General features: G+C 42.2%; 4 protein-coding genes across 9 annotated transcripts; 2 read left to right on the forward strand and 2 right to left on the reverse strand.

Annotated features, from left to right (window-relative positions):
* Positions 1 to 10,498: 10,498 nt before the first annotated feature.
* On the reverse strand, positions 10,499 to 34,995 carry POLR1D (RNA polymerase I and III subunit D). Of its 4 annotated transcripts, XR_014852649.1 has the most exons (5): positions 34,860 to 34,995; positions 26,859 to 26,933; positions 18,385 to 18,687; positions 16,576 to 17,275; positions 10,499 to 15,224 (listed from the first exon to the last, which is right to left on the reverse strand). XR_014852649.1 is itself a non-coding variant. In XM_085062395.1 (4 exons), the coding sequence occupies exons 1-3, from the start codon at positions 34,883 to 34,885 to the stop codon at positions 18,402 to 18,404; spliced, it is 387 nt and encodes a 128-aa protein (XP_084918521.1). In that variant the 5' UTR covers positions 34,886 to 34,995; the 3' UTR covers positions 17,339 to 17,838; positions 18,385 to 18,401. The 4 variants fall into 4 exon arrangements, 3 of the variants coding, with proteins under 3 accessions (XP_084918521.1, XP_084918531.1, XP_084918512.1); XM_085062395.1 differs by lacking the exons at positions 10,499 to 15,224; positions 16,576 to 17,275 and adding an exon at positions 17,339 to 17,838; XM_085062405.1 differs by lacking the exons at positions 10,499 to 15,224; positions 16,576 to 17,275 and adding an exon at positions 17,339 to 17,838 and having other exon boundaries at positions 18,369 to 18,687.
* Positions 34,996 to 35,454: 459 nt separating this feature from the next.
* On the forward strand, positions 35,455 to 95,322 carry LNX2 (ligand of numb-protein X 2). 2 transcript variants are annotated; one of them, XM_085062371.1, is made up of 12 exons: positions 35,455 to 35,685; positions 56,616 to 56,656; positions 57,460 to 57,627; positions 68,414 to 68,945; positions 76,735 to 76,973; positions 78,033 to 78,232; positions 81,851 to 82,222; positions 83,741 to 83,887; positions 86,108 to 86,285; positions 88,000 to 88,231; positions 89,942 to 90,100; positions 92,935 to 95,322. In XM_085062371.1, the coding sequence occupies exons 4-12, from the start codon at positions 68,545 to 68,547 to the stop codon at positions 93,068 to 93,070; spliced, it is 2,064 nt and encodes a 687-aa protein (XP_084918497.1). In that variant the 5' UTR covers positions 35,455 to 35,685; positions 56,616 to 56,656; positions 57,460 to 57,627; positions 68,414 to 68,544; the 3' UTR covers positions 93,071 to 95,322. The 2 variants fall into 2 exon arrangements, with proteins under 2 accessions (XP_084918497.1, XP_084918488.1); XM_085062362.1 differs by lacking the exons at positions 56,616 to 56,656; positions 57,460 to 57,627.
* A 37,820-nt stretch (positions 95,323 to 133,142) lies between these two features.
* On the forward strand, positions 133,143 to 138,426 carry MTIF3 (mitochondrial translational initiation factor 3). 2 transcript variants are annotated; one of them, XM_085062432.1, is made up of 5 exons: positions 133,177 to 133,261; positions 134,491 to 134,652; positions 135,042 to 135,505; positions 136,731 to 136,876; positions 138,148 to 138,426. In XM_085062432.1, exons 2-5 carry the CDS (start codon positions 134,573 to 134,575, stop codon positions 138,358 to 138,360), a joined length of 903 nt encoding a protein of 300 aa, XP_084918558.1. In that variant the 5' UTR covers positions 133,177 to 133,261; positions 134,491 to 134,572; the 3' UTR covers positions 138,361 to 138,426. The 2 variants fall into 2 exon arrangements, with proteins under 2 accessions (XP_084918565.1, XP_084918558.1); XM_085062439.1 differs by lacking the exon at positions 134,491 to 134,652 and having other exon boundaries at positions 133,143 to 133,261.
* GTF3A (general transcription factor IIIA) lies at positions 138,358 to 143,164 on the reverse strand. Its single transcript, XM_085062419.1, has 9 exons — positions 142,983 to 143,164; positions 142,679 to 142,779; positions 142,184 to 142,280; positions 141,909 to 141,997; positions 140,943 to 141,016; positions 139,654 to 139,737; positions 139,054 to 139,283; positions 138,902 to 138,961; positions 138,358 to 138,642 (listed from the first exon to the last, which is right to left on the reverse strand). The coding sequence occupies exons 1-9, from the start codon at positions 143,151 to 143,153 to the stop codon at positions 138,418 to 138,420; spliced, it is 1,131 nt and encodes a 376-aa protein (XP_084918545.1). The 5' UTR covers positions 143,154 to 143,164; the 3' UTR covers positions 138,358 to 138,417.
* Positions 143,165 to 143,286: the final 122 nt, after the last annotated feature.

Here is a 143,286-nt window from a genome sequence, read left to right on the forward strand (position 1 = left end):
TATTTTTGTAACCTTTCAGGGTGAATCTACTTTGATGATTTCAGGTCTCTGGGTACCTTTGGTTTTATTCTGTAGAATCACCTTACACCCTATGTAAGGGTCTCTGCAAGGATACATCCCTTTAAAAACAAAATAGTGTAAAGTATAGGGCTCTAGTATGTGGATACAACTCAGCCAAATGCATTAGGTTTGCAAATTCTTTTCCAAAGTCTGAATTTGATCTCTGTGAACCCTATAGAAAAGGTGTTATAGAATTAATAAAGTGAAATAATTTCACAAAAGCTAAATTATTTCAACGGTAGAAAAATCACGCTACACAGCTCTGCAGTTTAACTTAAAATGCAACAGAAAGTTAATTCATTAGTAAAGTCACTCAAGCTTGACTAATAACAGTCTGAGCCAGAAAATCTAGTGATTTAAAGTAAACCCTTAGCTGCATGCATAACTTGATGCATATGATGCCAGCTGCAGAAATTGCCATTTCAAGCCTCACTCTGGGTTGGCACAATGGGAACAAATAGCTCTCAGCTGCAGGTGAAGCCTACCAGACCTTTCTCCTCAATCTTTGTATAGTGTCAGCTCTTCTCAAAAAACAGCCATTAAATTATCGCCATTGTCTTGGGGGAATGGTGATTGATGCCTCTTCTTTTATGCGAACTGAGCTTGTCTGTCTGCTCTAAATGGCCTTGTCTTTGGCATGGGTGTTGGTAGTACATCATTAGGGTTTGGTATGCCTGCTTGCAGCTCGAAGCTTAACCAACGAGGCTGTCAGATGATGAGGCTGTGCAGTGGATTAACACAACTCTCCTGAACTCTTTCATGCAGAAAGCCATGGGATCCCACCTGTTGGGGCTCAAGCAGGGCGCTTTGCAGGGACAGCCCTTCCCCCGTGGATGCTAAGGTGACAAGGTAAAATAACAGGGCTTTGTGCTCCTGTTGTATCCTTTGGGTGCCATGCCAGTTGCCACAGGTGGCTTGAGAGGAGGTACATGGGAGAGTGGGAGCTCTGGGAACACCCACGATGGCAATGGAGCCGAACCCAACCATTTCAGGTGTTTATGTTGGCATTCAAGTGCTGCTGCTTTGCAATTGCAATGAAAATGTGAGCTCCTCCCATGTATGTAGGTCCACCTCAGAGGTTGACCTGTATTTGTACACAGCTGATTGCTGTCTGTGAAAGTACAGCCATATACCTTTGGAGAGGCACTGAAAACAAAAACGAGAACGAGGAGAAAGAGAAAGCTCTAAGGGTCTGTAAGGACTGAAAAGCCTGATCTGCTAACACCAGTGTAAGCCCCCAGCAAACCCTGACGTACTGGTGGCCATCCCTGTGACTATGGCCACGGTGGTCCTGAGTGCTTTGTGCCAAGCTGGGTTCCCTGGGAAGCACGGAGTGGTTTCAGATGTGATCCTCACATTCCTTCAGGCAGAGCAGAGGGTCTGCTGCTGTGGTCAAGAGCACTTCCCTGCTGTACCACCATGCTGGCCTGCACTGGGATGGGGACTGAGCTGGGAATCAGACCTGACAGCACTGCACCTTTGGGTGATGGGGGTTAGCAGTCTGAGCTGTAATTTGAGCTCAAGTTTTTTCATTGTGTCTTCCTACAAAGCAGGAGTAACTGTGGTACACTCACCAGGTGACTTCTGAGAGCAAATTTCTAAGGAGCTGTGGGATGTCTTGACAAGGAGATTAGGGGGTCAGGGAGGACAAAGGTAAGAGTGTTCAAAGATATTTTTCTTGTGTGAAAAATCTTTCTTCTAAGACTATAAATCTTACAATAAAAGAGCCAGGCTTTATATCTCTCTGGTCCCCTGTGTAGCATCACCCTTCACCTCACTGGTCCTGTTTCCCCTCTTCCTCCCTTGACCACTTTGATTGCAAGTTCTTCAAGCAGGGAAAATTTCTCGCAACATGTCTGAATCACCATAACCTGCCTCTACTGCTGATTGTGGTTTATCAGAATAAAATGAGCTTTAAATGCTTTATTTTTTCCTTTTTTCCTCTCAAACAGCCATAGTTTGAATTAGCTGTAATCTTCACAGTTTGTACGTTTCAAACATCCAAGTAAACATAGCAAATACTAAACTAAATAGGACACATCTAAATTGTAACTTAAATGAATAAAAACCCTTAGCCTATCAGTTACACATCCTACCTGGGGAGCGTGTGAAGCTTACCCATGCTTTTGTACTTCACTGAGAGGTGGCCTGAGATCAGGGGCTGTTACCCAGTCTCCTATTTTTAAGCAGCCTCTGACTCAGGAGGCAGCCTGGGTGTGCTGCAACCACCAGAACACCTAGCAGATGTCACATGGACAAAATCTCTCCCACTGTGAACCTTGTTTGAACCAAGGCTATCCATAGGACACTACTAGTGAGATTAACATGGTGTTCAAGGTATAAAATAACTCTCTATATAGTGCATAACATCATTTCCATTTATGTCATTTTGTATTCTTGTTTTCTTTTTACGAAGAAAACAGATTGAAAACCTTATTTCTCTCATGCATTGACTACTGGGTGCAGCTCAGGTCTCTGCATCTCTAGAAGGATGTAGCAAAGTCTTAAGACACCAGAAAAGGCAACGAAAATTACTCGGGGGTGAAGCAGCCAATTTATGTTGAGAGACAGAAAAGGCTCCTTAGTTTAGAGGAGAGGAGGCTAAGGGGTTAGGTACAAAGTTCACCAAACCACTAAAGTGATGTGTCAGGCAAACTTGGAACTGCTGCTCAGTAAATCCCTTAAAATGCAAGTGCCGGAGAGTGCTCAGGGAAACTTGGGGAGATTGGCTTAAAACAGACACAGATCAGTTCACAGCTGGTAGCAAATATCTGGAAATCACATCCATAGGAGGCTGCAAAGCTGAATAGTATCAGCAGGTTCCCAATAGGATTAAACACATCTGTGAAGAGCAGGTTCTTTACCTGGGATTCAGGATCTGTGCAGGTACCTGCCACTAACATCCCATCACCTCTGGGGCCAGGGGCTCCCACAGCAAGTGATAAAAATCCTGTGCTCTCCCTCACAGCAGCTCCTGCTGCCCACAACTGAGGATGAGTAGATGCATAGGGGATCTCTGCCCTGACCCACTAGTGTGTGTCTCAAGCTCACCTTCTGCAGTTTTCTTCCCCAACAGCTTGCTCTCCCCAGAGCCCAAATAAAGCTCTCACTGCAAAGGGACCACCTTGGACTGGTAGGAAGGGGGAGCATGCCTTGCACTAGAAGGTTCTCACATCTCTCAATGTGGTCCTGGAGTTACTTTTATTCTGCTCGGGTGGTCAGAAACAATACTCCTTTAATAGAAACACTGTTTTAGAGTGACCCTGGTTACAGCCAACTCCAAACAGCTTTTTGCAAATGTTTTCCCAAATACAAAATAATCAGTCTTCTTTGGTGGCATTCAACTCCTTCTTCATCTCATTCCTTTCCAGAGATGTGACGGGAATATGGTTTGTTAGGATGTTCATGGACACAGAGTCTGGAAAACATGTTCCTCCATGAAGAGTCACAGTAGGAGGGATCATCTGGTAAATCTTCAAAGCTCCAGGAATTGCCCAATTGGACATTAGAAAAAAGCATCTCCAAGTTACCAGTTATGACCCAGTCACAAACATAAAAAAATCTCAGAAATGCACAAAGCAACAGACAAGGAATCTGCAGACAATCCAGAGACTGCCCAGTGCTGAGCAGATTGTTACAGGAGAATAACAAAGGCAAACAAAATCCTTCTACAGATAATTTTGCAAACAAGAAAATGTCAAATAAACTAGCTCTGGTCAGGAGTCCTGTTCTAGATTATGGAATCTTGATTTTGTACAAAATTGGAATGAAAGAAAACAATGGCTCAGAGGGCTGTTTTAGCTCTGGTTTGGTGGGGTTTTTTCCGTAAGTTTGCAATTGCTTCTTTTGAATGAACACTACGCCCTGGGAAGATTTCTGGGAACTATAAAATTCAATCAAAACCTAAAGAAACCTTCCTTTGTACTTCCATTTCTCCAGCCAGCCTTTCTATAAGAAGATGTCCTGCCACTGCCCAATATCAAAAACTTTCCATGTGTTATTTCTGCTGCTTCATTTCCCCTTTGAGGTGGTGAGATATATAAAATCATAACTCTGTGAACCTAGAAATGGAAGCAGAGCCTACCCTTTTATAGACATACTGCTAGATGAAGGGGATTTAATCTGCTCCTGGACTTTCTTTTGAATACTTAAACTCATCAGTGATCCCCATATGAGCTGCTGTGTTTACTGAGGTCATTCATTTTATGGATTAGAGCACTGGATTCACCCTGGCTCTGCATCAGCTCAGAGCTGGATGCATTCTGCTGGCAGCTCTTGAGAAAGCGTTTGAACTTCTTCAAAGCTCCAGAGAGCATTGCAGCTCCAAGGGGACCATGAAGAGATAGCTGTGTTCAGAGGGGAAGAAGAGAAAGGGTGGGATGGCCAAACTTTGGCTGAGTAGGAATCCAAACACAGCACTGGCTCACACCTCTCCTCTCTGCTCATTCTTTTTGCTGTCTTTGCCCTCTTCTCATACTCAGTCCCCCATCCCCATAGGCCCTAACCCCCTCAGCCTTTAAAGTAAGCAGTAACCCTCTTGGTTAGGAGCTGTTATCTGAAGTCCCTGGGCCTGGTGCCTGGTCTGTGTCAGCTGTGGAAAAGTCAGGTTTCTCCATCAGGATATCTTGGTTTACTCCGATTGGACTATGGGGGCTCCTGCCCTGTCATCACAGTTCCTCTGTTCTTTGTGTTCACAGGGATAAGCCTTCAGTCACACAACCTAATACCTCTAGGCAGCTGAATCTCGCTCCTAATGCCAGTCATGGAAATAATTGTTTCTGGAAGGTTGTGCCAAATACTTGGATCCTGCATGATAACTTTTATTGACATTATAAAACTGCAGATCTTCTCAAGGCACATTGTTTTTGAAGATCTGTGTGGCCTGCCATTTGACTGAAGTTTACTCTCATGTTTGTAATTTATTTTTATTTCACTCCACTCTTCCCGTTGTAAATAAGCAATGAACCTCTGCCAGGCAAGTAAGGTGACCAGTCCAATCCAGCCTTGCACAATGGCATCCCAGAGGCAAGACAGAGCCCTTGGTGTCTGCTCTCAACCCCATCCCCACAGGGCAGGACCTGCCTCTCTGGCTACCCTGGACTGCCCCTGCCAGTTCACAGTCTCCTCCTTCTCAGACTCACGTTCAGCTGGGTCAGCCCCATGTAGAAACATCTCTGGGTCCATCTTTACTAGGGCTGAATGAAACCCCCAGGTTTCCAGCTGTTTGATGTTTGAGTCCTATCTGAAGACTAAATTAAGACTTAAACTTATGCTTATTCTCTAAAGGCCTTAGGTTTTATGCTGTGTTTCCAGGTAGAGTAAACACCAGTTCTAAAATCTGGTCTCCACATGCAGAAGGCTTATTTCTTGATAAAGTGAAAGCTGATCACTTCTTTTTCCCCAACAGTGCAGTTGACCCTGAGCATGTCAAGAGTCAAATGCAAAGCAACAAACCTCATCTCTGCCTGTCTGTGAGCTAAAGAGATTTAAATATTATTTATCTACCCCTGAACTTTGCTGTGCCCTGTTGAACAGATGACTTGGGGCAAGAAAAAATGGCCAGTGGGACTGTCTGTAAGCTTCAACTTTTTTTGTCCTCATTTAAGAGAGGGAAACCTCTGATGAATTCCTTCAAAGCTCTTGAAAAAACTGGACAAAACTGCCACTCCAGCTATAGCCCACACTTCAAATGGCCGTGAGATGGCCTTTTCTGTATGTTACATAGTTCAAGGAGGCAGTGAAGTGCTCAGTGGAAGATTTTGTATGGGAACTTTAACTTCCCATTCCATTTGACTTTTGGTCTTTAAAATACAGGTCAAATCAATGAATTTAATGAAGGCCATGGAGCACAAAGGCTTTGCCTTGCATTTTGACCTAGATAAAGGAGAGTCAGTCCAGGTCAAAAGGCTTTAGCAGCACTTTAAGTGGTTAGTACACAAATGTGACAGAGTGTTCAGACTCTCGGAGACTTGCAAGACCCAGTGACAAGCCGTTAAAAGTATTTGAAATAGCTGCTTGAATGAACTTTGATAAGGTACCGCTATTGTCTTCCATTGTCTCTTTCTTTTCATACCAAAACACCCCCAAAAGAACAAGAGTCAATGAATGTATAATGCAGCCCCACTTTTACTGGATTTGGGGCTTCTTTTGGCCCTTTGGACTTTTTTTGTGAACAGTTTATGCCATTTTCATTCATTTCCTCACATTAAGCCTTTCTCAGAAGCCAGTGATTAATGTGACTTGTCAGAAAGAGCTTTTAAAGTGCAATGATACTTTCAGAAGCTATAACATGTCAATCGAACCTAAGATTAAGAACAAATTAAGAATAAATTTACTCTCAGTGAACCTTCTTGAGAGATGGAGCTACCATATGTGAAGGTGGTTGTGGTGCTTTCCAGCTCCTACCTCACAGATCTAGGTATCTGAGGTAAAGCTAGCTCAGAGCAGCAGACCTGTACATTAAATTCTGGATTCATACCTTTCCCCTCACTGGGATTAAATAGCTCAGTGAGACCATCAGGCACTTAACACATGTTCATATACTCTATGCAGGCATCTAAATTAGGTGTTTGAAGTCAGCTTGATGGTAAAGGTAAGTTTCTGGCATCAAAAATAAGTATATTTTAATCGTGGAAAGTGTACTGTCAGAAAGCACAAGATCTGCCAGATCTGCCAGAAAGCAAATCTCCATTTAAATACATAATTATTCTTCATTACCAGAAAGCATTTGTCTAAGGAAAACTGGTAAAATGAGTAACAGTTCATTATGCAGGACCAAATTTGTCTAGAAAGATCAAAATCCTAGTTAATTTGTGCAAGGCAGAAAGGTTCAGTTTTGTTTTGCTTTTCAATTTTGTTGTAAAAAGTCTGCTTCTTGAAAGCTTTCCAGGCCAGAGATCAGGTTCCCCCTTTATAATGGGAGCTATTAATGCCTGAAATGGGCCACTCTAAAGAACCACATGTCCGTTTCACATGGTTTGATAGCTCCAAGATTTTGCTCACTGTGCTTTTGGGACTTTTCTCAGTATTCTCTATAGTGAGATTTTTATTGTATTTTACTCTTTTGTCTGGTTTTTGTGTTAGAAATTTTTCCCTTATTCATTGACCAGCAACTTTCTGTCACCCATCTTTGACTTTTCTTCTTACATCTGCATTAAAGCTGTCATTTACTTCTGCTTTTTCCCCTCTCTCATATTTGACAGCAAAAGCCTTCATCAGCTTTTATCCCTTTTTGTTCACATTATGACATAACCTGCGCAAAGTGGCACAGCTCCCCAATTCTTGTATATAAAATTTGCAACATTTTTTGAGACGGGTCAATGCCCATTTTTGGGATCCTTTTCTTTATCTGAGTACCGTGTTAAAACTTTTTGCAGATGTGAGCTATTCAGGAGCAGCCTGCGGCTGCATGCAGAGATGGGGAAAAGAAGAAAAGGCCTTCCTATTTTGTGATTGCCATAGTAACTCAAACATTGCCAGGGTGTTTGTCGGTTTGGTAGGGCACAGCCAGGGAATTTTATTTCCTGTGCAATCAAGCCCTCTACTGGAGATCATGGCTTGTATGACACAGGGTTACAGAGAGGACAGTGGGCTTGTTAGGCCTGGGATTAAGCATTTCACTTTAAAATAATACCCATTTGTATCCATTTTGTTCAACATAACAACAGCTGCTGGCCTTGGGATGACAGGCTTGCCTTTTTAACCGAAGTCTCGTATGACATTTATGAATGAGACAGACTCCATTCATTTTCACTTTGAATTCACACTGGTTATTTTTGGCTGTTTGATTCTTTCTTTCTTTAACCATGTGGTCAACTTTGTTCCTGCAATTACATTTGTGGTTTATGAGAGGGCAAAATCTAGCCTTATTTGGGGTGTCAATTTACCACTTTCATCTGGGGGGAAACAGGTTAAAAAAGAAAGGAGAAAGAAGTGAAGAAAGCATTTATGCCAGTATAGTGGAAGCTTTTTATTAAACCAATAGAGATGGAGAAAGAAATCTTCAGCCATAGGAGCCTTTCTTCAGATCTCTGCAGGAGCCACAGACTTCAGGCAGAACAGGTTTCTGTCTTTTTTCTGTGTCAGCAGAAGGACTTGTTGCTCCAAGAACTTCCCATGTTTCCAGACTGTGACAGACACCACTGCTCCCTGCACACCGTGCTTTGCATGCACCCACCCAGGCCATTCTTTATCCACAGCTGCTGCTACTCCAAGGCATCCCAGCTTTCACCTGACTGTGGCTTAACTGAGAGGCAGCAGCTCCACCGACCTCGTCTTGCAGCCACCTTCTGCAATGGCCCCCAACAGAGGACTGGAGACAGATGCACTGGTGCAGACATGGAGAGGAAAATTTTGGAGCTTTTGGAGAGGCTCCTTCAATGTATTGATCTCAAAGGGAGTTAAATTTTCTGCTACTTCATGGTCACAGTTTCTGCTGACCTCTGGGCTGTAGGGAAAGGGAAAGGACTGACCCACCTGAGCAATTCTTATGAGGCTGAGACACCCTTTTCCCCTCATTCCTCCATTCCCCCAAAAGACCTTGTTGTATTGGTTTGCAGCTGTAACCTGAAGCAAAAGTTCTCTCCTGCCTGAAGGAGAGAAGCTGCCTTACACAGTAGCAGATCACTAGAAAAGCTCCCTCCCTCCTACCCTCCTCCCTTCCCTCCCTCTTACTCTTCTCTCCCTCCCTCCCCCACAATGAGGTCCAAACTTTTCATTCTTGAATCATAAGAGAGGTTCCACACTAGATAGGACGTGAAAGCTTCCTTCAGTGCTGGCAACTAAGGAAACAAAGAGGAAAACAACTTTGAAGACACCAGTCTGACTTGGACAGATGAACTCCTGGGAAACATTTAATTCATTGTACATTTCACCTTGTGAACCTGGCATTTTTGGCACACTAGACCTTCAACCCTGCGTCCTACTGTCTTCAGGATCCAAATCCGGGCTTGCTGGTGAGAAAAAGAGAGGAAAAGCCAATAAAGACTGCAGTTATCTTTCTACCTACTTTAGAGATGAAATAAAATTACTTGCTTTCACACAGACACTGAAGCAATGATATAATATTCAAAAACACCATTAACCAAAGGTGGTGGTTCAAAAACGGATTTTTCCTGCACATGCCATGATATTAATTGATTTGGAATTTGGTTTGTTTTGCTTTATACATTCCATACCATTCCATGAGTGGATTCACAGCTGTGAGACTGGTGGGTATGTCCCACACTGCCACATGGATCCACCTGGAGTGCAACCATGACCTATTTGAGCTGTTAGACCACAGAACTGCCTGGTGCTCCCCACTAGCTGACAGTCTCTGACATTGCTTACCCAGCCAAGCCCCAGGAAAGGCAGTGCCCTGTGCCACCTCACACACAGTTCCAAGTCACAACACTAAGAACCAGAGTGGGGATTAGGATCACTGGCCACTGGGAAAAATCTCTTTGGCTACATTTATTGCAGGATCAGCCTTTCATCTCCTCTCAGAAATAAATGAATTGAGCTGATGTAGAATGAAGAAAAAAGAAAATAATGTACATTAGCATGATGGTATGGCTGATCTTCCTAAGCCTCTATTTTTCATGGACTACCTGCTTTCAGATTGAAAAGGTTAAGATTAATATTCAGGTATCCCCTTCTCTCCCATGAGAGCAGGTAAAAAATATTAGGGAGCTGGCATGCTTTTATGGTGTCCATTATCTACATACAGTGAAATCAGTCACGCTGTTACCAATAGCAGTTGAACCTATAACAAATCATCACAATGTGGTGCTTGGAGATACTCATAACTCCTTGGAATATCTGCCATGTCAGAAGTCTTCTGGACATGGTCCTGGGCAACAAGCTTTAGGTGGCCCTGCTTGAGCAGGTGGTTTGGACCAGGTGACCTCCAGAGATGCCTTCCAACTTCAGCTCTTCTGTGATGCTAGGTTGAATGCTGAATGTTACAATGTTGCTAAAAACTCATTATGATATTTATAAACTACTGTAAACAGTCTCCAGAAAGGAACAGTAGCAAAAATCAACAAAGGATGTTGAACTTTAAGGATAAAGGAGACTATGAAAGAGATTCACTTGTAACTTGCACCAGCATAAATTCACAGTAACTCTTCTATTCATGGATTTGCACAGATGTAAAAAAGGAAAAATCCCATAGTTCTGAAATAAGGTGTCTTAAAGGTCAGTTAGATCAGCAATGCATGAAAAGCCATTGTTGTAGAAAACTTCACTTGGAAGCCATTTCATACCTAGCCTACTTACATTACTTGCAGAAGAATTTAACTGCTTTTTTTCCCCCACAAGGCACTTCATTTATAAGTTTTACAAACCCAAGCAATTAAAAGTATTCTATCTGCATGCAGCTGTTTCTGTAATGGTCAGACCTATTAACACAGCTCTGATTTGGTGGAATCGTGGTCCCTTTTGCAAGTGAGCTATGATTCACTGGGCAGCAACTTTGCCCTTCTTACAGCATAGGAATTAGGATGGTAGAGATGTACATTTGCCTTTAGGTTAGAAATACTAAAATTCAGGGAGTGGTGACTTTTGAAATAGAGAGGTAATATGCCTTTTATATAAATTCCCAAATATACTCTCTCAAATTTACTTAAATAAAATACCTACTCAATTCCAGAACTAAAAAATAGGAAAAACTCACTGAACTAACATAATACATGGTGTAATCTGGTTCCAGGGAGAGCACTGATGTGTCTGAGTTTGTTTTCAAGGTGTGCACCTCTTCTTCACTACAGTTAGGTCACATTAAGGTTATTATGTAACAGCTAAAATACACCTCTGAACAGGGAAAATCAGTAGACTGCCACTGCATCTCAGATATTTTGAATTTAGCAGAGCTTAGAAGATAATTCCACGTTTTTATCCTTTGCAGACAGAAGGTTGTCATAGGACTTTACTAAACCTCAGTACAATTCTTCACTGTGTTACTGCCTCACCAGGTACTTTAACATGATATAAGCACAAAGAAAGCCAAGTAAAACCCTCAGCCAACTCCTCCTCAGTAAGGTACATAGTGCACAGCTCCATTGCTGCTGCTGATGAAGAAAGATGCTCAGACCAGATGCCTTATGGCACAGGAGAGAGGAAACGAGCCTGTGTTAGCCATGGCATGGCTGTAGCTTGCTCTGGGCCTGGAAGGGTTAAATGCTTTGTGGTGAGGTAGGACAAACTTCACTTAAACTCAATTCTGTGGCCAGCCCGATTGTTTTGACACCTGCACTATGTCAGGGATGGCATGGTCTCCTTTGTGGTGCATAATGACACATCTTCATTATTGTTCTAATACTCTGAAAAAAAAAAAAATCCCTAATCTTTCTGTGGTGCCAGTGACTGTAACAATGCCGGGACGTTTTATTTTCCTCCTTGCTCTCTCTTTCCCTTAACCCGCTATTGTTGCCATAGCCACGATGGTGCAGTACTGCTGGTTCAGGGAAGTTTCTGTACTGTACCGCCCTGAGTTTATTGTTTAAATCTGTATTATTCAACTGTTCTGAAGATTTACATTTTTAATGGCTCATTTATGTAATCCCATAAATAAAGTAGCAGAAAAGCATCCCACACAAATGAGTGAATTGGGGTTTGAAAAAAGCTGCTGAAGCAGGTCACTCAGGGTCTCAGCTGCGGGGCCTTGATTGGTATCAGCGATATAACCACTGTGGCAATGGACTTAAGACCACCCAGTCAGCCCCAAAATGGTGCATTACCAGGGAATAGTGGAATGGTGCTATAGTTCAATCTCCCCTATTTAACAGGGAGCAGAGTTCTGCTGCAAAAACCATTTCAGCCTCAGACTCATTTACCTTATTGCTTTGACAGCTGCACCTCTCCCGCCTTAAAGTTTAGATGATTAGCTTTTCCCTCCTTGCAGCTGATGGTGATAGAGTTTTTTTTCTTAACCAGTATATTCCGGAAGGCTGATAAACTCCCTCGGAAGAGCCTGTGAATTCAAGCACCTGTCTGAAGAATTTGTATTACAAACTGAGCACTGAGATAGAGATAGAGATACATTCTAACAATTCTAAACTTCTCCTCAGTGCTTCCCTTGCTGGCTCCCTCCCCACACACAGATCCTCCTTGAGCTGTAAATGCTTTGAGCAGGGCAAGTCTATTCTACTAGTCATTTATTCTATTAGTCTATTAGTTGAAAGATGGGGAAGATATTTTGTTTCTAATCAGTTCCCACCCTTCAAAGTTGATTGTTGGTTGTTAACTCATAGAGCAGCCTCATAGCTGCCGTGCATTCAGGGTACTCTGCCTTGGGGCATCCACTGCAGCTCCCGAAGCATCCTGCTCTTCAGGACAGGTACCAGCGGCCGGCTGCATGGCTGAGACCTCACACCTTCACACTACTCAGCTGAGTCAGCAGGTGAAACCCACCTCACAGCTTTGGCTCTGCCAGTGAGCTCCACCACAGAGGGTGCCAGGCACAGCACAGGGAGCTTGCCTGGGGCTGCCCTGTTTAAGGTACTGCAGCCAGGCAGAGTGAGGTGACATTCCTGGGGCTCAAGGATGACACTGACGTATCAGGAGAGCTGGTCCTCAGCATGTGCCCTCATCACCTGGACAGCCTGGGCTTCAGGGGAGCTCAGGTCACAGCAAGACAGGGTAGCTGGGGCAGGGGGTCAAGCTGCTGCTGCCTGACAAATGGACATAGGACTGGCACTTGTCATCACCTCAAGAGCTCTTCTGGGGATCCCACTTGGCACAGCACATTTGGAGAACAGTCTGCTCTCCTATCCCCTCCAGGTGGACACCCGTGCAGCTGCAGCAGGGAAGCCTGGCAGAGGCACAAGCTGAGATCCTGCCGTGGTGAGCACCTACCCTGAAGGCCTGCCAATGCCCACCTCCCAAACGGTACTGACAGGTAACAATGGGCACCATCCTTCCCCTGGCAGAGGACAGCCGGGCCAGGTCCTCACTGTACTGCTCCCACACATTCCCTCCTCCAGGAGAGCTGTGGGAGCGCACGGCCGTGAAAGAAAGCCATCCATCCTCCCTGGCTCTTCCCAAAATTGTCAGGACAAGTGCCAGCCAAGACACTGGCTGGAGGACAGATATGCATCGCACAGTCAGAGCTGGAGTGATGCAACCTTGCGTGCAGCACCCCATCTAAAACACCTGGTGTGCTGTTACTGAGATGCATCAACGCTTCCCTCCCCACACACAAGTATTTCAGATGCAAAGAACAAGGTTTTTCCCTAATTCCATAGCAAAGCAGCTCTTCGGAGAGGTGTATGCCTGCGGGAAGCTCTGCTGGCAGATAAACCGCAGCGATCCACAGGCAAGGGGCAGCTGGACAATAGCCCTTCCTCAGTTTACCTGCTGGATCTTGTTCTGCCTGGCTGCATGGAGCAGAGTCAAAGGAAGCTGCTCAGAGGCAGGGAGCAGGCAGCGAAACAAAGGCAGGGAGAATACCAGCCAGCCCAAAGGAACAGTGGGGAAGCTGGTAATTGGGCCGTGTGTTTGGCTTTCGCCAGGCTAGCAGGTTTGTTTTTCCCAGGCTGGAGCCTAGATTGAAAGAGACACGAAATTATTAAAGAACTGAACCTAGAAAGGAGAAAAAAAAGGAAAAAATGTTAGCAACGACGGCTGGAAGTGAATCTCAAGTAATGGGAGTGCAGTGGGGGCTCTCTGTTCCTTCCCAAGAGCAGAGATGCCTGGGAAATTATTTTCAATGGGCAAAGAAAACTGAAGTTCAGATAAAATTCATTCCAGTGGACTTTTATTGCTAGTTTGACTAATTTCTTAGATAGCAGGAAGCTTACTGGGCAGGAAGCAATAGGTCCTGCTACAGAAAGGTAGAGCTGTGCCTTCCTGGTCCCTTTCTTGTTGCAAGAAGTTTCCTGCAGGGATCCCGTCAAAATGTGACCTGTTGATGATCCCACAGCCACCCTCAGGGATTCCCCCACAGTGGGGCTGATCCTCAGTCCTTTAGCCAGGCAGACATTGCAAGGAGCTGCACATCTACCAGCAGGTCTGTAGCACTTCTGGCAGGCAGGATGCATGCAAGAGCTCAGGGCAGCAGAACTTCCCTGATTCACAACAGACGAGGGTTTACTAATTGTACAGTACCAGCCACTTCCCCAGCAGCCCATGCTTTCTCAAAGAGATTTAATTAACCAGACTAACTCAGATTCTTGACATGAAAGAGATCTTTCCAGTAGCCAGGCCACACAGAGCATCTTGCTGGAGTCCTCAGGGAGGAAGGTCAGAGCATGGGAAACTTCACCTGCCTCTCCCTGGGGCATTCCTCAATTTAGTAAATGGACACTAGGAGAGAAAGAACAGGGTAACACAAACTTTTCTAGACAAAACATATTCTGTTCTCCAGGGACTTGGCAAGTGCCTTCTCTGCATGGAGGGTTCAGAGAGGTACTGATCACGCAGCACTGCCTGGAGGAGCAGATTCTGCTAACACAGTAGGTAAACTGTATTTGAATACAATACACAGAATTAAGACAAGGTAATAGCTCATGTAGGGCCTTCATGTGTTATACTCCTTTCTTAATATTCTTATTACTGAACTAAACAGTTTATTATCAGCAACTCTCAGTTGTTGCTGGTCCTAATGGATTATCTGCTTGCTGGCATTTTTCTTCCTCTGAGAAATTTTAAATTACTAGCGTTTGGCAAACCTTCATCCATTGTGTGGTGCTTTAAAAGACACAGGCAATTCCTTTCCAGGAAAACCTGGAGAATTCAGAAGATAGAGTCTCAAGCAGAGCAGAATGCCCACTCATGTTTCCCAAAACAAGACTTTGGTTGCATTTACACAATTGATACTGAATGTCATATTGCTGCTGTAGCACTTTCTGCAGGTAAAATTTTTAAGGTTTTCTTTTATTTGGCGCTATGTGCTCTTTAATATTTACTCTTGATTATTTCCTGTTGACAATCACTAAAACAAAGTGTATATTAATGCAGACAGGAGTTTCATTCATGGGTGGTGAGCTAAAACAGGATTATTTACAAGTGCAAAGATCACTCACATGAATAAAGATTTGGTGGATCACTGACTCCACTAGTAAAATGACTAAAATCCTTCTCCAAACACAATCCAGATATGTTTTCTTGCTACTTATCCAAGCAAGTCTGCTTTTGTGTTGTTCCAGCTTAATTAACTGAAAGCACATAATTATTGGTGAGAGCTGCAATGGGACAGGAGAAGAAACACGCTTCTTGGTGATCAACTTACAGCCACAACAAAAAAAACCCCAAACCAGTTCTGTGCAGGAAAAGCAACCCCCTCCTGCTACATTATTCCATTGATCTACAAACATTTACATCTCCTTTGTTAACTAGTTTTCTGTAGAAATTTCACGATCACTAAGGAACACTCTTTCAACGGCACCTCGAGAAACTTCTGGTTCAGACTGATCCAGTCTAAGAAAGAGGGTCTGTTTTTGCCTTTAAGTCATGTTATACATGAAATCTGTTGGGCTTTTCTTGGACGTTCATGATTCATTGTAAATAATTCAAATTGGATTTACAAAAGAGAAGGGGCTGTACAATGAATGTAAGAACTGCATGTTACTATCTCTCTGACAGTCAAAACTAACAAAAGCGTCTCATGAAGGTTACATAAAATGTTTTCTCCTCTTTCGCATTGTTTTGTGATCTACATTCAGTACCAGATTGATGAAAATGAACATTTGGAGGATTTCTACCTAACATAATAATAAAGTCTAATGAGCAAGTTGTTCTGGCTATGGCAAGAGAAGATTCTCACCTGAATAAGCTTTATCCACATAATTTGCACTGAAGCTGAACACAGACAACATTGGTAGCTCACAGATTAACAAGGAACATCTGTGAAGTACCACTTCAGCAACACTAAGGTAAGGTGCATTCCCTTCCCATGGGAGCACCTAGGGAAGCCGAGACCAAGAATATATTATTTATTTACATATTTATTTAAAGACTAGACACTTTTAGAAGTAAAAAGTGCACAGCAGTTAGTAACACATTTGGAAAAGTAATGTCCAAGTATTAATTTTCAGGGTAAAATCTTATCTTTAAGATGCCTTATAAACATGATGCTGGTGCTGCACAATATGAGCAATGGCAGACAAAATATAAACCTGGCTTCGTGCACCCAAGTTCTTATTAAAAAAGTAATCACTGTGCTTCCCTTCCAAGTTTACCTGTTCTGTAATTCTATAAAGAGTTGCCTTAAGAACAGTTAATGAGCAGCAGAGATTTTTTATTAAGTACACTTATGAAAGACAGCATTAAAAGATGGAATTAACCAATGCAAGATTAAGAAGTCATGTCTATTCTGTAAATCAGAAAAATGTGGAATTAAATCTGAACCTACCACCACCAATGAAAACAAGCTTTCTCCAGTTATATGTGCAGGTCATGTCAGGTCCTCTAGTTGAGCATGTCCACTATGCAAGCATTATCAGCAATCCAGACTAATTTTGAGAGCATGCTCTAATCAGTTTCCCTACCTGAAAGCCTGGCATAAATTAATAGAGAATCAACAACAGCCCTTACCCTAAAATGGTATTTGAAAGCCTGAGAGTTGAAAGCTTTCAGGACAGCATATACCAGCACAAGCTAGTCCAGCAAGAATTCACAAAAATTTGTTCTGTGGAACATCTCCAGTCCAAATCCTGACCAATGGTGAGATGAATTCTCTGCTTCAAAGTCACATCCATCCAGCACTGTCACCGCAGCAGAACCCAGCCAGTATTATAGCTGCTGGCCTTCCAGAAAGAATTATTAAGGAGTACACAATCAGCAATCAGCAAAATAAGGACTCCAAACACCATCTGTTTATTTAAACCGAAGACATTCCTGACATTCTCCAAATACGCTACTTTTTCATTGATCCCACTTAAATAGCTGTAAATTTTCTGAAAGGCTGAAAGTTCTCTTTTAGTGCTGCAGGTCTTGCAGAGAAGCAGGTGACTTGTGTGTGACTCCTCGGGGGCAATATCAAAGTGCCCCACTCACTGGATATGCTGATCCTGGCTGTCTCCAGTGGGTTCAATACCATTATAACTACCTTCCCACTACTCAGAAGAGCGATTCCCAGCTCATGCACCAAAATCCAGCTAGAGGAGACCTCCAGTTTGGTTTTCCCATCTCGCAGCTGCCAGGAGCTCTCTGAGAGGCGAGGCGCTCACACGCCTATAGGTGGCACTCTTGCTCTGACTCACACGAAGGGCCACAAAGCTCTGTCCTCCTGTCCCTCGGAGGAGAGAGGCACATCGCAGTTAAGAAACACATTAAAAACATTAATTCCACAGGGCACTTTTCAACGAACATTTTCGATTTTATTGTCAACACACTCAAAAACAAACCTATGGTGAAAACAATTATTTCTGAGAACAGTAAAATATAAAATATTTCACAGAGAAGTTTGTTATTGTAACACAAGCCGAAGTGAGACATAGAGTATATGCCAATGTATCTGTGCTCACAGTCACAAGTTTAGAACTGTACCACTACAGAATTGTCACACAGGCTTGGAAAGTGAGCATTTGACTGCTTAAGCATCATCTCTGCATTTCTAGTATTACATATTTACTTGGAAACTTCCTAGCAGTAGACAGAACATGAAAATTTTGTCTTCAGGGTTTGTTTTGAAAGCACCGTGACTACAGATTGTTCAAACTACTTCCTTACAGAGGGAAGTCTAAACAGAGACAATTATTGCAGTTGCAGCTTTTTAGGGGTAATGTTTATTGTTATCTATTATAGGTTTGTGAATATACATTAAGAAGCAAAATCAGTAGTTCCCAGCAGTTCCTCCTGGAAAACAAAACCAGCATTGCCTATTTTAAATTTGTTCTTTTTATATTAAAGAAAGCAATCTCTTATATTCTATATAAAATGCATATGCTTGGCCAGGCACTGACCAGCTTTCTGTTCTAGATTCTAACCCAAATAAGCAAAACTTCTTAATTGGCTAGCAGCAAAGAAGTTCTGCAAACTTCACGCAATAACTAGAATTCTGCTTCATTTAAATTTATTTCCAGAAGAGTGACATGACTAAATGATTTGTATTAGACAGTGACACACATATCTCACTCCATCACCAAGACCCTAAGCTTAGTTAGAAGGGAAGAGAGGAATGGAGCAAAGGGAATGTCTCTTCTAAAACAACTGAAAGTTTTATGCTGTACTTTACTTTTCTCTTAAAGGTCCCAAAGAAAAGTTTCTAAAGCTACCTTAAGTTACTTCTCACACAGGCAACTTGGTTCAAAACTCAAGTTTGAACACTAACTCTTCCTGAAAAACTGAGACACCCCTGCTTTCCTATTTTTAATGTCATTCCTTACTTGTAACAACACATACTTGTCACTCTCCTCTCCTCATCGTTTGCTTGAACGCTTTTCATGTTTATCCTTTGTGTGCTGGTTCCTGGTTTGGTGCCTTGGAGGAGAGTAGCTGACTCTCCTTCTGGACTGAAAGCTGGGTGTATATGGGTGAATTCTGCGTTTCTTTGGTTTTTCTTCTTTCCTGCTTTTGTTTGGCTCAGACTCCTTATTGTCTTCTTTTTGCTCACGTTCTTGGTCTTGTTCTTTCTGAGATGGCAACGTGTTTTTGATGGTATTAATAAGAAATCTTTTATTTGTACCAGCAAGAGGACATTTCAACCTGCAAAGACATTTAAAAGTGATCAAAAGAGAAGGTAAAAACATCCCAAAACAAGTCTGAGATTTTAATTTCAGTGACTTTAAGACAGGTTTGTGATTTTGGCTTTCCTTGCATGCCACCTAGTGTAAACTCTCAGTACAGAAAAGTAAGTTCCAGATTATCTCCATTCTCCTTTTGTTTTATTCTTTAAGGGAAGAAAATTATTTTACTTCAACACAGTGAAAATCCACATGATTTTCACAAAGTAGTGTGTGCAGGGGGAAGCAAAGGATGACAATGTATTTTAAGGTTGATGGTGCCTAACTTAGGTATTCATAAATCAAACATTTAGTAACACATTCTAAGTCAATGGTTTACAGAGATCACAATCTTCCAAAGTCACATTATCTAGTGAACTGTGATATTCAGGAAGTATGATACATGTGCATGAAGAACCCAAATAGCTGTAGCATAAACATATACATGAGACATACCAATTGAAACTTATACTAAGCAACCACCAAAGTGTTTTATTTCTTTTTCTTAAACAGTAAAGATACTTATCCAACGATTTTCCTTTTTTTTTATACTTTCTCCTCTCACAGCTAAACACTTTTGCACATAATTTATCAGCTAGTTTCAGTAAACAAGTATCATAAATTTCATTTATCTTGTTGGTATCAGCTGTACTCTACTTATTCCCAATTTATGATCTTTTAAAGAATGGAATACAAAAAAACAAGTTTGAGTATGTTCCTACAGAAAACAGAAATCACTCCGAAGACTTTGTTTATAGTTGGAGTCACTGTGGTGTTTGTCTTCACAACAATTTTAGAGGCAAGTTACAGGGTTACTTTAAAAAAAAAATCAGATTTGTTAGAGATCACAGCTACTTACTGAATCAACCACAGAGTCACAGAATCCTAACATCACAATGTGGAGATCATTTACTCTACTTGAATATTTTGTGTATATGTAGAAACTATATCCTAACTACTCAAAAACCTTTGACACCTCTAAACAATCAGAGCTATCAGAACAACAAGCAAACTGCAAAAAAGATCATATATGATTATTCAGCATACTTCATGACTTAACTGGACATGGAATTTACCACAGTGTTTTGCTTCAGGACTGACTATTAAGTGTTCCTGATAATTGTTCTTGTCTGAAATCCTTGAAGAACTTAGGAGAGCAATTTTAGAAGTATACAGCCACGCTGTTTTATTTCCACTAGGTATTTTCTGACACGCTTCTATTGCATAGAATTTTAGCACTATTCTAAACTTTCTTCACATAAATCCACACTATTTTTCTCAAATCTTGGTTTTAAATAAGTAAGATCTTTAGTATAACTCTTTTGTAAATTAGGGGAACTATTTATCCATTAATTGTACTACTGAGTAAAAACACAAGGCTAATAAATGTTAGTAGAACAGGGTTTCTACTTCAAGCTACATCCCCTATGAATATAGTGCTGAATATGGCATGGCACAGGTTCCACTCAAGACACAAACCAGTCAATGTGTAAGTCCTCTGTATTTCTTATGTTAGCATTAAACTATTGTACATCAACATTTCTGGCCAAGGAGGGCAGCTTTCTCTAGGCTGCGCGCAGGGAAAAACTATTTCACGTTTGTTCTTCCTCTTGCTTTTTCTTAAGAGCTAATGCACTGATTTAATATATATAGAGTCTATATAATCTATATAATCTATATAATCTATATAATGCTAGAATGAGAGTCAATCTGCCCGAAATAAATTCGTCTGGCTGAAGCATTTATTTCTTTTTGACACTATGAGTGCTGCCTGAGCTATACTTAGAATAAAAACTGATGAAAAATGCAGGACTTGAGAGTCAGCTAAGAGATGCTGTTAGTTTACCATCAGTGACTAAAGAGAGCCACCAGGCTTTCATGGAGCAGCAGTAAGTCACAGCACTGAAGAAAAGCATTAGTTCTTAGTTTTATTGACCTCTGACTTTAACAAAGCAAATTCTGCCTTTGAATCTTAAAGCAAACGAGATGTATGGCATGTGCTACATTACATGTATGCTCACAAGCATATGTTTACATATAGCCACAGTATATATGGAACTGTGAAGATTAAAAGTGAACCGTATTAATGCACTGATATCTTTGAGAGCATCTCTAATGGTGAAAAAATTGTCACCCCTGAAGACCAGCCTTTGGTCTGCTGTAGGGTCTGATCCTGCAGAGCTCAGTCCACAAACAGGTTTGCCCTCAGTGTGAGTTCTGAAGGGCTGGGAGGCAATCTCAGCCTGGGCAGGGTGGAACACAGTACTGCTGTGACCAGCAAATGGAACCACAGAACTGATTTGAGAAGCTCTGCTTTTAAAACAAACCAACCAACAAAAACCAGACAAGTTAAAAGAACATTAAAATTCTGAATTGAAATGTGCCCCAAGCAGGGCTGCAGGCATGAGTGAGGCAAGCACACAAACTGCAGTGCTAGAGCTGTCCTGTGTACCAGACTCCAGCTCCATAGCTGTGTATTCACCCACTGTAGGGTTCATTTTTTGCTTTGCATGCTCCAAAAGCTAGACCAAGTGATTCTTACTAACAGAGTCTTGCCTCCCTCTACAAACAAATCTCACAGTCTCCGAAATCTCTCCACTATGCAATAACCAAGACAGTGCAATACACTGCATTTTGACAATGATATTTCATTTGGAGAAAAAAAAACTAAACCCATTGTCATTGTGAGCACAGGTCAAATTTTAACCCTACTTTTGACGCTTTAAGTCAATTTCTGTGCAGTAACACAGAACTTCCAATTAGTGCCTGTCATCCAGTGCAGCAGTGGAGTTCAGCACAGAAATGTACTACAAAAATTCTTAACAGTAAAAACATGCTGACACCACTTAAGACACAAGAGCACAGTGCCATGTGCCACAGTCTTACCTCTGCTGAGTAAGGTCACACCAAACAGGACTGGCACAGTCAGCCTCATCATATAGAGTAAAGCCCATCTTTCAAAGTAAAAAGTTCGCTATAGATGAACTGACAAGTACATTTCTACCATTTCCAAACTGCCATGGAAAATATCATATCTCAATAGAAGAGTGACTGAAGAGGAAAGCAAAAAAAAAAAAAAGAGGCAGCTAGAGGTGGTTCTGCCAAACCAACTAATCTGTGCTGTAACCCTGTCATGGGGGACCTCACAAAAGAGGATGCCTCAGAGGACACTGAAAGCCTTTAAATATGGTCTTGGCAACCAGGCAGAGCCAGCAGGACTTTGTAGGATCATAGATCACCTGGTCTGGAAGGCACCTTGAAGATCATCGAGTTCCAACCCTGCAGACAGTGACACTTTTCACTGGATCAGGTAGCTCAGAGATCCATCCAGCCTGGCCTTAAACACTTCCAGAGGTGGGGCATCCACAACTTCTCTGGGAAATCTGTTCCAGTGACAACTTGACTTGGGATGTGCCCTGATTACAAGATTTTAACATATTAACTTTGCAATCTCTATCTGTACCCTGTTTGCTCTCCTCCTCATATTCAAAAGAAAGATGAGGGGAATCACATTGCAGTGTTTCTGCACAGTCACACAACACCCTTTCAAAGACAAGATGCACCACAGCACTTCACAGTTCTGGTACCCTCATCATCATCATTTTGTATTCTTCTGTACTTCTAACAGATTTGGTATTGAACAGAAAGCTACCTACAGGAATGAAAGCAATTTTAGGACTGCTTTACAAAAAATAAAGTTAAAAATAATTTAATGCTTCGGGAAAAAAAGAAATTTGTAATTTCATCTGCTCTTACAATGCAGAGCTGAACAAACCATCCAAAAATATCCTGTTTCCCAGTTCTTACTTTATATAAGCTTTTCAAGTAAGATGAGACACTACATTCAATTTAGCTTTAGCTCACTTCATCAGCATCTTCGAAGATCAAACCTATATATTGGGAAAAAAGACCCCTCTAACTTTTTTCACACAGTAACTTTCATGGCATTTTAACTGCCTTTCTTAGTTAAAGTGGAACAACTGCTTAAAATGGGACATAACTTCACTGCTATGAAGAAGCTTATGAATTATTTACATAGAACCAAGAGAAACACTTAAGGGAAGCTGAACTTTTGGCTTTACTTTAACTAGACAAAATGGAAACCCCCAAATATCCTATTCCATCTATGTCCAATAGCCTCTGATGAAACAAAGACATTTATCTAACCATTTGGACATTCTTTCACTATTTGTCCCCAACTTCTCATCCTGGATCCAAATGACTCTTCAAGTGTTAGCTTTCAGACAGCTGCTCTGATGTCTTTCCTCATCTCAGAAGTCCCAGCATCACAGCAGCATCACTGGGACTCTGTCACAGATTCTGCTCTCTTCTGATCAACATTTCCAGGACTAAGACACCTTCAGAAGAGGACTCTTCCCTACCCTTCTCCCGCACATTTCCTTATTTGTGATTAGCTGCACTAGCATTTGAGCCAGATACATTAGCAGCAGGATCTGCATCATGTGTTATCAGAAGGATGTGGGAGACCCCCCCAACAAGAATCACCATGGCCACAGAGTACATACATAAGGAATACTGCAGGAACTAGAAATACTGCATTGCTGAATGAAATCTACAAATAAGAATATCCAGTATTTCTTGGATTCATTTACCATGCACCTACATACTGCTTATCTGAGCAGCCCTGAGAGTATGGAGGCCAGGGAGCTGAGACTCTTAACCAACCAACATATCATACAGCCCACTGGCAATACTGAGCTACTCTATGTCCGGAGAGTCTCAGACAATTTCCCTTCCCACACAAGCTCTTGCCCAGTATCACTGCCAACCTCCTTGCTGGTTACTTGTCCCAAAGAGGGACAAGCCTTTCTTCCACTAGCCTCTAACCCACACAGGTTGCAGCACCCATGTCATCCACATTAAACTTGTAAGATAATGTAACACCAGCAAAACATTCCCAAACTGGAAGAAATATTAACAACACTGTCCTATATTGCAAGGCTCAGTCTTTGTATGAGAGACTGGGCTATAGGTTGACTGCTTTGTACATTTTTTCTGTATCTGTCAGCTAAGCTAGCTTGGATACTTGTATTTTAGGCTCCAGCAACAGCTGAGTATCCATCTCAAATGATTAGACAGCAAAAGGTTAGGCAGGGGTGCTTGGGGAACTTTTTTGAACAGTGTACTTGAGCTGTGGAGAACAAATCACTCTGGACAGTAAAAGATCGATGGCTTGAACCTGAAAGCAGTCCCAAAGCAGTGTTGAGAGACTTGCTGGCTCAGAATTTGCTGCCATCAACATCCACCAGGAGACACTACTCCTTTGTAATGGTTTACACAATATAGTCACCCCACCCAGGAATGCCACTTCTCCATACACCTTCTTTTGATCAACTTCTGTCAAATGCCACTGACTCCAGAAATGTATTTCCCAGTATTCAACAGCTGCTGGAGAGCAACATAAACTGGAATCAGTGAAGTATGAGCAGTAGTAGCCTCTGCTTCGCCTTACCCAAAGACAGATGGCAGAACAAATCTTTTCTTCATAGGCAGAGCTGCTTCAACTTTCCAGTGCCAATGCAGGACTGATGGCCTTACACTAGATGTCTCCAGGGTTTGTGCATCTCTTCTCCAGGACTCCTCTGACAAAGGGTTAAGGAATCCCAGAAGTCCTCATGAACACACCTGTAAGCATTTTGAGTTTGGCAAGGAAGGAAGGTTTTGTGTTTTACCTGTTAACACTGTGCTTTTAGACAAGTTGGTGATGACCTTGTCTTTGCTTCTATCAGTTACGATTTCCTGGATCTGGTCTACTAATATACATTTTCATGAACTAACTTGTCTGTTTATTTGCTATCCACAGAGCTCTGAGCAGCAGTTACCTTCTCAGTAGTTTACACCTTGCAAGGTTACATGTCAATCCTGGATATAATCTCTAAAGCCCTTCAAGATTTACTTTGTCCCAGGATCAGTTACACTTGATAGCATTTTGCTGGAGTGTGATACTCAACTGAGCATAGTTAAGTTTTTTTTCCAAATAGCTTACCTTCTGTATCACCCATTACATCTCCCATGTCTATATGCAACACCTAGCTGTTGGGCCAATTCAGAAGCACCAGAACAGCATAACAGGGCATAAAGGATATTAAAGAGGTGAGAGCAGTGGCAGCTTGCAGCTGATGTTCTGTCTGTTGTGCCTGCAGAACTGGACAGCAATAACTTATTGCAAGTTTGCCTATGGGGGGCTTTAGACTTTCCTTACAGCCGCACACGCCAGCCGTACACTAGCCTGTGCCAAACCCTACAGCAGCAGATTTGTCACAAATGGGATTACTACCAGTCTCTCTAAGGATAAATCCATTGAGGTAAAAATCCCTGGAGATGCATTACATACAAAGAAATCACCTGTGAGAGAATGATATCCTGAGCTGCAGAAGTACCTTGAAGAAAGTACTACAGAGCATATTCAGAAACAAAGATATTCAGCAAAGCACTTCCTAGGCACTGGGTATGGGCCACTGATGGAGATAGGGGACTGCAGAGATGGATCCTTTGTTTGACCCAGTACAGCTGTTCTCATGTACCTCTGCAGTCAAAAGTACTTTAACAGTCTCAGTTCAGGATACCACCATGCCAATCCCTAAGTCAACAGTCTTCCTCTGCCTTGAAGCCTTCTGGACAATCCTTTCCTCCTACAACTTTAACAGAACCCTGGCCTAACCAGACACCATTATTCTGCAACTACTCTGAACAAGAGGTCACCCTCAGCTATCCCATTCCCTGGCAGGTCTTGGGCACCAGGCTTCAGCAAACTGCATCCCAAGCTGATCATCACAGCCAGCTGAACAGGACCACTACCCTTTTATAAACAAGGAATAAGAAGGAGCCACACTCAGGAGCACATGCCCATACACTCTACTGGCAGGTATTCCAGACTGCACAAGTGGCAGCAAAACTGTACTGGGTCACCTGATTATCTCCCTGCAGAAATTTTTAGTTTCCATATCTGGAATCAACTTGCAAATTCACAGTAACTGGATGCATATAACACTTCATGGTGCTAATTATGTGCACTGGGTTACCTGGCCACATGGCCAGGCTGACAGGGTCAAAACATGGTGGATCAGTACAGCTATAGCCTCTCTGGGGGATAAAACCAATTAAGTTGTTTTAACAGAAAGGGTATGAGCAGCATCTCTAGAAAAAACACTGTAAAACATACAGAAAACCCTGAACCGGTTTGAAAGCATAAAGGAATAACTTTTTTTTTCAGCAAGACACAATTTTAATCTCTTCAGAGATACTAAAACAGACAAGAACTGAGCTGACAACTTCATGGACAATGCAGGCTTATCTCTTACTACTCTTGATGGAGGAAGCCAAACCTTATCTACAAGTCACTTTAGTGCAGTCAACTGGTGCACTACTTGTATGAACACCTGTAGATCCAACAGCTTCTTATCAAAGTCATATACATTATTTTATGATGATGACTCTCCTCAGCATGTTATTACTTCTCTAATTACAATTACATGCATTACATTCCATTACAATCTAGCTGTAAAATCTGGAATACTGCATTGAAGAATTAATGCCATACTTCATTTAAGTTTTAAATACTGTGATTCTTTTCCCAGTTGCCATACAAATTAGCCCCTGGATGTTGGGGTTTTTTTTAGTATTAAAAAGTAACCCTCTTCCAAAACTGGATTATACTTTTGAGTTCACTGAGTTTTTGGCTACAATTTACACATTAATTGTCTACTAAAGGATAGTTTGTTATTTTTTTAATATGAGGCTTTAGGTTTCTTTGCAGGTTATGAATTCTTTTCACTTAAAACAGAGTCTAACCCAGTAACAAGTAGACAGTATGTTACATGCACAATGAAGGCAACCAGCATTTTAAAGACTCATAAGGTTCCAACCCAAACTTTGCAATTCCATCTATTATAAGAACATATTCCAAATTTTCCAACTGCTTTGTCTTCAGCACATTCAGACAAGCAATTTTATGCAGACGATTTACCTGAACTTCTTTCTTATTTAGACTGGAATTCTTTTCTCCCAAATTAATATGTGGATGAAGACAAATTATTTAAACATGAAACACATAAAGAGGTAGAGACTTCTGTCTCACATTAAAGATAAGATTTATTTTGGCATCAGCATGCGTTTCCTCTTGGCATGACTTACCAACCCATAGCTCCCATTGTTTCAGCTCTGGTTCTCCCACGTTTTGCCTCTTTAAGTAACTCTTCCACAGCCTTCCTAAGTAAGAGAAAAAGAAAAAGGTTACCACTTGTGGAACACAAGAACTTGTCACTTTATGCACCTAGGCAAATAAAGCAGATAGCTTTATTTACTGTAGTGAACTAAGCAATGAAAGAAGCTACCAAAATCATCGTGACTTTAAGATAATTCAGATTCCAATGCACCAAGATTAAGAGAAACATTCTGAAATATTAAAACCAACTAAAGCTATTGCAAATACAAGAACTGTAATACTGAATGAAGAACACAGCTTGGGGCACTTCAAACCCTTTTCAAGCATACTTCTGACTGTGAGGACAAGTTGCATACCCCATCATACCACAGGCACTCACAGAAACTGAGTATTTCCCAGGTAAGCTATCTGTTGGACATACCTGCTCCAAGACGCCAAGTACAGTGCCAGCAACCACACCAGCTACTGCTGCCTTCCCAGGTAAGAGAAGTGGTGTGTGTGGGATGGCTACATGAAAGAACACCAAAAAAAGAGTGCAAAACACAGGCTGTATCACTGGAACATGAGAGATGTTGCATACACAGGTCATCGTGGAAGTACAGTAAATTTTTGTTTTTCTCCAGACCCAGAATTTGCTAACTGAGCATCCTGAGCTAGGTTATAATGATGACAGCAGGAACATATGGCTTTTATAGAAGCTTGCCCTGAGCCTTCAAACAGCAATGTCAAACAAAGGTGAGGAAAGAGGGGAAGAAAGTGTCTGACTTTTAATTACCAGTTACCAAACTTAGTGATTCTCTTTTTGAGGAACCTGACTAAAAGATTAAAAGCCTGTCATTATTATTGTACTATAAAACCTGTCACAATTCATAATTGAAATAATAAACCAAAGAATCAGAGCTACAAAGCACTAATAAAACACACACAGAGGTATTTTAAATACCTATGACTCAGATTTAGGGAAAACATAATAATAAATTAATATGGTGACACCAATTCTATTAACTTAGGTAGGAATTACACACCTTTAAGTATTTGAGACTTTTTGTTATATCAGTCAGCTCAAATTGACTTGGCATCCATCTTAGCAGCCTTCTAGGTCCACACCTTCATTACCAAACATTGTTTCCTAATATTGTCCTTTCAACATCACCCTTATTCACTGCACCTTTACAAAGCCCTTTCAGCTTGCATAGACAAATGAAACCCAATGCTCAGATCCTCTTTGAAATAATGTGTTTCCACTCACTGAACTTATATCCTCTATGCAAGAAAGCCCAAAGCTACGCAAACAAGTTTTTAAAAATTGCTTTTAGAGGCCTCGTGGGACTCCACATTCCTCGCTCTCTTCATTTTTACAGCTTGGTTACAATACAAACAGTTCTGTGGCTGCCAGCTTCAATTCTAAGGGCAGCAGCATGAGCAAAGGGAATGCAGCATGCAACTTTCACATGAGAACCATCCAAATGCTGGGGGACTGATAGGAGGGAAAATTAGGGACAGGGGCACATTTAAGAACCCTGTCATTTTTCTGACATCTTTTATAGCAAGCACCACTTAAAACTTGCTGTGGCAATTATTTTTGGGCAATCAAGCTGCAGAATTACAGTAACATGAAGGTACAAGCAGTGATATTTTTATCTTCAAGAGTATGGTACAAGACCTATTTACATTTCTGAGGGATTAGACTTTTTCGGGTCTCTGTATTCCAAGGTTACACACAAAGCTCCCACTGCATATACCCTAATAACCAGTATCACAAATGTATGTGTCAAAGAACAGGATAATGTTAAAGGCTCCTAGTCAGGCAAAATGAGAAGTATTTTCTATTCTTCACTCAGGGAAAGAGCTTCATAATTTTTTTCCAAAAGGTCGAATGGATAGACCGAAAAAAATAATAATTGGTAATAAAGAGATATGTTCAGTAGTAACAGGGAGTGAAAACACCATGTCATTACAGAGACCACCCAATGTTTGTGATTACAGATGACAGTCAGAAGATGTATCATGCTGGATCTGACCGCTGAGAGGCCAGGCAGTCACAGCTCCATGCCCAGATCCAACCAGTAGAAAAGTGGAAAATCTGCTCCTAGAAGGCAGATGCACATACCACACACTTACACTGCTGGCCACGTCAATCACAGACAGACAGACACACAGCATGCTCACACCAACAGCTTCATCCTGCTCTTCCCTCTGGGTGTGGGAGCCCCCAGGTCTTCAGCCCAACTGCACTGCTGGTACAGACCACCACAGGGCTGACTGGGACACCCTGGTCCCCCAGTATTGACCCCCAGTGCAGTCTTGCCTGTAGAGACACACAGGCGCACATACACATCTCACCCCCGACCCTACAGTCTCTCCAGCAGCTGGCTGGGTCTCCCAGTGGTCCCAACAGCCAGCTCCTCCTGGCTCTTGGAGATACAAGCTCATGCTCCAGCTCTCTCCTTATTCACACACCTACCAGCTATTCCAGCATGATCTTCACCAGCAGACACATGGTCCCTCATACACCCATGTTTGCCCCAGTACTACAACACAGATAAATAGATCTCCAATCCCACTTCAGTGGCTAACATTTGGTTTTACTCACTCCATGAAATGTCCCCAGTTGCCAGCACCCATGCCTCCAGCTCAGAGTCCAAGCCCAGCTACTGGCATCCAGAACCTCTCTTGTTCCAGTTGCTGGCACCATGGACATGTGGTCCCTCCGACCCACAGCTTGACTGTAGTCGCTAGCACTGAGATGTAAACCCTCTCTCCTCACAGAGTCCCTCACCCAAGAGAGTTAGAAAGGAATTTAACAGGAACACAGGACAGACTGTGACAATTAGGTGCAGGGCTTGGCCAGACAAGAGTACCAACCAGCAGCCTATACCACATGGCCAGACCATTTTATCCCCTTGTTCCTGTATTTTCCCAGTCTTGCTTCTCCCCAAAGCATTTGAACTTCCCATCTTCCCTGTCTTTGGTTCCCCCCCCTAAACACCCCATAGTAAGCCATGAGTGAATCAACACATGCAGGTAAACAGGGTGACCACCATGCCACAGCTGGAATGCAAAGTGTGCATTTCTTTCCCTACCTCGCTAAGAAGGCCAGGCAGCAGGGACCCACAGGGACACAGGCTCCGTTAGGCTCAGCTCATCCTAGTGGCCAGGGGAGCCCACTGCCTGCCCCAATATATCAAAGGGCCCTGCACAAGCAGAGTTCATCACCTTGCTGTACTTTGTAACACCTCTGGGCTTTTGAGCTCTCTCTCCCAGCAGGAGGCTCAAGCCTGTCTGTGAAAATGCCTCTTAAGTCTCTGATAACATTTATGTTATCTCTACGACTCTGTCAAACCAGAGTATCACCAGCAGTAGGTTATATATGTGAAGTTTTCCCACACTGATATTCTTAGCATTCCCACCTGCAACACCATGTGCGCAAAACTACTCCCCCCTTGCCAAATCTTCCATTTTTGATCCTTTCCTCTCAACATGTCATATGTGATCACATTTTCTTCTGCATCCCATAATCCCTCCCACAACCCTATGCAGCAACACCCTTGAGTCCCAAAGAGGCTCCAGCACTGACTAGTCTTGATGGGTATTATTTCTGACCTTATTGTGAGTTCACGCACCAATGTGTCCCCATGCTCCTCTGGGCTCATGGAGGTGGAGCTCTGATGGGCTGGTAATTCTTGGCATGGGCCTGGGAGAAGCCAGGACTGGGTGCTGTTTGGGCTCCCCCCATCCATCATGGTCTCTCTGTAGTCCTCACTGGCAGTTTTTGGCACATAACCTTACAAACTCTGCCATCTCCACCCACACCATCATCTCATTAAAGATCATGATGAGAACTCTAATGAAAATGTATCTACTGGAATTGCTTCACAGCACACAGCCAGATACAGAAGTGCACAGACCTGGAGTAGGAGGGCAGTGTTCATATTCAACATCTCCCAGTCAGAGAAAAGACATCTTTAACAAACACATCTTCATGAGAGCATTAATAATTGTTTTCAGTCTATTCCACTACTATTCAAGCTCAAAGACCAAGCTTCTCCTCTACTGCAAACGTCAAAAATCACACTTAAGCCTACCTCCTGAAGCACTCTAGGTCCTGACACCAACTTGCAAGCTCATGAAAAACAGTTAGCAATTTTTAAAATCAATTTTCTCAAAGCAGTTTTATGCTAACTATACAACTTATTTTTAACTGTGCATGGGACTAGAAATAGAAGTGACTGTTGGTATTCCAATTACAGCTGAATAATTAATATCAAGACCTTGAGTCAAACAAGTGACTGAAGACACAGTGTTATTTAAAATTAACTCTTGTAAGCTGATCCTATCTGCTCACCCTTAGTCAAAAAACTGATGAAAATGAAAGTCAAGAATAAAACCTAGGTCACAACTATCAGAGCAAGAATGAAAAGAGGCACAAATATGCCACAAGCTTCCTAACATTTATTCAAAGGCAGAAACATTCCACACTGGGGATGTGAATGCTCTCATTCTTTGTTGATCAGGTTTTGTACTGAAGTATTCTACTTGTCAATCCTGTGTGTGCTATTTGCAGCACATTTCTGTGCTGATATTCTCACCAGCCTCAGTAGTGAACTAGTGAACCACTCAATTTCAAATACTGATCTTAGCTTGCAGACCACTTTTTTTTTTTTTTTTTTCTTTTTTTGCCAGGGGTATGGAATACTGAATCCTGACACTTGATTTTAACTGTTAAAATCAATACTAAGAACCATCAGTTTTCTCCAAGGCACAAAGCTTGCTTGTTAGAAAGGGTAGTTGAAATGCCTGTGCAGCAGAAATATTAGATTATTGATTCTCAACTCAACTTCAGGCCTCTTGTTACAGAATTACAGCACTCTTTATGATTCAGAGCAGCATCTCCTTAGGAAACACTTAATCCCAAGTAAATGATGCTCTAAACAAGCTTGGCAGGCACTTCTAATAAAGTATGATTTCCAAGGTTGTGAAATATTTGTAGCTATTGAAAGACAGAATGGATTATGGAAGGATTTGGACATACAGTGTAACAAAGTCACTTCCTCTGTATTTCAAGAGAAATGATGCATCTTCTCTGCTTCAAACACACAGAACCACCATGACAACAATTTAGGAAGAAGAGAGGGAAGAAATTTTTTTTGTTTTTTATAAGATAGAAATGAAGACGGTGACCTCCGTAACATCCCAGTGGATATTTAGTTGAAATAAACTAGGAAAAGTGCATAGAGGTGCAAAGGAAATAAACTGAACAGCTCCTACTAGCTGATTCACAACTTTTCCCACCTCCTTCTTGGGTCATAACTTCACAATACCATTAATTATATGTTAACAGAACTTAGAATTTTCGTAAGAATCACATGGAACCTCAAGACTCTGGGTCTTCACTGATGTACCAGCAAATTCACAGGAGAAAACCTCAGTTCATACTTCCAACAAAGGTTATTGGGTGAGATGAAGCAGAGGATGTAATTCAGTAGAAAGTAGCAAATATTACTATTTTACACACCTGTGGTACTTACAGCCTTTAGAGTTTTAAAATCCACAGTGTGCAATAGCCACACAGGAACTTAGAAGTTGTTAGTACTCAGCTTTCTAGGAAAACTTCACTTCGTATTAAAGTGTGGAAAACATCAAAAGCAAGATCAAGTGAAAGTCAGACACAGTAAAATTGAAAAATAATATCAGGAAACGTGGCAGTAAGGATGAAATAAAAGAAGCAAGATGAAGAGACTTCTCCTTAGATAATAACAAAATACTAGGGCGACTGACTTGACAGATCACTTTTTGGAATACTGGGACACAAAATTAACTTCTGGCCTAAAAAAACATGCACAAAAATAGTTACACTTCCTTTTCCTCCATGGTAAATTAAACTAAAAACACATGCACAAAAACCTTCAGTTTTTATTTAAGACCTGTACATTGCAAGACAAGCCTGAATTCAGAGACAGATTACTCAAAATGTTCCACATAAATGGATTTTTAAACACTAAAAATACACCTAAAATAGTTAACACTGTGGCTACAGAACAGAAATGCCATTAATTGTAGGCTAAAGCCATATTAAAAACCCCTTAAAAAGTATAAGCCTAACATACAATTGCCACACTATTCACAGGATAATATGATCAACAGGTTATTGAATACGAATCTGAGGAATAAGGTCTGTAACCCAAAGGACAAAGAAAGGTCTGTATCAGACTGGAATGGGTCTGTATTGAAGACTGTACAGGGAAGCATATTTACAGTGAGTAATTCCCAAGTACGACATTTAAATGCACACAGCACTGAAGCTGAATTCAGGGTGATTCTGCCAAAGTGAGATGTTATGAAAACTTAAAGTATGAAAAAGTAACTAATGATAAATGGACCCAGGACAGAAAGAGTTAATTGTAAGAAAGAGTTAATTGTCAAGTGCACTACATTGTAGTTATAATGTGTTTGGAGCCAGCTAAACACACTCTGAGGTGAACAGTGACATGGATTGGTGACACCAGACAGCTAAACCCAACTGTGTACCACTCACTAAGTGACACTGAGCTTCATCCTCAGTATCTACTACAGTGCCACAGAACAGGAATAGCAAATCCCAGCTTGGACTGAACCTATGGAGAAGGGTAAAATTTTGAATGTCGTTCTTGGGAAGAAGAACACCATTCAGGAGAAGATTGTGGAGCGGTCAGCTATAGCTGGTGAGTGAGCAGCTATGCCCTGGACTGTCCAGAGAACCCCAGGTCCCCAGCACAGCAACAGAAACCAGACATCAGCATGGAAGAACAGAGTTTAAATTTGCCATGAACGAAAAAGGTTTAAGTTTGGAATAGCACTAGCAAAAATAATACTCATGCATACACAGAAAGAAGCTTTAATTATTAAACTGATGATCTGAGAGCAGGAGTAGCTTAGAAAGAATTAAAAGCCTCTTAGAAAGCATTATGCTCTCTAGCTTTTCCACCGTCCCAGTGCTATGGCTTTCGGTGCATTTCAAATACGTGCCAGATATAAGCAGAAAAAAGTTACTTTCTACAAGCATTCTCAGACACGATTTCTTAAAAGTTAAAGGAGAGAATCATGAGCAGAACAGTTCAGAAAGCTTCTGGTCATCACTTCACTGTAACAGTTGTTCTAAACAGCTGTAAGGAAAGTGAACGACCCAGAAACAAGCTTGCAAACAAGAAAAATTTCCAAACACACAAACAGGACTATTTTGCAAAAAAAAAAAAAGTGATATAAACACCGAAAATCTATTGCTAAAATAAAGTAAGAGAGGCCTACTTTGAGTACACAAATATAGAAACCTGTGTTTTACTCCTCAGTGTTTGCTTGGGAACACTGCAACTCAAAACGGGCAGCTAGACGAATCCACTGGTCCCAACAAAATGCCAAGTAGAAAACAATTTTATTTTTTGACAAATTAACTGCCAAGCATTTTGTATTTTTCCATACAAGAACAGAGCAATTTTAACAATTGGTCAACTGGCACATCTCCAGCCCTGAAAATTGAAATTCCTAACAACATGAGGCGTTTTGGGATTTTTAAAATGTATTTTACCAAGGACACAATGGATTAAATGGTGACTGACGAGCGGTTCACCACCCCAGACTTTCCAGTCTCGTTCCCCAGCGGTACCAGCAGCACGCCAAGCTCCGTGCGCAGACACGGCGGCAGCAGCTCCGGGCCGCGCTCCCCCCGGGCGCACCCTGGCCGCACGGCCCGCAGCAGGGCTCTCTGCGGACAGCGGGCATAGCCCGGCGGGGCTCGGGGATCGCTCTGCACCACGGGCCCCTCGGGCCGGGAGGAGCCACCCCACTGGGGCCGCCAGCCCAGTCCCGCCGGCCCCGGCCCAGCGCTGCCCGGGCCTGGCGGGGCGGGAGGCGCTGCCGGGGCCTGAGCGCCGCAGCAGCCCCGCGCAGCCCGCTCGCTCTCGGGGCCGCTCCCCCCGCTGCCGCTCCCCCCTCACCTCTCTAGCTCCGGGTCCTCCTCCATGGCTCCCCCACCGTCCCCCGCCGCGGCTCCTCAGTCACAGGCCGGCGCCATCACCGCCGTCGGCCGGGCGTGGCGGGGCGGGGCGGCGGGGCGGGCGCAGGGGACGGCGAGGACCCCGGCGGGAGGAGCCGGGGCGGTGCGAGCCGGGCCCGCCACACCCCGCCGGGCACCTGCAGCCCTGTGGTCGCGACCCCCGCCAAAAGGAGAGCGGGGCGGTGGGGTCCCTATGCGGGCAGGACCCTCATGCACCTCCGACCGGGCGGGGGAAGGGGGCGCGGGGCGGTGACTGAGTGTGGGGAGGGCGGGAGCGCCCGGAGGCGGGAGCGCCGCTGGTGCTGTTAGTCACGGAGCCCCCCGGGGATTGCTCCCCGGGCACGGCCGCGGGGCTCGGGAAGGCGGGGACAGCTCCGCGGGCAGCCCCGGACGGGCAGTGCCCCACCCGGCCCCTCCTCCGCCCCAGCCCCGCCCGCGCTCCCCACCGCTCCGGGCTCCGCACAGCCGATCAGGCGAGCGGCGGGGACACCCCGGCCCGGGGCTCCGCCGCGTCCCGCCCCGGCCCCGCTGCCATAGGCTGCGGCACGCCCGGCCCCGCGCCCGGGGCCGCCGCCGGAGTGGCGGAGCTCCGCTGTCACTTGGGCCGCGCCGCTGCCCGCGGCGGGGGGCGGAGGCGGGAGCACCGGCCCGGCCCGGCCCGGCGAGACACGTTCCCCAAGTGCTGCTGCCCGGAGTTTGCTTCCCGCAAGGCGGGGCGGGCGCGGGCGGCGCGGCTGAGGAGGAGAGCGCGGCGCGGAGCCGGCGCGGTGAGTAACTTCCCTGCCCCGCCGCGGCAGGGTTCAGCCCCGCTCAGCCTCCGGCAGCGGCGCCGGGGGTCCCCGCGGGGGCGGCGGGGCAGGGCTGAGCGGGGCAACAAGTACGGGAGCGGGGCCGGGGCCCGGAGTCGCCGTGAGGGAGTGGGGTGGGAGCTCGGGAGCAGCGTCCCCGCCCTGGAGCCCCCGGCTCGGCGGCGGGGCTGAGCTCGGCGGCGCTGCCCCTGCAGCGCGTCTCTGCGAGGCTGAGCTGTGGGCTCGGGTGCTGGGGACCCCCTCGGAAAGCGACTGGTTCTGGGTCCCCCGATACACCTATGCTGCTCTCGGGTGGCTTCATTAGAGAAGCTTCTTCCTGGGAGGGAGTCAGATTACTGTGTGCGGGGGAGGCAGAGGAACAGCTGCGAGCGAACCCCTGCTGCAGGAGCGGGTTTCAGGTTGTGTGTTTTACAGCTGCGCCAGAGCAACTCGGGGCTGGCTGCGAAATGCCGCTGGAGTCCGTGGGGTTGGCAGCTATTTCCAAACGCTCACGCGAGTCCTCGGTGCTCTGAGCCACGCTCCCTGCTTTCCCCCCTCATTTGGTAGTTCTTAGCACTGAAAATGTGGGTAGAAAACTTTTTGTCTTTTATACTTTTGAAAAGGCATGCTTTAAAATTGTCATTGCTCTTGACGGAATCATAGTGCTTGGTCAACTAACTGAGAAAATCGTTCCTGGAGCTCTGCTAGTGGTGAATCTGGTAGTCCCTGGTGGCTTTTCGTACCGTGTTCTTAATGCATAGCGCTGATTGTTTACTTCTCTAGAAATCCACTATTAAGTACTTCTGAGCTTCCTTTAATTCCCCTTTTAATTACATGATAGTAGGGGTTTGGTTTTTGTCTTTGTGCAAAGTAAAAAATGTCTGTTAGGGATTATCTTTGGACTACATTTGATAGTCTCTGGAAATAAATTTCCAATCATAAATACTTTTGAACTTCTGTTCAGAAGAGAAACCGGTCTGAGCTGGACTCCCATTAAATAAACACTTTGAATTACTGATTTTATTTTTTTATTCCTCTACTCAGTTCTTCTGGCTTCGCAATGCTCTATTCTAAGCTGCAATCCAGCAGCAGATCAAGGAGGCTTAGGAAGAAACATCAGATGGTTTTGGTTAGTGTCCCTACCATTTGGAAAATAAACATGCTAGTACCATATGCTGCCCCGACTTTATTAAAACAAATTTGCTCAAAATGGAAACAAGCTATATCAGTGTACTTGCTAGAACCATAAGACTTAATAGGAGTCCTTTATAATTACTCTCTTTTTCTAATTATCAGGTCAATGAGTAAGGAATCCTCTTGCCTGAACACAGTGCAATATAAAATTATTAACTTCAGAGTCAGCAGGCTGCAAAGAACACTGTTGTGCCCAAATAGATTTTTTTTCATTCAAAAAAAGGTTGTAATATTATGTTTTAAAGTGATTGTACTGTTGCAATTCAAAAATCTCTGGATATTAAAAAAAGCTCATAACTTTGCAATGAGGGTTTTCAGCACTGAATTTCTAACTGTGCTCATCCTTAACGTTGCTTAGTGACTTCAGCGAGAGGGAGCACAGGGCCTTGGACTCAGGTCTGAGATTTGTAAACATGATATCTTTTCCTAACACTGCGCCTGAACTTTCTGTTACCAAAACAACAAAAAAATGCGACAATTTAGAGACAAAACCTTGCAAGAGGAATGTAAGCTGCTGATTGGGTGAAAAGATACTGTTCTCCTGAGACAGGTTAAAAAATAAGCTCACTGAAACCTGTCCTGCCAAAAATGGTATTTTGACATTGCAACATTCAGCTTTTTTTTTGGTGTGTGCTCTCATGGAAGCACTGATCACCTCAGTGGAAGTTTCTTTTCTTGTAAGCCTTTACCAATACTGAGTGGCCTCAATCTTGGTATATATTTATTGGCCTGTATTACTAAAAAACAGCAGAAGTTTGTTAGCTACTAGTTAAAGCTGCATACTTGAAAATACGCCGACATATCCCCTTCTTCTTTCATCTCATTTTTCTGTACTTCTAAAAAGTGTTAGTATATTTGAAAGCAACTGGGAAAAAGCTATACCAACAATATCAAAGTGAAATGTGTAAAGAGTTGATGTGTACTAGATATTGAATTAATATAAATTATTGCCTCACCTCAGCAAAACATTGCTTGTTTAAAGAGTTGCTAGACATTAAGATCTGTAACTATTAAAAAAACAACATTCTTTAGGTGTTAAAATGCTCCCTGGTGTAAAAGGCACCAGAGGAAGCTGGTTGCCTATTTGATAAGGCAGTGGCTTGTCTCTGAAAATTCTTTGTTGATTTGGTTTGCAGAAGCATTTTTAATGTGACACCATTGAATTGCATGCTGCATAATTGCTTTATTAGGTCAGTGGAGTTTGTCCTTTAGAAATTGTAGTGAGTTTTGAAGATGAAAATGCTTTTAAATATTAGTATTGTTATATAGTTGATAGGTCAAAGTTTCTATGGAGCAATAAAAATTAATAATATTATGGAATGTGCTTTTTGTGTTTTTTTGGTCCTAATTCTGCAGATATTTGTGCTTGCATATGCCTAATTTTAAACATCCAAGTATTTCTTTTGGAATTAGAGGCTCTGTTCTTAGGCTTAATGTTAAGCCTGCATGTAAATGTTTTCAGGGTCAGGATTTATGTTCGCAAATTTCATGGGCTAAACCTCTCATGTGTTTTCATACTGACTGCTCTGTATTCTGCATGAGATAATGTAGGTGGCAGACTGGGGGATGGTCTGCACCTCGACACGTGTGGAGATACCCCCAGCCTTGCTGTTGTGTTACTGGGGGTATCAGTGCTGTACCCGACCTGACTTCATCCTTGCAATGTGCTCTGCAAAACTGCAGGCGTCTATTTTATTTCTGAAGTGCTTTAGTGATACCAGAGATGTCAATTCTTCATGTTCTTGTAGATGCTTATTTCCACTGATGTCAGTTTTGCAAGTAATTTGGGGGCTGGAACAGGAGGGGAATCTCTTGCAGAGTCTCTCCTGCTGAGCTGTGTGTTAGGTGGTGAATACAAAAGCTAAAGTATGCAGCTGTTTAATATAAGGCCAGATAACTTGTGAACATGCAAAATTTCAAATTATTTTGCATTTTTGCAATTTTTCCATCCAAATAGTGGGAACCATTTTTATTTTAGACATGAGAACTTATAGCTCAATATTTGCAGTGTCATTTTTGCTTCAAGTAAGCAAGTTGATACTGCTCTGGAGCTGTAGCATTTTGTTAAGAACGTCTAGAATTTTCTCACTGTCATCACAATAAACCAAACCAAATTGGGTAGGAGAGTAATTGTTAGATTATAAATGAGTCAGATCTATGTTATATGGAAGGTAATTTTTACCCAGGAAGAGTTGGTTTACTTTGGGATGGAGTCACAGATGTTTTATTTTGCCTGGCTGTTTTTCCTTCGTTCCACAGAGAGGAATCATTGAGTCATCATAGAATGACTTGGGTAGAAAGGAACCTTACAGATCATCTAGTTTCAATCCCCCTTGGAAAGGACACCTGCCATGGGACCAGGTTGCTCAAAGCCTCATTTTGGAGGAGGTGGTCTTTGAATATTAACCAGCATTTTTGGGCTCCCCTTCCCTCAAAGGCATTATCCCATGATACTCAACCAAGCAGATCCCTGAAGAGGCTAGTCTGCTTTCCTGTAGCCATGGGTACTGAGCCTGCTATGCTCCCTGCTCGCTGCCCTAAGGTTCTCGAGCTCCACCATTCCAAGGTCACTGCAGCCAAGGCTCCCCTCTAGCTTCACATTTCCTACTAGATCCTCTTTGTTGGTGAGAACAGGGCTCAGCATAGCATCTCTTCTTGTTGGATCTTCTGTCATTTGGAAGAGGAAGTGGTTTTGTACTTCACTGGAGAGATTTGACACACTTAACCACTGTTTGATGGGCTGTACAGAATTTTTCAGAAGAATCCTTGTTTGTAGAACAAAATGCAATTTGCTCAAGTAGTGTATCCAATACATGAACTGATCTAATCTTAAATGTTGTAAATGGTAGTAGTAAGTAGTTCTAGGTAATGAAGCAGAACAAACTATGACTTATTTATCCTTTTTCTAGCAAAAGAGCACAATGAAAAACGGCCCATGTTAAAGGAGAGCTCATATGTGTCTGGGCAAAGGGAGGCACCTAGGATTTGCAGAAAGGCAAACCAGGACTTTTGGATTGGGTTGCCTAGAGTGATGTAGTGCTGTCAGATATTATTCTGCACAGTGGAGAAAAATGAGCTACGAGCTTCCTACTTCTGCTTTGTACATTCCTTGCAGTGGGAGTGATTTTGAAGTGTGACACAGGCTGTGTTCCCCAGCCGCTGAGATCACACTACCACTGCATGTTCCCATGACCTTCTCCAAAGAGGTTGCACAAGCCCAGTGGAGGATGTCAGGATGCTGGTGTTGTGCATTCCCAGGGACTGGCTCTTTAGAAAACAATTGGGAATAAGCACAGTTTATTACTGGGTTCAAGTCAGTGTTCTTAAATGCTGACACTTTTATTCACTCTTGCAGTTTTACTCATTGTGTAGATTTTTGTTATATTCTTTGCATGCAATTTTTGCTTCAATCTGAGCTCTCTGCCATAGACAGCCCTCTCTTAATGCAGTGTCATTGTCAAAAACTGTGACGCCAAAAGACCAAAGAATACCGGTGATGGAGGATTTTAAGCTCTTACCTTCCTGTGGCTTTCTTTGTTCTTCAGATTCATGCTAATCCTTGCTTTGGAGTTCACAGATAACAAAAAGAAAGCTGGTGCAGCAGAGGTTTTTGGCATAACAGAAAAAAACTGAAAATCAACCAGAGCTAATGGGGGCTGACTTGTGTACTGAAACCAGTTCGTGGAAAGTGATTTTCCATGGTTGCTGTCTTGTGCTTGGACAAGCTGTCATGTTCTGCCACAGGAATGTTATGTTTGCTTTGAAAGGACCAACCCAGGAGGCTTTTTTTATGGTACAAAGCAACGTTTCAGAATCCAGGGATGTTGTGATTTTTCTGGCTATCAAGTTTTGGTTTGCATTCCTGAACAAGGTTTTAATTTAAAAAAACAAAACAAAAAAATCTTGGCTGTTATCAGTGACCCACGTTTGTTGGTGCAGTTTACTTTGTCATGAAGTGAATGTGCTTTTGTCTGCATACCTCGTAGTTCCCAGACGAAAGGAGCTCTATCATAGTGGCAGTGAAATAGGGCCTCCAGTGGGGGTTTCTGTGGCTATGGCCATGTCATCCCAATAATTCCTCTAATTGACCAGCAAAACCAAAACTACAAGAAGCCCATAACCCCTACAAGGCTCTTAAGCTGACCACATTCTGACTTCAACACAGCTGGTTCTTCCACTGCCGTCAGTAACAGCCTGTGCAGAACAGCACCTTCAGAAGTCCATCTTATGGCCAAGTAACCTCCAGCTAAAGCAAGTCACATTTCAGGGAGGATGCTGGAGACATGAGTGTCTGGATGTGCCTCATGGATGGTGCACTGAAATCTGCTATAGATTAAATACTTAAGTATGGATCTTACTAAGTTGCCTCTACATGTTTGGAGGTTAAAAGGTACAGAAAAAGCCCAAACCAGTTACTACTATTGACACGTCATGCAGAGGAGATTCCTTATTGTTACTTCCAAGCTCATGCATTTATTTACCAGTGGCCTACCCTTCTTTGTCTTCTTCTCTCTTCTAAGTGATTCTATTGCCCTGCCCCATTTAATCTTCTCTTACATTGCGTTTTTAAATGGAGTTGTTTAACATTTGTTTGTAACCAGAATGAATTAACGATAAGTGAAAGCTGATCGATGCATCACAAGACCACACAGATCCCGATGTGTTGTGTAAGCGTTCTGATCGTGTTTGAAGAGTTTTCCATAAACCCTGTCCCCATCAAACAGCTCTAAGTACCCTTGGCACAGCACGTGTGTACCACAGCTCTCAGCCACACTCCTCCCCGGGGGCTGCCCCAAGTCTGAATTGAAGCTAAACTTTGTTAACTTCGTTAACTTTGAAGTTAAACTTGTTCTTTAAACTTCTCGAAAAACTTTTTCAGTCAAGCTTCTTTTAGAGCAGGTTGATGGGGGTTTCCTTCTGTCTGGCCTCTTTTTCCTGTTTTTATGTCTTGTTTGCTCTGGAGCAGTTTTCTCAGCATTTTATTGTTACTGACAAGGTAATGAAGGCTCACGTAGTGAATTAGTAAAATAGTTCTTTCCTGCCTTTATGTTAATTAAAAATTAGTACAAGTAAATTCCTAGACTATTTTTACGATTAGTCCACTGCTAAACTGTCATTTCCGCTTCAAATGAAGATTGAAGGTTTAAAATTCACAGGGTTTTCTGCCTAGTATTAAAGCAGTATTGAATGCCTTTAGATTTTAGGTTTGCTTCTTAAGTATTTTAATTCCTTTTACATGTTAAAGGTACAGCTAGACTCATCCAGAGTCTATTAGGCTAAAAATATAGATATGTTTGTGTACTTGTGAATCTGTCATGCATTTCACACAAATGTCTTAAAACTGTGTGTAAGTTAGGTCTGTATGTACATTGCAAAGCCTCATAAGGATTCAGTGACAGCTGCCAAATGTGTTCCTTTTTGAAATTACCAATAAAAAAGATATCTTTCCACTTTGTCTGGCAAAGCAACTATCATCTTCATTCCTGTTTTCTGGGGGGTGGCTCAGCATGTCTGCTCAGCACTGATAATTTATACTCTATAGCTGAAAGTGACACAAGCTCAACCAGGCTTCACCACATGTACAGCAGCAAATATACCTGTCGTGGTATATTTATACAGTGTGGAATGATCCTGCATAAATAATCCTTATGGATTTAGTTGTGTGGAGGGTTTTTTCCCCTCTTTGAAATCCATTTTGACTGTAGCTGCTGACTTACCTATTGAATGTGGCTCTCCTGCTTTTTGCAGGGAAAATAACTTTGCAGTGAAGCAAAAGTGAAGGTGATTCAGTGGTGGTAAAAAGGAGAATCAGCAGCACAGCTTGTCTGAGCACTTGACCTGAGCTGTCTTGCCGTGTAAGCAGAAAAAGAGAATCTATGGGAAAATTAACACTAAAGTGAGTGGTAACACAAGATTTTGAGTTACTGGAGTGTGAAATGAAAACTGTTAACAGTCCTTTCTTCTGCAGTAAGGGATGTGTGCCATTGACTAGAGAAATGCTGTAGAAGTGTAATGCTTTCCTAACTCATATTTTGAAGAGTTTGAAAAGCTGTGAAGCCAGGAAATGTTCCTAAATGTTGTGCTGTTACAAAGGCGAAGATGCTTGACTAGGAACTTCTGGGTACAGCTTGACTTGTTACCTTCTACAAACAATCAGATGTGGATTTCACAACAGGTATCTCTAGCCCTTAAGTAAGCCTCAAGTTCAGTGAAGACAACTTATTTCACACAGTAATGTCGTCAATATTGTGCTGAGATTTTTATTTTTGCCTCATGTTGTCAAAGAGGAAAGAGTTATGTTTCAGCTGATATTGATTTTGAGGATAAAGAAGATGGTTTGCTCTAAAAGTGCCCATAGAGGTGAGTCTGTCTATACCTGAAAACCTGCTAAGTAGTCTAACTTGGTATGTAGGAGAGAAGAAACTTCTCACTACAATGCACCTGTGTGTGTTAGGAGCAGTTGCTACCATGTGTGTACCATTTTTCAGGTGATGTATCACATGTTGAGTCCTATTTAGCCATCCCTGTAGCTTGACTATACAATTGAATCCATGGTGGTGACTCCATAGGGTCCTCCCTTTATGGGCATGAGAGTCCTTTTGCCTACTTCTGCTCCCAAGAAAGTCACTGAATTCAGCACAGTTATGATATGGTTATAGCAAAGCATCCCTGATGAGCTTTCTTTGCTAAGGCTCAATAGCTGCTTGTACAGATCTGGTTAACATTCTGCGTGTCGTTGAACTTTACAAATATGTGTATATATATAAAACTAATTTCTGTATGTAAAGAAATAAAACAGCGTAACAAGGGAAAGAACAAACCCTGTATTTTCTCATTTCTTTATTTTCTCCTTTTTTTCTTTTCAGATCTTAGAAATCCTTCCACATTTAGCTCTAACATTAAGTATTTTTATGGAAGAATGGAGTAGAAATACACTAATGAAAGACATTATAGAAATCTGATCCAGTATGTTTTTTACCAATTTAATTATTGTTCAGTTCTGTAGTTTTTACTTTTTAGTTGTGAAGTAAATACTCTTCAGATGCCATCAGCAGTTATAGCAGTGAGGAGCTGCAATAATGTGTTGTTTAAATAGAAGAGCGGCACTGTTAATTATCAACACTGATTATAGAAAATGTCATGAACAGTTTATGGGTTTCATTGCAGGGATTTTCATATAAATCACCACACCAAAACTTTGGAACACAGTAAATGAGTGATGGAAAAATAGTAACCTTTTTAAGATAGGAGTTATTTTCTTAATTTTCCAGCTGATGAGTAAATATGAAAAGAAAGACATCAAATTGCTTTTGCTATCATGACGTATTTTTCTTAGTCCACAGGTTGTTCTGTTCTTATTTAATAATAAACTTACTCAGTTTTCTGACATAAAATTATCCTGCTTCTCGAATTTGAAATAAATTGGGAGTAATTAAAAGTGGAATAATCAAGCAATCATTTAATCAGAATTAAAACTGTATGTAAATATATTTCAGTATTTATCTATAAATTGTGTTTCAATATAGTGATAACAGTTTTTATTAGAAAAAGTGCTCTGATTTAACATGAATTGACAAGGATTAGGATTTAATAGTAAATTAATTACTGTTTCCTGTTTGGGGGGGTAAATACTTTCCCCAAAGGTTTTGCTTTTAATACTACCATCTTTTTTCCCAGATGTTCTCGAATACATTCTGCATTGTTTTAAAACAACTCTAATCTTTAATACGATTATCTGTAAATTTCCTTTGTTTACTGAGGGATTTTTTCAGATTATCAAATCATTTTATACACAAATCCTCCTTTTCTTGGTGCATACCGTAACTCTCCATTGCACACCCCAAATGAAACCAAGTGACATCAATTATTGATGATTACCGTGCCTCCTGGGAAGTGAAATCAAGTCTCTGGTTTCAGTTCAGAATTTATTTCCAACACAGGGTAATGAGAGCAGGTGCAGGGAGACACCAGAGCGTGTGCATTGATTTGCAGTGTAAGCATAGGCAGGTTACTTACAAGTACATGGGACTGATGAGAGAAAATAGTTAGAGCTGGAGTTGTCATTGCTTTTGAAGAACTTAGTCCGTGTGTTTTCCTTCTACCCACACACCAGAATGAGCAGAGCTTTTTTTTTTCTCGTCATGCTGGTAATATTTCATGACACTGGCACATGTGATAGCATTTAACAAGAGGGGAGAGCCCCTCTGTCCCAGTTCTTCATCCCACCTGAATGTGGCCTGATTTGATTTGCACTGACTCCATCAGGCTTCACAAGCTGAACCTGTACTCCTTATATCTCATGCACCAATAACTGTCTTTCAGTGGGATTCCCTAAGTGTGAAATTAAGCAACCTAACGGTGGAAATATGCTTATGCATCCCTCATCCCCTTTGTGTCTTTTCTTTGCATGGGATTGGGTTGTGGGGGAAAAATGACTTCAGAACAGAAATAAGCAACTGAGTTACAACACAGGTTCAGGAGAAGACAGGAAAAATAGAAAGGCAGTGGATAAGCCAAAACATGCCATTGCTTAATTTTGTTAATTAGCTACATGTAATATAGCTACTTGTAGGCATTGCTACATGTAATTTTTGACCTTGTCTTTTTAATGCAACAGTTGCAGCAACTACATAATTAGAAAAATCCTTATAGCTTTTGAGGTTTAGAAGGAGCTGTCAATACTGCCTGAGCTACAAGACAGCTTAGAGACAGTGGAAAACCTTATTATCCTATAGGGGAAGATTAGTCTGCTTGATTTTTTTCTGGATGACAAAGTAATGAGTGAGGATTTGGGTCCAGACATATTTCTCTCGGTGCAAGTTCTTTCCAATGCTGGCAGCCCCTCATGGGCCTGCCTGCCTGGGTTTCCCTGCAAAGCATTCACTTTTGTGTGTTGTTCTGGTGAGCTGTCTTCAGGCTTTCTGAACAACAGATAAAAGAAGGGAAATACACATCTTTTTTTCCAAAACCCAGTGTGCAATTTCTTAAGGCAGAGCAAGCTGTGCAGGCATATAAGCATTTCTCATGTTTGAGGTTGTCAGAATCTGTTGTAGGGAACAAGGTCGGATATTCATACAAGCGCCTGATGTTTCCCCATCAGGACTGCCTCTCCAGCCTCAGGATTCAGGAGTTCCAGCTCCAGTGTTAGGGAGGAGTAATAAGTAAGCAAAAGAGGATGCGTCTTCAAAGGACAAATCAGTGCACTGAGAGCTTCCCGTGTTGGCAAAAGCCTGAGTAAGCAGGTGGGGCTGGCAGTGTGCCCTGAAGGTTAATGCAGTCGGTCACCAAGCTGGAGGGGGAGGCAAAGCCCTCCCTTCTGTCGGGCTTCTCAAAAAAGGTGCTCTGAACAGCCTTCTGGCTGCTGCCTCTCATTTCACCTTGGGTGCTGGGAGAAAGAAATGGTAGCTAGGACCATAACAATGCAAGGCTAAAAAAACCCACCCAAAAATCAATGTATGTAGTATCGATGGCATTTAGTACCGTGTTGGTTTCTTTGGTGAGCTCCAAGCAGTAGCAGGGCCAGTGTTTCCTTTCTTCTGCAGCAGAGCTGCCCCAGTGGGCTCAGAGGCTGCTGCCCGCCCACCAGCTGCCCCAGCTGCCTGCCTGCTGCGCTCGCTGGGGTTTTATGGGGCCTCTGAGGCTATTCCTGGATGTCAAGTCTATATTAGAGAAATACTGACAATTTTTTTTAGTGCTAATGCAGAAGAGATCTAGCTGAGCACAGACAGTGGTATTGTTAATTTTCCAGGCTGTTGCTATCTTACTCTCAGCCATCCCTATAGACATCCTTAGCATTTTATGTTTCCTCTCTAATGGCGTGAGCCAGGATGTCATAATATTCAAAATCAAATGTAGCGGAAAATATAATAAATTAGAGTTGGGCTAGCAGAGTAATTGAAGAATAAACTGAATTGAAACTGAACAGGATTGTTATGAACTGATTGCTATTCACAAAATGCACCAGAGGAGTGTGACTTCATGTAGATTTACTATTGATGGCAGCATTTCCTAGACGGCTGTTGGCAATAAAGAAATGAAAACGGTGTGAACTTTTGGGTTAGTACCAGAACATAATATTGCAGTAAAGGAAAAGTACTGTTCTTGTTACAGTGCAAATTAATTCTGGAAGAAAAAATTTCTTCTGTTTTATTTATTTATTTAAGATGTTTACATGTATTTAGAAATTCTTGAGCTTATGAAAAGGGAATGCAGGCCTTGGCATGGCAAGAACTAAATTTTGCCTCACATCTTAATGTAATTCTATTGTAATAAACTACTTAGGAAATGTAGCAATAGAGTGGATTCCTTTCAATTCAGAAAATCGAGTTTAAGGACATTTGATGTCCTTATGGAATTTTTAAGTTGTTTGCCAGGACAGTTTTACAGCAGATAGTCTGTGTATTTTTCTTTGAATAGAATTTTGTATTTTTTATTTCATTAAAACCATTTTATTTCATTATCCATACCTAAGAGATTTTTAAAATAACCCTTCAGCCGTGATGCTAGTAGAGATAAAGGGAGAGGGCATAAGAAGATCTTGATTTGTGAGCTACAAGTTAGCTGATCTGAGCCCTGTGTTTTTCTGTTCTCTTGAAATGTGAAATGAGATAGTGCTAGTGAAAGGCACCCTGAAGGGTTGCTCATACAATCAGAAGCCCTGGGAAAGCCTGTGGAAATGCAAGCAGTCAGTAGCAGGTACTTGCTAAAAGATAAGTGTTGTCTGAGCTGCTGGATTGAGGAATCAGCGTGGGCTGTATGAGAGCAGGCCCTGTGCTGAGGCTGACCTGTCAGTGTTGAGGTAGTCAAACGGCTGTGCAGATAAATTTACAAACCACACCAGACAATACTTTATTTTCTGCTTATTCTAATTTTGATAATGCAAAAGAAATTTTCTAAGGACAAGAATTTTGGCAGCAATGATCCAAGCTCAAGGCAGGCCCCTGCTGCTTTCAAAATTATGTGCTGTGGTGGAATACCAGCAAATGGAAGGGCTGTTCAGTGGTAGAAATCAAACAAGCCTTTGGTGGCAGTGAGGATGGAAGGGAAAAGAGCGATACTACTGCACCAAGAGAATTAATTTTGTAGTAATAAGCAATATGATTTATTTAATTGAATGCTTTCAAGTTTAAAGGTTTAAGTTATATTTATATGTGAAATGGTATTGTTTATTTTTGTTATTCTTGTAAAATTTAAATAAGGTTCTCTACCAGGAATGGTAATGAAATCCATTTGATTTTTAAACTAATACTACAGAATAATAAAAAAGGCAGCTCTTGTGAGTTAAATACTTGAATATATACAGTAAAGTTTAGCATTATTAAACTAATTCAAAGTGCTGTTAAATCCCTTAATTTAAATTACTTCACTGTGCCATGACCTGATGGAATTAGAAATTAATCTAGAAGATGCAATTAATAGACTACTTATATCCCTCATGTAATACTTAAAATGAATTATTTTTCTGTGTGTATTTTGATCACTTAATAACTTATCTCCTTGCGTCCATCCCACACCCCACAGAGGTAGTCTGAGGGATCACCCCAGGCGGGAGGAAGGCCAGCTACTGCCTGTCCTTCAGGGCTGACTGGGGAGATAGTGAGGGCCAGTTTCATAAACAAGCTGCAGACCACCTGGGCTCTCTCTGCAAACTTGTGTAGGAGAGAACTTGGGAGAAGGCTGTTATGAAGGAAAAGATAATCTTCCTAACAGTAGGGGGGAAATAGGCAGCATTTAACCCACTCAAAAAGAAACAAGCAGTACAGGAATTCCTACAGGAAGATTTTGAGGAAGGTAGTCTTCAAGATCTAGTATTTCTGCTTGCTGCAATGGGAAGTTCTGATATTTTGTGAAAAATTAAGAGCTTTTCAGTGCTAGTGTGGACTTGTCGTTTCTTTCCACCTGTCCTGCATCCCAGGTGACTTTTGATGAGTTACAAAACACTGCTTATCTTTGGGAGCTTTCCCTAGTGGAACACACCACTTGTAACAAGTATATGTATGGTTAAGGTTTTTTCCTAGCTCTGGTCAGTCTCTTTCCTAATGCTTCTTACCTCTTTAACTTTGCACATAGAATCTCCATATTATGGGTAGGCTCTCACTGCAGGTAAAACCACTTGAGGAACTTTGAGTGCAGTGATTAGGGAGAAATATAATGGGTAAATGGAGTTCTTTCAGAGATTTATGGAGCACGATTTTCTTTCAAAATACATTTGTGGCATGGAAGTGTTTCTGATAAAGTTCATTTCAGTAGTAAACATTAGAAACAACTCAGTTTGAGCAGTCCAGATTGTTTTGGAAGCTTCAGGCAGTTGAATGATATATTAGAATTTTACCAGTATGTTTTCTATAACATTTAGAAGCAGAAAATTTAAACCATTTTCAGCGGGTGAATGCATCTTGGAAGCATGGAGCAGTTACCATGATTAACCATTGGAAAACAGTGCTGTACTCAATTCTGTAATAATGTGCCTAAAAGTCCTTCAAGGACCAAAGGGAGTACTAACAAGGAACCCAAAGGTGCTGTTGCTGGGGTATGGAGCACAGGTGGTACCCAGGATGTGCCAGTTTCTGATGTGAATGCTTTCAGTTAACACATGAAAGCTGGAAGGACTTTAAAAAGAAAAAAAGTTTAGAAAGAAATATTAGAGGCTTCTTTATGGTATTTATTCAAGAACTCTTCTTTCCTCATCTGATTGATAAGTAAACTATAATGCATAAAAGTAATAGGAGCTTTCATCATTTTAAAAAGATGTTTACAGATCTGGTGCCATCACTGATGGGGAGCTAATCCAGCTAGGTATGCCTGCTAATGGTTTGCTGCAGACTGAGTAAATATCATAAACACTTAACGATAGGAAACCCTCAGGAACAGTAAACATGACCAGCTAATACCACTAGGTAAAGATTTCACTGTTGAATGCAGAATTGCAGAAATCTGTATTTAATGTGAACTAATTTAATGTGAACTAAATGTGTATTTCATGTGTATTTAATGTGAACTAATCACTTCAGGTAGTTATCTTGTGCAGTGATGCTGTTGGGATCAGCCTTTAATGCTACAATTTCTATTGAGGAATGCTTTTCCTGTATTAGGTGGGAAGGGAGACAATACTATGTAAAGTCATTGATGTCATTGCATGATAAGGCAGGATAAGGCTGATAAGGCAGGACCGGTGGGACAAGAGATCTGAGACTGATGTACAAGGCAGCCACATCCATCCTTGTGCACCCTGCTGCTGTGGTGGTGTTGGACTGCTGAGGATCATTGTATGGTATGTTGTTGAATCCTTAAGGAAAGCCTTTTAAAAATCTGGCAATCAGCTTTGCCATGGAGACTTTCATGCCTGAAGAATCTCTTCAGTCTGTCATTTTAAACTAGTGTGCCCCAAAGCAAGTATAAATCACAGAATCAGAAAATGCTAGGGTGGAAAGGACCTCAAAGATCATCTGGTCCAACCTTTCTTGGCTCTTTCCAGCAAAAGCACAGCCTAGACAAGATGGTGCAGCACCCTCTCCAGATGCATCTTGAAAGTGCCCAGTATCCAGGAATCCACCACCTCCCTGGCGACATTATTCCAATGGCTGATTGTCCTCATTGTGAAAAATGCTCCTTTTGTGTCCAATCAGAATCTCCACAGAGGTAACTTGTATTCATTACCCCTCATATTTTCCATGTTTCTCCTTGTAAGATAGGAGTCTCCAGCTTCTTTGTAGCCACCCTTTAAATACTGGAGCATGTTGATAGCGTCTCCCCTAAGCCTTTCCTCAAGACTGAACAAACTCAGTTCTCTCAGCCTCTCCTCATATGGCAGACTTTCCAGCCCTTTGATCATCTTTCCCCTCTGTGGGCCTTCTCCAGTTTCTCTACCTCTCTTTTGAACACTTCTAGTGTGTCCATTAGATAGGGAGATGAACAGCTCATAAATTCAGATGTTGCTCTGTTTCATGTTCAGTCAAATATACTTTGATGGTTGTAATGTAGCAGCACAAAGGCATTTTGAGTTTTGTGAATGCAAAAGGGAATATTAATTCCAGCTTTATCCCTGAAAAGTTCAATGAAAAAACCAGGGAAGAGTCTTTCACATGTTCTGGTACATTCTTTTCCTACCTTGGTAAGAGCTGCTTCTCTTTAGCCTTTATAAAGGATGTAGTAGCTGAAAGGAAGCTTTATTCATGTGAAAGTAAAGAAAGTGAGAAATTGCAAAATGAGTTTAGAAGCTTGTCAGCAGAGCTATTTCATAGGACTTACAGAGGATCCCTTTGTATGAAAGTGGGAGAACTACAGAAATAAACTAAGTCCGTAAATGAGGCGGTAGTTTGTTTGAAGTGGCATACCAGTAAAACTGGGGGTTTTTTTCCTCCCAGCTCTTCCATATTTCTGAAGAGAGCATGGAAAAAGCCCATCAGAAAAGTTCATATAGGTTAAAACCTGTCAGACTTAGAGATTATTGGGTAAAGGTATTAAATAAGTGGAGTATACAGTGACTCTGTCATGGGCAGTATGTTGTTCTGTTACACCTTACAAAGTTAAAATGTCTTGAGTTGAAAATGTGTTTCCTCATATTTATGCACAACATAGAACAGCACAATTGCTCAGCTAAATAAACAGGACATTTTCAATTATAAGGTGCCATTACCTTTGTATATTCTTGTCATTTATGAAATCAGTGGGTGGTTAATTAAATTGCTCCTTTGGACTCTCCTGAAGGCTGTGTATTAATTATATTTTAGTGGTGGTATGCACATTTCTCAACTTTTTAATGAGGATAAAAGTTGTTAACCTCTTCCTTTGGAAATACTTTTTTTTTTTTTTAAGGTTAGTATAATATGGGGGTTTGTGGTAGGTTTTTCTTTCTTTCCCATAAAATCTCATTATTCAGCTGCTCTTTGCAATCGTGTGGCATGCTCAGTTTAAATGAAATCTTAAAATGTTAAATTTCATGTTGCAAAGCACTACGAAAGCTGCAGAGTCTGTGTGTTAAACTCCATGTTGTTGGAGGGAATAGGTTCATCACTAGGGAGAACAGGCTTCCTTCAACCACTCAGGTCTTTCTTTTGAAGACATGGCTTCTAAAGGCACTTCTGGGGCTCACACCCAGAATTATTGTTCAGCCCGTTGGCTGAGCAGGCAGGTTTTGGCTGTCCTCCTCTGCTTTCATGAGTAGTAGGAGCTGTGCTGATGTTTGGGAGTTCAGAGGGAGGCTTGTGGCAGCAGGGCTGGGCTGGGGAGCAGCTTTCATGCAGAGTAAGGGCTGTGCTTACACCCCCTTCCTTTACTGTGTGGTGTTTCACCAAGCCGTTCTGTACAGCTAAGGTTCTCGTGGTAAAAATCATGGTATCTTAGCAAATGCCATTTCCAGCTATGACTTTAATTAATGACTTGTGCTGAAGGAAGCCTATGTAGGTGTAGTGTTGGTGTGCTCACACAGGAATACAGTAGTTGGGATTGGTTTGTGTTGGTTCTTCACCTGAAATGGTGCATTACAAGTAGATGTGAAAACCCAAAGAAAATGCCCCTTGCCTAGTGTAAATATTATTGACATTGTCATTTTAGTGCTGTTGGAAATGTTTCTAGCAAAGGTCTAAGTTTTCCTAAGTTTTCTGTCTTTGAGATACCATCACAGGTTTTAGTTCATAGGAAGGAGCAGAGCGGGCCTCACTTCTGACTGGACAATTTGTTTAACTAGTCTGATGGTCCTACCAGGGGTGATATCTCATCTAGGCTGTGCAGCTCTTCTGTGAACCAGAACAGCATCAGTCTTCTTCATTATGCTGTTTTTCCAAGCCTGTTTGTTTAAAGCCATGCTAAGCCAAGAAGAGTCAAGGAAAACAGTTTTGGTACTTTTTCATAGGGTTGATTTACTTTGCAGTCATGTTTTCTCTAGTGGAGAGTATTATAAAGGCCACCCTGAAGTCTTCTGAAGCATCCACTGAGACCTCAAACTGAACCCATTGCTGCTGGCGAGCACTTTTCTACTGCTCATTTATCATGGTGTTTGTAGATTTGGGTTTTTTTTTCATCCAGTTCATGGAACTATGTGAGGGAAGAGGATGGTCTTGAGGGATATGGTGGTTAATCACATTTAGCTGGTCATTGACTCTCCTGTATGAAATTTGTATTATGTCCAGTATAAGGGAAAAATAATACTAAAGTATTCAATTTGCAAGTGCAGTTACTAGACTTGATAAAAGCTGCTATGAAAGATAGTTGTTTGTGAGTCTGCAAATAAGCACAATTTTACAGTATTCAAAAACTCAGGAACTCGGTTAATTTGAAAGAAAACAATTTTTTTTCCCCTCCTTTCTTAATTGAGAAAAGTAAAGTAATTTCAGGATGTAAAACAGACTTTCTGCATTGAGTACGCCTCTAGTATTGAGATACTGAATTATAAAACTATACAGAAATTGAGACTTTTTCAGGAAGTATGTGCAGTTTTGAGAACAGTGTCAATCTTTCACTTTCATTTTCTTTTTTAAAAAAGCAGAATTTTCTTATAGGAGTGGAAGAAAGAAAAAGAATGTTACATAATCCAATTTGTTGTTTTCCTTGCAAACATTGTGCTGCTTTACATAATATTTACAGCATCCAGCATGACAGAGATGTGAAATGTCCTGTGAGTTTTGTAAAGCCACTGTAGGCACGGAATTGCTGTAAGGATTCCTGTGTGGGTCATCCCCACGCACGCTCGCCGGGTGTGCTTACAAAACTGTGATGTGCTACGTGGAGTAGCAGCATTTCATTATGCATTCATGAGAAATTGCTGGTGACATTTTAGCCTGCAGTTAATTTTAATGTTAAGTTTAGGTTTTGAAAAGGACACAGTATAAAGGGAGCGCCTGCAGATCTTTTACGCTGGCTTCTGCTCCGGTTAGTATTTGCTGAGCCACAGCTGTTAGGGCTTCACTCATATTCGCGTGAGGTTAGGTGATTAATTTACTGCTTTAAGGGAATCAAACCCCAAGAGCTGCCTCGTGGCTTTAGGAGGAACTGGTTCTGTTTTAGTTACCCTTTGATGAATGAGTTTGGTGTATACCAGCATGCCAACAAGCTTTTTCCTTGGAGTTCCCTGTTGTCATGTGATATCCCCTCCTCCAGGAGACCAACAGTATATTCTTCTTTTCCTGTTGGGCAGGTGTTCTTAGTCCCCTCCTCACCTCCACTGGGATGGAAGGCTAAGAAACGTAGACTAAAAAGGTGATGAAGGGAAGGGGCTGTCATGCTCTGTGTTGCAGGTTTTGTAACAGATCCTGGGTGCTGGCTGCCAAGGAATCGTACCAGGGTGTTTCCAGGGCTCTGGTCGGCATTTTAAGGATGCTCCTCTTCAGAAGCTGGGCGCTGAGTCCTTAACTGCAGGTTAGACCCCGTGGTGAGAATAACAAACAAGAAATGAGGGGGATGCTTTTGAGTCGGCTTGTTTCAAATGCATAGGCTATTCAAACATTAAGTGTCAAGTGAGTCTCTTTTGAATTAGCTGGTTTGTGTTTTTTGTTTATTTTTTCTTATTTTTCCTAGGCTTTTTCCTAAATTATATGGTTCTCTGGTATGTTTTGTTTTTTTGTTTTTTTTTAACAGGCTGATGCTTTTTAAAATATTGTGGTCAGGAATCTAGATTTCGCTTGACTAAATACAAAGGCTCTTTCTGATGATTTGTATGTATGTATGTGAATTTTTAAACATTAAAAAAAGTCTAGCTTTCCCCAGTTGTAAAATTCAATTTAAAAAACACATTACCTGAATTACGTGAGATATCTTACATAGTATCTTTGTAGTCAGAACGTGAGAGGAAGTGAAATAAAATGAAACATTTATGCAGATACAAGCAAAGGTCTGTGTACCTTCTGCCTGAAATTAAACCAACGTTCTCCTTTCTCATGGCTATTTGTATTATTTATAATTGCAAGAGATGTGTATTGAGAGGGTGGCTGGGAAATAAGCTCTTAAATGTGAAAGCTCTTTGGTCTCCTAGGATACGTATGTAGTAATAGTTGTACAGTTATCCATAAGGCTTTCCAATGGGCATCCTAGAAACTCTGTAAACTTCCAGGTAGCCTTTATTAACCACCTTGCAAAAAACAGGTTGCTCATTTCACTTGGCACTGTGCAGAGCATGCAGACTTTAAGTAACACAAGTTCTTTGATTAAGACTTTTTTAAAAATCAGGAAGGGATGATATGCTTCTGAAAAACAGAATAAGAAACTGAAGATCATTCAGGCATTTGTTCCTTCTATTTTTACTAAATCCATTTGCCTTCAGGATTTGTTGATGTGTAGATATTTTGAAATAATGCACTTAATGTTTTCAAGTGGAAATGTTTGTCCCAAATAATAATTCCCATTTTGCTGTTTCTCTAGGATCTGAGGAGGGGAAGGAAGGGGAGAGGAAAAATGGGAGAGCAAGTGAGGTGTCAGGTCTGGCTGTCAGGAGTTGTTTGTTTTTAACTGAAGATTGGAAATTGGTGGTGAATTCAGTGGTTCTGTTGGTATGTTTTCTTACCCTAAGCATACTGTGTATCAATGTTAACAATAATTATTTGGGATAAGGTTTTATAGCTACTTCATTTCACCCTTTGGCCTCCAGTTTTCCACAAGCTAGGAATCTCTAAGCCAAAGCACCCCCTTGGTTGCATTTGCAAGTCTGAACGGAGTTGGGAGGCAAGTGGAAAACGGGGGTCTCCAGCTAGCTGGAGCCTCAGCAGATGTGCTGTTCTCCAAATACATCACCTAGAAAAACCCCACACCTTTTATTATATATGGGAAAGCTGCAGTGATTTATTTTAATGTACTCAGTGGAAACAAAAAGAGTTTTTGTAAACCCTTTTCTGTTTTATGTTCCATTTAGTAATAAGTATTGGCTAAAGCAATACAGCATGTTTTAACAGCAGAGTATCAGTTCAGAATTTAACTTTATTGAAACTTATATTCAGTTAAACCAGTCTGTATGGACGAACAGTAAATCTGAGTTCATACATTTCTAGTCCTGAAGTTTACAATGGGAAGTGTATGCAAATTCCTGCCTTTAGCCAAAGTATGGTGTATTATTGCATTAGCTTTCTAGTGTAACTTCTTGGTTCCATGAATAGTTTTATCTTTTCCTACTTAAAATTCTCCAGCTAGGTTGGCCTTTTCATGACTCTGTGCTTCCCTGTATCTTTTTTATTTATGGTGTCAAGTTGCCTGAGGTATTATTTATTGGTTTTGTGTTCTCATCTCCTATGACTGATTTTAAGAGACAGTGTTGCTCGTAGTTGAGTCTGCTGCTCTTAAAGTAATTTGTCTCCTTTGAATGAAACTCCTACCATGTTCTTGTCTGGACTTTTGGTTTTCAGATTGTACACAGAAAGGACAGGATAAAGGCTTTTACTTACCCTGTCTTCCCACCTCCTGGTTCATTAAATTGAAATTACTAGCTTTTTTACTGTGAAATTCAGTGAAAATAAAGGCTGTTTTCTTACTGTAGTATTAAACAGTTCTTCACTGAAGTGTGAATAGTTGGGTTTCTGACGCAGATGCCTGTGTCTAGGTGGAAACGAATAACTATAGAGCAGGCTGTTGTTTGGGTGTTTTTGTGGGGGTTCCCTTATACTTCTCTGTATTAAAGCTTGATGCAGGAGGGACCCTTCTCAGGATAGTGTGCACTTTTCTTCTGAGTATTCCTTAGCTTTTTTAGTGACTGCCAAATGAAGATGACTTGTGGCATTGTCTGTTCCACCCACTAGACCCTGTTCCTGTGAGTCACTGCACTGCTCTGAACTCAATGGTAAGTTTGAGTTACTTCTTAAAACATCTGGGTTTTACGAACAGACAGTTTGCAGGTGAACTTCCAAGTAATTCCTTGAATCCCTGTTGGTGCTGATGGGAGCAAAACAGCTTGGAAGTATGCTATTTGCCAATAATCCCTTGCATGCTAGTGCTGTGGTGTGAAGCTAACCTGGCCTTATGAACACAGTAGCTACTGTACAAAGGGTAGGCAGGTGTCTACTGCCCCCCTGGTCCTTGTGTTGCATTTCTGGTGTCTCACAGTCTTTGTGCACAGCACTGCTCCCTTTTTGTGGGAAATAAATACATCCCATGGGAATGTGCATCCTTATCTTAGAGACACCATAATACTTTGGGTTCATTTGCACACCTCCCAATGCAGCAGGAGGGTTGTCTGTGGTGGTTTCTGGCTTTTGGACAATATAGCAATTTAAAAAAAAAGTTTATAAACTTTAAAAAAATGTTTCATGTAAGTATCTGGCATAAAACATGTGAAAGTGTTTAGTATGAGTTGGGAGTAAAAAAAAGTATGGAAATAAAAGATGGTTTGAATTTTTTATGTCTGTGAACCTAGCCTAACTTGTTGAGAAGTGCTTGGTTTGGGAAAATGAGGATTGTGGTTAGGGAGTGCAAAGAAGATGGATACTCCAGAGGGTGAGTCGTCTGCCTCTTAAAGACCTTTTTCCAAAAGCACTGCTAATGAAGTAATATCCTTCAAAGCAAGACTGGTATTTTAAAAGCTAGCTCTTAAGGGTTGAATACATAGAATAAATGAGGAAGTGAAAATTGTATCATCCCCCACAGAATCTCAAATGCAAAATTCCAGCCTGCTGAGAAGAGATTGGACAGGGAGGAGGAGGAGGAGAAGGTTGGCTCCTTCCCGATGTAGCATGTTTCTGCCAGCCTCTGTTGCTGCAACCATTTTGACCATGGATACAGAAAAGTGGTGCCTGAAGTTAGGAATCTGAACTGGTAGGCTCTTTTGCACACTGCTTCTTTACAACTGTCGTCCCAAAATGTGTTGAATTGGAATTCCCTGGTGATGTGAGTAAATGTCTTGTATATATTTTGTGAATTCATGGTTAAGTATCTTAAGAGCTGAAAGGCATTTTTCTTTCATAATTTCATGCCTTTGATTTTTTTAACAACTTGGGTTTTGTTTGCTAGATGAGTATAGCAGTTGGAGTCCTGATGCCTCCTCACCCCAGCGAACTTCTGAGCTTTCCCTCTATTTGCTTGTAACCTTCTGTGAGGACTTAACTCTCTTCTATTGAGCAGTTTTATTCTAATTTATTTATTGATTTATAGCTCTATTAATATACCTCTTCTATATAATTTCTGCATATGGCTACTAGTTTGATGTTTTACATAGTTGCTGTCACTTACCTGTTTCTGGTGTCATCTTTTTTCTTTTATTTTAATTTTTACTACTCACTTTGAAGGTGATGATTTTAATTCGTTTGCCTTTATTTAGGAATGTCAGTTTTTCTTAAAGAGAATGAGACTACTGAGGAAAGCGGACAGAAATGTTGTAACAGCAGTTTAGCTCTCCCTCCTCCACATTATTCGTTTTGCAAGGGAGAGTTAGGAGACTGCTGCTTAATATTTGGCCCCTGTCACTCATGTGAGGATGCATACCAGGGCCTGTTGGCCTGCTGTGTGTGTGTTACCATGCATCTTTGCTAACATTTTTCGCTTGAATCTCAAAGGACTGGTTTTTAACAGTGTTCCCACTGAAGTTGTTTCTTTCTGAGGACACACTACAGCAGCCAGACTTTGCACCTCAGGCAGGTAAAGAGCTGTACCATAGAAGCCTCCCTATGTAATAGCTAGTGAAGTTCTATTTTTTTAGTATGTGTATGTGTGTGTATGTGTATATATACATATTTTTTTAACATGCAATCAGCCAAACTAATAGGGAAAGCAATTGAAATAAACAGCTGGCAAACAAGGTTAGGGGATAGAGAAGTGTTTTTGAAAAAGTGTCTGGGTTTTTTTCATCCAACAGCTATTGTCTCTTCTCTTTCTTGGGGTCTGTGTAATTACAAGGGCTGAAGTGGAGAATATATGATTCCTACAGCAGGAATAAAAACAAATGCAGTCTTTGCTTCAATATTCTTTGTGTCTGTCAAATATGTGCAATCAGACTGGATTTTACATAGTCAACTCAATGTCCACTTCCTTTTCTGAATCCTGTCTGGAGGCCTCAGATCAAGCACTAGTCTACTGTGTATGTAAAAACCTGTTTACATACAAAGTATTTAAATGCGTTTTATTTAAGATAATATTTGTATATTTTAAGACTACAACTTCTAGATCTAACATGTTTTTATTATGTAAATTCTGCTGATGTGTGGAGCCATTTATTTTCAGTATCTGTACAGAGTACGTCTGTTGCAGTATGACAGGGAGCCTAACTGGAAGTTCTCAGTGTAAAGGTTTTAATTTCTGAAAAGCATCCTTCAAAATAACGTGGGGGTATTTTGTTCAAGTCATGTTCTGCCTTTTTTGTGTGACCAAAGCTGGGTCAGGCAGCTGGCTCTGAAAATAACCTTTTTACACACATCAGAAGGAAAGTTCTTCCTGGAAATTAACTGGAAATTAAGTTACAGCAGCCAAGTGAAATGTCTGCAGCAGACTTAATAGGGAGAGGCACAGCCATTGTCCTGAAGTGTTACGAATCAAAGAACTCGCCTTTATTGTGGCGTTAGTTCAAGTGACAGATAGTGCATGTCATCCTAACAGTTCCCGGGCATGAGTAGAGACTGCTCAGGCATGGCAGTGCTTTTAGAATGAGTTGCCTGCTTGCCAAGGGTTGGCCAGAGCCAGCCCAGCTTTCCCTGATCCCTGGCTGTGCCAGGCTGCAGACCAAGTGGGGCACTTGTGGTGAGTCAGTCACTCTGCCTGCCATACCCCTGCTCATGGGCAAGTCATAATTTGGCCTGCATGTAGGTAGCCTGAGTTAAATACTCTTTTGACTGGGCTTAAGAAGGCTCTTATTTTCCTCTTTTTTTTTTTTTGAGACTTCTGATGTGGTGATACTTGTTTTATTTCATTAGGGAGAAAATAAGCAGTCTCTAGGCAGGGCAGACTGGTTTAGGGGGTTGATTTAGCTCACCAAGTGATGTTCCTTAGCTGTTGGGTTTGGCAGGTTGAGGCTGAAAATTGAAGCTGCAAGCTTCAGACCAAGTCTAGACCATCCTCTGCATCCTTTCTGCTGTACTTTCCAAGCTTCTTCCTCTGGCCGTGGGTTGTCATGGGTTCCTTGCAGGCCGTGGGCACTCACTCCTGCAGAGGACTCTGCCTCCTTTGCTGCCTTGCACAGATCTTAGAAATGCTTGTTTTCAAAGAGATTGGACGTTTTTGTTAGCTTAGGAGGTAGATTCATTTTTTTTCATGCTATGTCTAAGCTAAAAAACTGCTTAGTAACAGCATAGTTTACCTTTGAAAATAGCTTTCAGCATCACTCAAGTTGTGATTGATGGGGGAAACCAGCTGTAACAAGTTATGCAAGGTAGCATACGCCTGAAGAAAGAGATGGGATGGTGTTTCTCCCTGAAAATAGTTAAGTCCTACAATTTAACTATTCAGAAAGTTCTTTTATCCTTTCCACCCCTCCACCCCCAGCTTCTCTCCATCATCAAAGCCATTTCGTGATTAATCCCAGTGCTGTCTCCCTGAATTTCCTCCATGCACACCCTTAGGGATGGGGGCTGGTTATAAAGAAGTGCAGAAAAAGGGAACATAGCTCTCTGATTCCTTTATTTCCTTTGAATCACTACTGGCCCTTAAAATTTGAATTAATCAAATCAAATTCTCTCTGTACATATCCAGGAATGAGCTGCGTTTAATCTAGTTAAGTGTATTCTGTTCATCCACAAAAGTCCCTGTTTCAGGGCAAAGTGCATAGGGGAGGGCTTTCCAGAAGGTTTAGCATCTTGATGGACAGCTTTCTGCTGCCTTCATCTCTCCCAGCAGAAAGGGTGGCACATATGGCAAGGGCTGGTGGACAGATTGCACGGCAGAAAATAACCATGGCGGATAAGCAAATGTTTTACTCTTTCTTGCTTTTCTGCCCTGCTCCATCAGTGAGAAGAAAGCCTCACTAATTGTCTCCTTGTTGTGGATTTTTGACTGTTGAGGTACTTCTTTCACTTCCACTGGATATAAAAGCCCACCTGTTACAGCAGCAGTAATTAAATACTGCTTTCCTTATCCTTTTTGTGCTATGAAGGAAATTTGTCATTGGGTCTCCTGGCAGGTAAGTCTGCATTTCTTCACTTCTATTTCATTTTGTTTCTTTCTATTTACTTTTTCACTGCTGCAGAAATCCACATATGGGTTTAGGAACCGTGAGGTTTCTTGCAGATTTTTTAAATTCACTTAGGCCTAAAAGTTGCAAACCTGCTTTATTGTTGACAGTCCTGGAGCATCTTAACTCCCCAGGTGCTTGTCTTGTGTTTAGGGGTTCCTGCCAAGAGGCGGTTTCTGAAACAAAGCAGGGTTAGCCCCCAGAAACAGGCACTTCACTTTCCACTTGACAGAAAATTTAATATACCTACAGAAAATGGATCTGCTTGCAAATTGTAAAGCCAGCTCCCACCTCTCTTGTGAAACATGATGGCAGAGAAAGGCAAATACTTGAGTAACGCTTTAACAGGGTGGTGTCTGCAGAGGAGAGGGTGCAAGTTCAAGTTCTGCAGTGGGGTTTATGCTTCCTGCTGACCAGGACAGGTGACTGGCCATCCAAATGTGGGTGGCTCTCATCTAGCTTGACTTGTGTGTCCTACTTCCTCCTTTTTTCAATGTTACTCTTCTTCAGTTCAAAAGTTATTCTGTAGATGTGTAGATGTATCTTCATTAAAGATTCATACTTGTCTCCTTTTCTTCTATTCCAAAGTGATTTTTCGGATGTAGCTCTGTATTTGCTGTAAAGAATGGATATTTCATTGCAGGGACCTCCATATAGTCACAGTCCTTATCTTCCCTTTCTCATTCGAGACCAATTTGACTAAAGTAAAGCTATTTTAATCTCCTGGTCCCAAAATAGAAGCCATTCCATTTGTGCCATAGAAGATGGCTGCAGCATGATCTTTGCCTGTTCAAGCAAAACCTTCTGCCCGCTTGTTTTATCTCTGGGCACCGTGTCTCTCTTTCCTCCTGTCATCCCCTGATGTTGAGCATCTCTGGGTGGTTTGAGGTGGTGGTTTTGAGAGGTGGGCGTCATCCGTCATCTTTCCTAAGGACAGTCGGTCTTGTGCTTCCCCTCGGTTTCCCTGTTCTGAACGTCTCTTTGCTCTCTGGGGTGCTGGTTGCTCGGATCCCCTCGACCTCTGCAGGCAGCTGTGGGGCAGAGAGGGCAGTGCAGACTGTGCTCCTGCAGTCCCCTTGCTAGGCAGCATCTCACACCTGCTGTACAGCAGGGGCCCTTAACGTTGCAATGGTAATTAAAGCCCATAGCCCCCAGTTGCCACGGAAACGCAGCACTCCACAAATACAAAACACAACTTACAGTCCTGATAATTTTCCCAAACGCTCCTTGTTTGTCAGATTTAAGCAGGGTTTCATTCTGCATCCTTGAAAAATGCTGTACTGTGAAAATACCCAGCAAAGGAGTGTGTGTGCATTTTTTTTTTTTTTGAGAAATTGCACATAAAGCCCCTCACCCCTGGGACATCACCTGTGACCTGTTGCCTTTGCAGTGATGATGCCACAGCAACACCTGGTGTAGAGCTGATGCCTTGTCTGTGAGGGCATTCCTTTGATGGAACAAAAGGACTAGCACAGAGGCAAATAAAATCTCTGGAGAGGTGGTTTTGCTGCAAGCCCAAGCGTTGCCTGGTTGTGGTTCTGTGGAACAAAGTCACCATTCAGGCACAATATTATATAGTTGGAATGTAAAAATTCCAGTCATTCTGCTGAATAACTTAAAAACATGGAAAAGGGTTGCTCATCAGCATAAAAAACAGGTGTATTGGGTAATTGGCATGCAGTGACAGTGGGGCTGCAGCTTTAGCAGAAAAGTGTCCCTGGCTAATTGCTGTACCCTGTCCATCTCTTGTGGATTTTTGACTTGCAGCTGTCAGGTGCCATGTTTTGACAAAACTTTCATTTGTTTGCGTTTTCAAAAGAGGAAGAGTCTGACAGGATTGTTGCCTCATAAACTTGAACAAGGATTGAATCGGGGTTTGATGTTTGAAGGCAGTGCAGCTCTCGGATATCAGTATAATTGACGTGGATATTGTAAAGTCAATACATGTTGCTAGTACTGCTTCACTCGTTTGCTATATGGCTTTAATATTAAAGCAGAGATTGTATCTAATGAGCTAGGTCATGCTTATTGGGAGATGGGAAATAACACTTTTCCCCTATAGTGATGTTTGCTAGCTATTTATTCTCATTATGTTTTTTACTAATTTCTTCAGTCTTTTATTCTTCCACTTAAGCTAGGGTCTGCTTTGAGAATAGTTACGAGTCATCAGCCTGATGCTGTAATTCCCGTGAAGAATACTGGACTGGGAATTAAGAACTAATGTTTAATTAATGTTATGATGTGGTTTTTAGCAATGGTTTTAACCACTGTCTAGTTTCCCTTTCCTGGGGCTTATGTCGATCCACTCCTGACTGCTCAGAGATTCTGTTCACAGCCCTGGCATTTGAATAAAGCCGGGGAATTTGGGAATTACAAGACCCTTCCTAGCTAGCTTAGGCAGTCAGGTGCCATTGTCCATGGAGAACAGATTTGAGAAATCCTGTGACATTTTAAAATTAAGCCAACCTTTCCTGAAATCCAGGGTGACAACTGTGCTGTTGTTCAGAGTTATTGATCAGAATGTGTTATGTATTGCTTTGCAAGGTCAAATCTGACTAGCCAGGACGGGACTGCCTGAATTTAGGGTCACATGAAACCTTCACTATAGCTGTTACAATTTTTTCCATATGCTCCTTTTCCACACTGCAGAGGGATAAGGAAGGGTGATGCTAAGGCATTCATGTGATGCCAGCAGGAAACAAAATTTCCTGATCTCATCCCCTGTGGGATGGAGAGAAGAAGTAACCAATACTCAGTGGCCTTTAATCAAGGGGAAAACACAAGTGGACCTTTTTTCACTTGCAGTTGGTTTAAACTACACAACAGAAATTAACCATTGATTCAGTGGTTAGATAGATCTCAGTGTGAGTACGTCCCTTCTGGTTAGAGACTTTTTAGGTGTAGAACTGAGATTTGCATCCCAGCCATTTTGGGATACAGGGACAATGGAGTCCTGCAAAGGAACAGAGGTGTCATTCATCTCAGGGTATTCTTTTGACATCTGCTTTTGGTTGAGAAAATTGCATAGACTGTTTTAAACAAAATACAAAATTGGGATATATTAATGGTAATTTTGAAAGAGATGCGTTGGTAAGATGGATATTTTGTATAGTTGTTTACTTCTGGGGTATAGTTAGGTTTTTTGTAAAATTTTGAACAGTCAGTTAATGGGCTGTAAATCTCTGGGATTTTAATAAGATAATTTAGAAATAGATTGCTTAAATCTCTGAGAGCATTAATTGCAAAATACATGTTTCCATTAATTTCAGACTGGAGCTAATGTTAATTATTTGTGACTTATGTAAAGACAAATAAAATGTTAACTTATTGCTACAATTCCAATTTCCTTGTGGTTTGCTTTTTTTTTTTTAATAGCGCCCGTTCAGACAGAAGGAATAAACATTGTGAAATCTGATGTAGGTATAAAGCCTGACATCTTATGCTTTTGTAAAAACGTGTCAAGCTTCTCCAGAGAATGTTTGTTGAATCAATAAATCAGAGCTAGAGGATGCCTAAGGATAAGGCTGTCTTTTTTCAGTCTAAAATCGCTCTTGTGCACACTCCACTTAAAAAACTAAAATAAAAATTTGCACAGTTGGATGTCCAGTCTTGCCCAGTCCCCAAGTGGATTGTAATTTAAAAGTGAAAGCAGGGCACCACCTGCACTGTTTGACTGTTTTAATGAAGTCCTGGGAGAATTATTTTCTAGGGAATTTTATGACTTGAATAACAGGCCTGGCTGGCTCTTTTACCCACTTCATATTCTTTTATAATTCTGGTTATTTTTCCTGTTTGCAGCTTTCCTGGGCTGTTATCATCCTGTGGAGCTGGTGATCTGCTGTGATAAGAGATACAGAGAATAATACAAGGGATACAGAGAGAGGGTTGAAGTGGGGTATTATAAATGGCAGTGCTCTGGTATTGTAGATTTCAGGGATATAGTGCTTTACATCAGGGAAATTTAGACCTGACCTGTCATCCCAGTTGTTTTTCAGACCACAAATACTGTGTTTGTGAACTTTGGAAATAAATTGATATTTTGCACGGGGAACAGATGATAAAAGTTCTTGAGATCAATAATTAGGCAGCCACAGGATATGGCCAATAAAAATCGTGGTGAGTGTTTCCTCAGTCAGGGAATGGGCTTGCCCCAAGTACAGCACACCAGTGTGAAAGTAAAGAAATTTTGATTTTTTTAATTTTATTTTTTTAGGGGAGCAAAGGTGGTGACTTTATTTATTTATTAATGTATTTGTGTTGGTTTGGGGGTTTTTGCATGGTGGCAGTGGGATTTTTTTTCTTCTTTTGAATCTTCATGTTGTAATCCACTATCTCTGTCTGCCACAGCTCTGCTGGCAGAGAGGTGGTGGAAGGGTGGTCATGTCAGCTGCAGAAGAGGTGGTGGGCTTAGTTTATATGGCATTTATTGATGATTTAAGGTACCAGGGCGCTGGCAGCACCAAGGCAGTGTCGGCTGCCACTAGGAACAGCCTGTCTTTGCACCTCTGCAGCAAAGCACAGCCCAGGGCACTTGTCTCTACACCAACAGCATTCAGACACTGGGATGGGTCAGCCATAGGAACATGTGTGGTCTGCTCACCTCCTGCAGTGGGGGGAAATAGAGTGAGTGCCTGGATCAAATTCTTGTGATTTCAGTAAATGGAGCCTGTCTCTGGGTATACCTTTCCTGAGTGAGAAGGCTTGTTGTTATAATTTTTTACATGGCGGCGAATGCCTGATTGCTCAATAACTTCTTTGGTTTTACTTTTTGTTCAACATTTATAGGAAATTGTTGAAGCTTTTAACACACAAAAGGATTTAATTAAAATCTCCAGAAGAAAGGTGCAGGTATCTTTGACTATAGCCAGTCATAGGGGTCAGAGTATCTCATGGGTATGTGTACTGTATGACACTTCCTTGTGCTCAGTCACAGACTGCCATGTGAGTTACATAGACTTCAAAGCATAAAAATGCTAGAAGCCTTCAAGGAGGTGAATTTGGGATGCTCACTCTCAGGGGTCCTAACTGGATCTCCATTGCAGCAGTGCACAGAGTGTTTTTTTCCATAGTTTCAGATGGGCTTGAACATCCTCACGGGGCAAAGCAGAGGGGCAAATAGCAATATCCAAGCTCCTCATGACCAGTGACAGGACTCGAGGGAATAGCAGGAAGCTGAGGCAGGGGAGGTTTAGGCTGGGTATCAGGAAAAAGTTTCTCACCCACAGGGTGGTTGAGCACTAGAATGGGATCCCCAGGGAAGTGGTCACAGCAGCAAGCCTGACAGAGTTCAAGTGTTTGGACAATACTCTCTGGCACATGGTGATTCTTGGGGTGTCCTGTGCGGGGCCAGGAGTTGATCTTGATGATCCTGAAGGGTCCCTTCCAACTCAGAATATTTTATGATTTTGTGTATCAGGACTTGGTCCTTTCTTGGGGTTTTGGTTGCTTGGAGAAGAAGGAAGGGTCCTGGTCATAGTCACAGTAGTAGGAACAGGTCTGCAGTTTGGGCAGCACACTGCCATAGTGGTTTTTGCTGCCTGTTCTGTGTGTCACTTTGCTCTGCAGGGCCTGTTGGTGTTGCAAGTATCCCCAAGTACAATACAACTCGTGTCATGTATTCCTCCCCTGGTGCCTTGAGTGACAAAATAATTTGGTAAAGTCACAAATCAATGCTGTGTTTTTCTAGAACATTTATCTGGTTTATTTTGCATTACATAAAGGCCAGCCATTAGTTGGGTCTCATCCCTTCTGCATTAATCCAGCAGCATGAATGCAGAGTGATAGAGCTGTGGTTTGAGCACGAGGGCCCTGTGTGCTGCTCTCCTTATCATCTGCTCTCCAATCTTTGAGCTCTTACATAATATGTTTAAGACTGGTTTTTTTGACTAATCTCTTTTGGGGTCTCATTTTGTGTCCTTAGTCGCCAGCAACAAAGAACTGCTGTGCTCTTCCCTTGTGAAATCCTTTCCAGAAGGTGCACATTATCTACTACGAGACAGGGCAATGATGAGCATCAATTTCCACGGCAGAATAGAAGCCTGGATTACAAATTACTATTTAATCCTTTTTGCGTCAAAGGATATAATAATCCTTGTAAAATGTGCTCTAAGTCTTGTGCTTGGCTGTGTGAGGTTAGGGGGCAAAAATCAAAATGGGGAATCTCTTAAAAAGTAAGACGTTGAAATGTATGTGTTCCACATGAATTTCAGAATATATGTTTAGTACTGCATTTCAACAGCCATAAATAAAGATGATGGGCTGATACCTAATCTACTAGTTTTCTCCATATGCTTACTACTACTCTGCTAGAAAACAGTAAGTTTCTGTTGTGAGTGTTGCTTGCTGAATTGCAATAAAGAATTTAGGCGCAAAATAAGCATTGCTCTCATTTGATTTTTTTGTCCCCCACAAGTGAGAATATTTACCAAAACTAACAAATACAGAGGTGTCTTAAGACTGTGAGAAAATTTGTTTTATTTTCTAAATGATCATTTTATGGGTGTCAAGCAGTGGGATTCTATAAGGAAGAGAAGGGTAAATAAGGCTGGGAGGAATAAGGATTTAGTGTTTGAAATTGCAGACTGATGTCTGCTCATCTTCCTGCCCAAGCAGCTATTTTAAGAGGGGCAAAGTTTAATAACATAAAAAGTTTAGAAATTAAGTCCCATGGTGACACACCTACATTCCTTTCTTGCCACATTGAGTGTGCTGTAACTTTGTTAGGTAAAAACCAAAACAAGTAAGTTGTTTGAAACCAATAGCTTCGTATGATTAAGTTACTCTGTATTTTTATTGCTGGCCTATATACTAAATTAGGTGGGACACACTGGATAGAATCTGTTCCTCGTACTGTGTAGCAACCTACAGGGGAAACCTAGAAGTAAATGATGACATATATGCAATATTACTAATCGAGGAAACCAGGGTAAGCTGTTTGCTGTTATTTTTAATGCAGTGTATTTAGAACTTTACTAATAATATAATATTCTGTATAGTCAAAATCCTAAAAACAGAGCAGGACCAGATTAAAATTGCTATCTCATATTAAAGAGCACATTTAATTATTTGATCATATAACCATCATTCCACAATAGGATATTTTTGTGTCAGTTGCTAATTGCATGCTTCTAGTGTGACAATGCATAATGCAGTGTTCTTGCTGTCACAAAATAGTCATCTTGCAGGTGAAAACTGTCATGTGCAGCATCTCTTATGAAGCCATAAAATGTTTATGTTGTAAAAGGATTCTTATTTGTAGAGTATTTTTTGTTGTTCTTTTTTATGAGAAACTTACAGAAAACAGGAATATTCCCCTAATCTACCTAGTTTAGCTTCTACCTGCCTAACTTCTGGGTTTATTTTCATAAACCCAGAAGTCAAATGTTTTGAAAAGAACTTCCATATTTCATGCACAATGAGTAATTTCTATTCCTTTATTTGTTGCAGAAAATGACACTTGACTGAAGAGCATATATAAGTCACCCTGGAAGAAGTCACTTCCCCGTGAGCTTTACATGAGCATCCCCATCCTATGAGAAGGAAGAGGAGAAGGATCTATCAGCCTTCTTACCTCTAAAATGGGGACTACAGGTGACGACATGGCTGCAGTGGAGCAGAATGCCTCCTTGAACCCTCTGTGCTTTGAGTGTGGCCAGCAGCACTGGACAAGGGAAAACCATCTGTACAACTACCAAAACGAGGTGGATGATGACTTGGTCTGCCACATTTGCCTTCAGCCCTTGTTGCAGCCATTGGACACTCCCTGTGGACACACTTTCTGCTACAAGTGCCTAAGGAACTTTCTGCAGGAGAAGGATTTCTGCCCACTGGATCGAAAAAGACTCCATTTTAAACTCTGCAAAAAATCCAGCATCCTTGTTCATAAACTGTTAGACAAGCTCTCTGTTTTGTGCCCTTTCTCTTCTGTGTGTCAGGAAGTGATGCAGCGATGTGACCTGGCAGCACATCTGAAAAACAGGTGAGCACTGCAGGTGTTTGCTTTGCCTGTTCCCTTCATGTTTGTTTGTGGCCAGTTTGTGTAGTTTGTTTGGGAGCAGGAGAGGGGAGAGAGGTGGTAGTGGATTTTAAATTTTCAGCAGAAGACCCTAGGAAATGGTTAGTCTGTAACTGAGTACAGGCAATGCACTGGAGTATCCTTTTTCTGTACATCACACCAGAAAATGGTGAAAACTTCTCAGTGATAGCCATAGGGAGAATGATGTGGATCATTAGAGGTCTGAAGAAAATTGATTTATCAAAAAAGAAATAAAATACAATGGGGGTTGGTAACAGTAGGGGGAAAAAGGCTGAGGGGGGACAGAATTAGAGATGTGCAAACTCTGTCTGCAAAGAGGAGAGAAATGGTGCAATAGGAACAAAGATTAAGTTCAAATTTTAGGGAGAAGTTTTATAATGGTCAGGCACTGGCACAGATTGTTTAGGTGGTAGTTGTCCATTCCCCATTTTTAGAAGTATTTATGAACATGTTAAACAAATTTCATCTGGAAATTTCATCAAATTTCATCTAGTTACATCAGAATTGATTCTGCTTTGAGGTAGGCAGATGGACAGGGTGTCTCCCAGGACTGGTGGGCCTTCTCTGCCTGCCCTCAGTCCAGTCCAGCAACACTGGTGACCACCAGACAGAAGGGTTCATTTGAGAGATGCATGGACCTACTCCATGGACTTCTTTCCAAGTCTTGGTCTTTGTCCATTTGGAGACCATCTTTGGGTGAAGAGACCATCTTTGTCCTTGTGGAGACCAACTTTGGGTGAAGAGTAACATTGCAGAGGAGGTTGAGAGCATGTGCATGGTGTGGGTGTGCATGCAGGCAAGTGTTCTGCAGAGAAGGGGAGAAGGACAGACACCACCTGCCTTGGAAACTGTTTGTTTACATTCGTATTTCCAGTGTGCCCTTTTCCTTCTTCCACACATCCTGAAGGCTTCTGGGGATTCAGAGCTTGGGAGGATCCTGGGCATGCAGAACATGCAGCAGCTCTGTGGACTGGGGTGAGCCTGGAGCTGCCTGGGTATTTCTAGTTGTTGTAGTATGGTGTCCATGTCAGGGAGATACAGGGACTAATGAGGAGCTTTTCTCTCTAGGTTTTTGTCCTTTTTTTTTTTTTAAATTCTCCCTATGGTTTCCATGTTAGCTTAAGCACTTGCTTGTTTCCTTGTGGCAAGTATTTTCTGATCCATGTGATGATGACTTGGGGGTGGTGAGGAGGCCTAACTGTTTTATGATTTATAATCCTGATATTAAACTGATTTGATTTTAATAAAGGGCAAAATGCTAGCAAGACTACTGCTAAATATTTAATTAATTTCCTGGTATCCCACTGTCATATCACTCACCTCTTCAGTCCTTTTTCCTTGGTTGGCATCTTTTTGAATGATATTAGGGCTGTTTACAATAGGGTCACATAATTTATTGGTACATTGAACACTATGTATGCCCTCTTTAAGTATACATGAAATACCCATTTACTTAATGCAAAAGGTTATTATGGAATCTAAGTGAGCTGAGTCACAAGCTTTTCCTGTTTCTTGGCTGGAAAAAAGCTTTCAGTTGCAGAAGGCTGCTCATTTTCAATTCCTTCTGCTGTCTTGATTATCTTGGCTGATACACGTTTTGAGTATATGGTGATTTACAGTTTTCAATTAAGTTTATTTGCAGACATCTGAACACCTATAAATTATCATTGCTGACATAAATGATGACAGCAACTGCGTAGTTTGAATTTAATTCTATGTGGATTAGTGAATCCAGTAAAATTCTACTACTGATCATTATATTTAGGAAATAAATACAAAACTCAGTATTTTTGTAATTGTCAGCATTGATTAATATAAACCAGTCTCAACAAGCCTTTACATGAGTTGGTTTATATTTGTAAGAAAAGCAGTATGGTTGGTTAATTTACACTGTCTAAAAACCTTCACACTGGGGTTTTCCAGTGTTTTTTTAATTGGCTCCATTTGAGCATAAAAGCTGAAAGAAAATATCACTGTATCCACCAGGTGCCTCATAGTGTGGGGTTACTGCAAGATGCTCCCACAGGGAGATGAGAGGCATCAGACACAAACTTGATTACTTCACAGTCGCTAATTGCACTCCATGATACCTCATTGCACAAAAAAAATATTCTTGATTTCTGAAACTCTTGAGTTTCATTACATTCATTACATTCATTTCATTACATTCATTACATTGCAAACTTAGTTTTTAAAGTTAAACACAGTACATGTCATATGTTTTAAAGGAAAGAACCATATGAATAATGTTGTACTGTTTTTCACAGTCACGTGGTATAGAAAATTGGCTAATGTTCAGTAAAGTAACTGCCAGTTCCATTCCCTGGAGGTGTTTAAGGAAAGACTGGATGTGGCATTCAGTGCCCTAGTCTAGTTGACATGGTGGTGTTTAGTCCTGGGTTGGACTCGATGGGCTCAAAGGTTTTTTCCAACCTAGTCAATGCTGTGATTCTGTGATTTCTAAATTTCAAAGGTAAATTTATGAGAAGAAAATCTGACAAAAAATTGTCGAGATTTTCTGTCCATGATTTTAATTCAGTTAATTCTTACAGGTTATTCAGAAGTGAAAAAAGTCCGTTGTACAAAAGCATTGTGAAATTCATACAATTTCATAATGAGATAGTTAGGTAGTGTGTTTATTGGTTTTGAGTTGGTCGTTAGCTTTTGCTTCCTGTATTTCCATATGGTAGCTTAAGAACTTTATATAGGATTACATATTTTGGAATTGAATGAACAATTGAGCTGTGTGTCACTGAGCATGCTTCATATATGAGTTTAGAATAAGAAAATCCATGGGAAAACTAGTTGTGAATATACAGAATTTTATCATTCAAAATCATGGCAGTCCCAGTTATTTTGGTGTTTATGACAGTGCTGGTGAGCCCTGTTCTTCCTGCCCACTCCTATGTTAGCTGCAAGCACTGTCCCTGCCTGGCACTTTTGAGCACTAGAAGTGAGGAGGATCTATGGGATTTAACCCTCCTTTGAGTAAATGGATAGGCAACAGATACATAGTTTTTCTATGCCCTATGGACTCTATTCATTGCTGGAAAGGTAAACAATGTCTCTGTGGTTGTTCTCTGCTCTGAAGCTGCTTGACTCCTTGTAAGCTTCTCACGTTGTTGGGTGGGAGAGACAAGTATGCAACAAAACCACTCTTTTTTAATTTTTCCTTTGTCTTCTGATTCCCAAACCTAGGTAACTCTTGGTGCCTCATTTTCTCCACTTTCTTCTTGTTTCCCTTTTCTTTTTTTTTTCTGTTAAAAGACAAACACAGACCCAGACACTTAACTTTTCAAAGCAGCACCAGGTTTTACTTTGAATTGGAGCTGTAAATCTTGCCAGAATTACTGCTTAAGGTCACTTTGCTGGCAAAGTTTTATGAGCAATAGCAAAGGCAGTTGGGTTGCTTCTTTGCAGTCTTTGCTTAAATATACAGCTCCTGCTTGGAAAATGATTTAGTGCAACTGGTTTGAGGTTATTTAGTGTGTTTGCTTTTATCAAACCACTAGACTGGGCAGAAGCCGATGGCATGGGTTACAATGAATTCTTTCTTTTCAGTAGTCAGTGAGCAAATGTGTTTTTCAACCTCCTACTGTTATTCCACAAAAATACCCTGTAAACTACATCTTAATTTTGTATGAAAGCTCTTTTTATCAGCAAAGAGGGATTGCTGCTAGTGTTCCAAGAAGTCAGCTTTTAAATGAGAAATCCAGCAGACTTGGCTGTAAAAAAAAAAAAAAAACCAACAAAAAAGCCACCAAACAAAAAGACCCATTTTTCTTCTCTGTCTGATAAGAATTAAGAGAAATTGAAGGTAAAAGCTATACTTTGTCACCATCCAGAACTGAGCAGAAGCTGGTGCTGAAGAGGGTAGAGGAAGAAGTTGAATATAAGCAGAAGCTAATTTTATATCCCTAGAATAACTGCCCTTCAATCTTCCCATTAAGTAACATCACTCAGTTGCTTTAGTTGGGTAGTTTTGCTATCATAGCATAGTTTGAGTTGAAATCTTACCCTTGAACATCATGATTCATGAAAGAAATTAAAGAATTTTTAAACATTGTAATAACAGTCCTTCCTTTGTTCGTGCTCCTAGACAAGATATTCTGGCTTTGTGGGTAGGTGTGAAATGCTATAAGTTTGAATTCAACCCTTATTTATGTAATTTGTTTTATGAGAATATTTTTATGAGTAAAGAAATCCAATCTTCAAAGCTTGTTTTGATCACAAGATAGATGCCCATCTGTGTACATAACTTGTTACAAGATTTAGTCCAAAATGCTCTTTATCCCTAATATTTGGTATTAGTGAAAGTGTGCACCTTTAGAGATTTATTGGTGCTTGTTAACTGTTACAACTTCTGTATGTTTTTTCTGTTTGTGAAAAATACATTCTTACTGCCAAAAAAATCTTTTTATGTTGCAAGTGGAAAGAAAAAATCTCCGTATAGATGTGCTAGAATACCAATATGGGGCTTTGCTGCTTGGTAGGTGCCATGCTGTGTTTAAAGACCTAGGAACTGGCATCCCATGAATTAATGTCTCCCCTAGACAACTACTTTCTTGGCAATGCAGTTGCACTGTACTAGACTGAAATTCAGAGTCTAGTACAATTACTGGTTAATTTGGGGAAGAATCTGTGAGGTTTTCCCCTTTTTTTGCCTCTTACAATCCTGCACGAAAGGGATTCCACTGAACTGAGTAGGAGTGCTCAGGAGGCTGTTTACATTTCTTGATACTAGCCTTTGAAATGGTAATTAAACATCATTGGCCAAAATAAACCTCAAATCTATTTATATTTTGTGTGATGACTTTCATCAGCTGCCAGGTAATGATGGGAGAATGTGCTCTGTGAAGGAGGGTGGAGGAGGACCTGGCTGTGGTTTAGGAGGCTTTGACAGAAATAGGACACTTCCAGGGATGAGTTTCAGGCTGTCCTGGTTTGACACAGCTTAAAAAACCCCAAAACTCTAAGGTGTGCTTTGCCACCTCAACCAGGTCCTTTGGGCTCCTCAGGCCTTGTGAGATGGCTGAGTCAGAGTCAACAGCAGCACGGTGGTTTGGCAGGAGGTATCTAAGGAAGTGTCTGCCTCACAGAAGTAGTCCAGTAAGGCTGGACTCTGCTCTCCAGGCTCAGTGGGATTGAAGAATGGCTCTCTGACAGTGTTGGTTTTAAACTGTTTACCTCTTTGCTGAAAAATCACCACTTCTACAACAGAGCAGTTCAGGGACAGCAAGGACACACAGCTTGGGGTGGTTTTGTCCTAAATTCTTGTGAATCAGTGTGGGAGAGCATGTCTGTCAGAGCTCCCAGCAGACAAAAGGTTTTCTCTGCAAGAGCATTTACCCCTTGCTGTGTTGCTGCAGAAGTGAGTGATGTTGGAGATTGTTCCTTTTTTTTTTTCCCCTATTGCCAGCACTAAGATTTGAGGGTGCATGAGGCTAATGCATCAAGTTAAAAGTATTTTAGAAACACTGAGGAAAGCGATGACATCTTTCCTTTTCTTGGTCTTTTGGGACTCTTGTTTTGAGGTTTGCATTGTGAAATGGTCAATGATAGAAATTGCCTGCTGATTTTCATCTATAATTGTATGTTTCTGGCCACCAGGCAGATATCTTGGCTGCTCAGTCCTGCTGTACCAGTGGTTTTATGTAGTAAATACTGTCTGGGCAAAGCCAAGAAATGGAGTTGTGTTCCATCATTAAAATAAGAGAAATATTTTCACAAATTATTTTAAAATAATTTTCATCTTTCATGCTTACGCTTTCTTAACTTTGAAGAACAAAATGACCAGCAGTTGCTTTGGGAAAAGCCCCAGGGAATTATTTCTGAAATGCATCATGTCATAATGTAAACTGTCTCTAATGTATATTTTTATGCATATTTCAGAGCATATTTGGGTTGCCTTATTATACTCTTCAGAACATGGAGAAGACAAAGCTATGGGGAGGCCTTACAGCACCTTTCAGTACCTAAAAAGGATATAAGAAGGATTTTTTGCAAGGGCATGTAGTGATAGGTCAAGGGAGAATGGCTTTAAAATTAAAAAGGGTAGATTTAGGTTAAATAATAGGAAGGAATTCTTTACTGTGAGGGTGGTGAGGTACTGAAAGAGGTTTCCCAGAAAAGCTGTGGATGCCCCATTGCTGAAAGTAGGTAGGATGGGGCCCTGTGCAACCTGGTCTAGTGGAAGGTGTGCTTGCCCATGGCAGGGAGTGTTAAAATTAGATGGTCTCTAAGGTGCAACCACAACCATTCTATCATTCTATGCATATCATTAAAAAGACCCCAAACATATAGATATCGTGATTTTCGTATATATCTATATAAAAAACATTATTATATAAATATAAAATATGTATATTATATATATAATGTTATGTATGTATAACATGGCTGGGGGTCGCAAAAGCTTTATCAACATGCTTTGGATGTGAAAACTTTCTTAGCAGGTTATCTTCAAAATCCCTACTGAAACAGTCTAACCATATAATTACCAAATCCCCTTTATAGAATGTCAGAACAGAATTGTGATTCTCAAAACATTCTGGTTTAACAAATTAGAATGTCATTAGGCTTCTGCTGTCTTTTACTGTGTTGACACATTTATTCTTCTGCAAAAATAAATAATTTCTTCTTTTGTTATAACAGTCTGCCAAGTTCCCAAATACTGAGTCATTTCAAGAATGTGGTTCCTTTTTTTCTGACACTGCTACAGTATGAGTGTTCTTAGGTGGTCAGCAGCTTCAGAAGCAGGAACTTTAAGGACATCAAATACTCTTAAGAAGTGATTTGATTGATCTGATTGATCACAAGAGGTAGATGTAAGATTGATGTCCCCATCTAATTATGTACATGTGCAAGACGATTCACTAAATGAAGGCTTTCCATGAATTTGCAACTTTGCAGCCCTTTTTTCGCAGTAAACTATTGTAGGGTTTTAAACATAAGAAAAAAAACCACCACAAAAAACCAAAAAAACCCCCCAAAAACCTGCATTAAAGGTAATGAAACTCAGAAAATTGAGTTTATAGTGAAAACACCTTCTACTGGCCCAAGAGAAGATGATGAACAGAGCTGCTACTTTTGCTAAAGCTCTCATACAAACTCCTAGACAAGCATAATTTTCTTTCAGTATTTTAACACTTAGATAATATAGGTAAAATTTTCATCTCTTTCCTCCCTTGAGTGAGCCCAGGAAAATAAGGTGCTTACTTCTTTTGGCTTACAAAGGTGAAAGGAGATGGCTTCAGTGGGTCTCCAGTTGTATCCTTGAACAGGGCTTCTCTGATATAGATTTTTTTTTTTACCATCCTGTTTAATCTTTCCAGCAAGGATATCTTCCAGAAACTGAAATGTACAAAGTCCACCTTCTAGTGAAAGGTGTCCCTGTCCATGGCAGAGGGGTTGGAACTAGGTGATCTTAAAGGCCCTTTCCAACCCAAACCATTCTATGATAATAGAGTAAGTCCAACCTCGGAATGTGTTACAGCACATTGAGTTCATAGCCAAAAAACTAGTAGAAGTTTTGTAAAGAAAGCAGTATTATCTTGGGCTTTTGTAAGCTAAAACATCTTTTTGCCTTAAGATTCAGTGTGCTTAATATTTTTTTATGCTGTTTTTAAAGCTGTGGCTTTGAAGAAGAGTAATTTAATTTGATGAAGTATTTCGGCATTTTGTGCTACAAACAGTGCTGCAGGCTTGAAGCATGACATAAATGTCTTCACAGGTGTCCTGGGGCTTCTCATCGAAGGGTTGCTCTGGAGAGAAGGAAAACGAGCAAGCTGCAAGCAGAAGCAGAAGGTGAGAGTGGTCTGGGCGGGCCGGAGCAGTCCAGCAGTTTATCTCCGGACGCTGATCAGGGAATAGTGCCAGCTGAGCAGAGCTTTACCTCGCCCGCCCTTCCCGCATGGACAGACGAGCCTGGCATCGACAATCCGCCTTTTGAGGAGAACACAGTAGCAGACAGTATGTCATCACTTATCTTCTCAAGTCTCTTTTATCAGATGTGGAAACATTTGTGGTGTCAGAGCTTGTCTCTTACCAACTGTGAATGTGCATCTTCATCTTTGGCTCTTTTCTTTTGCAATTTCTGGAGAAATATTAGTGGGTTTTTATTATGTGCAAGTTTACAACTGAGATAAAGTCACAGGCAGGAAAGAAATATCTCAGTGTGTGCCAGCTACCGTGGTGCTATATCATCGTTTATTGTGTCACAGTGCACTAGTTTGTGTTAATCTACTGGTGGGACTGGCCTCACAAGTAAGGTTGAAGGAGTGTAAGTTCTGTAAAATTGCAAAAGTTGTTTTCTCAGATGAAATTTTTTTTTTCCCTCTTCGCCCTTTCCCCCCAACTGGATCAGCAGCCTTCCCATACACAGAGTGCTGTCCTGCTCAAGCAAAAAGGCAGCTGAGTTACTCCTTCATCCATCTGCACTGAATGAGCAGTAACATCTTTCACATCTGGGATTTTAGAGAGGAAGTGCTGAGCCTTACCGCAAAGGAAGGTGGTCCTGTCCCCTTTCTTCTCTGTATTTGCCATCCTTTAGCATTCTGCTTTTTCCTCTTTAATCATCTCCATGTTTGCTTCCGAAATGGGCTCCTTCCCTTGACCTGGTAACTCAGTATCAGTGCCTACTGAAATTGCAAGACCAGCTGACAAAGAGGTTATCATGAGGTAACCCCTAAAATACATTTCTATCATCATCACCAAATGCAAATCCCCAGGTGACCCAATGAAGTGTATGAAATTTATTATAAAGGGTGGGATCCAAAGGGTTCAGAATATTCTTTTCCAATCCAATGTCCCCATTTCAGGGGGATGGATGCTACTAAATTATTAGAGAGCTGTTTCTAACAAGCTAGGGGTTTCAACAAGTAGTGGAACTGATCCATTTGTATTTGTTTAGGTTTTTTTTAAACTGCTGCTTTGTGGCATGTGTACATTATCTTCTGGTGATTTGTTTTATTGAAATTGAATGAGGTAGAAAGATTATTAATTGTCTTTCTTTTTAAAAATAATTGGCAGCAAATCAACAGCCACCTACCTTGCCTGAAGGAGAGATCACTACTATTGAAATTCATCGGTCCAATCCTTACATTGAATTAGGAATTAGCATAGTGGGTGGCAATGAAACACCTTTGATCAACATTGTCATTCAGGAGGTTTATCGAGATGGGATCATTGCCAGAGATGGAAGACTTCTTGCTGGAGACCAAATACTTCAAGTATGGAACCTAATTACATATTCTGTCTGCTTGCTTTCTATTCACTCCTTGCAGAATTGTTGTTAAAATGAGATGGAAGATTTTCCTTGTCAGACTATGTTGTGTCAATGTTAGCTTTGCAATTATCAGTTGGAAAGCAAATTAATATTCAGAGCAGAGCCTGTTGTTCTAGCACTTTTGGCTATCATGCTTTATGTTGTTTGTCGGACCAGTCCCTGGAATTGTCTTTCCTCCCTAGCATCTGTTGTCAACATTTAAAATACAAGTCTATTTTTCTGTTTTTAAATGCTGTGGGACTTGGTCCTTATTTCAACTTTATGCATGCATTCCGAAGGAACCCAAGGTTATTTCTGGCTAGCAAGTTGGCGTAACTTGTCCTATGTAAAGAGCAATTTGTGGATTGTAAGGCTGGCTTCATCTAAACTGTTTTTTTGAGCTGGTTTCACTGTTGCCTTCCAAAAGCTGAGGCAGTTGACCAGCATCTTTCAGTATGTGTAAAAGACTCAGTGATAGCCTTCAGTAGAATGATTCAAAGCAAGGTGCTCCAAGTATTTAAAGAAAAAAAATTAAACAAAATTAAAATGTAAGTTGATTTTAATAGTGTGTGTATTTTTGTTATCATTTTAAGTGATTGGCCACAGGCAGTAGAAAAAGATCAAATTCTATTAATTTTGAAGTTTTAATTTTTGTATTGGGGAAGGGGTTGTTTATAGGGCACTTAAGAATGGCAGTAACTGAGTCCTACATAAACAGAACATGCATCCAGCTTTTTGCTATTTTTAATCATTTCACCTGAAACAAATATATTACCATCAATGCAAAATTACTTCAGTAAGACTGTTTACTTTTGATCTGGCAGCCTAAGATTAGTCCAAATGTAGTTATAAGCCTTCTTCATTTCACGGTTTTGAAATCAAGCTGATAGAAGTAGCCTAAATACACTAGTTACTCTTGGAATGAAATTAGTTTGCACTTCAGGAAATCAAGTCCCTTTTGAGAAATGTGTCTTTTTCCTCTCTTGGAGTGTAAGCATAGTGGCTGGCCAAGAAAACAACCCAAGAGGTTTCCAAGATGTTGTCTTTTCAACAAGTAATTGCAGACACTGATTGAATGCTGCCTCATTTATTTTTGTACTAAGGGCTCTACTTGTTTGACAGAATAGGGAGCTTGAGTTCCAGTGAAGCTTTGGAAATTCCTGCTGTTTGGGCAGGTGTCAGTTACAGTTTCCAAAGCCATAAATGGCAGTGAATAGACTGTAAATAGGAATTTACAAGCTGTAGTGAATTTTCCCTATCAGCATCCTGGTAGTGGGGCTGTCAGATGCTAAGTGAGTGTCCTTGAGAGTCCTCCTCTCATGCCAAGGGGGAGGTACAGAGGGGAAATATTTGGGGGAGATAGAGTATCTTTATTTCTTTGAATTTACCTGTGCGGGTGCTGAGCTGTTGTGTTAAAATGACGAGGTGCAGTGTCTGCCATCTGTAATTAGGTGCAGTTAGGTGCAGCTCAGCATGTACACTTTGGTTGGATTTTTCTGAAAATGTCTCCAAAGGCTTTTATGAGCAGTAAAAGTCTAAAAGATAGAGCCAGAAAGGACTGTGAGATGAAACTCAGCATTTTCTTGCCCAGTCAAACAAGAACTATTACCCTTTTAAGAGCTGTGGGAACAGCATTTAGTAACAGCTACATAAAAGCTTGTGTTGTCTGCAAGGTACAGATAGGTGCCTAACATTTCCAAAGTGCTCTACAAATTGTCTCTTTTCTTGTGCTGGACTGTGGCTGTAATTCATGTGAAGCATGTCCTAATGAAAGTCTCTTTCCCCAAGAAGTGCTAAGGCTTTTTTATTCTGAAATTTTAAACTGCCTTACAGAGAGAAGAATTACATTTTATTGCATATATTTTTCTGTGCCCTTTGAATGCTCCCATATTTTATGTATTTACTTTAGCTAGCTGCAGTTAAAAATGGATTTAATTTAAGGGCTCTGATGGATGAGCCCTAGTGGTTTTTGCAGGAGGCAGCTCTAAATGTTATTTCTCCTAGCTGTGCCTCTTTTCCCTCTGCCCAAGGCTGCAGCCTGTGTCAGGGCAGTGGCAGAGCAGGATATGACCGTGGTTCTGTGTCTGAGCTCATGGTGCTGCCAGGAGCAGTAGCTTTGTGATGGGCTTTGGGCTGGAGGTGGCTCAGGGAGGGTGCAGCCCCCCTTCACCTTTTGGAAACCACCACAGCCAAATGGTTTGGCACAGACTTCTGGGAGCCCCTCAGCTCAGATGTGTGATGTAGATGTGGCAGCTGTTGTACACAGATTTCTTCCTATATTTTTAAAGTTTTCATATTGCTGTTAGATGGTGAGAAGCTGCACATTTGTTTTTACTTACTTAGGTTGCAACAGGGACTATTAAAAGGTTCAGGTAAGGCACATCAGTATAGACCATTTGGTGTTAGTTTCTATCTACTGAAATCATGGGGCAGGGGTTCTTCCACCAAGGCTCAATAGCACATGCTGAGGATGAAATTCTAGTGTTAACTTTGAGCCTCTTCATATAGAGCAAGGCAAACACAGCTTTTGTGCTGAATTTTTTGTCATGCTCCTCTTTTCTACCAAATCTCATTGTACTGTCAGTTCTTATTTTTACAGTGCAAGAAATGACTGAAGATTACTGATCTTTGTATCACTGGGGCACATAACAAACATGATTCCTAGTTGTAGGTTGCGAAAGTTTAATATGTTTTTCATTTACAACTGAATTTTGAGTGATAGAGGTTACAACTCTGAAACTCTGACCTAGCTGAAGTCTGTGGAAAATCCCCTAAGTTCATGCTAAGACTTCATAATTAGTACAATTACCTTTTTTGCTACTGTCTTAATGAACCAATTTCATTATTCTGGATTTCAGGGGTTTTTTGATGTTTTTTTGCACAATGAAAGTACTGCATGTTGTAAGACACTAGCATGCTTCAGAGATTTGCATGCATTCTTTTTATGGCTATTATTTTGCGGTTTTAGGTGATGCTGGGCTTGACACTGAAAGCAGTTGTCGTGTTCTTCTCCTGGAGAACAAACAATGTAAAGATCTAAGGAAGACAAGTATAGGAGACAAAGAGGACAAAAGCCATGGCCTGTGACGGCAGAGGCTGTTCACTTTTGGGGACATGTTGTCACTTTTGTGGGAAAAGGCCTAAAACAGTGCTAGGGGAAGCTTAGATTGTATATTAGGAAAAAGTTCTTCAAAAAAGGGTTATTAAGCGGTGGAACAGGCTGCCCAGGGAAGTGGTGGAGTCACTATCCCTGGAGGTGTTTAAAAGACGTGTAGATGTGGTACTTGGAGACATGGTTTAGTGGCAGAGTTAGCAGTGCTGGGTTAACACTTGGACTTTATGATGCTGAGGATCTTTTCCAACCTAAAAATAAGTTTGTAGATTGAGCAGCCAATGTGAGTTTGCAGGAGAGTATGGAAGGACAAGACAGAAAACCTAGTAGGGTCAGACATGTAGGTTGCTCCAAGGCTGGTTTTGCAGTGAGTGATTCTTCTTTGGAGAGGACTTGCTTCCATAACCAGAACAACTAAACATGTGAAAACGTCACTGTGATTTTTTTGTTTTTGCTGTTGTCATTTTGCAGGTCAACAGCTTTGACATAAGCAATGTGTCCCACAACCACGCCCGGGCCGTGCTGTCGCAGCCGTGCTCGGTGCTGCACCTGACGGTGCTGCGGGAGCGGCGCTTCGGCAGCCGCACGCACAGCCACGCCGACGCGCCGGGCTCCGCGCGGGAGGACAGCTTCCAGGTGACCCTGCACAAGCGCGACTCCAGCGAGCAGCTCGGCATCAAGCTGGTGCGCAGGACGGATGAGCCGGGAGTGTTCATCCTGGACCTTCTGGAAGGGGGCTTGGCTGCTCAGGACGGCAGGCTCTGCAGTAATGACCGCGTGCTGGCCATCAATGGACATGACTTGAAGCACGGCACGCCGGAGCTTGCTGCTCAGGTTATACAGGTAATTTGCATTCCCTACCTGAGCTCTTAGTTTTATTTCTTGGGCAAAGCCTGGGGTGGAGTGTTCCTAGACAGATCAGCTTGTGGAGATCTAAAAGCTGGTGTCAATGTAATTTACAGTGATTTATGTTCTGAAAATAATCGTGTAGAGCAGGATCTGCTTTGGCACCTACCAGATGAACTTCACCTCCTCAGAAGTGAAAAATGCATTAGTCTTCCCTGGAATGCAGCCTGAAGGTTAGAAGACAGCTCATGCGAGCAAGGAGAGTAGCTTATTGTAGCCTATTGCTTAGGAGGGAGGAAAAAAACAAGAGGATTATTATTATTCTATTTATGTATGTATTGTATTTTAATCTCTCAGTAAGCTCTATAAAAGTGGACTCTGTTTTTTATTGATTTGCCTGTGCATGGAATTGAGTTAAAACAAGAAAGTAATTTGTCAGACCTTAGAGTCAACAGGTAGCAGCTGGGAAATCAAGTACAGGTTTTCCATTAGTTCTGCATGGTACAACTCATTTTCTGAGTGTTCAAAAAAGAGCTATTTCCAATGGCTGGCTGTGTTCTGGACACAAATATTACCCAAAGCTTGATGCAGTGTGACATATGACCCTTCTGTGTCCCCACAGGAAAACCTTTACTCCATGCCTTTCTCCCAGTCTGTAAGGAAACAGATGCAGCACTTTGCTATTTCCTGCTGATGGGATGTTGGTGAAAATGGCTCTGTTTTTAGGAAAGTTGGAATATACCAGTAGTATGTTCCTGCAGTCTAGTGCAGACATCTTTGCTTAACCCAGCATCACATAGACAACTGTGATACAAATGAGAAGTACATACTTGTTTCAGGAATAATTTCAAGAACTTTCCTTGCAGCGAAATAAAAAAAACAAGCCTTTTTGGGAATTGTCATTTCAGTTTCCAAGTTTTTGCATACAGTGATTGGAATTCTGCATTGGGGAACTTTTACCTTTTGAGATGTGGCTTTGCAGCAATAAAAAGAGTTGATGTTTTATTTAACATCTGGTAAGTGGGTCTCCCAGTATTCCCCAAAGTCCAGAATATGATGGTATGCTCGTGTGTAACATCTTTCTTGGACATGTCTTTGGAAGTACTGGAGGTGTTCAGAGCTTTTGGTTGAAATCTGCAGATCTTGGAGCTATCACATAGGTATTTTTTCCATTTATTGCTATGTATTGCTGAAGTTCACAGAGGCTGCAAATGGAATGGGGTGAATTTTAATGTTTGATGCTTTGTAACACAAAGTGAGGAATGGTGCTTTTGACAAAGGATTTTCAGCTGATGTAAAGGTAACATCAGAGGTGAAGGAGGAGTGTTAATTTCCCCTCCATTCTGGGGGGAATTGCAAAAAGAAGCAAGTAAGGGACTGTGCAGTCTAGAAAGCAACTGGAAAACAAGTTCTGCTGTTGTCTTGTTTTGCATTCTGTCATATGTTTTCCATCCTTTCTAATACCCAGCATCCTATCAAACTTGATGATGTTTGATTACCTATTGTATTCAACAGGCTAGCGGGGAGAGAGTGAACTTGATCATCTCTAGACCCCTGAAGTCACAGTCAGTCAGTATTATCCGAGACACCGGAACTCACAACAGCAGCTCACACCAACACCAGTCCCAGCAGCTGTTTCACAGCAGACCTAACTCACATAAGGTTGGTGCTTCTCCTTCTGAAAGGAATAAATACTGGCTTACTCTTGTGGTGGTGTGTGTAGCAAGGCAAAGCTAGAAGAAAGGATTATATCTCCTTTTTTATCTATTTAACAAAAAAATGGCAATGACTTCCAAGTGCTCAAGTCCTGCATGGTGTCTGGAGTAGGAACAAAAGATACACAACAGGTTTTCAGTATGTTTTTGGATTTGCTAACTACAGTGAAAGAAACAAGTTCTGTGAGCTCATACAGGTATAGTTGTTAGACCTTGTCTAAGACAGTGTTACTCCTGCATGGAAGCGCTGTCATTCAAGAAAGTTACAGTTTTTGTTGTTGCTGTGCTGGCTGCAACCAGGAAGGACATGTGGTGCCCACCATGCAGCATATATAGAGCATGTTGGAGGCATGTGTCACTCCTTCAGGCGTCAACAGTCCTGGCTGCAAGACTGCTGAGTACTGCAGGGTCTCAAGCAAGGAGAGAAAGGCAAAATGAAGAGACTTTCATGAAGATAGTGTCAAATTATTTGAAGACCTGCAGAAATAGACCCCGTGCTTGAGATGTTCTTATAGTTAGAAAAATACAACTTCTCACTCTTAAGAAGTTGACTTAGTGAAATAATTGTTTTGTTGACCATGTCATCTTTCCTCCTGTCCACTCTATTTGCTTTACTATTTCGCATCTTCTGTTGGGATGATTTACATGTGTTGGTAGTATTTTCTTTTAAAAGTGGGGATAATTTCAGAAAAGAGCAACAGAGCATCTAGGAAGATTGCTTTCCTCCTGACAGACAAAGATGAGGCTCCTGAATATCATGGCTGTGGGTATTTGCCACAGCACTGGGCCATACCCACACAATGCTTAGTTCATTGATGGCAGAGCTTGAACCAGCTTTGCATGTGCTAGCATGGGTTGTGCTTTTATCACAGTTCCAAAGCTGATCCAAAGTTGGATGAGAGGATTTCCATTAAGGATCAGTACTGTCCATGGGCTCTTTAAAATGGCAAGACCCATGTAATAGCAATGGACATTTCTCATGTTTTGTGTCATTTATCTTTCTGTCATTAACCTGTAGTTGGCTTAGAAGCCTTGTGGCTTAAAATATGTTTATATGATTGTGTGGCAGCAGCCAATCTTAGAGCCTGAAGCCTTAAGAATGAGCTGTATTTAAAAGCTATGGTGTGTTTACCTATAGCTAGTTCCATGACTAATGTGTACGTGAGGAGCAGAGCCAGTCAGAAGGAGCACATGGCATTGGAGGTCAAAGAAGACAGTGTTGTCATTTTGCAAGAGAAGGCAGGGGAATATATACATATGTAGATTTTGAAGAATATCCCAGGTTATTTCTTTCATTATTTTGGATTCCTTGCAAGTATTCTGTCAATTTAAGAGGCTACTACAGGTGTCTGTGCAGTGGTTTGAACCTTCCACTTAATAGCCCGAGGGAAAAGCCTCAGCAAATAAAATTTACTTTGATTTAGGTTTTGATCTTTTTTATTGGGCAGAACTAAATACGGGCTGAACTTCATCATTCAGTTGTTGGAAAATTTAATACAGGATCTCCTCTTGTTTCAAGTCTGAGTCTCCAAACTATATAACCATTAGGGAGGCTGCCCAAGGTACCCATTACAAGCCATTAGCATCAATTGGCCTTAGCTTGTGCTCTGGGAGGTTCTACATACCAGAGAACATGGTGCATAAGGGCTTTAAAGGGTCTCTTACTGTCGTCATGAAAACACGTTTTGATTTCATAGGAGCTTCTTTGTAGCTCTGGGGCATATTCTGCTGACAAATGAAGTAATGCTGATGTTCACAAAGACATCAAAAGATTTGTTTCTGGTTCGTCTCCGGACTTTTGACCATCTGGTTTTGTATTGCAGTCCTAAAGTTTAGCCTGTTCCAGTGTAGGATGTTAAGAAAAACTAGAGTGAGATTTTCAAGATAGGCCTTTATAAGCTTTCTGTCTGTATTTAAGTATCAACATCCATGGGGTTTTTGTTGGTGAATTTGGGGTTTTTTAGGAGGGGGCAGGGATCTGACCTGGAGGAAATCAAAAAAGGAGGAAAGCCAAAGCTGGTTTCCACTACTTAGTTCTTTTAAACTGTTCCATTAAAGTGCCAAAGTGTGGCTTTGGGGTGTATTCAGTTTTTTTGTTCTGGTTTTGGGTTTGGTTTGCTTGGTTTTTTCCTTAGTTTTAACAATGTTATTTATCCTTATTAAACAGGATCTCTCCCAGTGTGTTACATGCCAAGAAAAGCACATTACTGTGAAAAAAGAGCCACATGAATCTCTGGGAATGACAGTGGCAGGAGGCAGAGGCAGCAAAAGTGGCGAATTGCCCATCTTTGTGACAAGTGTGCAGCCTCACGGGTGTTTGGCAAGAGACGGCAGGATTAAACGAGGTGGGGTTTATGCTTCCCTGGTGGTGTGGCTACCTCGGATTGCTTTTTGATCACTACATTCTCTAGAGTCAGGTGGTGTCAAAAAGTCTTCTCACAGATGTGGGGAAATGCTTCTGGATGCTTTTCTCCATGGTTCAATAATGGAAATACACTATTTAGTGTTGCACTTTCACCTTTTATGGGAAGGGGATGTTTAGAGCATGACAGCAGGGGAAGTGGATAAGATCAGGAAATGTATGGTTAAATTCTTCAAAGCTGATGGTAATCCCCTGAGCTGAGGGTCTGGTGTGATGCACACACATCCTGTTTTTGTATTTAATTTAGTGGGCTGGACCACATCTCTGTCCAAGGAATCTCTGCTCCCCAGTGTAATATCTGAACAGCAAAGGAGCTCTGATGACAGGCCACAGCTCACCCACACAAAGTTTACTCCAAAAGCTACAGCAGTGTTGATCCTGGTTCCCAAAAGCTTTCTTAACCTCTAGGAGAGCCTGAGTTTTCTGGTCTTCAGGTGTGCTGCAACACCTGTCCTTTTTCCTTGGCTTTGTAAAAGGGAATGAGGAGGTGGAGGCTAGGCTCAGCATAGGTGAAGGCAGTCATTCATAATTGATAGCAAAGGATTTGATGATTAAAACATATTATGTCATATGTGAATCAAAGACTGCCTATGGGATCTCTGGGATTCACAGTTCACAGAATTACAGAATGTTTCACGAAAGAAATTTAGGAAAAAACTTCACAGATTGTACATTTAAAAGAACAGTGTGGGAGCATCCTTCTAGGCTTCTGAGAAAGGGAGATTTACACCCACACACCAGCAGGTATGCTTTCTTTTTCTGTACTACTATGAAAAACACACTTGATAGAAGAATCACTATTGTTCTTTCATTGTGTAACATTAAAGTAGCCACAGAAGCTACTGGAAGGAAAAACCTTTTAAAAACTGAGTCTCATTCCAAATGTGACCCAGGTGTTTGCACTTCTGCTTTGTTTTTCTGGCTTTCATTGGTGAAAGATAGTGTGGAAAAGGAGTCTGCCACTGGATAGTTAATAACATTCTTGTTTTCATCCTGAGGCTTTTAAAAATATAAAACTAAAATTGTGGAAATTTTTTTAGTGGCTTTGACTCCAAATTGTCTTTGTAGAGATGTTTCTTTTCTTCATTTGAATTAACTGGGTTTTGTACCAAACTTGCCTGTAGTTTTGAATTCTGTTTTCTTCTCCCAAGTATCAAGTTATTAAGACCAGATGAATTAAAGCACTCTGTGGAACCTTACCTGTCTACAGTTACCGGTTCCTTTGAGGTTCCTGCATTGCTTCTGCCATCATTCTTTCTTCACTTTTAAAGTTAAGGTGAACCCAAGATCCACCTCTGGAAGCAATTGTGTTATGGCATTTGCAGTAGCAGTTGCAGCCAAGCTGGTGAGGTGCTTAGGTAGTTTCTATTTCACATTTTCAGAGCAGTATGCCATAGGAGTCACAGTATTTGATGTGTTATGTGGAAATAAGTTACACTGATCCAACTGGATGTAAGCTTAATACATTAAAGTTTCAAACTCATAGTATAAGGCTTCAGAGCTATTTGCATTCCCAGTCTGTTATTTCAGGCTGTCTCAGGTCCAAAGAATCCAGTATGGAATGAAACCCTGGGGTGGGAGGTGCTGTGGGTGGGCTGGACTGTCAGACTGATGTGCACCTTCACGCCTTTGAACAGGTGATGTGCTGCTGAACATCAACGGCATTGACCTGACCAACCTGAGTCACAGCGAGGCTGTGGCCATGCTGAAGGCTAGTGCTGCCTCTTCTGTAGTTGCCCTGAAAGCCCTGGAAGTCCAGATTGTAGAAGAGCAGCCCCAGGCTAATGAAGAACAACTGAGTACCATCAGTGAAAATGAATATGATGCCAGCTGGTCACCGTCGTGGGTCATGTGGCTGGGACTTCCGAGGTATGGAGTTAATAAAGTACTTACTTAGCTGTTTTAAGCTAAGTCCTGTGAGAGACATAAAGAAGCAGAGACCTTCTTAGGAAGCAGGCTGTGAACAGAGCAATGTTTCCTTAGGAAACTCAAAGATTAATAGACTGGATTCATTCCTTCACAAACCATAGTAACTACCCATGTGGAATCTTCTGTTTGGACACAATTCATCTATTTTATTGTTTTATTGTACTGTAACTTTCTATAGAATATCTAAAACCAGAGCAATTACTAATAAAACCACAAAGTATATACCCATCTGTCTCTTTGCTAATCTGCTACCTAAGTTTATGAGGCCAAATACCTGACTGCAGAATATTGCATCAGATTTTGGCCATTCTGACAGACTCTTGACATGTCCCGTGCCAAGACTGTAGCCATGTAACTATAGGGTCACATTGTTGTTTGGTTTTTTTTTTTTTCAATAATCTACTGCTGTCTCTGCCAAACACAAAAACTCTCAGAGGTTTGCTGCGAGCTCCCTGCCCTTAACTACTCTGCAATCTGCTGGACATCAGTGTTTCATTTGTTCTCCTCTCTTTTTCACTCTCTTGTGGCTGCAACTATAATCTCATTCTGGCATTACTTGTTAGCAAGAAGAGCTCCTACCACGGCTAGTAGAGTTGTTAACTTCAGTCAGGGCATGTGGGTTAATTCCTTTCCCTCTGATGGATTTACCAGGTCTGTACTTAAAGTGTCAAACCACAAGAACCAGACAGACTGGGAGCAGAATGCAGCTGAAGATAACACAGCTATGCATTGGCCCTCAAGAGAGTTCACTTTTTCTGAGTTTAACTGTCAATTAATTTATCTTCTGTTAAAGTATTAATGAGTTACCTAATCTCAATAAACGGCTCTCAGGTTTGTTAAATAGACTTCCTTTTCATCCTTTAGCAGTGGTTTATTTTTTATTTAGTGTTTTATTTCTTAAATATTGCAGATGCCCATGTATGGCTCCTAATGTCATGCTATGCATTGTAGTTTAAAGTGTTGAACAACAGTAAAGAACTTGGTATCTTTTTACCAAGTAAAATTTAATTTCTATGTCTGTCTGTCTGTTTGTTTTTTAAATTACAGTCATTGCCAATTTCATTGGCAAGAATTAATTTTCAGTAGGGCTGATAACATATAGCAGTATAGTTAGTGAAGCATGACCTGAATTATTTACGTTCTGTGTAATAAAATGGTTAGTCATTTATATTTTCATTTCTGGTGATGATGCATCAGTTCAGAGGTAATGAAGATTGTGCATGGATTTTTAATTTTTACTTAAAGTAGAAAAAGCTTAAACTGACTGGGGGTGGAAGACAAATGCTGTGCATTTTTGACTTGCAAACTAAACACATCAGGTATTGATTTTCCACCCACATTGTTGCCACCTGTGAAATCCCTAAAATGCAGTTCTATTACTGTCAGTTTGCAGAGTTAACTGTGTTTAAGCAATTCTTCTGGCGTTGCATTATTTCTTTTAAAACACTTTTCTGTCTCAAGATTTATGGGTTTTTTTGGTAATTGGTTTGAATATTGCAAAATTACTCTCGGAGCAGAGGTCTAATCACCATCCCTCCCCTTCTCTTCTGCTCTTAGCGCAGTGGTGATGACGAGATAGCAGATGTTGTGCCTACTGTAAAATTATACATGGCTTTTTCCTCCTGTTAACCCTGTGCTTCCATTCCACAGCTGCCTGCATAGCTGCCATGATGTGGTGCTGCGGCGGAGCAATTTAGGGAGCTGGGGCTTCAGCATCGTCGGGGGCTACGAGGAGAACCACACAAACCAGCCTTTCTTCATTAAAACGATTGTTCTTGGAACTCCTGCCTACTTTGATGGAAGATTAAAGTAAGCTAAAGTAACGCTGGTAGAAGTAATAATAATAGTAATGACTGCAACAACAATAAAGCACTTCTAAACAGTTATGTGCTACTAATTGCTTCAGGGAATACACTGTAGCATCTTGTGCTGCTGGATCATGCAGCCCTGTAGTGCTTTGCCTCCCTGATGAGTGGGATGCAGGGAAGTAAGGTGGTGTTTCCGCTGGGTAAGGGGCATCTCTCAGAGGGGATGGCTGTGTTGGCATCTCCTGTGGTATTCCCCAGCTGTGCTGCAGATGTCACCTGCTGCCTCCCTGTTGAACTCTTCTTTAGGCCAACAGACAGTGTGCAATGTATATGTGCAGAACTAGCTCGTTTTTGTCTTCTTATAGAACAGCTAAAAGTTACAACTTCTGCGAAGTCGGCAAAACTGCTTTATCCTTTCACATATCTTTCTGAAGCCACTGCTGGAAACTGGTACTGAAGATGGGTCTTGCTGCTTTAATAGAAGGGCAAGAAAGTAGGTGATAAAGATTCCTGAAAAGATTGTTAAGGAAGCAAGTCCCCATGGCATTACCCTGAGAGTCGTTAGTTGGCAGGAAAGTCACTGATAAATGAAGCCATTTCAACAGAAGCCCCTGAGATGGTGGAGCTGGAGCACTTGCCCCACAAGGAGAAGCCTTCAGGGGCAGCCATCAGCCCCTTCCAGTACTTACCTGGAGATTATCAAGGAGACAGAGCCCAGGCTTTTTAGTGGTGCAGGGTGAGAGGATGAGTGGCAATGGGCAAAATTGAACAAACTGACAAATTGAACTAAAGAGCTTGAGACTGGTTATAAGGAGAAACTATTTCCCCATGAGGATGGTCAGGCAGTGGCATAAGTTGCATGGTCTCTGCCCTTGGAGGTTTCTGAGACCCTACTGGCTAAAGCCATGAGAGTCCTGGTCTGATCTTACAACTGACCTTGCTTGCAGCACAAAGTTGGGCTATAGACCTCCTGAGGTCCCTTCTGACCTTAAAGTTTATGTGATTTTACTTCCACATTACATTTGGATGCAGCCCCCACGTCTAGCATCCAGATACACATCTTAGCGTCGTGTAGGATTAGTTCAGAACTAGGACTTAAAATTCCTATTAAAGGTTCGCTTGTTTATAAACTTGATTTTTTGTGAAGGTGGCAGTCAGGAATATGCAACTTGAAGTTCCGTGGCATGATTTTTGAATGCAGATTTTCTTACAAAATGACTTAAGAATGTACTTATGCCTAGAGCCTTGACAGTAATTGATTTTTCAGTTCAATGACTAAATAAATAAATGAAAAAATAACTTGGCTGAACACAAAATTGCGTTTTTTTTCCAACTGTGGAACAGTTTGGATTAAATTAAAGATCTCAATTCAACCGAAATTCAATAATTTCAAATTGGGGACTTAATAACAAGAAGTCTTCACACAAATGGAAATTCAAACATCATTCCTAAGAAGAGTGGAAGAATCACTGTAGTCGCATTTTCTCTGTTGTAACATACGGAAAAGATGCTCTTGTGAAATAATGTGGTTATCTATGTACTATTCCACTGAAAATACATAATTAAAAATGGGCCATCAACAAGGGAGAGCCCCTTAGAACCTACACCTTGAGATATTGTGGGGCAGGTCTCTTCTAAAGCTGTTCAGTTTTGTTTAAATTATCTAAATGTTTTGTTAGGCTGGAGAGGAAGGCAGTAAGTAACTTCACAGTTCAAAAGTTTAGAAAATTTTCTGCTTACATGATCTGTCTGGTGTGATTTTGTAGAAGGCAAAATAACTTCATCGGAAAGGCTGTGGGAGTGAGATGTCATTCAGTGAACTGCAGCATTGTGGTTTGGGTGCTGGGATTCCTTGGTTCAGGCTGAGAAGGACTTTTGAGTGCACATTTGACTGGTGTTGGTTACTTGGCTTCCTCTTCCTCTGCTCTGCCCTAGGGAAAGCTCACGAGAGCATCTTTTTGCCATCTATTTTGGTGCCTTCAATAGTTGGGAGGATCAGTTTCAGGAAAAGTCCTGTTTGATCTCCAAGTCACATTTGACTACTCTGGAGAATGTCACACACTCAAGTTGCAAAGCAGAGGTGTCTAGACATGGTACCTGCTTGATGTAGGAAGAAGTTAGGTGCATTTTTGAAGTTTCTGTCAAGGTTTTATAAACCTGAACTTAACCCTTCAAGGTCAGTTTTCTCAGGGCCATCAAATGGCACCCTCACAAATCTCTGTTACCCATTTCAAAATGCAGAGATGCTGCAATTCTCAGTTGAACCATCTGCTGAGGGAGATTTCAAGCCAAATGGTTATATTTGACAAAATCATAAGCCACTGAAAACAAGGTTCTTAGTTGGAATGTGGTTGGTAACCATAAGTATCTTTACTTACACCTCCTACAGTAAAGGCATGTTTGGTGTAAATGTGTTATAATCCACACAAACAAACAGAAATGCTTCTGTCATGCACATGCTGTCTCTTCTCTTGACTCCATTAGGTCTTTCCAAATCTCTTTTGTCATGTTTCTGTACAGGTCAGCTCTTAATGCAGAACTCTCTTGGTGTTAGTATTGAAATATAGTCATTTGGGAATTTCCCAGATGAGTTTCAGAGAATCCTAGAATAGCTGGACCTTTTACAGGTTATCTAGTCCAACACCCCTGCAATGAGCAGGGACATCTTTCAGTAGTAGGACAGACTTCAAATTGAACTGCTTAGGGATTTTCAGCTACACTTTGCAGCCTGATGGAAACCTATCACCCCAGCAGTGAAGTGCTGTTTGTTGGTGTGTACTAATTACAGCAAAGCAGGACTCATAATGTGATTTCTTTTCTTCTTGTGTTTTTCAGGTGTGGTGATATGATTGTTGCTGTAAATGGACTATCCACTGTTGGAATGAGTCATTCTGCACTCGTTCCCATGCTGAAGGAGCAGAGGAACAAAGTGACTTTAACTGTGATTTGCTGGCCTGGAAGCCTCATATAAAGTGAATCACTTGGGTTCAAGCAGCATCTTTTTCCAGATAGCTGGCACAAAAATCTCCTCTATCTTTGTTTCCCTATTGATACAGCTGGTTAAAAGCAGGGCCAAAACTGCTGAATTTTCCTTTTTTACCAGCCTCTCAGACTTACTCTACCTGTTTTTCCATCCTGAAATAGCTGTTTCTGTTTGCTATGTCTATTGCTGATAAAAATGCAAATATATTCAAGCTCACAGAGAAACTCCCACTCCACCATGGCTGTCATTGAGCTTTTCCCATCAGGCTTGTAGGGTCAGCAGAAGAACTTAGCAGTTCTTTGGGTTTCTCTGCACAGCCCTCAAGTCATATTGTGATATATAAATGTAACATTCATGTGCCCACTCTTCCCTGCAAAGAGAATGTGTGTCAGTACCAGAATGACACGTCTAACTGCTGCTATGAACCAAAACCTGTTTCCAAAGGTTGCATCTTCATTTCGTAAGCCTTTCCATTTTTGAGTCCATATTTGGGACTGATTCAAGTATTCCATCTTACACATCAGAAATAACTTGGTTCCCCAAATTTTTCTTGCAGGGCATCAATGTTCATAGAAAAGTAGGACAAAAGCCTGATATTACTAGAATTTTTATAAAGTGCAATAATTGGACTCTTTGTTAGGAAACTTTACTATATTACAGAGTTTGTACCCTATAATGACAGGAAATATGGAAGTAATTCCCGTTGCAATGCTGGCAAGGATACACGTGCCCAAGGTCGCCTTTGAGTGAATGGCTTGCAGTAGTAGACTTTTACTTTACAAATGAATGTTTTGCTATGTCAGAGAATTTTGATGAACATTTTTATGAAGATAATTTTTACTGTTTCTATTGTAGTTGTCAGCTCTCTTTATTCAAGTGTGGAAACAATACTTTGACTTGTACTTTCTAAATGAGAGAATTATTTCCAGGGAAAAAAGCAAGCTATTAAGAAACCATATGTTATGGTTTACAGGTGGGCAGGGTAGAAGGAAAGCTCTTTGATTTCAAGTCCAACTGCAAAGTAAGCTGCAAAGTTCACTCTTGTGTCACCTCCTGACAAATGTGCAAATGCCTTGATATCAAATGCTGAAACGATCTCTTGCATTTCAGGATATTTTTTTTCCTTTAGAGAGCACCTGCTATTAAGTTGTCAGTAATACTGTTTGTCTTGGATTGTATTTAGTATTTTTACAAACCAACCTGTAACTTCTAGACTTTGCCTTTTCATTATATTTGCAGGCTAAGCACCCACTTGTTGAAGAAAAGAGGGGTGGAGCACAGAAAGAAATGTGCTGACCTGGAGCTAACCCTGTGTGTTGTCAGTATTCTCAATATTTGAAAAGAGCTTCATTTGTAAACCAGGTTCCCAACCTGAACTGATTTTATGAATGACCTCTGTATTGTATTATTAATTACCAGAGAATGTATTTGAGAGTCACAGCATATTTCAATTGTGAAGCATGAACTTTATTTTCAAACTTAGCTGGTATAATATCGGGGCATATTATTGCATGTCATTAATTCCAGTAGCTTTGTTTTCAAAAGAAATAAAGTTACTCTTTTGCAAAAAAAGAAAAAAAAAGGTAAAAATCTCATATGAATGGTTTTATTCCTCTCTGTAATGTATACTATTGGTTTAATTTCATAATATTAAAATACAAAAGAATGTCCTCTCCAGTACATTACTGTAGTGAGAATCCTTGTTTCTAAAGCAAATACCAAATTTATTTGATACTCTAACTGATTTAACAACCAGTTTTCTCCCATCCCCAGATGGTGTTTAACTGTATGCTTTGCCCTTAATACAGACTTTTTTGTGAAGTACATCTTAGTGTGTAGGTTGTAGGGAAGTTTTTGACATAAGTACTAGATTTAGTGTTTTTTATTTTAAAAATTACACTTTTCATTCAAAATCCTGCAAAAATATTTTTAGATTTCTTTTTCCTTTTATATGTTATATGTAACAAAAGCATGGGTTAGCTTAAACTGTGCAGTTTTGTTTCTGTGTGCTGTAGCTTTTGATCAGAATATCTAGCGATAAAACTTTTCAGAATAAATTCACTTCCTGAATAATTTTTCCCCTTTCTCTTGTAGCAGCATAGTTGGGTTTGTTTTTCTGTGCCTTCTGTTTTAAATTATTTCAAGATTATTTTTTTCCAAATATTGCTATCTAATTGTATGGTATTAATGAAGGATGAATGAAAATAAAAGTTCATTCTACACATTGTAATAACTCAAAACTATTGTCTCACTCTTTGCAAAAGATGTGGGGAGCTCAGTGCAGACTCGGTTTAAAAATAATTTTTTTTCTCCTCTGATTTGTAATAAATTACAGTTAGTGAATGTACCATAAGGGTCTGAGGGTATGCTCATCCTGCCAGGGTGACATACAAGCTGTTTAACCATTAATCCCAGTGCTGAGAAGTGTTTCTAAAGTGGAGGTAAGATCTGTGCCTTGTGGTCCTTTGCCACAAGTAGTGTTTCCTCTTTCCCCCTCCATGCCAGCTGGTACTGATCAGCTGGAGGATGTTTCTGCAGCAGAGATTCGATGAAAGGAGACAGTCTTGCTGGAAACATCAGTTTTACAGCTGAAACTTGAGCCTCCTGGTTATCAGTTCCCATCTCCATCTCCTGCAGGCAAGGATGCTCTATCCTTAGATGTCTGCAATGCTAGAATGAGTCTAAAAGCAATTTCTTCACAATTTGCAGTAAAGTTGCCCAGACTCTGTGTTGCTGCTCCTTGCACTAGTTGTGAATGGTTGAGTTCCTCTTAAAACAGAACCATGCCTGTGTACAGAAATGCAGAAGAAACCTGCTGCATCTGGCAGTGGGTTTTGAGCTCTTGTGCTTCTTGTAAGGTAGAAGCCAGACCACCAGAGTTTTGGTTTACAGACAGATGAATGAGTTCATTGCTGCAGGGAGAGGTGCACAGAGCTTTGTCTGAGGTGTTGGATTTGGTTATCTGTGTGCTGCAGCTTCATGGGAGAAACACCTTTTCCAAACAAACACAGGGATCTCCAGTTAAGAATGTAAAAGAGTTTATTCTGCATCACAGCATGCTGGTAGAGTGAAATCTAAAGAGAGTTCATTTGTCACTCTAAACTTTCTGTTTACAGTCATAAACAACTGAGGGGAAAAATCAATATCACGAAAGAATTAAGAATATATATTAAGAATATATTTGAAAATTCTGTAATTGATCTGGAGTGAAAATCTAAGCCTGGTTCTCAGAGTGTGACCCAAACAACATCAGAAGAAGGCAAGTTCCTTTTTTAAAGAAACTTGACCATTTGCCTCTGAGGCAATTTTAATGGATTGTAAGCATTTATTAACAAACTAAGGTAGAAGATCCTGATGACTTAAAATATGTGTATGGTAGGCAGGGCAGCAGTGATGGCAAACACGGAGTTAAGGCAATATATGCCACATGGCCCAAGAAAGAAAGTGTTGTAATGCCAAGGAAGGTCAGTGAACATCCTCATCCCAGTTGTCTCAGGCAATTTCTAGGTGAGCTTACCTAAAACGTGTCTGCTCTCTGGAGACTCATAGAGAAAGGAGAGACCTTGTCACATCTGAAAGATGTCTGAAACTAGTGAAGAACAATTCTTAAATTACATGTTGCTCAGAGGATGAGAGGCTTTAGACTTCATGCTTCTAGGACAATTCAAATAACATAATATGGATAAGAAAGCCTAATCTTAACTAAATGTTAGTGTTGTCCTTCTGTTTGCTGCTGTACCACACATGGGTGAGTCTCCTGAATATCAGCAGAGCAGTATGAATGCAATACCCATGTCAGTGATGCATTGCAGTTGATACAGTGGTGATGAACTCCCTTCCATAGAATCACACAGAAAACTCAGATATCAAATTGGCCCAGGAGTCTGGTTACAGGCAGCCTGCTCAGCATCATCTGTGGTATCCTCTGGGCCTGAAGCTGGTTTAGAAGGAGAAGGAATGTGTTTGGGTTTAGGGGTTGTTTTTGCTGTTAAGCTGTGCTGGTAAAGGCTGGCTGGAGGAGTCTATGGGTTGCAAGCACAGCTAAACAAACAGCATGCTCATCCTCAGTGAGGAAAGCCAGGTTGGTTTTGCCCAAGAGGGATGAGGGCCAACTGCACCCGTCACAGTTTGGGGAGGAATTGGGCATGAAATAGAAGGGCAGAGCCTATTCTGTGTCTCTACAGGGCAAATACCACATACAGGAGGGGCTGCCCCTCTTTGCTCTCCTTCACAAGTGTCCTTGACTTCGAGACCTCTCCTGCCCTGGCTTAACCACAGCAACCAGCTGTAGAGATCCTGTACAGACCATGGCTCAAGTTTAGAGAGAAGAGGGAATAGCTTTCAGGCCACTTTGCATCCCACAGCAGCCTGCCTTGGTGGCAAGTACCAGCTTCAGCCACATGGGAGTTGGTGGTCCCAGTGGTGGCTCAGTCTTGGGGGGTCTCAGGGGGAGGTGCTCTGCAGAACAACCACCCCCCACTTTTAAGATGCAGGTGCAAGGGTTGATGTAAACACATCAGGAGCACTCTCTAGCTCTGGTCTTGGAGCTGAGCTTGCCAATGCTATGGATTCATAGCACCCAGAATAGCCTCTGCTGGGTAGGGCATTCATCTACCAGCTCTGTTTTACCCCCAAAGCACAGTACATGGTGATGCAAAACTGCCAGGCAGCAGGATGCAAAATGCCTTTTTTCTGCCCCTAAACAGGCAGGTATTGAGCCTTAAGCAGCCTCAGGGCAAGCCTGGGCATCTGACTAGTTCCACAGCCCTTTCTCAGGCAAGACCTCCACTAAAGCCAAACAAGCCAGGTCTGCGGTTTGGGCACAGCTTTGTAGGGTAAGGAATGAAGTACACAATTAAGGAATCCATTTGGTATTTTGTTTGATCTGGGACAAACCAAAGTGCTGGTTGCTTTGCTCCCAGTTTTGATATTAAGTGATTGTGGAAAGCTGCAGAAGAGAAGCCTTTTAATCAGATTAGAATAGATAAAGAGTATAACCCCTTGGTTATACAATTGAGCTTTCTAATCATATTAAAATTTAATACTGGCATCAGTACCATATTGGAACAACAATAGCAAAAAGCTGTAAGCATGAAATATTACAGATCCTTAAACATATTACAAAATGTCATCCACTGAAGTTAAAAAATGTTATTGTGTTTGGGGAAGTGTGCCAGCTAAAAAAAAACAACACCCGCGAGGCTGAAGTCCTGTGTACATGTGCAGATTAAATGCAGCACAGCAGAGGCAAGGCTTGACCTTTTTGTTTCTTACATTTTTATTAATTAAATTGCTTCCCAAGCAGCTACTTCTGCCACAGCTATTACCCACCTTAGCCCCCATCTACCAAGGTGCTAAGTACACTTAACTCATTTTGCAATCAGTTAAAGTGTCCCTTGTTGTGGGATGCAGCAAGAAGTGCACCTCTTTACTGGTGAAACCCCTGGAAAGAAACAGCTTCAGCTCTCTAGCCCTTCCACTGCTGCAGCCACTGTTCAGCATCCAGCAGTGCTTAAAGCCTGGGAAGACTAAAGCCAAGAGCCAAAGGAAAGGGATGTTAATGCATTTCAAACGCCTGATTTAAGTGGGTTGGTTTTCTGGCATGTCTGTGTTTCTACAGCTCCGAGTTTCCTCTGCGAGTCAGGTTTGCGAGTACAAAGGAGCCTGCTTGGAATCAGTGCTCTTGCGCTGAACCTCTGCCCACGGCTGTGAGTCTTGCCAGGATACCTCTGGGCTCCAGCCGCCTTGAATTGTAGCAGATGATTGTGGCTGTGCCTCCTTGAGTGAAACAGCCAAGCCATAATTCAAAACTGAAGGTTTTCCTTTCTTCTTCCCTCCAGCTGGAGTTGCCTTTTCCCCCAGACGTGCTGGAGGTGCTGTGTGGTTTGTTTTGATTGAGCAGATTCAGGGTACCAAAGACCTCCAATTTAAGCCAGGCAGTCCCTTCTGGCTGCAGTGTGAGCGTGGCTGGCAGCTTGGCACAGGGTGATGGCTGAGAGGGCAGTCTGGAGAGGCCAGGAGCCACCATGCCACTGCAGCCCCCATCCCATCCTGTGGAGCTGCTCCAGGGATCCTGGGTCAGCTGTCCAGATGCAATAGGTTTTCTCCTGTTTTCACCCCAGGGTGAAAACCACACCAACCTGTATGGTTTTCACCTTGCGATGAAATTCATTCAGCTGAATATTTTGCACCTCCCAGAGTCTTCCTCATCCTTAAACTAAATAGCATTTACTTTCAGACATTTCTTCCCAAACTTTCCCCCATTTTTTCTGACCCTTTTGCATATTTCCTGTCCACTGGCCCTCTGCAGTGATGCTTGGCTGCTTCCCTACAACTATCTTAAGCGCTGTTTTTCCCAAGGCAACTTCCAGCCCACTAATGCCTCCTCCAGGCTCACAGGGTATCTCTGCATCATCCTCTGACATGTAACCCACAGGGAGGAGCAAGGGCTACTTTGGGCTGGCAGTGATGGCGCTTGGGGTTCAAGGTGGCTCCAGGACAACTGCTGGATTTTCAGCTCCCCACCCGGGGGAAGACTGGGACCCATCAGGGCTGGGTCTTGGAGAAATCCCCTTCCTCTGGTGCCCATCCCAGCACCCCACACACTGGTGGCCCCAGGCTGGCAGGCGAGTATTGCTCTCTAACAGCCTGGGAAGTTTGGCTCTTTGTGTTTCTTAGTGATTGGCACCCTGGTAATTATGCACCTTATGAAGATATCCGATGTAATCATACCCTTCTAAAAATGCCTCGGATTAAAAGCTTTTCCTGGGTCTTTAGGTGATGGGCCTGCAATTACAGAAAATGAACTGCATTTTAGCTTTCCATTGAAATTAATAACAGTGGTTTGCCAGTTGACTCTGTGAGTAGTTAATGGAACAAACTGGATGCTCCACTACAATGAGGGTTTTAAAGCTATTTGAGAGAGATTCTGTGTTTCAAATAGGAAAATAATTCACATGATGCAAAATCATTTTGTGTTTGCATCTTTGAGAAATAATGGCTCTGTGTAGCTTCACTATTTATCAATAATGATGCAACTATTTATCAATAATTGTTTCAGTGTGCTCTTCCATCCTTTGCTGCATTGAAAAAGAATGACCTGCAGAGAACTCTGGAAAAAGAAAAACAAGTCAACAAGTCAACAATGATGCAGAAAGAAACTCCAGCCTGGTCTGAGCACCATGAGGCAATTTTACCATAAACCTTGAAAAATGGATTTGTGTGAGTTCATGCAGGGCAGAACAACAAATACTCTGAGACTTGTTGAATTTCAGTTACCCCATCTCCAACCTGGCTCAGTTAAATTCAGCCTCTGAGAACTGAGAAATTTTGGAGTGCTGCTGGTGGGCAGCAGCCAATATCAGGGAGAGAGGAGCCAGCCCCTCTCCTACATCCTGGCTAACCTGCCTCATAGGCAGGGGCAAAATAGCTCACACATCTTCTGCTGCATCAGCTTTCTTTCATAGATTCTTGCCCACAGAGGAGAGTTGTGTTTAGTGCATCACTCTCCAGGGGAGTGGAAAAGCAAGAGGTCCCTCTGTCCACAGTGCCTTTTTCACATGAACTGGGTGGAGGATGGACCAGGATTCGGTTCTGCACCTCCCACAGTGAAACCAGTCCCACTGCTCCTCTGCACTGGGGATCCTGGAGACTCAGAGCAGGTTCAGACCATTCTTCCCATGGAGCAGGTGTACTGCAGGGCCACCCTACACTTACAGACACTATTTCAGTGTCCCCAGATTTATCTCCCATCCATAGAACACCTTTGCACCGTGATACTGCAGCAGAAAGGACACTGAGTGCCACGAGCTGCTCCCTGGGATTGGCTCTGGGGCTGGCTCCCTGATCCTGGCTCCTTTAGCAAGGCAAGAGGAGCCCTGAGCATTCCCACCTCCTGCCCAAGCAGTCCTTCCCTCGGGCTGTCCCCCCAGGGAGCGGGGCTGGTCCTTGCTCCCACCTGCTATATCCTGCCAGGAGCTGCTCATCTCTCCGTAGTGCCAGTGTAACTGCCTTTTCCCTGGATGATAGCATCACCTTTGCAAGTTTTACTACCTTCCCTGACATCAAAAATAGTTGTGTTTTCAGGGCAAATCTCTCAGCTCTCCAAAGCAACCTAAACTGCAGTCTGATGACACTTTTGCAAGAAGCTTCTTGAATGAAACATTTGCTCTTTTTTTCTCTCTCTCCAAAAGTATCTGTCAGAAATCCAGTGAGACATCAATCACAGAGAAATCATTTTCATCAGCTGAGTCTCCTGGGACTCAAATGATCACAGGAAAATATTCAGTGGCCATGTATGCAAACCTGTAATTCACCTGCCTCCTCAGGTACCCTTGGGAAGGGTGAGAGGCACCAATTTGCAGCAACAACCCAAAATCTCTGGCCTGGGCCCAGAACCACTTGTAACAGCAGTTCTTGCACGAGGACAGGTTTTGGCAACGTCCTGCTTCCCAGCCAGGTTGGATGTGGTCAAGATTGAGGGCGTGTAATCAACCAAAACCTCAGGACATGAAACTCTAGATAGTTTGCTAGCATGTTGATAGATAATATATTTTTATGACCCATGTGTTATGTATTACCCATATATTACAATTTCCCATGTAACTAGCTAAAACCATCTGTATGATATAGGTTACAAATGATAGATAATTACCTAAAGGCTTGCAGCTTTTGGGTGGCCCAGTGGGCAAAACTGAGCTTTGATTGTTTGTTCTCCTTCCAGACTTGCAGCTCCTCAAGGCAGTTCTGCTTCTTTACACAGCTGTAAATCAGCCTAAGCTGGGTTAAAAAAACCACCCACACTCAGCTTTCCTTTTTCTCCTTCTCTCCTAATTCACCTTTCCCTCACTATTTGTACACCCTGCCTTTTCCAAAGGACCAAGACCTGGGAAGGTGTGACCCCACCACCCTGGACCAGAACTGCTGCTGCAAGTCCAGCCAGGACAGGTGGCTCAACCCCAGGACAGGCTTTGAAGGCATCCAGCAGCAATGCTTCTGTCTACACTTATCTGATTTTATGTCTGTGTCTCATTATTTTTGTTGGCAAGGAAGGCACAGGGAGGAGTTTTTCATCAGGAGTGGAGTCAGTCAAGAAGCACCACAGAAACATCTTTTGGCAGCTGCTGCTGCTGCAATCCCATCTTCCATGAGGCAGAGGAAAACTTGCCTCATCTAATGAAGTCTGATGTGTTTGTCTGCTTTTAGAAAATCCTTCCTTTACTGCTATGATTGGTTAATTCTGTTAGCAAATAGATCAACTACATCCACATCTTCGTGTGTGTTATAGTCTCATGTGTCACACAACCATGCTGCACGTGGATTATCAACAGGAGGTGCAATGTCTGTGTCTTCATTCTTGCTCTACCAGCACAAGAAGCCACAGCTCCTCAGCTAGTGCTGGTGGTCATGGCTGGGGTGCTCAAATGCCTGTTCTTGGAAATATAATTACACAAAAAACTCACTCCCTAAACAAACTCCTCTGTGCAGAGCTCCAGGGCAAATCAGCCTTTACACAGATGTGCTAAAGTCCTGAAAGGGGAGGTTTTAGTGACAGTGCTGTCAGTCCCCTGCTCAGAGCCACTCTGGTGACAGAGCCTCACAGCCATGACACTGCCCAGTGCTGGTGGCCTTGTGGTGGCCATGGCTGCCCCAGGCTGTCAGGGTCTTCCTGGGCAGCAGCCACAGCTCCCTCTCAGGGACTGCAGGTAAAGTCAGTCAGAGGGAATGAGAGGCTCGGCTCAGGCTCATCCTTCAGTTGTTATTTTCCAAATGAGCAGGCAGATGGACATCTTCCTTGGTTTAGGGTAAATGCCCTGTCAGCCATACCCTTCAGATGCTGCCTTCATCTGCCTCTGTCTCCCTTTCCCAGGAGATGCTCACCTGGGCTTGAGAGTGTTTGATTACCAATCCTATGGTTTTGATGCTGAAATGGAAAACCTATCTACTTTATCTCGTGGTGGAAGGCTGAGCACAGAGATGCATCTTTGTGATGCAAATTTCCCCTTTGTTTAGTGTGATTTCTCATTGTCGAACAGATAAAAGCTAAGCAGGGAGCAAGGAGCAAACCTGGCATGTTGTGACAGGCACTTGCAAATAACAGACAAAATGTGCCGATTGCAGCTTCAGCCAGGTGTGTCTGTCACTCGGTGAGGCTTTGGAAGATTTGAGTAGCAGATATTTTAATTATAAATGCTCAGTCAAGTCAATACTTATATCAGTACAGAAGCAGTGACAGACAAAAAAAGGATTTTCTTAAAATTCAGTATGCACAGCAATGTCACCAAAATTTAAAAATGAGATAAGCACATCTTAAAAAAAAAAAAAAAACTCATATATTCAAAAGAAGAGCAAAACAGACCTCTAGGGAGACTGCAAGTAAGCTTCAGCCCAGACTTGGAAAGACACATAAGCCTTGGAAGTCTGGAAAACCTTGCCATTGTGTGATTATTTTGCACTTCCACACCTAGAAGTAAAACACAGCTGCAGCTGTGCAATCTTTGGGCTACTTGGGACCTTCATGATGGAGAAGAACTGCACCAGATGAACATCTCTCCCACCCACGGTCTGGGAGTGAGGCACAGGGATAGAGATGCTTTCCCAGGCACAGATATCTGTCATGTTGATACATGATATTTATACCAGAGAGCTTGGGCTCCCTTTCCCCTTAATGGAGATGATATGGTGCTTTTAGGTGCTGTTTGTCTCATCCTAGTGTAGTTACCAAGAATAAATCAGATGAGTCACACTGTGGGCATAGCTTTTCTTCTCCCCTCTCTTGAGAGGGAGCAGGGATGAGCAGCCACTGCACCAGCTTTGCACAACAGTGTCTAAAGCTCAGTGAGAGGAATCCTAGCATAGACAGGAGTTTTCCAAATAAGTCAGATGTAAAGCCCCTAAGAAGGGCTGCTTTGAGAGCAGCCAAGAAAGCATGCCCTCTGACTGGTGAGGGGGTTAGCTGAGCCCTAAACCCGTGTGAGGGGGGCCTGCCATCACACCATCACAACCTAGCAGCAGTGCTGGGATGGAGGCTTGGAGGGTAGACATTTACATCAGGCATAAGCAGTGGCCAGTTTTAAACAAAAATAATGTGTTGGTTTGACTATTATGGTAATTCATTGTTTCTCAGAGCCCCATGTTGCCTGAGACACCTAAACTGAATAAATGTCAACTTCCTCCTTGAAGGTATTCAGAAGCTGCCTGGTCATGGTCCTAGAGAACTGGCTTGTGGTGGCCCTGCTTGCACAGGGTGCTGGACTAAATGACTTCCAGAGGTCCTTTCCCACCTCAAACCCTCTGTGATCTTATGAAATCTGAAAATAATACAGAAATTAAGAATGTTCTCAATCAAGCTTTTCCTGAAAGACAACTGAGCTTCTCAAAAATACTTCCATCACTCAGGAGCACTTTGTGTTTGAAATTTCGTGAAAATACACTTTGTGGAAACGTGCCAAGATCCACAGCTCACTGAGCACTTTCCAGCAGAAAGGATCATCCTCCTCCCACCTGGCTGGACAGGTTGGCATCACCACCAGTGCTCATCAGGGAGGCAGCTCCAGGGGATCTTCCTCTCCCAGAGCAGATTCCCTCCCTCCTGGCCTGCCCCTGCTCCCTGCCACATGATGGGGATGTGGCTGTGGTGACAGGCATCCCTCCATTGTCACCCCATGGCAGCCAGCCTCACCTCTCACTCCTTCTGTTCAGATGTTCATGTATAATGTGTCCACACTGGTGAGACATGGACAGCAAACCTTATCCCTTCATCCCCTTCCATGGCTCTGCACCTGGAGGGGCAGAAGATGCTGATGTTGTTTAGAGACAAAGGTAAAAAGAAAGAAAAGGAGCAGGAGGCAAAATTATTCTTCCCCCATGGAAAGCTCTCCTGTTTGTTCAGATCATTACCATATCAGCAAACCCATATAAAAGTACAGTTAATTTTAATAATTTTCCAAGACTAATTAGGTTTAAATTGGGTAGAAAATATTGTGCAAATATCTAGCCATGCATAAAATCCTTGGTGAAGTTTAATCAGGAAGGGTAGAAAACAGGGAAAATAGTTTTTATTAATGCATTTACACCATCTTAGAATTTCCCTGAATTGTGTTTTACCTTGGCTATAAAAATGAAAACATTTAAATTTCTTTAAAATTACATTTGACTTAATTACAGCCAATCCCTAATACCAGCAAACAACCCATTTTGCCTACTTTTCAGCATAAATAGCCACCAGCCTCATCATTTCATAAAGAGTTGTTTTCCTACATGATGTTCTCTATGTGCAGAATGTTAATAGCTACTATAGCTGAATATGAATAGGCTTTGTAGCTCCACTTGAAATATAGAAAAATGGCCCAGACATTAAAAAAGATAAAAGGGAAAAGGGCAGTAATGAATTTAGAGGAAAATGAACATTAATGGTACTAGCATTACCTCATGTTCCACATAACAAATTATTGGAAATCTGTCAAGCACACCAAATTATCTACTCATCTGCTGTTGTGGGGCCCTTTGGAGCCATCCAAAACCAGCAAAAGCAAGACAATTTAAGCTAATTTTACTATTTATAACAATAGAACAGACCATTAAGATAAATTAATGTCATTATCAAGTTTCTATGAAAATGACAAATACCGCTATTTCAAGCAGCTTTAGAAGCTGTTGACTATAATGAAATCTGCTGTACAGGTACTAAAAAGAAACACTCCAAGTAATTATTTTCTAGTAGCTTGTTTGTTTCCTTCACATTCATTTACTTTCACCACAATTAGTTCTGTACACAATATATGGTAACTAAACAGTCAACACTACGCAGCATTAGGACTAATTGGACAATTATGATGCAGTTTTCAGCCTTTTAGGTCCTAAAGAGAGCCAGGAGTAAACATTTTAGAGGCAACAATAGCGGCACCGCATCGATTTGCAGGGTTGGAGTTTGAAGGAATACAAAGCAATGCAAGAAATAAAGCCAGGTAAAATGTTTTACACAAAACAGCCCAAATTGAGATGGTTATTAGATGATCTAATTGCTGAGGGTCTGAGCATGAGGCTGGACATGGCCAACAGAAGCCAGCCAGGGTTAGATGCTGGAGCAGGCTGGCTCCCTGGTCGGCTGTGGAGCTCGGGGTGAGAGCAAAGCCAGGTCAGTGCTGGCAGCCTCCAGGCTCAGATCAGAGCAGCCAGCTGACCAACAGCCAGAGGGACACCAGCCAGGGGTGAGGAAAAGGCATGTCCTGGCAAGATTTACTCAGGTTCTTTCAAAACTTCCTCGATGTAGGAACTCCAGCTGTTTCACAGGTACCACCTCATCCCTTCAGACCTCTGGCACAACTGTGCTAGACAAAGAATTATGCAAAAAGAATATATTTTTGTACTGCTACTCTTGAATGTCTGCTTTGGACGACAGAGAAAACAGAAGCTCGTGGTGCCTCCTGCTCTACCAGTTACGATTTCCCAGACGAGGCTAGGAAGAATCCACATGTGCTGCAAACACAGCACAGATGCTGCTTGGTATGTGAACACATTCCAAACAGAGAATCCATATTCAGCTGCATCAACCAAGCACAGTGGAGGTAGCCATGGAAAGCTAGGTGGATATGCCACGTTTCCCCCACCCAGCCTTGAGTACTTTTCCCCACCTCGCTCACTCATACAGAGGGGAAAAGAGGATGAGGGAGCTCAGCATCCCTCTTTGAACTCCTTTTCACTTTCCCCATTTCTGTAGCTGCCAAGCTTTTATCTGCTCTGTGTGTGCCATTTCATGCCAGGAACATAATGAAATAATTTGCATATTTGCACATAATTTCCAGGGAACCATCTCCAACTTTGAAACCCTTGCACAGCTGGGTTGTGGGGCCAGCATGAGTTGCAGGGATTGCTCCCTGGTGTGATGCCCAGGGAACAGCAAAGCAAAGCTCTGCCTTCATCCCTACTTGGGGATATGCAAGTTGCGCCAGGAGCCTCCTTGTTGCTTCAAACACAGCAAGGGGTTGAGCTGGGGCCTCCCCAAATTGCTGTGGTGGAAGCCACAGTCCTCATGCTCAGCTCCCTGCTGCAAGGCTAATGCCCCACAGGGCAGAGCACACGTGGGGACAAGCTGTGCCAGTGAACTCCCAAAAGCCTGAGGACAGAGCTCCCTGTTCCCAGGGCCACAACATCATCTCCAGCCCAGGAACCAGTGAGGAAGGTGCCAAAACCAGCTGCTGACATGAAGACCCCTCTTTTCTCCTTTTCCTCCTGGCCATTCCCTGTCCTGCATCAGGCAACACCACCATGACACCACAATATCTTAATTTGGGTGCCTATCTGTTCTGTGCTAATGATAATGAAAGGTAATTAGTCTATAAAAGCATTATCACAACATTCATTGTTATTTATGACATTTTATTAGTACTATCAGTCAGGGATTTTATGAAGCAGAGGTTTTCTTTTTCCTTAATTAGACATTTATGAGAGAATATCAAATCTGACAGTCCATTTAGGAATTTATTACAGAATAAAGAGACTCCAGCTGAAAGCCAGCTTTGGTTTATATGACTGGTTTTGCACTGGATTTACCAGAAGGTGCATTATGTGCAAATTTGACTCAATGTCCCTGTGGTGGACTATGCATCCATCAATTTAGAGAAGGCTGAACCATCCACCCTGCTCACCGCTGCTTCTGAAGGCTGGAGATGCCCAGGTTGTGTGGGCATGCAAGAGCAAAGGTCCTCTGAGCTCCTGCAACAGGATATTTTCTGATTTTTTTTTTTTTTTTTTACAGTAACTGCCCGAGTGCTTTAAAAAAGTGCTTAAAACCTTCCTAAAGCTCTCCCAGGAGCAGCTGGAGCCCAGCAGCCATCACACAGCAGGGGCTCCAGTGAGCTCAGTCACTCAGATGGATGCCTGAGCCCTTGGGACCTTCACTTTGGTTTCTGTCTTGTTACAGTCTTTGGCCCTTGTGCTTTGTCCTGCTTTTTTCATTACCTGGACAGATGCTGGCATTGCTCCACATCAAAAAGATTCTAAAAGGAATAAATATTCGACACCTGAACAGGGTGATGACCTGGCTGCTGGTCCCTCATCCAGCAGCTGTCAGCAGCACTGGGACACTCAGCAGCTGCGTGCAGGACAGGGTGGCTTTGACAGGAGACAGCAGGGACTGGCTATGTCCCTGGCGACCAGGAGAGCAGCACCTTCCCAAATGGCCCAGGAGCAGCTGGAAGGCACAGGACAGCCAACTCAGTCTGCCAGACTTAGCAGCAGAGCAGTAGGGAAGGCAGCAGGACAACAAGACTGTGTCCAAGGAGGGATGAGGAATCCAGGGGAAAAGCAGGAAAACATATCCCCTGTGTGACTAAATGGTCTCTGTGTACCCAAAGGAATGGAAAGGGATATTTTAACTGTGTACATTGATCACCTTAATACTGTATCCTCTTTTGGCCTCTGCAGTTCTGGAAACTTCAATATTTAACAAGTTACAGTGAAAAAACCCCTAAACATTTCAAGACTTGGAGAAAACACTACTCTGAAAAACCTGAAGCGCTTATAAAGAATAGTAAGGGCTGACCTTGCTACAATGTCTATGAACTTTTGTTCAGGGAGAAAACAGCGGTTGCAAAGGAACTGACATAGAGGAGAAAGTCATAGCAAAAACTGAGGAATGAAGCTGCAGCCACACAAATTCAGCCTGGAAGTGGAGTGCAGACCTCCACCAGCCAGGGTGCTTAGCCATTAACTCACAGTGCCAAAAGCAATAGCTCTTGCCAGCTCAAGGATGGATGCCTGTATTCCCACACAAGAAATTGGGCTCCAGACAGAGGTGAGCAAATGAAATGCAATAGCCTGTGATAGACAGGCAGTCTGCCCAAGCGATTTGAGGTTCTGTTCTGCCCTCAAACACTGCAGGTTTATGAGAAAGATCTGCAGGCTGAAGAGCTGGGTCAGCAAGGAGCTCACCTGGGCACTCACTGAGAACAGATACCAAAAAGGGCTATGATGGAAATACCACAACAGCAGCACATTTGCTGATTTTTTTCCAGAATTTTAGCTCTGTAAATAAAATACACCCTGGGAAGAATCCTGAGAAAGCAGGATTTTGTGTGTGTGTGTGTGTGTGATCCTCTGCAAGCACAGGATTGTGGTGGAGGCAGGAAGGGAGAGATTTACCACAGGAGCTAGTTACATGCTTAAATACCAACTCTCCTTGTTCCACTCCAAACAGATGAAACCCCACAGATCCCCACACTCATCTTTGCCTCCGATGAAGGCAGCTGGGGGTCAGCTCAGCTTTGGCAGCCGTGGAGGCTGTGCCTGCCGTCGGTGCAGAGCAGCAGAGCCAGCCAGAAAGCGTCAGATGCCCGACAGGCGACCAGCCCCACGTCTCGCACCTCAGCTGCGCTGCCAGGCGCCTGGGGCTGCTCTCTCCTCTTGGAGGCTGCTCAGCATTTTCTGAACGCAATAATAATAATAAAAATTAACACTTCTTCTGCAGCAACAGACCCAAGCAGGGAAATTAATATTCTTTTCTGATCCTTCATCCTGCCGCTCGCCAAAACTGCTTTTATCTGTGTCTGTGTGTTAAGGAAAGGGACACAGAGGACGATGGGAAAAGCTGCCGGAGCATTGGTGAGGATACAGAGAAAGACAGAACAAAGCTTTTCCCCATTTCCTCACGCTTTAGCAGGAAGCACAGGACAGCAGTGTCACCACGGCTGGCTCTTCCCTCCAGCCCCTACCTTTTCTTGAGCAATATCCAGAAAGTCCCAGTTCACTTGGCAAGTCCCTCTGCCATGACATACAGCACAGAAAAATAGCAGATTTCCTGTCCATCAAGCTGATGCTTTGCAACAGACACAGCCCGAATAATCCAGAAAACCATGTGGTCCCTGGTTCATGTTGTTGTGGACTTTTCTGAGTTTGTGTTTAAGTTCTCCATCTACACACCAGAAGCACAGCCTGGGTAGAGATGAAGAAATCTCCTCCTCCCACTACAAGTGTTTTTTCTTGCCCCCTTCTTATAGCTAATGCAAGCATGCCAAGATCAAGGCAATGAGATGGTGGTCAAAGTCTGCAGGCAGCCTGGCAAAAGCCACTCCAAGGCATGGACCAGCACGGTCATTTAAGCAGCATTGAAGTAAAATCCAAAGTCATCAATGTGCAGCTTACTGAAAATGGAAGTTTGTGAGCACAGAGACAACAGATTAGCGTTCCAGCAAACCGAACAGCATCAGACTGGTCCTGTTACATAGTTACTGTCAGGTGAATTTCATTAGAGCTCTCCGTTTCAAGAAACAGATGGATTTTCAAGGACTTTTCCACTCAAAGAGCACAGGCAGCAGGAACCTGGTGCAGAGCTGACAAGCAGCTCACTGCAGTGCTCAGCGACCTGCAGACATGATGCTAATAGCTGCTTATTACATCCTTCCCCAGGCTGGATGCAGAGACCCAGCCTCTTTTGCACAAAAATTATCCATTGTACAGGGTGTGCCAGGCTGTACTAAAGGAAAAGCTGTAGTCTCTTTAATTAAGTATCTCTTCTTCCCCTGGGGGAAATTCAGCACCTTTGCATTCTGAAGACAGACAAAAGTGTGTTCCCTTCCGTAGAACCAACTAAAAATTACAACTAGTGAACACAGTTGCCCCCCAGATGATTGGATCACCTGGCAGTAATTACTGTCCTCGCACTGATGGAGCTCTTTAATCCCAGCAATGCCTCCTGCTCCCTCCAGAGAAGCCTCCTGAGAAGGCTGCAGAGGTGGCTCCACACGCTGCAGCCTACATTTGCTGCCCCTGTGAGTAGGTGACCTTGGAGAGGCTTTGCCATGGATGTGGCTGACAGTGGCTGACAGTGGATTGCCTTTTCCTTTACACCCTCTGTGCTCAGGCAATGACAGGCTGTCCAAGCCTCTCTCCAGTGCCCTGCTGCCATCAGGAGCTTCTGCTGGTCTCTACCCCTGCAGAGCTCTGGTGGCACACGTGCAGGGTGCAGACACCTTGCCAAGACAGAGATCTCAGAGGCATCCACAGGCTGCCAACTTCCACAGCTTCTCTGATGCCTAAAACAGGCTACCTGAAACAGAGGCCAAGACAAATTAGGAGTATAAAAAGTGGACAAATTTATTCAAGGCCTTCAAGGTACATTCGGGCAAGCAAAGCCCCCCCTCGAGGGACTACACCCAAAATGGATCACTGGGTCATCACTTCACCTTTTATAAGTTCTGTCCTATTAGCACATTGGTCCCTAATTCTGCAGTCACTCCCTTAGGCAATGATATTAACCACCACAGGCCCTGCTCCTCCCATTTCACCATTGTTTACATATTTTCAGGTCCTAGGGCAATGAATATGTCCTTGAATCCCTATCCAGAGAGCTTTGCTTTGGCTAAAGGTGCTAGGAACACAGGTTTTTAGCACTTTACAAGAAGCGCATAACCACACCAAGTTACAGACAGATGAAGAGTAAAAAACTAGAAATTATTAAGGCATCACTGTGCCTGTGCCTGAGCTTGTGGGTCAGGCTGGAGCACAAACTTATTCTGGCGATGGTGAGGAGAGGAAAGGCACACACCCAGAAAGCTGACATGAAAACCTGCTAAGCAACACCATCTTGTGTATCATGTCCTTTCCCTCTTTAATTGGAGAGCAGAGGGAAAGGTGTTATCATGACCACACCAGTGTGCCACTGTGGTATTTGAACTAAGCACTTTACTCCTCAGCAGCCAGGGAGTCCATGTGAGGGACACAAATACCTGTGCACCAAGACTCTCAGATATCAGGAGCAGCTGGTGCCACTCTGTCTTTGTGTTTGGGCTCCAGAACAGGGATGGGGCCACACAGATACCCTGGAGATATCACAAGTCCAGACATTCCTGATACTAGTGCTTTGCAGGGGATCCTGGTGTCTGTGCATGTGGACCATGGAAACATGGAAAGCACAGAATATGATTCCTGGGCTGTACACATTTCAAATGTATTTGTATTGTGTACATTTCTACATCCCCACTAACAAGACAGTCAATCCATATTCCCTTCCAAATCCATCTTCAGCATTTGCTTCTGCTTCTAGTCTGCCCACAAATTGTGCCAGAACAGTCATTTGTGCAGCACAGGGTGACCAGGATCACCGTACTTACCTGGATGACAAATAACCCACCTTTTTGCAAAGTCATTTCTCAGCTGTTTGGCTCAGCAGTCATGAAGCTGCTTGTGCCAGGACAGCACAGGTGGTAGCGTGGTGGGTGGGAATGAAAGGGCAGGGCAAGGAGACGAGAGCAGTGGCTGACGGAGAAATGTCTCCACATGAGGCTGCGGCTTTGTGGCGAGCAGCAATGCATCTCTGCCCCCTCGCCCCTGCAGCACCTGGTACCCTGTTACATCGTGGCTCTGGAGCAACCATCTTGCAGACACACTGTGAATCGAGTTGGTGCTTTTGGCTTCACCTCTGAAAAAAACAAAACCCCCTGCAGAATGTATATTTTTAAACGGGATCAGTTTTTCAGTCACGATTCCCAGCGCAGACGTAAGTTTCCCACTCAATTCAATGGGTGGTGTGACATAGCATGGGCTGGAACAAGGGAAATGCAATTTACAGCAGCTGCCGAGACTGCTTCAGAGAGTAACACCGCCGAGCACGCTAAGTCAGGACCAAAGTGGGATGTGTGGGTCCACAAAAGACTTCACAACAATAATCACAACATTCTTCAACACCCCCACACCCCTTTAAGCTTAGAAAGTGCAATCTGCTGAATGGCGAATGATGTAAGGCTTCTTAAAGGAGTTTGTGTTTCTTTTAAGATGGGTGTGATAAAAACAAAGGAAGCAGGAGATGTACATTGTCACACTTCGTGACAGGGACTGAAGAGATAAACGTGGAATATAAATTGTTTTGTGATATTGTGGTCCATGAAATTTATCTCAAAAATCAAGCCCTATAAATAATAGGGCTAAATACATAAATTAATATAATAAATAAGGCTTAATAAATAAATCTTGCCAGCTCCAAGATGGACCTGCTGCTGACCAGGGCTGAGCCCAGCAGACATGGTAGTAATGCCTCTGTGATAACATATTTAAGAAGGAAAATAATTTATAAAGCAGAAGCAATTGCAGCCAGAGAAGAAAGGATTGAGAATATCTGAGAGAAACAGCTCTGCTGACACCAAGGTCAGTGAAGAAAGAGGTGGAGGAGGTGCTCCAGGTGCCAGCACTGAGATTCCCCTGCAGCCTCTGCTGCAGACCATAGTGAAGCAGCTGTGCCCTTGCAGTCCATGGAGAATCAGAGAAGAGCTGATGCTCTTTCTTCAGTGGGCCTATCTGCTCACACTGCTGTGCCCTTGCAGTTAAGAAATAAATCCTTTTCTCCATTACCAGGTGTACCAGGGTGACAAGCTGCACCCCAGAGCCTCAGTCCCCCCTGGGGAACTCACTGCACTCTCCAGACAGAGCCTTTTGCACAGCACCTTTGCCACTGGCCTGAAGGACACAAGCAAGTTGTGACTAAATCATGAAATGGCAGCTTGAATTAAACAGCAATTCACTTTTTACAGCCTGTTAATAGCAAGCCATCTCTAATTGCAGTAATTTGTGGTAATAAATGACAATTAATATCAGGTTTGACTGGGAGAAAGATAATTTTCTATCTAAAATGAGGGACATGAAATGAATTATTATGCAGGTGCTGTTCAAAGATATGATTTGGATTGCCCATGGGGACCATCACAGGTTAGGCCAATGCTGTCTTTGGCCAGGACAGTTACAGGAGAACTTGACAAATGAAACATTCAGAGTCACAATTGCTGTGGATGGACCCTATGGACTCTGCATTCACTGCTGAAAAGTACGATTTAAAACATGGATCTGAGGGCTTTCCCCAGCCAGAGTCTGAAGCTCTGCAAAGACTGAGATTCTCTGGCTGCCTGGGAGAACATCCTGTCTCCATGGAGCATCTTTTCATCCAAAGAGTTGCCTTAGATATTTCATTTCCCACTTGTTTTCATCCTACCTCTAGGTACAACAGGGCCAGTAGGAGTTTTGCTTCACCCACCTTCATAAGTACTTTTCCCTCTTGGCACAAGGAACTTTGTGCTCTTTTTTTTTTTTCTTATTTTCTCAAAAAAAGTTCCCACTCAGGTCCCTTATGAAGAATCTTACAGAAGTGGGGCTGTCATGAAAGATCCTCCTATGAGGATTAATAACTAATCTAAAGTGGTTAAAAGATGTGAAACAAAAGGTGAAAAAGATGAGACAGTTTTTCACAATGAAGGAGATAACCACTGGAGAGTTGTGCTGGCCAAGATTTTCATAAGTGGTTTGGACAAGGGGTGAATAGTGAGGTGACAAAGTTTGCTGATGTTGCAAAATTGCCTGGGAGTAACAATGACAACTGGGTGTGAAGAGCTGCAGATGGATTTTATGCTGTACAGTGACTTTGAGGATAAAACAGAAGATTAAATCCAACCCTGAAAAATGCCAAGTAATGCACATGAGGGAAAACAATCCTAGCTATGGATGCTCTGTGATGGGCTCTAAATTAGGTATTATCACCAGGCAAGAGATCTTTGAGCAGCTCTCTGAAATAACAGCTCATTACTCAGTGGTGGTCAAGAAGGTAAATATGGTGTCAGGAGTTATTAGGCAGCAAGCAGAGAGCAAAACAGAAAACACCATTATGCCGTGGTATGGATGTACTCAGACCCTGGATCCTGCATCAGTCCTGTCTCACTGCCTTAAAAGCATGTGCCAGAGCTGACAAATGATGGGATAAGGATATTAAAGCTATGGAATTACTTTAATGGGAAGTGACTACAAATATGAGGATACTGAAATTTACAAAAGGAACGAAGACTGATATTAATAATTATTATTAATAAAGTAACAATAAATTATTAATAACATTGAGGAAACAAAAGAGAATAGGTATTTGCTGCTTCTCAAAGAACAGGTTTTAAAAGGAAGAGAAAAGTACTTCAATTTGGCAATTGCCACAAGATATGAGATACATAATGGCACAGATGAGTTGTAAAAGGGATGAAATACAAATAGCATAAGAAAAAAACCAAACTTGATTTTAAAAAAAAGGGGGAAAAAAAGGGGGGGATGCAATTTTTAGCTCGAGAAAATAGAAATACACATTTCCACAAACAGGAAGGGATATGTAACTACAAACATGCCTGTGAATGCACACAAACTCAACTACTCCAAAACCAGAAGGGTACACCAAGGAAGAAACACCACTTACTCTGTCAATATATCCTTCTGCAAACATCCACCCTGACCACTGTCGGGCACCCCTCTCTCCCAAGACTCATTCCCATATCCCTCCTCTTCCTTTCAGGATCACTGCCACAGATGTCAAGCACTGTTCTCAGCCCTCAGGTCTCTCACTGGAATTGAGCAGTTGCATGTATTCTTCACATACAACTGGTTCCTGGGACACTGGCAGCTGTCTTGAGCACTTAGAAAGAGAAGGTGCTTTTGTATGTGACCATCTTTGTTCACAGAACAGCATCTGTTCGTAAAGAAGAAGGGCGTGGTTAAAAAAAAATCCACACTTTATTCATTTGCTGATTGCTCCTGCCAGAGGGAAACTAAATTGCAAAATCCTGAACTTTGCTGGGATCTGACAGGTAAGAACATTGATTTTCTGTCTTCATACGGAGATTTGGAATCTTGTATGACAAAATTAAGTCAATAAATACCATGTTTACAGAGGAGCTTAGAACATAAGAGCTAGCAAACATCAGGAGGAGGGTCTAAGTCTCCTTGGACCTGCAAGGGCAGGATTGATGCTTGCAAACAAAAGTTTTAGTGTATGCCACACTCTTAGCTTCTGTTATAGCCAAAGTGAGCATCCTGTTGTTCTTTTCCTTTCATGACAAAAAATAAACCTTGTGACTGGGAGGTGCAAGCTGGCAGGAAAAACATGTGAGACTGCTCTAATGACACTGCACGTTCATTCCTTTCTCATGATTCAATGGACAGGTCTGGAAAAGGTGAACATAAAAAAGGACATTGCGTTTCCATCCTATTGAAAAATGAATAATGCATTGGAAAGCAAGCATAAGCATCACTTCTGTTCTAATCAGTACCTGGTGGTTTGACCCTGGCTGGGTGCCAGGTGTCCACCAAAGCTGCTCTGTCATCACCTTTCTCATCTGGGAAGGGGAGAGAAAATAAAACAAAAGACTTATGGGTCGAGATAAGGGCAGGGAGAGATCACTCACTAGTTACTGTCATGGGCAAAACAGGCTCAGTTGGGGGGGGAATAATTTATCACCACAGAGGTCAGAGTAGGATAATAAGAAATAAACACAGATCTTAAAACACCTTCCCCTGACCCCTCCCTTCTTCCTGGGCCTAACCTTACTCCTGATACTGTCTTCCTCCTCCCCACAAGTGCCTCACAGAGCTGGGGAATGGGGGCTGCAGTCAATTCCCGTTCTCTCTGCTGCTGCTTCCTCCTCAGGGGGACTACTCTTCCCACTCTTCCCACTCTTCCCACTCTTCTCACTCTTCCCACTCTTCCCACTCTTCCCATGAACTCCTCCAAAATGAGTCCTTCCCACAAGCTGTAGTTCTTCACAAACTGCTCCAGCATGGGTCCTTCCACAGGGTGGAATCCTTCAGGATCACACTGCTCCAGTGTGGGTCCCCTGTGGGGTCACAAGTCCTGGCAGCAAACCTGCTCCAGTACAGGCTTCCCACAGGTCACAGCCTACTCTGGGGCCTCCACCTGCTCTGGAGTGGAGTCCTCCATGTGGATCTCTGCTCCACAATGGTCTTCACCACAGGCTGCAGGGGAACCTTTTCTCTGGTGCCTGGAGCACCTTCTATCCTTCCTTCTTCACTGGCCTTGGTGTCTGCAGAGCTGTTCCTCTCCTCTGGTTGCCATTTACCTCTGCCCAATATCTTTTCCCCCTCTTCTTAGCTGTGTTATCCCAGAGGTGCTGCCACCATCCCTGATGGGAGGCAGCCTTGGCCAGTGGCATGTCTGCCTTGGAGCTGCTGGCATTGGCTCTGATGGACACCAGAAAAGCTTCTAGCAGCTTCTCACAGACCACTCCTTTAGGCCCTCATTACCAAAACCTCGCCATGCAAACCCCATACAGTATCATGAAGCATATTACAAATTAACCACTTTCCCCAGACACTTGGTGCATTAAGTAGCTCTAGGCTGTTAGGGTGGACCATGCCATCTGCATTTAGAAAATTGCCCATACATTTACTAAAGTGAAATTCACCCATTAATTAGTCCTGTCAGCATTTTCCCTGGAAACTGTCATTAGCACATTGAGCTAATTACTACAACTAACAGCACCAGTGGGTGTGTGTATGTGCAGGGTGGGGAGGAAGAGAGGTTTTTCTAACTAAATAATGAAAAGGACACTTCATTCTTACATTTACACTAAAATCTAAATTCAGAATAACATTGGAATGAGATAAACCTGCCATTTTATTTTCCTTCCATACTGGAATCTTTGCTGTAGGTGGGAAAAGGTATTCAAAGCACGACAGAAATCTTCTGAAGCTGATAAACCAGAAGGAACAAGATTGTCTTCTAGTTATCCATTCCTACATCGCTCCATGATGTTAAGTGTATTTTGACCTAGGAAAAGGAAACTGAATTTGTGTAATACTCCTTGGTTTGATCCCACAGCAATGTTACTCAGGCCTTTTTCTACAGATATTATTCTTCCTCAGGATATTTTCCTCCTTGCTTGTGTGAAGACCCTAGCTGGAAAGGAGGCCTTGAATGTATCACAGATTTCTCTTGATCTGCCCAGTTCCTCCTGTGAGGTGGGCTGGGGGTGAATGAGGTAAGCTCTTGGTGTGACAGAACAAATCAGCTATGATAACGTGAACATTTTCACTGAGGTTGGTGTTAAAAGATTTTCCTTGTGTGTCCCACAGGTCAGGAGCAGCTGTGCAGTCAGGGAACTGTGGTTCAGCTGATGGACAGTCTTTTTTGATGCCATGGTAGCTGTATATCCCTAGGATGAAGGTCACTGTATGAACATCAAGTGAAACACAGTGCAAACTCCTTGGGAAGCCTGCTGGCTAACCTGACAAGGTAACAGGTGAGAGGGGAAATGGCTGTATAGAGAAATGAAATTACTTTTAAAGGTCTAGGGGTGAAAGGAGGCAAATAGTAAATCCAGTGTCATGTGTCATGGTTTTGTCTGGGATAGAGTTCATTTTCTTAGTAGCTGATACAACACTGTGTTTCAGATTCAGTGTGAGAATAATGTTTAAACACAGAGATGTTTTGGTTGTTGCTAAGTAGTGCTCACCCTAAGTCAAGGACTTCTCAGTGTCTCATGCTGTGCCATGAGCAGCTGCACAAAAAGCTGGGAGAGAGCATGACTGGGACAGCTGACCTGATTAACTGGGAGTAGTGGCTGGGAGTGGGGTTGACTGCAGCTCAGGGACAGCCTGGGCATCAGCCAGTGGGTGTTGAGCAATTGTGTTGTGCATCACTTGTGTTTCTTGGGTTTTATCACCCTCTCTCCCTCTCGTTTCTATTATTAATAATATTAGCATTATCATTATATTTTATTTTGTTTCAATTATTAAGCTGTTCTTATCTCAGCCCACGAGTTCTATTTTCTTTTCTTTCCTCATTCCTCTCCCCATCCCACAGGGGAAGAGAGTGTGTGGGAAGGGGAGAGGGTGTGTGTGAAGTGAGCAAGCAGGTGGGTGGTACTTAGCTGCCAGCTGGGGTTAAATAACAACAGCCGCCTTGCCAGCATACACAGTTGCCCACCCAAAGCATCTCCCAAATTTTTCATTTTTTAGAAATTCACCTTATGCTGCACGTGGATACAAAGGAAAAAGTATTTTAACAACTCCTCTACATCACACTCTTGTGGTGTAAGTGCAAATACATCTGTGACTGCCAATATTGCCTGCAACTTTTCCACATGGACAAACCTCCACCTGCAAAGTGGGAGCAGTTGGGAGGGGAATGGCAATAGTCAGATCATTCACAGCAAAATACAGCTGGCAGATGGGCACATTATTACAGCTGGCCACCCCAGGACACGCATGGTGTGAACACCACAGCAATAACCACACACGTGGGCTTTCCAGAGTCACATAGCAAAGAGGGTGGGGTCTGAAAGCATTTAGTAAAAGTGAATGTTTAGAGACCCAAATGTCAGAACTGATGTGTGTGCCAGGAACTAGGTCAAACTCCACAGGCCTGCATCCTCAAGACAGAGGAACTGACTGCTGGTCATACTACCTATAGATTACACAAGTATCAGAATTGAGGATCTTCTCTTCCCTAAACACTGCAGGGCACAGCACATATTTGTAAGCAAGAGAGTATATAAGGTCACTATAAAAAACATTCCACCCCAATTAAACATCATTTGCTTGTACAAATTTCACTGCAATACAATCCTTGTAACTATCCAAAGCTCTAAGCAAGGATCTGTGCAGGTACATGCCAATGAGCCCCTCAGCAGTCCCAGCTCTTCAGCACTCTCCTGCATACATAACTTTTCTCAAGCCTTTTATGCCTTCAGTGTCAGTAGGACAGTCCCGATGTGTAAAGCAGTTCTAACACACAGAATCAGACCTTAAATAATGCTTTGTTAACCTGAGAGCATTTTCTATTTAATAAAGACTAGCAAAAAGTGTTTCTTTTTCAATGAGACAAAAATACTTTAAATGAAATCAGCTCTCTGACCTCAAATAGGGAATTGGATAACTAAAACTTGCAAGGATTTTCACTTGCATTTCCATGCCTTCTAATACTGACAGATTTCAGTTGTATTCCTCTAGCAACAAATAGATTCTCCTGTGGCTAAAATAATTGTATAAATAGGGTTGCTAATATACTGCTTTCAGCTGATTAATATCAAGTTGTAGAGACAGTGAGTTCAGCTTCTACTTGTGTTATAATTTCTATTAACTTCTGCCCCCAATCTCTATGTGAAGATACTCCAGCAGAGAAGTAACATGAAATAAGTACAAGGTGCAAAACAATTCTGGTGCTGAAAAATGAAAAGATGAAAAATTTAAGGAAGAACTTAATCTGTGTCATTCATGCCAGATGGCTGCTTATTTAAGTAATCAAGTTAAGCAAGATGTATTTAGGACTATCTTGTTTAATTTGATTATTTAAATGAATAAACTGCCTGTAAGGCAGTGGGGTTTTGCACATATAATCAGGTCACATTCAACTCTGGTTCACATTTGCTGATTTTGATATGGTTAGTTCATAATTTCTCTGTGTAGCCAAACTGCTTTACTTACATGAGGAATGTTTTAGATCAGATGAGAATTACTCCGATGCACCAACTGATATTATGTTAATGCCTAGCAGATTAATGCTCCAGCAAATTTGCATATAATGAACACAGATCACAACCCTTTGCTGAAGTGCACATCCCCATGTGCCTGCCCCAGATAATGGGCCCTTTTCCTATCAACAGGGAACCGATGGGAGGAGAAGCAGGTTCTTTAATTCCTCCTTTATGCATTCAACAAAACTACCACCATAACCGCAGAGGTATCGAGTAGTTACTGCTACAGGAGTGATTATGCAAATGACATTATGCAATTCCAGTGACTGAACTAACACCACCCTAGGACTCTGCATTTGTTCAGTCTACAGCAGATATTTCCAACCCATATAGTCTTCAACAAAGACAAGTGCTTATATGGTCAATAAACAATGATGTTCTGCCCTTTTTCCTGGCAAACTTTGTGGAGCAGTTATTATCTAGGGCTTGTCCAAAAATTTTCCACTGAAACTGTTTTTATGGAAAACTTCAAGTTAAAATGAACAGCTCTTTTTTTTTTTTTTTTTTTTTTTTTAACTGAAAGGATACGTCCTGTCAGTGGAATATTGTCCCTCTTTTGTCCCAGTGAACTGTGCCCCAAACAAAGCACATTTCCATGGGGACATGCTATTCTGGATGTTCAGAGAAACTCAGAGTGGGGATCCTTTGGGCTGGGTGCGTTGACTCACCACAGGGTGGTCAAACACTGGAACAGTGGAAGGTTTCCTAGAGAGGTGGTTGTTGCCCCAAGCCTGTCAGTGATCAAGAGGCATTTGGTCAATGCCCCTAATAACATTCTTTAACTCCTGCTCAGCCCTGAAGAGGTCAGGCAGTTGGACTGGGTGATCACTGCAGGTCCCTTCCCACTGAAATTATTCTATCTATTCTATTCTATTCTATTCTATTCTATTCTATTCTATTCCTTTTCTATTATTTTCTTATAGTAGCTTAACTACTGAGGCACAATTTACTAAAATTAGCAATTGGTGTACTTAATGAAATTTAGTTTAGCTAGAAAACCCAGCCTGAAGAGGGCAATGAAGTTATGAAGCACCTCAGGGCATTTCCATATCAAATCATTCAGGCCTATAATTTGACAAAACCCATTTGAGAGGAAAAGATCAGTAACTTTCTCCACTGTACAAAAATATACTGATTGCCAACCAAAAGCTAATTATTTAATTTCAGTGAATACACCCAAATTTGGAAATTTTGTATGCTTTTTCTGTTTCTCCTGCAGTCACTTTGTGAACAGTTGGGGAAGGCTGCATAGGAATATGGAAAACTAAGTTCACATATCTAGCCTGGAGCAATGAGAGATCACAAATTTTGATAGGAAGCTGATAGAGTGAAAACTTGGATCTGCCTTTTGCTCCTCTTGAGCAGAGCCTTTGGCTCCAATGAAATGCTACATTATAAACAATATTTAATTTTATCAGAAATACACCAAAAGATCTACAATTAATACAATTAAAACAAAATTAAAAAACAGTGGGACAGCCTCTATATATTTATTTAGACATTTGTTACATTTACTGTATGTAAATCCCTTTGCTTGGCTCATGACAGGGTTTTTTGACATAATTAGAAGAAACTGTTTACCTTTTAGGGCATCAGTTAACTATACTTCAAGATCACAAATTACAGTTGTTTTTCATTATCCACATATGGAACTGTAAAAGGAAAGCAAATGCTACTGTTATAACACTGCATTCCTCTCCAAAGTTTACAAAAGCAGGGTGAGCTAATGGAAAAAGAACCACTAAATAAAGCACCAACTGGCCCGGTTTCTAGGCTTGCTTTTAACTTTTTCCCTTTTTTGGCCATTTCAGAAAAGATACTGTGATTTCTCCCACTTTATTTTTAACCAGACATGAAATAGCTAACAAGAACTCTTATCTTTTTCAGAGACATGTTAAAACATGTTTGTTCAGATTAATGAGATTTGCATCTTAAAATAATAATTCCAGCTCTGTTGCTCTATTTCCTTGTAAATAAGCAGACAAACAAGAAACTTCAGTTTCCCTGTGTATGCTCATGCCCTTGCTTGTTAGGGCCAGGCACTAAATTTATACTACATTGAACACAGGGAAACACTATAAAGCTGCAGATTAATAAATTCAGAATTTTTTTAAAGATACTGTTGTGGCCAATAATACTTGCAGAACTTCTTATTAGCATATTTTGCAGAATGATTTTCCTTCTACAAATTTAAAGAGAATAAATGTATGTGAGCCTTTATAGTATGAATAAATTCTGCTCAGTCCTTTTAACACCATCTATATTTGATGGTTACTTGATCTTAGCTGAATATGGGAATAATTAGTTTGATTTCTGAGTACAATTATATGTTCTGATGCAGAGCTGGTTTCTGCACTCCTTATAAAAACAATTACCTCCTTCTGTTCTTTAAAGAAAAAAAATCACAACTCATTTCTGTGGCTCCATCATCCATGTTTAATTTATGTAAATAACTTATGGTCGGATATCATGCAAGCATCACTGGCATATGAATCCAAATAAATACATAAACTGCTTGGAATGCAAAGCTGCCTCAGCACAACTAAAGCGCTTTAAAATTATTAGCAAATTTTCAACCATCTACTCAAATACAGATTATTTTCTTGTATGTCAAGCAGACTGAGCTTGTAGGACTGTAAATGCTTCTAAGAAAATGAATACATAAGATGTATACATAAAATGTATACATACCCTTCATTAGAATGTAAAAGGGTAGCATCATAGAGTCACACAGGTCCTGCTGATTCCTGAACTGATTCAGCTAAGGAAGGGGTTTTTTTCCACCCAAGTTGAGGTCACAGCTCAAAATTCTTAGTATACCATTGGAGCAGACAACCCCCCTGAAGTCCCTTCCAGCCTGAGTCATTCTCCAGTTCTGCACTTCTATCACAAAGTACTAAATTGTCTTTGACAGCCACTTCTCTTGAAGCCAAAAACTTGTTCTTATAATCCTATATCATGTGGAGGGAGAAAGGCAGAAGGGAAAGCTCAGGGAGACTGTCAAAGTTAAACATGAGGTAATGCACTGTGGGATCTGGGACCACAACTGTGCAAGCTCTGGGATCAGTCAATTTACACAAGATGCTGAAAGCTGACACAGCTGTGAGAGGTTTGTCAGAGATGCTGTCTGAAAGCACACCTGATATAAAGAAAAAAGACAGAACATTGTAGAAAAACGTGAAACACAAAACTCTGGATGATGAGTTTCCTCATGTATCTCATGGAAAAATCCAGCCTGAATTCTGGTTGGAACAGAAGGAGATGCAAAGGGATCATATGGATTATTGGTATGCATGTTTTGTTGCTGAAGGATGTATTTTTTTTCCCAAGACAATATTAGGGTTTATTTATACGATGTTGACATCTTGGGCCAGTTAGAGGAGCATATACAAGGAAAGTTGAACTTAAAGAACATACTCATTTTTGTTGAGATCACATTGCAGAGCCAGTTGTCCTGGCACTGGACCCCACCCTTACAGGGATAAAATAAGGTAGATTTCAGAGGTACTGTGTAATTAATTGCTGAAGGAGGCTTTGTCTCTAGTCTCAGGCACATGAACTGCATCTACACAAAAGAGCAAAATTAGGGAAAACCTATCAAAATGAGTAAGATATATAGCAGCATGCTGGATTATAATTCACTTTGAAGAAAATTGGGCACTGTGAAGTACTGAAGTTACCACTGAGGTTTCAGGAACAAAAAATATGTTACCAATAATCAGGTGGTATGAAATACTATTAATCATTATTTTCTGACAACCCAAGGATCAGAATTGATGTTTTTTTCTTTTTCAAGATGCTATAGAAAATGCAAGCAGTTCGGCAGTAGGCAGGAACACTGTCTTTTGAGGGACTTTTATTTTATTAAGGTTGTCAGTGAAGCCCTGAGGTAACAGGAGAGTCCTAGTGAAGTGCTCAGTGCAGTATTTCTGTATGGTTCACTCAGACTATAGCAGTGCCTATCCTGAGAGCACAGCTGCATTCTGATAGCCACAGTCCAGATGTATAATTAGGGAAAAACACTGCAAAGAAAAAGGGAGAGAGACTCTAAGTGAGCAAAAAGTGAGGAGAAGTGCAGGGAAGACAGACTTGTCCAAGGTCACTGGGCACATCAGCACTGCAGTCAAAACTCACATCTCCTGACTCCCAATCCAAGAATCACCCAGACAACAGAAGCATGAGACAAGAGATGTAGCTGAACTTTAGGCTATGTGAATCCAGGGCTCTTCAGGCTGCTCTAACTCTCCTCTGCAGCTCCCATCATCAAAAGCAAGCTATGATCACTGACTTGTAACAAACAAATAACCTTGCTTCCATGTCTGCAGCCATCACCCTTGCAACCTACTTCACAATTCTCCTCCCCAAGCTTCCACTCAGCCTGGACTGTTTGATGCCTGCTGCTTTTGTGAAGCTTTTGAAATTAATGCTTTAAAGCCTGTAAGAGCAGCTCAGAAGAAGGGAAAAAAAGACAGTTTTACATTTTTAAAAAGATGCTCTTATTCTCCTCACAGCTGAGTTTTGGTGGCAGCTTGTGAGCAGAATAGTAAGTGGGAGTTTCTGTTGTGTTTTTCCAGGCCAGTCTGTCTGGGCTGTGGAGACCTATACTTTTTCTCATTTGTTTGTCACTGCAGTTAGGCCTTTCAAAGTCACCTCCTCAGCAGAGGCTGCCCCTGTGTGGACCAAAGACAGGGGGTACACAGTGCTCAACTGGTTGAGCTGCATTGTGCCATTTTCCCCATCTTTGGGGACAGAGAAGGTCCTGTATTTCTCCAGCTTCCTCCTGCCCTTCTCTAGTCCATAGCCAGCCAAGAGTCTCTACCCTTGCCTGTACACCATACCAGTGCAAATGCTTCCAGCTGTGATCTGCACAGACTTTCTCTAGATGTGCTAGCTGTCCCTTAGGGAACCATTAACTCTACACCAACAAAAGAGTTCATACTAGCTGATTCCAAACTGAACCCTCCCAGAAGAGCCAAAGTGATCACCAAAAGGCCTAATCCAACCCTCTGGAGAGCAAAACCAGCCCTTGGTTCTGCAGCTATGCTAGCCTGAGTTACCAGCAAGTGAACTGGAAGCTTCAAGCCTTCCTCACACTGATAGCAATGACACCACCACACAGATCAAATTTCTCCTGTGAGCAAACGAGCACTGAAATAACTGAATTGCTGAGGCTTGTGTTGTCAGTTCCAAGTCTTCTTATCTTCTAAAACAGATCTACAGTATCAAATACCAAGATTATAGATCCAAATCCCCCCAGCATGTTCCCATATTCCTCTCCATTGCCATCAAAATGTTCTGGCTCCTTCTCCTGTCTCTAAATCCCCCTCAGCCTTACACATTACCCATGCAGCCCCTGAGCAGCTGGTAAGGCAAAAGACACCGTGGACTTATGGCATCATAGAATGATAAAGTGGTTTGGCCTAGAAGGGACATTAAAGATCTTTTAGTTCCAGCCCCTCTGCCACAGGTAGGGATGCTTTCCACTACATTGGGTTGCTCAGGGTCCCATCCCACCTAGACTTGAACACTTCCAGGGATGGGGCACCCACAACTTCTCTGAGCAGCCTGTTCCAGTGCCCCACTACCCTCTTGAATAAAAAAATTCTTCCCAACATCTACTCTAAATCTCTCCTCTTTTAGTTTAAAAGCATTCTCTATGTCCTATCTCTATCTGCCAGGATGGAAAGTTGATTTCCCTCTCTTTTTTAAGCCCCCTTTAAGTAGTGACAGGCCACAATCAGGTCTGGTAATACCTGTGTGTTACCTGGGCAGCACACACACACACATCCAGTCTGGTCAGCTGGATGAACTCTTCTGCCAGAACAAGACACCAACTTGAAGGTCTTCCACTGTTTTCACAAAATTTGTCAGAAATACATATAGCTATTATAAATGTACAATATCTTTGAGGCTCCTATTTCTCTGCCAAACTGGGCTGTAGTGTCCAAGCAATTAAAACTGCTGAGAGAACTTGCAGAGAGACAGATGGATAGGGAGACAGGATGATCACATTAGCTTTTTTTCCCCTTGAGGACAACATGTTAAAAAGAAAAAGGAAACCTACCAAAATTCATTGTTTGTAATTATGAGTTGTTATCAGACTTAATTAAATTTTTATTTCAGTTCTTTACTTTGTATCAGGATAAAACAACAACAAAAAAGCTATTAATTAATTTTGATTAAAAATTATTGGCAAAAGATGATCTGTTGTGTATAAAAATGTGAAAAATGCTACTGAGCCTTCAAAAATTTATTTTTCTTCAATAGTTTTCAGAAAGATTTAAACTTTCCTCATTTTGCACTCCAAGAATTTGACTGAGAACCTCACAGGGCAGCTACACTGAGCGCATTTTCTAGTTTCTGCTTCTTCACTAAATCGGGAGAAAAAAACCACAAAAAAAGCCCAGCATCATATATTATAGACTAAAATATCTTGAAGGGAGATGATGAAGACTGCAGTTAAAAGCATTTGACTTTGATCATCTTTAGAGGGCGATAAAAAAGAAAATAAGATTACCTTGGAAAAAAATACATACAGAATCAGGCAGATTGTAAAGCTTCCGATAAAACACTACTCTTGGCAAGCTACACTGGAGGGAAAAAAAAAAGCAGCAGTTCCTCTGTCCGTAATGTGTATTTTTTTTAACATTTACAAATTATTTTTGACTTAGCCACGCAGGGAGCCTACTTTCAACCCTCAATTTGAAAATCATGGAGGCTTTATAAAGTCTTCCACCTGCATCTCTTTTTTGCATCACAGTTCTTTATCCTCTAAAGGATGAAAACCCTGGCATATAAAAACTTTGTTAAGCTGTCACTATCAATAGAGTAAAAAAAAAATAATGGTTGACAAAGAAGAAACAAATTGCATCTTCGAATAAGTTTTCTTCATGCTCTTGTTAAAAGCTATAACCTCTGATGTTAACTAAATTTAACCCATTCTGACCCTTGTGGTGGCCCTTAACCTTTTCTTTATTCTGCTTCCTGTGGTTGCTGAAGAAAACTGGCCCAGTCATTGGAAAAGCGCTCTCTGTTGCACACAAAGCCCCAGCCTGGCTGCTAGTCTGTCAGGAGGGATAGAATAGACGGGGAGGTCAGCACCTGTGCTGAGAAGCAGGTGACAGGGAACTGCTTGGACCATTCTAGGGCAAGTTGTAATAGTTTCTACCCTTTAAATATCGCACTGTAGTTTCGGGTATTCAAGGCAGCGAAGTTCACATTTTCTTTGTGAATGCAGACTTTAAACAAATTAATCTATTGCTGTTCAACTGACTGTAAAATTAGTAGATTTACTGTTGCAAAAAAAAAAGGGGGGGGGGAAAGAAGAGAGCTTTCACTTCCACTTTAATAAGGTCACGGATGTGTCCTAGGCTGCCAACAAAAGCAGCTTTTAAAATCTTCGCAGCTGAACCCAACAACTTGCAAAGGCTGTAGAACAATGTCTTCAATGTACAGTGGAAACTCCTCTCCCTACAGTCAAGATGTAAAACTAGACAGTTAAAAAACTTTCTATACTGTGAAGTTTTAACTCTAATTGCATCTCGCCCCAGGGACCCACAGGCTTGCTCTATGATTAACATTTTAATAAATTCAGTCAGCCTTGCTTTTCAGGGATAAAAATTGGTTCTTTGCCTGGATTCAGTAATTCAGCCCAAGCAATTTAATGGCAAAGCATGCATCTTCAAAAGATTTGTTTTAATTCCCACAACAGGGGCAGATCTCAGAAACCAAACAAAACTTTATCTGTTTCAACCATATTTGTATATTCTGTACAGGGCATCAGATAGCAGTGGCCATTTATCACTCACTGCAACAAAATTTTTTTTTGGGGTTTGCTTTAATTTTTTGCTGTCTCTTGCTACAACAAAAATAGAGGCGTTTATGTAGGAAGCAACTTTCAAAGCTGTGGATGGAAAAGGAGTAAATGAGCTACTGCAGTTTCAGAAATCTGGACCTACTACATACCCAGAATTTCTGAGTCCTTTAAATACATGTTTACTCTGACGTGTTCTCTGCCATATGGCAATGCTCAGCTCAGCACAAGGGAGTTTTTCATCTGAGTTATGCGCAAAAGTCTTTTATAAACACTAACGGGAAAAGGAGTGTAAAGGGGAGGGTATGGCCCCTCTGTGAACCAGGGGTCTGCAGAAACACACAGCCACGATTATAACCAGCAGGAAGGTGGAGGGGGGCCATGCCAGCTGCCAGCAGGAATGGGGAGTGGGGAGGAGTGAGAGACTCTCTCCAAGTCTTCCCCAAAGCTTCCCCGCTGAAATGCCCTGTGAAGGAGGGAATTATGCACAGAAAAAAGGAAAGCAGAGGTGCACAGGGTAAGCAGCCCTCCAGATGCTTCGCATTTTTGTAAGCACAAGTGTGCAGGAAACTAATCACAGATTCAGTAATAAGACTGAAAAAACCTGCTGTCCCACCCACTGCTACTGGTCCATGTCCAAGGGTCCCAGCCATTGCGCAAACCAAACAATACCAGCAATAAATTCCTGATGATCTTGTTTGGCACTTGAAATTTTTTTTGTCCAGATAAACATAAGTACAGCTCCAGTTTAGGAAGCAGAAAGATATTCACTGTGGACCGAGGAAAGACCAGTCCTCCACCCAGAGCCAGCAGGTAAGAGCTCCTTGCAGGTGTAAGGCACTTCAACAGCTTGCTTCCTGCTCCCACAAAATGAGTGATGAAGTTTGAGTGACAGTAAACTATAGCCTCAGGTCTCCCAGTGAACATGTCATCCAGCTAAGGGCATCCTCACTCTGCTGGACTTTTCAGACTGTTCACTTTACCCACAATGAATAGCACTGGGGGGAGATTTTAGGGGGAACTATGCTAGTGCTGGGTTGATGGCTGGACTAGATGATCTTGAAGGTCTCTTCCAACTTCGATGATTCTGTGATTCTGAAATTAACCCCAAAACACAGGACTGGAACTAGAGTCCAGCTTCCTCAGGGGACATTGAAACCATCTCCCAGGATCAGCTGTTAATGTGGAAGAAGCTTTCCAGTAGCATCTTGAGTCTCACAATAATTACTAACATTAACAACATCCACACTGGCAGATCACTTCACTGCTCATGTACGAGGACAAGAAATCTCCCATCCACCCATCCTTTCCCCTTCTCATATATTTGCATTTAAAATTATCTGGGGAATGAAATATCTACAGCTTGGCACAAGGTCTATCAGAATGGGCCTTAATATGGCACAAAAAAGAACAAAGTGAAAACAACTTTGTAAGAAAATGTCAAGTGAAAAAAAAAATAAAGCAGATGAAGATTTAGGAATTAAAAATCAAATAAATGACTGATTGTATTGTCAGGGGTGGGCAGAGAATGATGTGCATCAGGCAAAGTAGAAAGAAGGGAGTTATTATTAACTGCATTTATTATGATAGCATCTTTCAAATAATTAAGACTGCAGTCTCACTGTGGCAGGCTCATATGAAAACATGGCCCCAGGACAATTACAGTGTAAACAGACATGAGACAAAGAACAAGGAGAAAGAGTACAATGAACCCCCAGAAAGATCAAGTTAATTGAGGACAAACAGCATGAGAAGGCTGCACTATTTCTTGGCACACTGAATTTAATTAGAAAGGCATGAAGTAAAACAAGCATCAGGTTAAAACTTAACAGAATTAAATAACGGGAAGAGAGAAGGAATGCGAGTTGTATGCTCTGAAGTACCTTGCTTTCACGCAGGCAGTTTTTATCACAGTGAAGAGGATTATTAGCTTTATTGCTGCTACTAACACTGCTGAAAATTATCAGTCTTATGGGGATGGTTCTCAGAGTGGCAATAGCTAACTGCAAGCAGGGCTGCTGACAAGCACTCTTCTAATGCATATTGCAGAGCTGATGATGAAAAAAAATATCTCTCCAGGCTTCAGCTCTGCCAAAATTTCCCTTCATGCTTATTCAAATTCCTCACTTGATTTCCAGACCATGAAAAGAGCAGCAAAAACCTTTTCTGTCTTGCCTTTTCTTATTGTGGAATATTTCACTCTCCACAACTGGACACTGTAGAATTTCAATAATTTATGTTTCAATAGCATCAAACTGAGATCCAGTTTTCTTACCATTCTTCTGATGTGAGTGATGGTAATCCCTGATCCCAAAGAGCTTACAACTCTAAATGCATAAAGCCTGAGTGAAATTTTAAAAAAGCACAAAAGAGCAGGATGGAAAAACTCAGCTCTATTTGCATATAATAGGAGAAGCTACAGTTGTCATTCAGGCTCTTAACACAGCTCACCATCTACTTGGCTAATTCTGCTACTGGCATTTTTCCAAATTCATTACTGCAGGCGAGGAGTTTTAATGAGGATAAGGTGATATGAATGAACTTCAGATTGTGAACTGATTTAGTAAAGTTTTCTGGGTTTGCACACAACTACCATATGATGTCTTCTGTGAAGATGAAGAACATGAAGTAATGACAAACCTTTTTTTTACATGTGTGTACCACAATGACAAAAAAAACCAGCAAGCACATGAAATGAAACCATTCTAAGACAACAGTTAAGAACAGAAAGCTTTGAACCCAGAAGGATAAAGGGCAGATTTTCACTGCATTTCTTCTTCCTGGACAGGAGGGGGGACAGGAAAGAGGGGTCACTGAGCTGTGGCCTAAAGCATATAAGCTAAAATTTCTGATTGTTTTCATGCAGGAAGGACAGCAGACGGCTTTCCTTGCAGCTGCTTCCCATAGCTTTAGTTTGTACTAAATTCTGAACACAAGCACACTTTCAGCCCCTGCCCGGCTGGCTAAACAGCATCCCTCGACAGACACGAACACCTGGGCTCTGGAAACACATCCTTGCCACACGCTGCCTCTCCAGAGTAACAGGAGAACAGCAAACTCCCCTGCTGCTCAGTGGCTGACTCCCTTGGCGTGTTGCTTACAGCTGGGGACACAACGTTTGCACACGAATTTCAGCTTCTCTTTCAAACGTTTCTGTCTCCAAATTGGATGGAGGAGCTCACAAACCCAAGGCAGAGCCGCATACCAAAGAAGGTAACAAATCCAAGCATCCAAGACGCTTTGGGGCTGACTCACGCGGCTGCAGAGCCGCACACGCTGCTGACCCCTGCAGACTCCGCTCCGCCGTGCACTGCCCGCACGGATCCCGCGGCTGGCCACAGGGACAGACACAGTGTCACACGGCCCAGCTGCACTGCTGCACCCGGCTCTGGGGTCGCCAGGAAGGACATGGACCTGCTGGAGAGAGTCCAGAGGTGCTGGAGGGACCAATGGTCCAAAGATGCTCAGAGGGCTGGAGCACCTCTCCTATGGAGACAGGCTGAGAGTGCTGGGACTGCTCAGTCTGGAGAGGAGAAGGCTGTGGGGGGACCTTACAGTGCCTAAAGGGGGCCTGTAGGAAAGATGGGAACAGGCTTTCTGGCAGGGCCTGTAGTGATAGGACAAGGGGTTACGGTTTTAAACTAGAAGAGGGTAGATCTAGACTAGAAGTAAGGAAAAAGTTTTTTACAAGGAAGGTGGTGAAACACTGTCACAGGTTGATCAGAGGGATGGTGAATCCTTTTTTTTTCTATCTCATTCCCCATACCAGGAAACATTCAAGGTCAGGACAGACAGGGCTCTGAGCAACCTGATCGAGTTGAAGATGCTCCTTCTCTCCTGCTTATTGCAGGGGGGTTAGAGTAGATGAGCTTTAAAAATCCTTTCCAGCCCAAACCCAAATTCCACGACTCTGTGCCTCAACACACGCACACAATGCACTCAGCACCCACCTAATCCCCGCTCACAGCACCAAACTGCCCTGCTGGGATGGTCCCTGGGCACAGTGCGGGTCCTGTCCCAGCTGCGCTCCTCACACCCACCGGGACTCCACAGGGACACAACAGCTCAGCGAGCGCGCACACAGACCCGGGCACAGCGCGTGTGTCGGCCTGGAAATGCGGGAGCACGCAGGGAAACACACAGGCACACACGGACCCCGCAAGGACACACACAGGCACACACGGACCCCGCAAAGAAACACACAGGCACACACGGACCCCGCAGGGAAACACACAGGCACACACTGACCCCGCAAGGACACACACAGGCACACACGGACCCCCAGGGACACACAGGCACACACGGACCCCGCAAGGACACACACAGGCACACACTGACCCCGCAAGGACACACACAGGCACACACGGACCCCGCAAAGAAACACACAGGCACACACGGACCCCGCAGGGAAACACACAGGCACACACTGACCCCGCAAGGACACACACAGGCACACACGGACCCCGCAGGGACACACACAGGCACACACGGACCCCGCAAGGACACACACAGGCACACACTGACCCCGCAAGGACACACACAGGCACACACTGACCCCGCAAGGACACACAGGCACACGGACCCCAGGGAAACACACAGGCACACACTGACCCCGCAAGGACACACACAGGCACACACGGACCCCGCAGGGACACACACAGGCACACACGGACCCCGCAAGGACACACACAGGCACACACGGACTCCGCAAGGACACACACAGGCACACACGGACCCCGCAGGGACACACACAGGCACACACTGACCCCGCAGGGAAACACACAGGCACACACTGACCGCGCAGGGACACACACAGGCACACACGGACCCCGCAGGGAAACACACAGGCACACACGGACCCCGCTCGCACCCCTCACCCGGCACGCGCGCTCACGCCCCCGGGCGCGCACCGGCACAGGCGCGCTCACGCCCACGGGCGCGCGCGGGGCGGGGGCAGGAGGCGGAGGCGCGCGAGGAGGAAGAGGAAGAGGAGGAGGAGGAAGAGGCAGGGGGAGAGGCGGGGCGATCTGCAACTTCCCGGAGGCTCCGGCAGGTGCCTCGGCTGCTGCGGCAGGCCGGCGGGTAAGAGAGGGTCGCAGGGAGCCGCGGGTCACGCCACGGGCACGCCACGGGCACGCGCGGTGACCTCGGCCACCCGCACCGCCGGGGACGCGCACACGCCGGGGCTCGGGCACACACCTGCGCACGGCCCTTCTCCCGTGTTACGCCAAGAAAAACCCTTCCGTAAATAAGGGTTATTTCCTTCCAGGCAGCTAGGGCTAGATTTACTAGATTTAAATAACAGAGAATGAAAGAGAAGAAAGGCAGCGCCATGTATTAGCACAGCGAGATCAGTATTTCCTTAAAACAAGCTGCTGTTACATTGCTGTGATACTGTTACTTAGTTTTAGAAATTAGTAGCTCTCAAAGGCAAGCCAGGCTCCTTTGAATGGCAGATAAATTTAATATTATCATTCAGTAATGCAGCAGTGATGCCCAGATTACAGACCAAGACTGCAGTGCATGATCCAGAGCTGGTTTATTAAACCATTTTAAAAATAGAGACATCGTGGCTTTTGTGTGGCTGCACCGATGATGCACAAAGATACTTGGCTGTTGGCAGTGGGTGTTCAGTCGTAGGGCTGCTGTCACAGCCAGACAAAAAGCTGTTTTCACAGGGGTCTGCACTTGGCAGAGGCAGAGGCCAGGGCAGGAAGGATTGGTAGCTCTACCAGCTGGTTTTAGACTCTTGTGGATATCCTGTTACTTCTCCTCTGTGCCCTTTGGCTAGCTTGAGTTCTGGATCCAGCTGCAGCACCCAGCTGTTATCAGACTGCCCTGTCCATGAACTCATATGGCACCATCTTCAAGCAGTTTGCATGGACTTTGCCTCTCCTGCTGAGATATGAAGCCCATCCCAGGCTCCAGACTGTCCCCTTTTCAGACTGAGTTAATTCACAGGCAGGTCATTTCACTTGTTCCTGTGCCAGCACTGCTTAGAATTATAAACAGCTCTTTATCCTTGCTGATGGTTTACACCTTTAGCCTGTGTATGTATGCACATGGATACACGTTTACACAATATCATATATGTATGTATATATATGTGTACGCATGCATATATTTATAGAACAGAGTCACATTCCTTCCTGGGCTAAGGAGGTCACACTCTTGCCAGCTCCCCTGGTGTGACATGTTTGGTTTCCTGTAGCATCCTTGGCTTTTCATGCAATTGCTCCCTTTTAAACACAGAATATGAAAACTGCAGATAATACTCACAGATTGCTCTTTATTTCTAAAATTCTTTGCAGCTGTTAGAAAACGAACGATTTCTGAAGATCTGAACAAAATGCAAGTAATGGTCAACTGCAGCAGAATTGCCAGGGGGATTTCATGAACCAGGGAAGAATGGGGGAAAAAATTCCAGTGGAAGAAATGCCTCAAAGATGGGTTTCAGTAGTCTTCAAGCACAGGTGTATTTTGAAGCTTGTTTGAAAATTTATAGCTTCACAAGTACCATATCAGGATAGATGCCTATAACAATTTATTTAAATTTAAATTTGAAAGTGAGGAGAAAGGAACTAGAAGTATTGGATTCTTTAAAGGAGATCAGGCTCAGATTTTAAGATACTGATGGTAACATCAACTCATTAATTTTGCTCATCTGTCAGGTTTTGTCTCTGGGTTAAATCCCTTTGTTACTGTAAAATAACTGTTGATTGCTCATTCTGTATAGTAACACCATGCATCATTTTGAAAGAGTAGGTTCAAACACTAGGGTTTACTGAACAGGAGTCTTACCTTTCTAATATAACTGCAAGAATCTAACTGATGGGGTAACTTGTTTTTTCTTCTTCCTCAGAATGACTGCCTTGTGCACCATGAAACATTTATGCCAAGCAACCAGAAATGAGAACAGATATGCAAAAAGGTTCTTTGGTACTCTTCTGACACAGACAGCACAAAAATGGTTCTTTTCGCCATTCTGGATAGTGGTACCTGACCCTAGGAAGTCAGCTGTGTTTGGACTTACTCAACCATTTTGTACAGATGAAAAATCTCACGCACAACCAAAAAGGAAAACTGCATTTGGAAGTGTTGGGCGAAGAATTCCCTATCGTATTTTGCACGTAATCAACCAGGATGGAGAGAGCTTAGGAAACATGCACCGAGCAGAAGCACTCAAACTTATGGATCAACATGGCCTGAAACTAGTTCTGCTTCGTGAGAATGTAGAACCTCCAGTATACAGACTAATGACTGGGCAGCAGATTCACGAAGAACAGCTTAGACTTGCAGAGAAGAAAAAAGCAAGTCCAAAACCAGGTATGTACATTATAAACACTACAACACTGAGGACTTTGAAAAATGCTGCATTAAAAGTGGTTTCAGCAGATTAAATCCTCTTACTTGTATTTCTGTAAATCCAAAGCAATGTCACTGCAGTCCATGCTATTAAGGATTTGCAGTGGTGAAAATAAAATTTTGGATTAGTCCTGTCTTCCACAGAGAAGCCCTCTATTGCCCTCGCAGGATTTACTATTTTGGCATCTGCTGACTTTTAAAGAAAATATTTGAGTGAATATAACTAGACTCTGGTTCCATGATACTCAAATTTCTTTTTTTTTTAACGAAGGCAAAGAGTGACAGGCAGTTTTTTGCAAACTAAGGACTAGATACACCAATATAATTACATAGTTTGTCACCAGTAGTCATGAAACACTCTCTCCCTCGCTTACTGCTAGAAAGGCAAAGTCTGGAGCCCTTTCTTGTACAGAGTAAGAGAAAACTTTTCCAATATTGAACACTTTTCAGTTTCTTTCTTTTCTTAAGGCAGCCTGCTCCAGCAGTTCAACCAAGTGAGTTTGGTAGAGAGGTTTTAGAAAAGGCATGTGACCTATCCTCTTATCCTCAGGCTAATGAAAATAGCTGTGCTTTGGGCAGGGTTCTGATTTTAGAGGAGGGCATTATTGTGGTAGTGAATTGCTCTGTTCAAGAAACCACAAAAATACTGTTCAGATGGTAATTACTTTAGAGAAACTTTTAGGAGGAAGAGACAACCAATTGTTCTAATATATTCCAAGGTGTGGTTGTGCTTGCAGTCGAATATTGCACTTTATCATTCAGTAAAATGGGCTTGAGATGAAGAGCTATCTAACGTCAAAGCTTTTATCTTCAGCTGTCCTACGTGCAGAATGCAGGAATTTGCACACTAAGTCTTTAATTCCAGATCCAGTACTTACCTGTTAGAACTACATTGTGGATCATATGAACAAGACTGTAACTAAAAATACCTTAAGCTTTCTGACTCCAGAGATTTACATGTATGCCTCAAACATGCACTCTGTCTCCCAGTTATGGCAGTGAGTGTATCAAGTAGGCACCCTCTAAGGTGAGAGTGGTACATGATGAGACAATGAGACTGGAGTGCTCTGAGAAAGCAGCATGGGAGGAGGGAGTCGAGCAAAGCACCATAAGCTGTTAAAAGAGAGCAGCTAGTACAGATTTGTCAAATGTTAAGCCAACACAGTTTCAGTTCTGTTTTAAACAGGAGTGGTTCAGAAGGAGCTATCCTTTTCTTCAGCTATTGCCAAGAATGACTTAGAGACCAAGACTAAGCAGATAGCACAGTGGATTGAAAAGAAACACCATGTTAAAGTTACCATCCGGCAAGCCAAAGGTAGCAGTACAGACATGGTAAGTTCACTGCTGAAAGTTGGACCAATCAATGTCAATAAATAACTGCAGTTATTCACCTTTCCTATTCAGTACTGCCACAATTTTTAGTATGTCAGTGAAGATATAAGTCCTGTGCAAGTAACAGTTGCCTGTCTTAAGCTGCTCCTGTTCAGTTGTAGAAAAGCAGTCCCAGAGAGACAACTCAACCATGTTTCCTTAAGAATCCAGCTGCAATACTGGCTTTGACAGCAGAGTCTAAGCAGTTCCTACTCCTATGCAGCACCACCTTAGTACTGGGGCTGATGAAATTTTCTTATGTATGGCTTTAGCCAGCTGACCCACTGAAAACTTAAACAGTGAGGTTTAAGAAAAATTGTCTGTATTTTGGCTGGATTATTTCACCAACTCTTCTTCTGGAGCTGCATTTGTGCAACTTTGGCTAAGGTTAGTTGTCCATTGCTACGTTGAAAACTACTGGAATGGTGTTCCAAGACCGGCAAAGTGAACATCCCTAAAAATGTCAGGAAGCTGATGGCAACTTACAAGTATAATTGCAGGGCCTTGAGACCTCACTGTCATTTGCACAAATGCATTTTTTATAAATGTTTTGTGTAAGATTTTTCCTTGTCATGTCTGTAGTGAATTAGGTTCCCTTAACGATTGTCTTAAATTGATGGGGAAAATTGCAGTATCTCCTCATCCAAAAACAACAAAACATTGTATAGGAAGCTAATTCACAGGGAAAGGGTAATGGGAAGAATTGATGATGGGAGGGAGCAGAACATTTCATGACACAATCCAGATTTACACTGTCAAATTTAAAAGCTTAATTATGAGTTTAGGAGTTCAGTGTGTTACATGAGTGCATTGTTACCACTCAGTTCAATACCACCAGGTTCTGCTAACCTCAGAACAATACTGGCCCTAAGAGGAAAGCCCCATTAATAATAATAATATATCTGAATCTAGAGGAAGAGGAGGATGGAGAGGTGTCAGATGCAGACCACTGTCATGGACCCCCTTAAAGAGCAAAACACAATGAGTCAGCAGTCCAGACTAAGTGTTAGGAAATGGCTTAATCCCCCTCTAGTGACTTGCCTAAACCTGCTTACAAGTAAAGAACAAACAGTTAGGAAATGACAAGCTGAAGTGCTCAAACCAGGACTAGCAACTAGCTTGTTTCAGCTAATAGCTAAACTAAGCAGATCATGTTATTACAGAGCAGCTTGAAATATTTTTCTACCTGTATTTGTGCATTCATTTAGCTCCATTTTTCTCCTCCTTTTTAGTTCATGCTTTTTGATCAAATTTTGGAGACTGTGTCTGAGAAAGCCACTTACCTTTCCAAACCAAAAGTTGCTAGAGAAGGAGTGAGTACCTGTATTTTGAGGCACATGTCTGACAAAGAGTTAAAAGCACACCAGAAGATGGGAAATCAAGAAAAACAAACAGTAAAGAAAGAGGAAAATGAAGATCTGAAGTCAAATGAGTTGCATCGGTGACTTTCCAGAGCAGTGTAAACAATATTTATTTAAAAAATAAAATAAAAAATACTAACTTCATCTAAAGTTATTGTTGAGCTTTGCATTGGTCATTCCATGAAGAACATTGTCGCAGTTAACCTTTGCTACAGTCTGAATTTCAACAGTTGGTATTCCATTTTCCACGTGTTTATCTGCTGCCTTGCTTTCTGTCACAGCCTCCTTCTTTGCTGGCTGTGTTTTAGGAGGAGTGTAGCCACTGAGACGAGAGGCTAAGCTCCTCTTGGGCCGAGAACGCTTTGCCTGGCAGAAAGAGATCCAGAATGAGGGAACGTAATGCATCTGCGGAGCAAAGACTACTAATGTGGTGGGGAAGGAAGAAATCACTTTAGAGGCCAGGACTGCATTAGTCAAAGAAGCTTCAGAAATTAAGAATCTCACAAAATAACTAGATATTTGACCTGTTTGTCTACTTGAAATCACATTCTAAAGCAAGTAACGTTCATCCTCCTCTGCAGTGACAGGGTAGGGTTGAGAAGACTTTTCCAAGAGTGTAACTTACTTTCAAGTTCAGCTTTCTCTTTTGAGGATCATGTACAACTGCGTGTCTTGCTAGGCTCTGCTACAGTTATAAAGAGCAGAGAAAAAAAAAAGAGTTAAGTTTATCACTTCAGATTATGTAATTCAGATAAGAACAATTTAAAACATACATACCTTCATTGCAAACACTTTTCCACAGCCTGGATAATCACAAGAGAATGGTTTTTTCTCTTCATGATACGAGAGGATATGGCTTTGAAGGTTAAATAAAGTTGTGTAAGTTCTTTCACATCCTTCTCTGGGGCATCGGCAGACTTCCCTCTCTGCAGCATGTGTCTTTTGATGCTGCTTGAGGTAATCCTTCCGTTTAAAAGTTTTGTTACACTCACTGCAAACTATCAGCTCTGAGGGGGAGAAAGGAAGAGTATAAACGAAAAATTTCTTGAGAGAAGCTTGGAATCAAGCCCTAGTGGTCCACTAGAACAATGCTGAAATCAACATGAAATGCAAGGAACGTGGAGATTTCAAGAGAATAATGCACTATGAATTCTCCACATGTGAAATCCTACATTAAGCAATTTTTTGTTAACTGAATCACAAAACTAAGTTAGTACATTGAGCAGCATTTTCTTCAGATCTAGGTGTAGCTGGAGTGACAACTATTTTACCAATAAAGAGTTAGTAGACAAGTTTGGACACAATGACAAGTTGATGAAATGAGAGCAGTTGGTTTCCCGTTTGTATCAAAAGTTTACTAAAGCATTTGGAATTTACCTGTATGACTGACTTTATTATGTTTCAGAAGCTCTGTCCAAGTTTTTGCAATATATGAGCAGTTTTCCTTCTTGCATGCATAGCCTGTTGGACAAGACAGATGTTTACAATCACAAAGGGTCTGGCAAACACAGTCCAGTTTTACAAGGGGGAACTCCACTTCCAGTGTTCGAAAATTAAAAGCCAGTTATTCCTTGTCTCCTCCCATACTGCACAGAAATAGGATAAGAGACAATGAACCATCAACATGAATTAGAACAAGAGAAAATCCTAACAGTTTTCAGTAAGAAACCTTGTGTCACTGACACAAGTTGTGTAGAGAGGCTGTGGAAGCCCTAGCTCTGGGAACATTCAACACCTCTGGATTCGGTCTTCAACAGCCTGATCTAACTGCCCCACCTTGAGCAGGGAGCTGGACCAGATGACCTCCAGAAGTCCTTTCTGACCTAAATGACTTTGTGAAACTCTCTCCCCTTGCTTCAGGAGCCATACACTTGCTCTCAAATAGTTGAAAATAACTAATACTATACATCTATATACATATTTGCACTGCATATTAATAAAATATAGTGACCATACAGTAATATTCTAGAGTCTAAAGAGAGTCTACCATTCTACCAAGCAGACAGGAACCATGGAAAGTCAACAGTATTTAAATCCCAGGACTGGAATGTTCAAAAAACTATGAACAAGTCCTTGTCTTAAAAAAGGAACACAGTCCAAATCACAGCTTTCTGGATACTCTTCCTAGTCTGTTGGGTTTGTTTGGTTTGGTTTGGGTTTTTATCTGTCACTGGAAAGCTGGTTATCTGTCAATGAGAGAATGGATAGGATTAGCTCAAATACACATGGGCACATCATGATGACCTCACTTAAAAACCTCTCACATAGATTCATTAATAACTAAAAATACACATGGTTCTGCCAAGGCTCCATAGGAAATCTGTGGCAAACTGGCAACTGATCCTAAGCTCTGGAGATCTAGGCTAATGCCCTAACCATCACCAAAAGATGGATTATTGACAAGGAAGCACCTCGGGAGAAGAAACGACCGAAGGAATCCTGAGCTCTGTTCAGCCTGCCACAAACACACAGTAACTGAACACTGCAATGCCTTGCAGTTGTATCCTACTTCACTACTCAAAACAGGTATTCTTGTCTTGTCTGTCTGGATCACTAGGCCCAGAATACTTTCATGTCTGTCAGACATCCATGCATACTCTGCACTGAAAGCAGTCCTTTTTCCTTTGCTGAAACATAACTTAAGCAAGAAGGAAAAACTGTTTTACCTTCATGTATCTTCTCGTGCCGCTTTAGTCGGCTTGGAGTAGCGAAGCACTTTCCACATCCTTCTTTATTACATCTAGGTACAAAATACAGTAGTTTAGTTTCTTTCACTGTATCCACATATTTTTTGTTCTTTATGTCAAAAACAATTAAAGTGAACAAAATAATGCAAGTTTCCCCTTGCCTAGAGGTCTGTGTGTGTCCCCACCTTGTAAAAGTAAATTCCATAATATTTTTCTAATAGACTCGGATGTCTTTGAGAGTCAGAACTATGATTTCCACATATGCAGCAATTAAGCTTTAGCTAAAGAGCAAGCCTTATATCATCCCTACACAGCAGACTCTTCAAACATAAAAGAAGGACAGAAAATTGAAGGTTTAAGTGGCTTGTACAGAAGCATCAGAGCAACAGCAGAGCACTGGCTATTTCTGTCTGTCATCCAGCCATAGCAGTGCATTTCACTTCAGTGGAGTGAACACTCATGTTAAGTGTGACCCACCTGTAAGAAATTCAAGACTAAACTTTGCTTTTAGCCAATCTGTAGTGATGTGTTACCCAAATGGAGTTGCAATGCACAACTTCTAAGATTAGAGTCCAAGTTTCCCCTTTTTCTAGGTACTACTCATTTCAATGTCAGCCAAGTCACTGCTTTTTACTGGGAAATAAAGGTAGCTGCATTTTTCATTACTGTGCAAGCTCTTATGCTTGTATTTCAAATTATGAACTAAAAACTCATAGTGGTGGGGGTGGGGTGTTTTTTTTAATAAAAATGCTGGAATGCTAAAGTTACACATCACCAAGACTGTTACTCAAAACAGATTACTGAGCAAAGGACTAGTTCAAGAAATATACTTGCAGCCCTGACTACAAAATTTTTTTTACTGCCATATCAATGAAAAGGCATCTGTTTTCATCTACAGTGTTTAAATGGAATTGTTAAAATTCAGTATTAAAATTATCCACCTACTTGAAGGGAGGTTCATTGGTGTGCTGACACTGATGAACTTTAAGTTGTTGATGCTTCTTGAAAGACTTGTTACAGCCTTCAAAGTCGCACTATTGAGGAAATTAAGTAATTATTAGAGGCCAAATAATGACAGCCCAGTTCAGGTGTTTGCCGAAATCCCAGTCACAGTATTTGAATTTATACAAGTACTACATAATAGTAAGTTGAAGTATTTCACCAGATACAAAAAGGAGCTTGTTTAGCCTCCACTGTACAATACAAAGGTAATTACTCACCACATATTGCTTTTGCTGATTTTGATGCTTGCGCTCAATGTGCTTCTTTAAGTTTGATTTTGTTCCAAATCTCTGATTGCACCCATCTTTTCTGCACCTGTAAATGAACTGCATTTTTTGTTACTGCTGTCGAAACAGTGCTTTGTTCCCTAGGTAGATATAAAAATCATTGTACAAGAACACACATGGAAGAATTACTGAAACTAACAACTGAAATACAGAAACTTGTGTTAAAGACACTAAAAGCCAGAGGCTAAGTTAGCCTTTTAGTAGTGTACTCTTGGGGGAGATCTGCCCATTCCTTTAAGCATCTGTTACAGACCACTGCCAGGCAGGAGATTTTAGGCTAAAGAGATCCCCATGTGTGTGCACTGTTATAGCAGCACCCACGACGCCACAGCTAGACATGCATGCCCTGTACCACCACCCTGTTTTAACTCCCTTTTCTTACGGACAACTACACTTCAGCTTAAACAGTAAAACCTTGGGCCTTACTTGAACGGCTTTTCCCCGGTGTGCGTGAGGAGGTGTCGGGCGCGGTGGAACTCCCTCGTGAAACCTTTGCCGCAGCCTTCATACTCGCAAACATAGGGCCTCTGGAAGAGAGGAGCTGTTCCAGGGGGCAACCCCACCCTGGGGGGCTCGGGCGACAGGGGAGGCCGTCAGCGGGATGCCCCGGCCGCCCCGGTGTTGTGGCACCCCGAGGGGCTGACGCGGCCTGCCCGGTCCCCAGCGGGGTCCCAGCGCGGCGCCCACACCTCGGTCACACGGGCCCACCCTCCCCGCCGGCGCGGCTCACCTCGCCCGTGTGCCGGCAGAGGTGGGCGGACAGCCGCCAGGCCTTGTTGAAGGCAGCGTCACAGCCGGAGAAGGAGCAGATGTACCGGCAGGTGGGAAAAACGCTCCCGCTCCCTGTCCCTGTCCCTGTCCCTGTCCCGCTCCCGCCGCCGCCCTGCTGCTCGCCGGCCATGCCGGAGGGCACGTGACCGAGCGGGGGGCGGAGCGGCGGCGGCGCGCGCTCAGTGAGGCGGGGCCGCGGCGGGACCGCGGGTGGGGCGCTGAGGGGCCTGAGGAGCTTGAGGGGCCTGGGGGCTCTGAGGGCT

This window comes from Lichenostomus cassidix, chromosome 1 (genome assembly GCF_008360975.1).
Source record: "Lichenostomus cassidix isolate B80296 chromosome 1, HeHo_3.0, whole genome shotgun sequence".
NCBI classification, from domain to species: Eukaryota; Metazoa; Chordata; class Aves; order Passeriformes; family Meliphagidae; genus Lichenostomus; species Lichenostomus cassidix.

What these genes read in the sequence shown, in the direction of transcription:
- LNX2 (XM_085062371.1), top strand. Translation starts at nt 68,545, where the DNA reads ATGGGGACTACAGGTGACGACATGGCTGCAGTGGAGCAGAATGCCTCC. An exon ending in GCAGCACATCTGAAAAACAG is followed by an intron (nt 68,946 to 76,734) that starts GTGAGCACTGCA and finishes ATGTCTTCACAG; the next exon opens with GTGTCCTGGGGCTTCTCATC. An exon ending in CTGGAGACCAAATACTTCAA is followed by an intron (nt 78,233 to 81,850) that starts GTATGGAACCTA and finishes GTCATTTTGCAG; the next exon opens with GTCAACAGCTTTGACATAAG.
- GTF3A (XM_085062419.1), bottom strand. Translation starts at nt 143,153, where the DNA reads ATGGCCGGCGAGCAGCAGGGCGGCGGCGGGAGCGGGACAGGGACAGGG. An exon ending in TCTGCCGGCACACGGGCGAG is followed by an intron (nt 142,780 to 142,982) that starts GTGAGCCGCGCC and finishes CCTCTCTTCCAG; the next exon opens with AGGCCCTATGTTTGCGAGTA. An exon ending in ATCAGCAAAAGCAATATGTG is followed by an intron (nt 141,998 to 142,183) that starts GTGAGTAATTAC and finishes TTTCCTCAATAG; the next exon opens with TGCGACTTTGAAGGCTGTAA.
- MTIF3 (XM_085062432.1), top strand. Translation starts at nt 134,573, where the DNA reads ATGAACCAGGGAAGAATGGGGGAAAAAATTCCAGTGGAAGAAATGCCT. An exon ending in TCAGTAGTCTTCAAGCACAG is followed by an intron (nt 134,653 to 135,041) that starts GTGTATTTTGAA and finishes CTTCTTCCTCAG; the next exon opens with AATGACTGCCTTGTGCACCA. An exon ending in AAAAGCAAGTCCAAAACCAG is followed by an intron (nt 135,506 to 136,730) that starts GTATGTACATTA and finishes TGTTTTAAACAG; the next exon opens with GAGTGGTTCAGAAGGAGCTA.
- POLR1D (XM_085062395.1), bottom strand. Translation starts at nt 34,885, where the DNA reads ATGGAGGAGGACCCGGAGCTAGAGAG. An exon ending in GAGGACCCGGAGCTAGAGAG is followed by an intron (nt 26,934 to 34,859) that starts GTGAGGGGGGAG and finishes TCTCTTACTTAG; the next exon opens with GAAGGCTGTGGAAGAGTTAC. An exon ending in ACAATGGGAGCTATGGGTTG is followed by an intron (nt 18,688 to 26,858) that starts GTAAGTCATGCC and finishes ATGTCTTTGCAG; the next exon opens with GTTGAAATGTCCTCTTGCTG.